The 139,600-nt window shown below is 51.7% G+C and overlaps 4 protein-coding genes across 7 annotated transcripts; 2 read left to right on the top strand and 2 right to left on the bottom strand.

The window, feature by feature from the left end:
• Window positions 1-946: 946 nt before the first annotated feature.
• On the bottom strand, window positions 947-18,007 carry MMD2 (monocyte to macrophage differentiation associated 2). The gene is made up of 7 exons (XM_030958100.1): window positions 17,700-18,007; window positions 5,994-6,075; window positions 5,191-5,351; window positions 5,038-5,112; window positions 4,674-4,775; window positions 4,312-4,381; window positions 947-3,863 (listed from the first exon to the last, which is right to left on the bottom strand). Exons 1-7 carry the CDS (start codon window positions 17,744-17,746, stop codon window positions 3,657-3,659), a joined length of 744 nt encoding a protein of 247 aa, XP_030813960.1. The 5' UTR covers window positions 17,747-18,007; the 3' UTR covers window positions 947-3,656.
• A 3,410-nt stretch (window positions 18,008-21,417) lies between these two features.
• On the top strand, window positions 21,418-48,359 carry WIPI2 (WD repeat domain, phosphoinositide interacting 2). Of its 2 annotated transcripts, none has more exons than XM_030957996.1 (12): window positions 21,418-21,653; window positions 30,380-30,462; window positions 35,293-35,462; window positions 36,487-36,583; window positions 37,158-37,255; window positions 37,674-37,766; window positions 38,547-38,617; window positions 39,289-39,396; window positions 40,156-40,320; window positions 41,355-41,462; window positions 42,600-42,697; window positions 43,541-48,359. In XM_030957996.1, the coding sequence occupies exons 1-12, from the start codon at window positions 21,580-21,582 to the stop codon at window positions 43,651-43,653; spliced, it is 1,278 nt and encodes a 425-aa protein (XP_030813856.1). In that variant the 5' UTR covers window positions 21,418-21,579; the 3' UTR covers window positions 43,654-48,359. The 2 variants fall into 2 exon arrangements, with proteins under 2 accessions (XP_030813856.1, XP_030813855.1); XM_030957995.1 differs by having other exon boundaries at window positions 42,600-42,730.
• A 7,812-nt stretch (window positions 48,360-56,171) lies between these two features.
• Window positions 56,172-64,866, top strand: SLC29A4 (solute carrier family 29 member 4). Of its 3 annotated transcripts, none has more exons than XM_030958486.1 (11): window positions 56,172-56,212; window positions 59,935-60,103; window positions 60,749-60,880; window positions 60,992-61,105; window positions 61,183-61,311; window positions 61,740-61,814; window positions 62,135-62,400; window positions 62,487-62,622; window positions 63,171-63,358; window positions 63,621-63,861; window positions 63,935-64,866. In XM_030958486.1, exons 2-11 carry the CDS (start codon window positions 59,944-59,946, stop codon window positions 64,075-64,077), a joined length of 1,584 nt encoding a protein of 527 aa, XP_030814346.1. In that variant the 5' UTR covers window positions 56,172-56,212; window positions 59,935-59,943; the 3' UTR covers window positions 64,078-64,866. The 3 variants fall into 3 exon arrangements, with proteins under 3 accessions (XP_030814346.1, XP_030814344.1, XP_030814345.1); XM_030958484.1 differs by lacking the exon at window positions 56,172-56,212 and adding an exon at window positions 57,864-57,921; XM_030958485.1 differs by lacking the exon at window positions 56,172-56,212 and adding an exon at window positions 58,480-58,513.
• A 747-nt stretch (window positions 64,867-65,613) lies between these two features.
• Window positions 65,614-120,053, bottom strand: TNRC18 (trinucleotide repeat containing 18). Its single transcript, XM_030958483.1, is given in 31 exon segments — window positions 65,614-67,890; window positions 68,446-68,520; window positions 68,971-69,207; window positions 69,494-70,800; window positions 71,338-71,502; window positions 71,777-71,893; window positions 72,812-72,920; window positions 73,278-73,353; window positions 73,623-73,740; window positions 74,084-74,225; window positions 74,974-75,138; window positions 75,955-76,397; window positions 78,332-78,571; window positions 85,625-85,789; window positions 85,792-85,902; window positions 88,212-88,572; window positions 89,613-89,787; window positions 91,572-91,700; window positions 92,162-92,298; window positions 92,980-93,155; window positions 93,789-94,736; window positions 95,232-95,655; window positions 96,410-96,594; window positions 97,084-97,230; window positions 97,431-97,636; window positions 98,047-98,149; window positions 101,240-101,295; window positions 101,297-102,683; window positions 102,686-103,045; window positions 103,435-103,560; window positions 119,852-120,053. Coding segments are annotated over 31 exon segments (8,799 nt in total). The 3' UTR covers window positions 65,614-67,683.
• Between the last annotated feature and the right edge of the window lie 19,547 nt (window positions 120,054-139,600).

Below are 139,600 nucleotides of genomic sequence, written 5' to 3'. Positions count from 1 at the left end.
AGGAGTAAGGGATGGATCATTACTGCACTGGGCACTTGTTCAGGTTGAGATGGTCACTGACTCTGCTTGCCTCAGTGAAAATGTCTCCTTTTGGTAAGGGGTGTTTCCCTGTCCAGGGGTGCTCTGGGTGGGAAAGCAATTCTGCCACCCAGACACCCTCTGGGAACGACAGCACCAAAGCAAAGCAGAGTCAGGAGGCCTCCCAGTCCAGCCCAATTGCCAGCAGCACAGGAATGATGGGCGAGGTGGAAGTTGTGGGTCAGGTTTGGGGGTGAGTTCAGCTGCCCCTGGAAGCAGGGAACCCTCCCTGGCTTTCTGGGAAAGCTGCTGAGCACTTTGGCAGCCTGGGGAAATGCAGCAGTGTAATTATGGCACAGAGGGCAGACAGGGCTTGTGCAGAGCCCAGGCCAGGCAGCTCCAGCATGGGGCAAATTCTCGCCCTCCAAGAGGAGCCAGTGCCCACAGGAGAGGCTGGTGGGGTCAGCAGGGAACTGTGCTCACCCCCTGCCCACTCTGCCACAGATTTTCTCCTCCTCTGTGGCTCTGGCATCCTTCATCCCCTCAGTGCCAGTCCTGGGGCTCCCTCCACACCCCAACCTCTGACTCAGCCACGAGGAGGGGAAAGGGCTGGAGCAGGCTGTGCTGAAGCTGCCGTGGTGAGATGCTGCTGATGAGTCCTCAGCCAGCACCTCTGGGCACAGGGGCACTGCCAGCAAACTCACTGATTGATTGGTTTGTTTGTTTGTTTGTTTGTTCAGCAGCTGGCAGTGCCATCCCTGCACCAAGGTGAGTCAGTGCTCAGCATCCCAGGGCCATCCCTGCCGTTGGTTGAGTGGCTCCTCTCCTCACCAGGGAGCACAAGCCACGTGGGATGAGTCAGACAGAAAATGAGTTTATTTCCAGATGCTGCAGGGGAACTAAATTTGATTTAACAAGCAGGCAAGAGTGAGGTATCTTGAGTTTTTATTTCGATCCTACTCCACAGGAAACAACATCCACTAGAGTTATCTTCCTTACATTTGTTTGTATTTGACCCGATACTGTGTTAAATATAAAATACTGATTGAACAAGGATGGATGGTGAAAAACATGAGATGCTAAAAAGATCCCTCGAGCCCTCCTCCACAAACATCCTGAATGTTACGAGTCATTTAAAATTAGTATAAAACAGGAGGACAATCCAGTAACTTGCTCTGTGTCCCCCATGCTTTGCAAGGGGAGGATTTAGGAGCAAGAGGAGAGGGGGAGCCTCTCACTTACAGAGAAGCCCACTCTGCAAATCCAGGCTGAAGGCAGGGTGTCCCAACAGAACCCGGCCATCCACTCCTGCTGGGTGTCCTGCCCTGGATTTTCAGCAGGAGACTGAAATGGAGCAGCCTCAGAAAGGTCCTCTGGCACCTCCCTGTGCCTCGGGAGCCCTTGGGACAGAATTAGGGCCAAAAGACCACAAATGGCAGAATAGTTTCTGACATAAATCCCTTGGGGTGAAGCCCAGGGTGGTGGTCCCTGGGCATCCTCAGCCCTGCCAGGGACATTGGCCTGGGGCTGGGAGTGCTGTTTGCCTGCTCTGACCCCAGGGTGGCTCCCCATGGCATTTGGGGACAGAGGGGGGGAGAGCTGAACTTGTCACCGTGCCCCAGGGTGGCTCTGGGAACCTGCTCCCCCAGAGCCAGGGAAAAGTGAAGCAGGAGTTCGTGCCCTCCAAGTGCTTCACGGGGTCCTCACACGAGCCCTGTGAGGTAGGTCAGGGTCTTCACCCCCATTTGACAGATGGGGAAACTGAGGCACAGAGAAGGGTAATGACCTGCCAGACAGGAAATATGGCATCTCCCATTCTGGGAGCTCTGCATCCTGCTATTCCAACCCTGGATACACTCCACCAGCTGCTGGTTACTCACAGCTCGTCCTTCTCCACCTCTGCACCTGCAGCAGGTGGCAGGGCCAGGGCTGGGCAGAGCAGCAGCAGCACAGTCTGGGCTCACACCAGCTTGTTCACCCCCGTCCCTAAGACCACCCATCACCCCCAGGGCAGTCCCAGCCCAAAGGCTGCCTTAGGGTGCCCTGGGCACAGACACCCAGCAGCCCCACGCCAGGCTGAGGTGCCAGGGACAGCTCCCAGAGCCTTTTTCAGGAACCTCCTGCCTGTGGAAGTGAAAACCCAGCAGATATTTTTGCCAGCCTGGCAACCACAGGCACCACGTCAGGAGGGGGTGAGTACCCAGATGTTTCCTCTTTGGTGATGTGCTGCACAGTGGCACAGCCCTGGAGAGCCACAGGCTGGGGGGCCCTAAGCTCTGCTCAGCTCCCTGCAATGCTGCTGGAGACACAGGAGGTGTGGGGTGGTGGCCACAAATCTCCTTCACTTGCCACGTGGTGCCAGAGGCTGCAGCTGTATTTATCAAAGGCCAAAAAGAGGTGATGGGCAATTGATTCCTTTGGGGCTGATGGGGAAGGTGCAGGCTCAGCCCAGCACACACCACCACACCCTCCTGGCTCCAGCAGCTCTGCCAGGGTGTTTGGGGAGCCGGATCTGGTGTGGTTTTGCCATTCTGCTGCTCCCAGCAGCTGGATGGATGTTCCATGTCCCGCTGTGTGGCTCTGGTTAGGCATCCAAAAACGGAGCATCACTGGGATCTCTCCATCACAGCTCACACCCAGGCTTGGTGTGGATGCATTCCTGCCCTGCAGCAATCCTGGGAATGCCAGGAATCTTTCCAAAAGTGGAATTAAATCTGATGAGCAATAGGTTCATCAGCAGAATGGGAGCAGAGAAGGCAGGCAGCCCCGTGACCCCAGTCCCAGGAGGTTCTCTTCCCTCCCTCCAGGAGAAAGGGACTCCCCTGGGCTGACCCCAGTCAGGGAGATGCCAGGAGCTGGATCCCAGCTCTGCTCCCTGCTGAAGGCACACGTGCAGCAAGGCCTGGGAGCTGGGCTGTGCTTCAGGCTGCCACTGGCACCAGGCTGGAGAGGAAAACCGAGCACTCCAGGGAGAAAATGTCCCCAGGGGATCCCAGGGATGTATGGATGAGTTGTGCACTTCATATTGGCTTAGAGAAAGGGTTTCCCAGTGCTCAGGGACTGGGATGCCCTGGAAGAGATTCAAGTTTCAATCTCTTGTAAGGCTTGTTGAGTATGGACCATCCCCTCTAGGGCTTGGGATGGAGCTGTTAATGCTGGCAGGACTCAGGGAGATTTAGGAGCCAGTCCAGGTGGTGCAGGGGTGTCACCACATCCCCCTCCACCACTGGGTCTCTCCCTTCATCCTGACTCCTCCAGTCCCCTCAGTGGCACACTCTAGGGACTCCAGGAGCCAAACCCAGGGTGTCATAGCCAGGGCATGTGGGGCCAAGCTTCCCAGTCCCATGGGATGCTCAAGACCAGGTGAGTGAGCAAAGCTCCAGTGAGTGGTCACTCCTACCACCCACAGCCCAGTCAGTCACTGTGTTCTGAAACCTTTGCCTAAAATAATAAACAGTTCCCGAGCTGAAAAAAGAAAAACATTTAAAATCAACCTCCAGGCTCTCCTGTCTGTGCAGAAAGGACACCAACAGCTGCTGTCCACGGGGCAAGGGGGTGGGTTGGGGCGAGCCCGCTGTGTCACCAGTGCCCTCTGTGTCCCCACGTGCCAGGTGGCACAAACAATGTCTCTAAGGCTTCTACCGGGGGGAGGTTTTGGTGTCCAGTGCCCCAGGCTGGTACAGGTACCTCCAGATGGCGTAGTAGTGGGTGGCAGCTCCCATGGCCACGAAGAGATGCCAGATGGCGTGGGCGAAGGGGATGCGCCCGTCGCTCTTGAAGAACACCATGCCCAGGCAGTAGAAGAAGCCACCAGCCACCAGCTCCAGGAGGCCGTCCCTGTTGGGCTGGGGGCAGGCAATGCTCAGTGAGGCCAAGGCAGGCTGCCCTCTCCCCACCACCCCACTGAGACCACAAGTGGTGTCCAGCTGCAGCTCTGGGCTTCTCTGCCTCCTGCTACTCCCTCCTCTCCAGCAAGGCAGCAGGGAGCCAGCAGCCCTGGGAGAAATGGAACTAGATGATCTTTAAGGTCCCTTCCAATCAAGATTATTCTATGATTTTGTGATCCTACAATTTTCAAACAACAGAGCCCAGGAAGGAGATCTGGGAGAGATGCACGTGGTGCTGCCAGGCACCCAAAGCTCCTGCAGAAACAAGGTGAGCCACTCACATCAGGAATGGCTTTATCCCTCACACAGCCCAGGGACTGCACCAACCCACAGGAGACAAATTGCTCTGAGTTTTCAAACCCCTCCTGGGGTTTGTCCCGCAGGCTGAGCCCAAGTAGGGCCTTACCATGGAGAGGATGACCAAGGCGGGGAAGAAGCCCATGATAACGTAGCACACCAGCTCCACCAGCTTGTACCTGCGACAGACAGACAGACAGAGAGGCAGCTTGGAGCAGGCACAGAGGGAGGCTGAGTTTTATGCTGGACATTTCCACAGTAGTGCTACAGGGGAAGGGGTGGCAGTGCCATCACAGCAGGTCCCATGTCCTCATGTGTGGACTGGCTTGGGACCTGGGACTCCGGGGTGACATCTGGGGCTTTTGGCTTTTTATTTGGTGCCACCACGTGGAGGAAGGAACTCATGGCAGCGGTCCTTGCTCCTGGCCCGGCTCCCACACACCCTCCAGCTCCGAGGGCGCAGGTACTCACCTCTCATGGAAGAAGAAAACATAGACAGTGCCGATGGATGCCATGATCCAGATGATCCAGCGCATGTGGGAGGCCCAGGGACCCAACTCCCGCAGGTTCAACCTGCAAGACCAGGGATGGGGTGAGGGGGGTCCAGGGCAGCACCCTGGACTGGGCTCAGCCCCTCACCCCCGTGGCTGTCCCACCACAGGGTCTTCCCAACTTGTAACTTCAAGAGGCTGAATTCCAAGGTTTTGTGGAAAGGGGTGAGGTACAACCTCAACGAGAAGCAAAGCCAGAGAGGGAAACTCTATTTGTTGGAACCAGGATGATTTTTTCCCCTTCATTTGGGCCAGGTGAAGGCCCCCAGCCACCAGCCACTCACCAGGGAGCGTAGGAGGCGGCGATGAAGAAGTAGATCACCATCCTGTCAAACATGTGCAGGCAGTGCTCCACAGTCCTGCAGGACAGACAGATGGGTCACAGCACTGGGGGCACCTGGACCCTCTCCCCCTTCCCAAGCAGTCAGGGATGGTACCTGAGATGCCTCTTCTTCCAGGAGATGGTGTGGAAGATGGTGGAGACAATGAAGAGGCTGGACAAGCCAAAGCCATAGATCCAGGCTGAGATGGTTTCCCACTGGTCATCAGAGAGGATGTAGAGGATGGAGCTGCCAAGGATGCTGGGCAGGATCCAGAGCTGGAAGGGGAAGCAAACCCGCTGTTGACTCTCTGCATTTCCATTGAGCAGCTCAACAGAGCCTCCACTTTTTTTTTAGGTGTTTCTTTAGCTTCTGGTCAAAGCTACCACCCCTAAGGGGCAGGCAGGGTCCCTCCCTGCATGGTGCAGCTCCAAAATAGTTTGTCCAGAAGGTAGGGAGGAGGAGGAGGAAGGCACAAGGAGGATGACTGTCTCTGAGTCATCTCCCAGGACTCAGAGTGGGAACTGTCAGCTCCCAAAAGAAACCCTGGTGGGGGCAGAGGTCCCTCCCACTGCTACCCAGGCAGCCCCATGGGCACCTGTCACAGCTCTTGCTGTGAAACAATCCATTTTCAGGGAGCTTTGAAAATACTCCTGCCCCACCAAGCCCACAGCCAGCTTCCCCAGGGACATGGGGCCACAGTGGGGGAGAGCAAGGGAGATGCAAATCAACTTCCCAGGGCAGGAGGAGGGAGAACGTCCCAATCCCCAGGAGCGCACAGGGCACATCTGCCTCAGGCTCTCAGTGACTGCCCCAGGGCTGAACAAAGATGTTTTTGGGTGTCCCTTGAGGTTCCTCAGTGGCTCCCCAGAGGGATGAGCACCATCCTCCCTCACCCAGGGACAGGGACAGGGACTCACAGCGTGGGTGGCACAGTTGGCTGCGTGCTCGTATTCCGTGGGCTGGTACCTGCAGTTGGACGGGACACGGTGGTTCATGAACCTGCAGAGAAGCAGGGAGAGAAACACACTCAGGGGACAGGGATGGAGCAAAACCCTTCTGGAAGGGTCTGTGCAGGACCTGCAGCCCTGCCATGGCTCAGCTTTGCTCCAGCTGCCCTGCAGAAGGGACACCAGGGCACAGCGTGTCCATCTGGCTGTCCCCAGGTGCCCAGGTCTTGCTCAGCCATGGCTGAGGCTGAAGCAGCTCCTCGGAGTCCTGGTGGGACCCCAACCCATCCAGAGGTGACACCTCCATGTCACAGCAGCATGGCCAGCTCCAAAAAGGGTATCCCTGCAATGCCTGTGGTTTCTGGGTACCACCTGCATCTACCCCCAGGGTGGCACATCCCAACACACACGTGAAAAGCCTACTGCCCTTCCTTGGAAACCTGTCTCTTTATTTCTGTTTCTCTTAGTCTTAGGAAGCAGCAGCTTGCTCTTGGTGTTCACAGGAATGTATCAATTTCCCTGCTGGACCAACAGACAGAGATAAAAAACAATGTCCCTGCATTTCTGGGTGTGTAACAACAAATTAAATGTGCATAAATAACAGCTCTGAGCACAGCCTCCTCCACCACCCTCTTCTGGCAGGAGACAGCAGTGGAGCCTTAGCAAAGGGAATGAGAAACAGGGAAATGGAGAGGGTTCCTTCCCTGCTCCTCAAAATCAGGGATTTTAGGACTTTTCCTGCTGTGGCTCAGGTCAGGATGGCTGAGCTGAGCTGCAGGGCAGGACCTGGGCTAATTGCTCTGTGACCCTGCTCGCCCCCAGCTCCAGCACCATCTGCAGCCTTTCACAGCTGAGTTGTGCCCAGCAAAGGGGCTCAGGGGCTGGCACGACCTTGCTGCTGGGCACAGGGTGATGCCTCAGGCTGGGATGCTTGGAAAGGCAGGAAATGTCCCCTCTCCTCTCCCTTGGAAAGGCAGGAAATGTCCCCTCTCCCTGTCCCCAAGCCACCCACGCCTGTGTGGGCTCCTCTGCCATCTCCTGCCTGCTTGGCCCCACTGCCTGTTAAAAGTGAGCCAGCATGGATTAAATAGCTCAAATGACAAGGATTTGGTGTGGGGGGAATTGTGCAACCACAGCGGGGTGAGGGGAGCCCCAGCAGGTGACAGTGACAACCCACAGAGGGGCCCTGTCCCCAGCCCCTGCCCTGCCTCCTGCCAGACCCTGGCACTGTGGCAAAAGATTCACGGTCCTCATCACCAAAAAATGTCTGGAATTAAGGGGGGGAATGGAGAGGCCAAGCTGTCACTGCTCTGCTCACCAGGACTCGCAGGGGGCTCAGCAGGGCTGGGAAGAAGCTGGGCACCCCTGGGGACATGGCTGTGCCCAGAGCACTGTCACCTCCTCCCCAGGGACACCAGGGATGCCCTCCCCATGCAGCCACAAGGCCTGGCAGGGCTGCCTGTGCTGGAGCCATGTCCCCTGGCAGGAGGAGGTTTCTGTCCCCAGCGTTGCCAGGAGACTGTCCCCAGCTCCCCTTCACTGTCTGCTTCCTTTTATTTTCCCTTTTAATAATCAGAAGGAGGGGGAAGAGGGGAGGCCAGACGTCCACATGACGTCACAGTTGCTGAGGAAACACGTTCAAGGCCTTTTCCTTGGATTTATTGATTTTAACAAAGCCTGCTCCATCTTCCCTCTGCTCTGGCTGGTGCTGTTCACCGCAGCAACACAGATCCAATTCCACAGCCCCCTCCCCAGGGCTGGGGGGCTCCCAGACCCTTTGGGAAGGTTTTCCTGGGGTGTAAATATCCTCCCTAGCTCTGGCACAGGGGTGGAGAAGCCGGGAAGGACCACCCAAGCCATGCCCATGTAACAAGGCTGGAGAGCATTTATGTTCCTGAAGCCCAGAACTGTGCTGGTGAGGGGCACCACAAACTCCTGCTTTTCCCAGAGGGACAATAGCCTTGAGGAGGAACCTTTTTGCTTTTTTAACCTGGGGAGAGATTGCTCTTATTTTCCTGCTTTCTAGTAAGCATCATCCTGTGGATGGTGGGAAATGGAGCATCAGGGATGTGGGATCTGGGGGGTCAGCCTGAGCCCCACTTTTGGCACCTGCATTGTGTTTTGGGGCTAATTTGGCACATTTCTGTGGCCCTCTGTGCTCTTGCTTTGCCAGGGTGGGAAGAAGGTAAGAAGGTAAGAAAGGGATATAGTGGATTTTTTCCTCAGGAGCTCTCCTGAGGCCACCAAGAGAACCTGAATCAGTCACTCCATGGTCACCTCCCTCTGTAGAAATGGGAGCAGCTGGTGTGGGCACGTCTCCTGGCAAGGCAGGTAAGTCCCTTATTTCCCCTTATTTCCCAGGGGTGCAGAGGTCACTTCCTCCCCTACTCCCCCAGGATTTTATGGACCAGCTCGTGCCATCCCTGTGCACACTGGCATGGATGCAGGGCACAGGGAGCCCTGCAGCATTCCCAGCCTGCAGACAGTGTGCAGAACCAGCCCCAAAGCACAGCTCCAGCCTGGACAGACAGATGGAAACAGCACTTGTGGTTCTTGGGTGCAGGAAGGCACCAGCAGGTGCTCATACACCACTGGGTGCTCCAGTGCAGCTCAGCAGGTGCTTCAGGATGGCAAATCCAAGACACAGAGAAGTTCAAAGACAGAGCAGGAGCAGGATCATGTTCATTCCCAGGGATGCTGTGTGGGAAGCAGGGAACCAAAGGGTTCCCGGGCACCTTCTCCTCCTGGTGCTGCTCCTGGCACACTCCTACAGCTGCTGCATGGAGAGGGGGGCTGCTGAGGGTCTGCCCAGGGGTCATTCACAGCAATCCCAGGGTTTTTGCCTGCCCTGCTTGTGCCTGCTTTCCCCTGGCCCCTTTCCCAGAGAGGAGCCTGAAAAGGGCCAGTACAGCAGCTCTGGCCAGGGAAACAATGAGCCCCTTGTCCCTGGGCAGAGAGCAGAGCTGCCTTCCCAGGCCTGCTCCTTTCTCCTGCTCTTTCTCCCACTCTCTTGGGTTGGGGTTTTTTTTTAATATGGCTTTAAGGGTTTTTACTGAGTTTTTAAAAGACTTTTATCCACCAACCAAATTCCAGCCTCCAAAATCGTGCAGATCTGCCTGGCTCTTGCTTTGCCAGGGTGGGAAGAAGAAAAGAAAGGGATAGAGTTAAATTATTCCTCAGGAGGGCTCATGTGGGACTCTGAGCTCTCCTGAGGGCGCCAAGATAACCTGAATCAGTCACCCCATGGTCACCACACACTCACACAAGCAGAGCCATGGGACACTTTCAGGAAAGCTGTCACCTGCACACATGAGGGGAACAGCCCCAAAAGAGACCCCAGCCAGGCTGCAATTTGGGACAGATGGGATTTAGCCCTGCCTTTGACACAACTCCCTGGCTGGCCTCTGCCACATCTCTTCATGTCCTTCTCACTCCCCTTTCCCCTCTCTCCAAGTGAGGATAATAATTGTGACATCCTTTAGGCAAGCCAGTGGCGGATAATGTGAGGAGGGTGTAAAATCCCCACGAAGATGTGGATGGGGAGGTGTGAGCTGGGCTTCTGCCCTTGGAAAGAGGTGCTCCAGCACCGGCCATAAATCAGGCTGTGCATGTGTCTGTGTGTCTGTGCTCTGTGGGCTGGGTGCCACGGGGACAAAGGAGCAGTCAGCAAGTCCAAGGTCATCCCAGGTGATACAAGTTTCCCCAGAGCAGCTCACCTCCGCAGGTTTCACCTGAAAATGGATTATAAAAGGGCTGGGCTTGCTCAGGATATTGGCCTAAAGCCTGTGGGGATGGATTTGCTGTGTATCCATCCTCCTGCCCAAGGAGCTGGGGCTTTTCCAAGCTCTGTTCCCTGCTGGGCAGTTCCTGGGATCTGGCTGCAAAGGAAGGGGATTTCTCCTTCCTCTTGTGCCTGGATGTCACAGCTGCTTTTAAAATAACCAAGGAAGATCCAGGTGGTGGTCAGAGAGGAAGGATTTGCTGGAGGTTGAACAGCAGTGGAGGTAAGTCCTGCTGGGGCTGCCCCTTGGTAGAACAAGTGCTGTGATGCCTGAGGTGCCAGTGATGGAGCAGATATGTCCCTGCAGGGCAGATCTCACTCTCTCACTCCTCAGGGCCTGGCCTGGGTTTGCTCTGCCAGCCCTGAGGCTGCACAGCCAGCACAGATGCCAGGGCTGCTCCTGGGGCTCACATGGGAGCTGCTGTGGCGGCATCCCCTCAGCTGGGGCTTGGCAAGGGCCCTGCCTCTGATCTGGGATCTGCTCAGGCTCCAGCTGCATCCCTGGTAAGAGGCTTCAATCCCCCTGAGCTGCTGTGTGGTTTGTAATCAGCTGAGCGCTGGGGAGCCGTGTGTGCTGGCGTGGGGCCTGGCTGTGTTTGTGTCCAGCTCACCACCACAGGCCCCACAAGGTGCAGGACCACTGGGAAACCCCCAAGGCCCACCTGGAGCCCAGGAGATCCCCCAGAATTTACTGCTTTATCCAGCCCAGGAGCACTGTGAAATCCTGCTTTTCCTTCCTACCCATTGACTTGGGAATGTTTGCCATGGCTGCTGTTTGTGTCCAGCTCACCACCACAGGCCCCACAAGGTGCAGGAGTACCGGGAAACCCCCATGGCCCACCTGGAGCCCAGGAGATCCCCCAGAATTTACTGCTTTATCCAACCCAGGAGCTTGTGAAATCCTGCTTTTCCTTCCTACCCATTGACATGGGAACGTTGGCCACTGGGAAGCAGCAACACCAAGGCTGGCGCTGCCCAGCGGTGCCATCTGCAGTGCCACCCACACGGGCACGGGTGGCACCTGCTGGGAGCTGGAGCCTCCCTTGCATGCCCATTCCTCAGAGCCTGCCTGCTCCCACGCTCACATATGGCTCTTGGCTCTGCAGAGCTGAGCTGGAAGCAGCTCCTGGGCCAGGCCTGGCCTTGGGCCCCTCCTGTGTCTCCCATCCCATGGGAGAGGGGCAGCAGGGCTGGTGGAGCAGAGCAGGACAACTCAGGGTTTTCTTTTTGTCACGCTTCCTAGCACAAGGAGCTGGCAGCTTGGGCAGGGAGCAGGAAATGGAAGAGTTTTTTATCTAAGCCAGCATTTCCTCACCTTTCTCATGGGTAAATCCAGCAGATTTCTGGAGTAACCCACCCAGATTCCCCTGGTGCAAGCCTTGCTTCCAAAAAGCGAGTCAAAAGGGGCAGCAGATCCAATCATCACCCATCACCTCATTGCTCCCGTGCCAGTTTTGCTCATTCCCAGCACTCTGAGCACCCTGGGCTGGCTGTGCACCGTGCCCTGGCACTACACAGCCTGCACACCCTGGGAACCCATGAGCAAGGGCTGCTGCTGACTCAGAGGGGCCCCGTGCTCAGCCAGGTCCGTGCTGTCCCTGGCTCTGAGCCACAGGCACAGGTGTCCCCTGAGAAGGGACAGAGGAGGCAGCCCCTGGCACACCCTCAGAGGGTGCAGGAGGGACTCTGCCGCTCTTCCCCTGAGTACCAAGGGCATCCAAAATTCCTTTCTTGCTCAGGGACAACCATGGGATGCTCCAAGCCAGGCATTGACCATCTCTGCACCCACCAGAGCCCAAGTACACCCAGCATGGCTTGGTTGGTGGTGGAAACTCAGCAGTAATTCTCAACTATCCATATTCCCACTCTTTGGGCAGGGATATTTCTTTTTCTCCCCAGCTCTCTATGTGGATGTTATCTCCAACCCTTCCAAGGTAATTCATGACCCTGCAACCACAGCAGAGCTGTTTGTTTATTCACAACAGATGGGATTGGTGAGTGTTTCCCAAATTACTTTCTGAGCTGGGACTTCTTGTTTCATTTGGTTCTCATGAGACATCCAACAACAGCTGATTAGTCACAAAATGACTCTGATGTCCCAGGTGTTTGGTGAATGTTGGAAGAACTGTTTCCAGAACTGCAAATCCTCTATTATTCATTAATTTCTTGTTTGGAAAGTCACTGTGCATGTTCCTTGCTGCCTTGCCTTGAGCAGTGGCATAAATCCTGAGCTGGCTCTGCCTCTTTAACTGCAGCAGCCCCAGGAGTGAGTGTGGCCACTGGATCCTGCGCCTGCTGGCACAAGATTTGGATAGTTTGAGAGCTGGAGCTTTCCCAGCCTCTAACCCTGGCTGTGGCTGTGAAATACATGGGCAGGTGAGAGTGTCCCAGGTTCATAAAACCTCCCCACAGCATGGCCTGCGAGACACAGACAGGCTTTCACTTGGGATTTCCAGATGCTGCTCAAGTACAAATCATGTCTGTAAATTATTCAGCAAATGCCTCTGGACAGCAAAGGCAGAGAAGGAAAATCATGTATTTCACCAGCCAAGCATGCAGATAGTAAGATTTCCATTAGTATTACTTACAACAGAGAGCAGGGCTGTGTCTAATGCTGCTGCTCAGCACAGAGAGGAGCCAACTCCTTGCCCTGACCTGATGATCTCTTTCTGCATAAAACCCTTTCCTCAGCAGCAGCAAACTTGGGCTGTAAACTTGAACAGGAGCACAGAGTTGACTCCAAATTCTCCTGAAGGTCAGCACTGCTTGGCTGAGCTCCGTGGTCTCTGACTCACCCAGCAGGAACATGACACCTGTGGTATCATGTTATCATGAGAGGCTCAGTGTTATCACAGAGAGCCCCTCTGGGCTCCCTCTGCATGAAAATGTTGAGTTTGTCACACCTGGAGGGACCTGATCTGTGTGTTTGGCCATGTCTGCTCTGCCTTTCTCAGACCCAGCCCCTGGCAGCAGCAGCATCTCTGGAGATTAAACAAAACTCCTGGTGCAGCTGCAGCCAGGCACCCTCAGGAGTGAAGGACTGGAGTGAGTTGTGCTTTTTTCCCTTCCTTTCGCTGGGAGTTGTACTTGTTGGCATGGCTTTGTCTCACTGTGGAGCTGGGGGTGTGGGAAGGGAGGAGGAGGAGGGGAGGTCAGCCCTGGCAGAGCCCCATTTCTCACAGCCACTGACCTGCAGGGCTGGGCACTGCCTTGAATTTCCCATGGGTGGTGTTGGCTGCTGCCTCGTGAAGCTGGACACAGCAAACTGTGCCAAGGAATCACATCAGGCTGATATCCAACACCAGCTGAAGGAGGGGAAGGATCATGTGTTTCCCGGGCAGCCAAGAGACCGTCCTTGCCCCAAAAGCACAAGGCATGGGGCTTGGTTTGCCCACTCATGTACACCTTCAGTGTGCTGCTCCCCACCTGAGCCTGTCCTGCTGGGTGCCCCAGCCCTTGCAGAGGATGGAACAGGGCAGTTTGAGTGGATATCCCATCAAAAATGCTGCTCTGAGAGTTTGCTGCCTTCCAAACACCTGGCTCCCATTATGCACCCTGAGCTACATGAGGTAACTCCTACTGGTGCCATTTTAAGAGGGTATCTGAGCCAAGCTGGCCCCACAAAGCAACCAGCATGGAATTGGTTGGTGATATCAGCTGATCCTGGTTTTCCCAAGCATTTTGGGGGCCTCCCCATCTCTTGGAGCAGTGCCTTTTGCATTGGGGGAGGTCTGTCTGCTCACCTGGGGACAGACTGACAGGTCCTGATGGGGCTGGTGCTCACAAGGTGAGCAGCCCCTGCCTCTGGAGGAGCTTCAGGCTGTGCTATCAACACTGAAAGCATTTCCTTCCCACTGCTCCATCCCACATGGGCTGTGGGGGAAGCAGAGCTCTTGGAAAGCATCTTGGAGTGTGTGGGAGCAGGAGAGGGCTGCTCATGTTTTCGTGGCAAAGCAATGGAGAGCAGGTCTTCCCAATGTGGTTGCTCTGTCCAGGCTGCCAGCCTGGCATTGGTTTCCTTGTGTTTGGAGTCTGAGCATCCCAACATTTCCTGTACCTCCTATTCCTGCTGGTTCTCCTCTTCCTGTCTTGGCCAGAGATGCTGGAATAGCTGATCAATGTCTCCTTGCTCAATAATTACAGGTGCAAGGGAGAAACAAGGAAGGTCTTCCCAGCTGCCTTTCCCCATAGTCAGAGGATTTGTGTTTGAGCAAGTGTAGAGTTCAGACCTCCATTCCCTCAAGCTGGTGAGGAGGTGGCAATGCCTGCATTGCAGGCACAGGGAGGTGAGGACCAGCCTGGACCATGCACCTGCAGAGCCCCTGCTCCTGGGCTGAGACATTAACGTGGATTTTCCCATTCTCTTTGTGTTGCCCCATGCAGGGCAAGCTGAGCAAAGACAGTAAGATTTAGAGCCTTTACCGTGGACAAACCAAAGGAGCTGCTATCAGTCTGTGAGGATGATTCAGTGCCCTGCAGCTCCCAGCAGAGCCCTCTCCAGCGCTGCTCCAGAGAGGCTGAAGCTGGCTGGGTACAGCAGCTCCCTGATTAATCACATTTCCTTCCAATTACAGCTCTGGATGGCCAAGATCTGGGAAGCATTCAGGGAACTAACTACTCAGCCCCATGGCAGCTACATGGGCAGGAAGGACCAGACCGTGTCTGAGTTAAAACTGGGCCAAAAGAGGGTCAAAGCTGGTGGTGAGGGTCAAGGAGGGTTTGGTTACCAGGTCAGTGTAACCTGACCAATGAGCCCAGTGATAAAGATGCAGCTTGGTCTGAGCTGTTGGTCTGGGAGGGACCCAGCACCGTTTTGGTGAGCTGGGAGGAAGATGGAGGGGGAGGAAGGAATAACCCTGTGGTGGCTGGATAAAGCAGAAGGAATCACATCTGCTCACACTTGGTGCTGTGCTGGTGTTGTGGTTAAACCCGGCCTGTGGGGCTGGAGATGGATATTGCCTGTCAGGGCTGTGAGTGACAGGGAAAGCCTTGCAGCAACCGAGCTTTGAAACTCCATTTCCCCACGGTGTCAGTGATGGAAGAACCTCCCGGGTCCCGGAGCAGAAACCACCGAGTTTCTCGTTTATAACCTCCAATGGCACTGCCTGCACCCTGCTCCACCACGGTGGCAGCCCCTCCCTTCGCTTCCTCAGCTCCAGCTCTGCATCTCCAAAGCCCAGCCAGGAGGGATTCGGAGACAGCCTGGTGTCCCTCCAGCCCTGAGTTTTCTCCTGGCAGTTCACAGAACGTTCCCGCATTGATCACGGCTTTTCATCTCTTTGTTCTCACACAACAGGTCTTTCATCACCACACTGCGTTTTATTTATTCCTTTTGGTGGGTGTATCAATGGCCAAGTTCCTCCTTTCTTGGTCCTGGCTCAAAATTAGATAAAATGACATGAAAAATTAAGCCTGTTCCAGGCTTTTCCTCCGCAAGGAAAACTTTGATATTTTTTGGTTTTGTTTTTTTCAAGGAACACTAAAAGCAAGGCCACATTCTCTGAAAAGACGTTGCAAGATGGAATCACAGAATTGTTAAGGTTGGACAAGACCTCTAAGATGGAGTCTGACCATGAGCCCAGCAGTGCCATGTTCACCCCTAAACCACTTCCCCAGGTGCCACATCCCCATGTGGTTTTGACAACTTCCAGGAATGGTGATTCAGCCACTTCCCTAGGCAGCCTGTTTTAATCTTTCCTAATATCCAACCTAAACTTCCCCTGGTGCATTTGAGCCCGTTTTGTTTTATCCTGTCCCTTGTTTACTGGGAGCAAAGCCTGACCCCCACCTGGCTGCATCCTCCTGTCAGGGAGTTGTGGTCACTGAGAAGGTCCCCCCAAGCCTCCTTTTCTCCAGGCTGAGCTCCTTCAGCTGCTCCTTATCTGACTTGTGCTCCATTGTCCTTCTCTGGGCCTTCTCCAGCACCCCAAGACCTTTCCTGTAGTGAAAACTGATTTGATTCTGCTTCCTTGAAGGACACATGCCACCATGAATCCCCTGGCTTCTGCTTGCCCCAATTCCCACCTCAGAGCTCCCTGAAAGAGCATGCCTTGCACAAAGGAAGGAGCAGCTTTAGGGTTTCTTTTGGGATATGCCCCAGCAGAGCATTTCCATGGAGAGCAGAGCTGGTGTACACAGAGGGAGGGGGGACAGGGATTATCCCACTGTTATTTTTGAGCACTGGGCTAAGAGGATCTCTGTGATGATACAGGAAGCCCTGGGTTAGCATCACGTGCTGGTGATTTTCTTGGGGTGAAAGCCAAGGGAGTTCCCATCTCCTGCTGCTCCCCAGCCAGCCCTGGCACACAGTGGGAGCTGGAGGATTGATTCCCTGTGGATCTGCCCCTCCACGTGCCCCACAGCCCCTGCCCTGCGTGTGGGCACCATCCCTGTAATGCCCCATCCCACTGAACAAGCTGTCTCCAGAAAGGACCACCACAAGGTTGGAGCAGGCTGATTCAGGATGAATCAAGCAACAGGTTGGCAGGTGGGCTCTGCTGGGGGGGACTGATGTCAGTGGAGCAGCCCCTGATCTGCTGCCCAAGTTCCCAAAGAGCCTCTGCACCCCTGGCATGGGGTAAAGGTATGGTTTTCCTCCTGCTCTGGGGGTACAGAGCTGTGCTCAGCTCCATTTCCCCCAGCTCTGTCCTTTGTATGCCAGCAGGGTGGGGGAGTGAAAGGTGGGGGTGTGAAAGTCTCGAATTCTCCATTTTCTCAGGGTTTTGTACCAGGCACATTGTGCAGATCTGCTGGGTGCCTCCTGCCTCTTTGCCAAGCAAAGGTTATCAGGAGGCAGCCACAGCCTCAAAAGGGTCTTTGAGGAAGTGGCCACGTTTCAGGCAGGTTTTGGAGATGCAAGCATGGATTTTCCTCACAGGACGCCTGTAAGGAAAGGAGCTGATGGCTGGAGGGGGTCGGAGGATGGTCTGCTGTCCTTATCCAGCCCAGACAAACATCTCTCAGAGATCATCCTGCCTGGAGCAAGCGAGAAACACCATCACCACTTCTTTTCACACAACTTTTTCTCTGCTATCTACCCCTGACAGGACCGCTGGGAGTCTGAAAGTTGGCAGCACAGAGCTCAGTGCCCTCAGGAGCTGTGCCAGCCCGTGGGACCCTACACAGGCAGAAAAACATCCCCACCACAGCCCCAGGGAGCTGGGAGAAAAGCCTGTCCTCGGTGCAGGGCTGAGCACCCCCAGCAGCCGCTGTACCCACCTGAGCAGCACCCGGTGCCACCTGACTCATCCCGGGCAGGTGCTGTCCCCGTGTCACCTGCCAGCTCCCTCCCCAAGGCCACACCTGATCCCGCAGCCGCGCGTGTGCCCAAGCGCCCTCTGACCTGCGCTCAGCAATCCTCCCCGCACAGGTGACACCGGGAGGTTTCCTGCTACACCTGAGCTCTCCAAGCAAGCCCCGGCTGCTGCTGGAAAAGCTCCCTGGGGATTTCACGGATGGAGAGAAGGCTCCACCGCCCGTGCATCCCATGGGGACCCTGTTGAGCCTGCGGGTCCAGGCTGGCAGAGCCGCCCCGAGGGGGTTTCACCGAGGCGCAGAGGGACCCTGGATCCCATCGGTCCCTCCATGGGGGGTTCGGAGCCAGCGTTAGGGTCTGTCCCTCGGGAAGGCAGGATCCTGACCCTGCCACGGGAGAGCCGCGGTGAAGTTAGAGCCAGCGAAAGGCTCCCAAGGATGCTGAGAATCCTTTAGGGATGCAGAAAAGCAGGTAGCCGAAAGCCCAGCCCGCACTTGCCGTGTGCTCTGAGGCACTCAGCAGCTTTCCAAGATCCTTTCGGGCTCCATCCCCACCGAGCCGAGCCCGGGGAGGGCTCGGGGCTGTCCGGGGGCTGTCCGGGAGCACCGGAGGTCGGGGGCCGCCGCACCGATGGATTTACCTGGCGTAGCGCGTCTTCTGGAAATCCAGGAGCCGGGACACGAACATCGCGGCGGTGCCATGGGGGTCCCGGGCAGCGGCGGCTGCTCAGCCCCGGCCCGGGGGGAAAGCTCCGCCCGGGGGAACGGCACCAACTCGGCGAGCTCCGGCTGCCGACCAGGAGAAGGGGCGGCCGGTCCAGCCCAGCCCTGCACGGCACAGCCCAGCCCGGCACGGCACAGCCCGGCCCCGGCCCCCTCCCGCCCCCTCGGCCGCTCGGGAGAAGCGACACGGGCAAAACAAAGGCGACCTCGGGGAGGGGGGAGCCAGCCCCGCTGCCGCCCTCAGATGTGCAACGAGGAGGAGGAGGAGGGAAAAAAGAAAGGGGGGTGTGGGGGGGAATCCCTTCCAACTCTTCCCGGCCACAGCAACCTGCGCGATCTCCCTCCGCCCCCCGGCAGCTTTAAGCACAGCTAAAAATATCCCCCACCCTCCCCGCTGCCACCCCCGGGGGATCAAATAGCAGCAGATTTGAATTGAAAATGTGATTAAAGCATCGGGGAGGGGGAGAGCGCCGAGTGCCGGCAGTCAGACGCTCCCCCCGGTACCCACCTGCTCCCCCCGGCCCCTCTGCCCAAGGCTGGGTCCCCCCCGAGGGTCTCCAAGGCATCTCTGCCCACCCCGGGGGCAGCACCATCCCCAAGGAGCTGGTTTGTTTGGCTTTGTTTTTATTTATTTGCTTTTAAGGATTTTTTCCCCATTATTTTCCAGAAGCTGGGGTGGGTGGCTCTGCCACCATCGCTGCGTGGTGCCCCTGGGAGGGGGCACAGCTCCAGCACCCCAACATCCCTCCCTGCTGGGGAGAAGGGGGAAAAAGCAGCACGGCAGCAAGGCAAGCTTAAGGACCCCAAAATCAGCCCATCTCCATGGCAAAGCCTTCACCCCTCCCTCCTCTACATCACTCAAGCAGGCTCCTACAGGAGGTGACATCCCGAGGTACATCTGAGGTTGGGCAGCTCTGAGGGGGGATGCAAAAGGTGATGAGGGCAGATTGGTGTCATCCTTGGCACAGGGACTGCAGGCAGCCTCAGGCCAGCAGCTGAGGGACAAGAAAGGAGAGGTCAGCAACACCGGGAGGAGCACAGCCTTGGTCACCCCAACAGCACCTCTCCTTCTGGAGCTGTGCCAATGGGGCAGCTGAGGACGTCCTGATGGGAAGGGCTGTGCTTGTATGGCCACTTCCATGGGAAATGGAGCACACACAGCTCTTCCAGAAGCCAAACTAGACCAAAAGGAGGGAATCCCTTCATTCAAGGCATGAATTAAACCTGGCACCCTCTGCAAGCCCTTCCAAAGGCAATTCAATCCCTCAGGGGGTGCTGCAGGTGCAGCTGCATTGTGGGGTGTCCCCCAGGCACACCAGAAGCACCCCAGGAGCCAGCAGCAGGTTCAGCCTTCCTGCACGATTCCCACTGTGGATGGAAGACACCAGTGGGGACCAGGAAGGATCCAGGAGGTGCAGAGGCAACAAATAAACCCCATTTTCAGTAGGATATCTGGGACAGCCAAGGCCTGGCTGAGAGTGGCAGGTCCAAGCTGAGATGCAGAGTGAGATCATCTCTGAAAACCTCTCCCACGCTCTGCCACTTAGCCAGGAAGGGTTTTTTTCCAATTCCTTCCCCAGATGATGAGCTCTGGTAGAGCCTATGTCACGGTTCTTGTGCCCTGCTGTACCTGTTCTCTGGGCCTGAAGAGGAAGAAGAAAGGATGATAAATCATATTTACCAAAATAACCCCCATCCCCAAAGCCCCCAGCCCACAGCTGAGGGTGCTGGCAAGGGACACCTGAAGCAAACCATCCATCCCAAAATAGATCCATCTCAGAGGGCAAAAGGCAAATTGAATGAAAAATAAGTTACTATTTTTGAAGCCTGAATCCAGTTGTTATGGCAACCAAAGCCTGGAGCATCGTGCTGAGGAATGGCTCCAGCCCCAGCAATGCCTCCAAACCTGGCAGACAGGGAATCACAGGGGCTGCTCCAAGCTGGGGGGGGGAGATGTCCATGCTCACAGCACCTGTACCCCACGGGGATGTGTCCCCTCCCTGCACAGCAGCTCTCCTCAACTCTGCCCACGAGCCCGGCTTGTTTTTCCCTCCTCTCCTATCCCTGGTGCTCTCCCCACCCTGTAAAGATCCGAGTAATTTTAAGCAGAAATTCCAATATTCTGGGGTACCCTGAATACAGTTGGATTTTTTTTTTTAATGTCACCAAAACAGGGTGGAGTTTGCAGAGTTTTCCTTTAGATGAGGAATGGCTCATGAAGCCCAGGGATGTTTTCCTCCTTTGTTCTGATCTCTTCTAACTGGTGACCAGTGACAGGACCCGAGGGAACAGCTGGAAGAGCTACAGGACACATGGATGTGTTGGTAGCAGAGGCAGAGGTGACTGTGGGGGACAGGACTGGCTCTGGTGGACATGGCAGGGTGGGCACAGGGCAGCAGGGAGCTGGGGCACTCGGGTTTGAGCCATTTGGAGAAGTCTCTGTGCCAGCAGCTGGAGGTCCTTTAGCCTCACAGGCTGGGGAGGGGGAGGCTCCATCACCCCACACTGCCCCATGAGCACCACTCATGAACCCTCTGGAGCCAGATGGCCCCAGAGGCATAAACCCAGCACCTGGTGGCTCATGTTTGTGAGATTTACCCTTTGCTGTACTAATCCCTTGATGTTGATCCCATTTCCAAAAATCGCTTTTTCAGTTCTGAGTGGTTTTTTTGTTGTTGCTTTTGGTGAGGGTGTTGTTGTTGTTTAGTTGGGTTTTTTGGGTGTTTTTAGGTTGTTTGTATGTGTGTGTGTGTGAGTTTGGTTTTTATGGGTTCTTGGTTTTGTGATTTTTTTGTTGTTGTTGTGGTTTTTGTTTGGTTTTTTTTTTGTTTTGTTTGTTTTGTTTGTTTGGGGGTTTTTGGGTTGTTTTTTTTTTTTTTTTTTTTGTGATTTTGTTTTGGTTTGGGTTTTTTGTTTGTTTGTTGGCTTGGATTTTGTTTTCATTTTTCCCCCTGCAATTTGTGTTACCCACTAGACCAGGATGCTCAATTCAGCCTGGCTTTGGACACTGCCAGGGCTGGGGGGGCATCTGCAACCTCACCATCACAGTAAAGAATTCCTCTGTGTATCTATTTCCCCTTTCCATGTGAACTTATTCCTCCTTTCCCTATTCCCACAAATCCTGACCAAGAGCCCCTTCAGACACTGACAGCCGCTCTGATATCTCCACGCGTTTTTCGCTTCTCCATCCCGAACAGCTCCAACTTTTTTTATTTTTCCTTTTTCCCAATTCATCCGCTGAGCCTCGGGGACATCCCGTGGCACGAAACGGAACTGCACGGCACGGGCGGAGGGGCACAGCGCGGGGAGTGACCGGGGGCCACCGTGCTGGGACCGCAGGGTCACCGGGACCGGACCGTGTGGCCACCATGCCCGGGGACAGCGGGGCCACCGTGCCGGGACCGCGGGGCCAGCACCGTGACCGGGGCGCGGAGGGGCCACCGTGACGGGACCGCGGTGGCCGCCCTCAGCCCGGGGACAGCGGGGACGCGCCGAGCCGGGGATCCGTGCCGCGTTCCGCGTCTCCCATCCAACGCCATCCGCAGCGGGCCCTCCTTAGCTTCGCAAGACCACCCGCTCCGCTCCGCGCCGCCGCCGCGCGCGCAGGCGCGCTGGACGTACGGCGGCCGGGAGGGCGCAGGCGCGGGGCCGCTCCGCCGCCCGCCGCGTAAACAAGGGCCCGGCGGGGATGCGGCGGGGTCGGGGCGGCCGCGGGGGCCGCGGCTGAGGGGCGCAGCCTTCCGGAGGTGTTTCCTCGTCCTCCCCCCGCCGGACGGGGGTGGCGAGGGCTGTCCCGCCATGAACTTGGCCGGGCAGAGCGGCGACGCCGGTAGCGGCCATCTGCTGTTCGCCAACTTCAACCAGGACAACACGTAAGGGAGGCTGAGGGGGGCGGGCTGAGGGGACCCGGGCCGGGGAGTGGCAGCGGCCGGGGGAACCCTGAGCGGGCCTGGGAGACCCTGAGCGGGCCTGGGGGACCCTGAGCGGGCCTGGCCGCGGGCAGAGCGCGCTGGGGTCTCCCCGGTGCTGCCCCTTCCCGTGGCGGGGAGCGCCGCTGGAGCCGGCCCGTGCCGGGGCCTCGGGGCTGGAGCGGGGCCGGGGTCCCCCGCGGGGAGGAGGGCCGGGAACAGCCCCCGGTGCCCTCCGGCTGCACGGGGAGCCGCGGGGACAGGGACAGGCCGCTCCTGCCGGGGACACGCGGCTCGGGGGTGCTGGCAGCGTGGTGGCCGCTCCCTGCCCGGGGAAGTTGAGCCCCTGCTTGGGAGCGTCGCTCGCTGTTCTGGGGAAGGGAATGGAAGGAGGGCTCCTGCTGCTCCTTGCTGATGTTCAGCCCTAGGAGGGCCTGACATGAACCCCAAACGTGCAAAGATTTCATCTAAAAGTTCCTCGCAGCTGTCTTTTTATACAGTTTTTTTTATTGTCACCTGTTATGTTGAAGCAGTGAGACTTAGGCTTGAAGGTAGTTTTATGAGCCCGTGTTACTTTTGGTTTTGATTTAGAAGAGGCCTTTCTCTGATCCTTGAAACTGCACTTCCTTGGGCTTGGGATGGCTCAAGCTGCACGTCTCACAAATTACTTAATCATTGCAGCATATTGACATCAATTAGTGCAAATTAGTTTTTATATGGGGTATTATAAAGCAGTATTTTTAATTTAGGAACCCCCTCTTAGTTGGGATTGGAGCACTGAAGTTCATTTAAAGAAGGATTTGATTGTCTTAAATACGTGAGAAATGAAACTGGGGAGGGAGTAAGAATTGAAAGAGCTTGTACTCGAGAAAGGGGTTTTGTTTTAGGAAGTGAGTAAGAGGAAATGATCTCAGGTTGGCATCACAAAGTGTAGCCCACGTGTGTGGTGGAGGGTTTGTTTTTTTAACGACTCGTTCTTTTTGCAAGCAACAATATCTTGTCCTCACGAGGGAGATCTGTGCCTGTCGTCAGCAGGTCCTGTAGCATATGGGAGTTGTGAAGGTTATTTCTGCTGGCTGCCAGGCACAGTTACATCACAGGAGAATCTCTGCCTTTGAAGGCTTTGTTGGGGGTGAAGAGATGGGCAATTGGAGCTGGATAGGTTTGAGACAAGAGACTCTGGCAGTAAATAAGTTGTGGTAAATGATGGGGGGAGCAGTAGTGCTCTGTGTATTTGTGAGTAAATCATTATCCCTGTATTGATTCAAGGCAGAGACTTTGCAACTGCTTTTTGCATTTTTTCAGTGCCATATAGAGCTCACTCTATCCATATAAAACATGCCCAAGTTTTGCTCAGCTACCATTCATTTTTTACCTATTACTGGAAAAAAACCCAAGTCATAATAACTGGGGTATTTGTCACCTCTTTCTTCTGCAGTTTATAAAGGTCATATATAAGTTTTTGAAGTTCAGCTCTGTTCTCCAGTGTGGCACCTCTGCATTTTCAGTTGCACCTTAGCTTTGTGGAGACCTTTGTGTACCTAAAGATCACTGAGTTGTGACCAAAAAAACCCACTTAATTTGAACAAGAGTTGCAGGTTGGCTTGAGAATAAAACCAGGGCAGAAATAACAAGAAAGCAAATACAGCATAAACTTATCTAAGTGGATTTTGGCTTGTACACCTTGAAATCTTTCTTCAAGGAGCATAAAGGTGATTCCTTTATAGCTTGGAGTTTATAGGGAGAGAAAAGGGACACCTGGCCAATGGTTTCATTCCTCAGTTGGGTGTGCTACTGCACTACTTTTCCCATTTCATTTTTGTAAATAACAAAAAATGTTCTTTGATAGCTGGTTTGAGGTTGTTTTTGTGTGTGTGTTTGGTACTCTAATATCCATTGTGTCAATAAATTATATTTTTTAAACATATGATTTATATGTCATTCACCTTGAGATTAGCTGTTGAGAATTTTGGTGATGTATCTTTTATGTGAGACAGACCTGGCCCATAGATTTTTGCAATTCTAAGTTTTGGGTTACCAGATCTTTTGTGTCATTTTTGAATATTTATGAATTCAGGTATGTGATGTAGAAAGGACAGAAATATCAAAAGGCTCCTGTTAATATTTTTGTCTCAAAATTCTGAGAGTAATTTAAAAGGCCACTAAATTTGAGATAAAATGAGGTGGTTGATGATGTGGAATAATCTCTTCTTAATAACAGTATCTTAAGTAAAACTCCCCAAGAAAAGTAGTAAGTATAAAACCAGTCTTGCAGATTCCTTTGTGAGCAGCCTCTCAGTGAAACACTTGTCTGATGTGGTAAGTGGCCCAAACAACCAAGTTGCATTCAAGTTCCTAAACTGAGTAGAATTTAATGGTTGTGTACATTTTTTAAACAGAATTTTTTTTTTCCTGTTTCCCACCCATGATCTCTCTTAGTTTATTGTTTGAGTGGAGGAACAAGAAGGCAGCTGAGTTTATAGTATACTATAAATATATACTGTATATATAGTATTATAGTATATAGAATATATATACTACATATTCTATGTACTATAATATATATACTGTGTGTATATATATACATTATATAGAATATATATGTCTATATAGTGTATAGAATATCTAACCTAGAGATATATTCTATATATCATGGAGATCACAGTTCACCAGGTGAGAGGAGCTGAAAAGAACTCATTAGGAAAGACTTACACTTTCCCATGCTGGGCCTCAGAAAGCTCACCTGTTTTCAACTTTTACAGGTAACTGGAGCCCTTCTCCAGACAGGCAAGGTAAACAAATGTATATTCTTTCAGGCAGTATATGAAAGACAAGCTTTGTTTATGTCTGCCCAGTCAGTAGAGCTCACATCATGCTTTAAGGTGCTTCACTAATTAGAAAAATTGCTGACAGACAAAACTGGAAAATAAATGACATGGGCTCATTGTTGTTTCTACATTTAAAGCTTTTACCTTCACCCTAATAAAGTGCCAGTTCCACTCAGGTTTAACTGTCCTGCTTACCTGCACAGCAGAGCCAGTTCCTTGTCTTAGGAAAAGATGAGGCTTGTTGCTACTGAAAAGAAATATCAAGCCAACTTTTCTTTGTTTTATGGAGATTTGGTAATTAGTTACTCTCTCCTGTAGGAAGATGAGCTTCATGGTGGCTCTCAGTCTTGGGAAATTGGATTGCTGGTAGTTAGAAGAATGTTGTCATCACACAAGTTGCTGTTGCTTTTCCCAGCTGTTGCAATCCCTGGTGACTGAAGCAGATATCCTCTGTCCTGCTTTTTGTCACTCGGTTTTCCCAGACTTGGCTAATATTCATTCATGGATGCTGTGTGTAGTGACATTGTCTCTTGGAATAGTATCTGCATTATTGCAAGTGTTGTCTTGCCTGTTTATCCCACATTGCCCCAGGCTTTATTTACATGAGAGTTTTGAATTACTGGCTGGGACTGGAACTCTGCCTGAAAACACTTCACCTATAATGCAGCAGAAGCGGTTGGTTTGTGGCTTCTCTTTGATATAATGTTTTCATTAAGTAAAAACACAGAGAAGGGTATTTTCAGAAGATCTTAGTGTGCTTGTTTTGGACTGAGCCCTTTTCCCCAGTGAATCAATCATTGCACAACTTGGCATGAGTGGCATTCCCTGATTGAGAGGCAGAAGCTCCAGCTTGCAGATCAAAGTGGAGCAACCCATTGGAATTCGGGTGTCCCAACAAAACCAGGCAGTGGAAGCTTGTGGGTGGCCTCAGTGCTAGGTAGGTTTTACAACTGTAAATCTTTAGCAGTGGATACTTGGGGAGAAATACCCAAGTGCAGTTTGTATTACTTCTGGGAAAACTGCTAAAACTGAGCATAGATAAGTTTATGAAAAATTAAACACCTCAAAAACTCATAGAAGCTTTAAATCTCATAAGGGAAATGCTAATGGATTAGAAGTTTGTGACTTTTTAAGCAAAGCATAACTTCAAGATCCCAAAGCTTGTATGTATCTGTATAATAGGTAAAACTTTCAATATTTAAACTGTTGCACGGGTATTCTTTGGAAGTACTTACAAATGGTGTTCAGATTCAATTTGCACCCCACCCACAAAAAATAACCCCACCAAACAGCCTGCTTGTGAAATAATGCAAGTGGGCAGAATAGAGAAGTTTTAGTCATCTTTTTTTAAAATAAGTAATTGTGGGACAGCGTTTGGAAACAAAGTAGTCACTGCAGTTTTGAAAACAGACTTCTGATGAAAGGGAAGAGGAAACATTGTGTTTGGACTTCTAAGGAAAACACTGGTGTGTGCCTTATAAGCAAGGATTTCTTCAGGCTCTGCTTTCATTTATGTGTGGAGTTACACATGACACGTATCACTCCATATATTTCTTCTTTCCAGTTTAATTCTGCCCTTTATTTCCCAAATAAATCAGTCTCATTCTACATTGTGGGCAAATGCTGCCATCTCTGTGTGCACCTGGTGTGCTTTGTGTCCCAGAAGCTGTATCCTCATTCCCTTATTCTGTGATGTTTGGATCTCTGTAGTAAACTGCTTGTGGTGGGCGGAGCAAGGGTTAGGTGCTGAGCATTCACTCCTCTGCCTTTGTTTCTCCTAGGTTCAGGTGTCCTTCACCCGTGATCCTTGAGGACAGGAGAGCTCTCTATTCCAAGGAGAATTTAAAGCTAAACCCAGACCAAAAAAAGGAAGGACAGAGCGGTCCCGTAGCTCCTACACTCAGGGAGGATAGCTGAGAGAGACAAGCTGAGACAGACAAGCGTATGTTGTGTTTCTTGCTGTTGTTGCACAGGGCACAGCAGCTGAGGGGGGCTGCTCAGAGGAACTGTTCCTCAGTGTGTGACCATTTGGATGGGGATTTGGCCCAAGAATAGTGATATTTACTTGAATTATGGACTTTCTGTTGTCCCAGCCTGCGTGTGAAGTGATGAGCAGGTGTGGTCTCCTTTTGCTGTAGCAGATTTAAGTTGGAGTTTTCTTTTAATACAAGAATAATGGAAAAATCTCCTGTGGGTTGTCAGAACGTTGCTGACAAAAACATTGAATGTATGAAGTTCTGTATCTCTTTTCCAAAATAATGACCTTCGATATTTAGACATGCCTGTGAGATGTTACAGCAGATATTTTGGAGGGGGAAATAAAGCAAGGTACATTTCCTTAGTAATTCCTTAGCGATTCTTATGTCTTCATTGATTTTTCTTTCATTATTATTATTATTTTCCCTCTCCTCATCATAAGCCAAAATGTTTTGTCTGTGGAAATTTACATTGGTTTTGAAATGAGATGGAACATTAGTATAATGAGACTGTATCATAATGAAAGTAGGCTTAATTAACCAGTTATTTAAAGCAGTAATGACTTTTAGAGTTATGTTTATGCTGCAGCTGCAATTGATTTAATCTTTGAGAGAGCTGCCCTTGTTAGGAACTTTCTGATTAATGTAGAATATTTCTGATTAATAGTTAAGGTCCTCTGTGATATGGAAAGGGAAAAACTGGTTTTCTTCCTTCTGTATGTATATTAAAGAAACAAAAGAAAACCTTAGGATTCTAACCCAGCTGAAAAAACTTGTTCCTTTTAAAGAGCCAGAGAGACTGAAGCAGCTGATTTCCCACTTTAGGTGAGTGCACTTAGAGCGAGTGTCAGCATCTTCCAGTGAATGGGTGAAATCTCCCAGCACTGTTTGCTTGATGAGGATAGTTTTAATTATTTATGGTAGTCACTCTTGAAAATACTATTAAGATTTATGTAGTCTTGGATCAGTCTGCAGCATTATCTCTGCAAAATGTGGATAAACACAGTTCCATAAATCATGGCTATATTGATAATTTTGTACTGAGGAGACAACCTTCATGATGAAATAGCTCAGAGTCTACAGCCTAAAGTGTGTAATAGAGGCTGCACATAATAGAGCTAAAACCCACATGTGTATAGCATAATGTTAGGGAAAAAAAGCCATTTTAGAGAATATTTATTTTATTTTCAATTTCAGTCTCTCATCAGCTTCTGAAAATCAGTGATTATAAAGCATAACACCTATGCTGTAAAAGGAGCTTCTAATAAACCACAGCAGCTTCTTGTTGGCCACTGTCTATCTGAGCAAGAGCTGAATGGCTTATTGATCATATTTCCTCCCCATATGCTTGCACATTTTTGCAGAGGTGAGGTAATTTTGGCTAGGTCCTTTTTTTGTGGATTTGGCCATTTAGATGGCTGTGGGTGTCTTAAGGGCTTAAGTGTAATATCAGTGCAGGGGAAGATGGGAGATTTAAATCACTGTGATTATGCTGGTATAATTCAGCCCAGTGGGTTCTTATTACATATAAAAAGCCTTTTTCCAGTAGTTTCATAAGAAGTAATTTAAGAATACATTAAAAAAAACCCCAAACCAACCAAGCAAACCCTCCAAAAGCAAGACTGCTGTTCCAGAAGAAAAAGGGGTTATTTTGCAGTTACACTTGTACACTGAAATGGGTTTAATTATCTTGACTTGAACTCCTCTGTGTAAACAAATAATCTGTGACTTCCATCACCTCGAGCCTGAAATAAATAACAAAAAGCAGTTGTCATGGATGGAAAGGTTCATTCTGTGCTTCTGCATTTTGGGTTCTACTCAGTCTAGTGATTTTTATCATGTACACAATTCATGTTTGCCGTTGTCTACAGCTCATTTGAATGAGGTATAGTCGTAGACCAAGAAAAATTGGTTTCCTTGCTGCTTTCAGTGATGCTGTCAGTAAAACAGTGATTCAGCAGTATTCTGTATTGAAAGCTGTAAGTACAATTCAGGAATCAGTTCTGCCTAGAAATACAAATAGCTGTTGGTGGGCTTCTCTGTGAGTAAATAATCCTGTGTCTTTTGTGGATTGTTTATATTGCAAGGAGTCTTGTGACCCCACTTATTTTTAACTCTGTGGAGTGCTTGTTTACCTTTGCAAAGTGACAGTTCTAGTGTCATTCTTTGTGAAACTTTCTTTTGGGGAAAGCAGTAGATGATATAAGAAAAGCTGACTCATTGCTTTGTTTTACCAAGTTAGAGTTTCAGGATTTTTTTCTCCTAATGTGAGTTTCTGTTGAGCTGTACAAAAGTAGTTGAGCAAAACCAAGTGTCTTTGGTGGTTAATCAGATGGAGACTGCTGAACATACTGATTTTGTCTGAAGGAAAATTAAATTCAGTATTTCTAGGGTGACTTAGAGGAGCAGCAACAAAATTTTGTTTTATGATTGCTTCTCTATCTTTAAGCCTAATATGCTTTTTTAATATCTTGGTTATTGAATCTGTGGAATTGAATCTCTTGCTTGCGTGGTTCATGTTTTAATTTGAAGGTTTAAACCTTCTCAAACATAATTTCCTAACCAGATTGTGCCAGCTGTATTTTCTTCTAGAAGAGAAGGTCATACCATCCTACAGAAGTTGATTTTGTAGCTTAATTTCAGAGGGTGAACTATATGAGGAGCAATTTTTAATTTTCTGGGTATGCTGAAATTTAAAAAATACTCACTTTGGAGCCACAAGTGAAAATACAGAAAGAACATGAAATCTAGGAATCTTCATTGTATTCCAGATGCTGTATTAATTGTTAGTGCATCTGAACTGTAGAGAATGATCTTGCTGAGTTCAGAAAGGCATTTTTGGCAGCCTGGCTGGCACGGTTGGATTGCAGCCCTGTGTTGAATGACTTGCCACAATTTAGGGTATCAAAATGTATTTTATTGGAATTTTCCTCCATGTCTCTTGGCAGTAAAAAATATATGAACTATAAGCATACTAATGCACTTCTGTAAAACTGTATTGACTGTTAATTTTCTTTATCTGTGGCATAAAATCATCCTCCAGATGGGGAGGGAAAATAAGAATGAGCCATTGTCTGCTGCCTTGATGTGTAAAGACCTGCAAGACAGGCTAGAGGTTTTTCTAGCTTAAAATTTAAGACCTGCCTTTGACTCTGTCTGGAAAAGCAATTAAATGGTCTGTGAGCTAAGTGTGAAAATTGAGTAATGGAGCAAAGAAGGGGTTTTAGTCAGTTTTTTAATGTTCTGCTATTGTTCAATCTGTTTAACATCAGTCCCTAGCACTTTTTCGAGGGTGCCTCTGATCAAAGATTCACTATGAGTATTTGTAAGACTGAGACCTGACAGTGGGGTGCTAGAACATCATCACGTAAAGCCAGAGAAAATTAGAGTTGGCAGTCTTTAATTACTTTTTTTTTTAATATGAAAACTCTTCTGGGATGCTCGGGGATGGTTACACTGTAAAGAACAAAAATCCCCAGACAGCCCAGTTTAAAAGGTCCTGGAGGTCACCTCTAATGATGAGGCAATGATGTAATTGGTTTGCATTACATTATTCAAGTCATCATCTTCCCTCCACACTAAAGCTTTTAGCCTGTGTGAAGAAATCACCGGTGAGAATTGGGCAGTAGGTTTACTTTAGGCTGTGAACTCTCATTTCATAAATGTGAAGCAGAATTCCACACCCAGATTCTGTAATTCTGAAGCTGTTTGGTCTAATCAGAATTGAGGAAGCTGTCTGTGTCTGTTATGGCTTTTTTGGACAAACTTTTTATCACTTTCCTTACTGAGCTAACCCAGCTGGAGGTTTAGAACTGCATAAGAATCTGTCCAAGGGTAATCACAGCTGATGGAGTTGATGTTCCTGACTGGCTTGTTTCTTTTGCAGATCCCTTGCAGTTGGCAGTAAATCAGGCTACAAATTCTTCTCTCTCTCTTCTGTGGACAAATTAGAGCAGATCTATGAATGCAGTGAGTATCTTTTTCTCTTTTTTTTTCTGTTTTTTAATCCCCTTAGTTGGCGTAATGTGAGAAGAATAAGAAATGTTTCACTTTTTCACAGGTTGTTTGAAATTGGCATAAAAGAAACCTTAAGTGTAAATATCACACAAATACAGTAATTGCAAACAGGATAAAACTATGAATCAATGTTCTGTACATGGTATGAAATTTGGTAGTAGCTATGAGAACTCTGCTTTTCTAATTTCATGTCCAGCCAGGTTACGTAGCAGCTGGGTATAAAAATAATAATTTATTCATGTGAGAGAGTCTCTTTTGGGTCTTTATACTGGCTGTTGGAGCATGGAAGTACTAATATACCTTTATCAAATAAGAAAACAAAGCCTTAATTACATTTTTTTTATCCTAATATTTTCTGTTAGAAAATTATTCTTTAACATGATAGCTGCAGGCTTGCTCATCCAAAAGGGTGACTAACTCAGATTCCCATAACTTCTCAATAGGGATCACAGTTGGGTAGGATCTGAGGTGAAATGGAGGGAGGCCTGGGGGAGAAGTGGTGTCCCCTGTTCTGTCAGCAGTTTACAGACTTCCCTTTTTTGAGATGCTACGAAGTCAGCTATGAGTGCTATGCATGAGTATCCTTGCTTTCTTGTAAACTCCATGTGAGCAGGTGGTACCAATTGCTGTGATGTCAGCACTTACAGTGGGATCCCATGACAGAGCTGTCCTCAGACTCCATTCCCAAAGTGACCTGACCCTGTGGCATGTTAAGTTTGGAAATGGGGTATGATTCAGATCACCCATCACCTGGCATGACAGCCTGCTTCTGTACACAGTCAATGGAGAGAAGTAATTGTGAGGTTCAAATTAGGCACCTGTGGTCAGATTAAATTGTGTTGTAGCTACACCTTCCTACTTGAGTCATGGTCTGGTTGTACTGGTTAATAAGTGCCTTGGATTCCATTTTCTACCGTGGAGTTTATGTACCTGACCTCTGCAGTATGTCAGGCACTTCCAGTGTCTGGCCTGGTGTCACCCCAGGAGACTCAGTGCAGATGAGTCCCTGTGTCACCCCAGGAGACTCAGTGAAGATGATTCCCTGTTACACGAGACACTGAAAAATATCCTGGGAGGTCAGCTGCACTGGGCAGGACTGCATCTTCTGGGTAGTCCTTGAGAGAAAAAGTACAGATTGGACAAAGTGCCTTGTTCAACATCTTGCAAAAGCTGATAAAAGCAGTTGGAGTTGGAATTTTGACCTAATTCCAGTCTTGTCTTCAGACTGTTCTGGGTTTTGTATTGACTTAAACTCCTGGATATTTAAGTTTTCTGAGTGTTAAGTGTGTGAAAGCTGATCACAGAGTATGAGGTAACATGTAGTAGAATGTTTTGGGTTGTAAAGGACCTTAAAGATCACCCAGTTCCCCTGTCCCGGGTTGCTCCAAGCCCTGTCCAACCTGGCCTTGGACACTTCCAGGGATCCAGGGGCAGCCACAGCTTTTCTGGGCACCCTGTGCCCGGGCCTCCCTACCCTCACAGGGAAAAATTTCTTCCATAAACTGAACCTGAATTTCCTCTCTATGAGTTTTAGCCCATTACTCTTTGTCCTCTCACTACAAAAAATCCAGTGGTTTGGCCTGTGGAAGCCAGACAATCTTGGTTCAAAGCAGATAGAAATATTGAGAAGCCTTCATTTGCTTTGTATGAGTCACAAAATTTTCAGTCTTGGACTTGCAAACCGTGCCTGTTAAAACTTGATATGAGGGTGGAGGGCTTCCTGTGCATTGGGTACCTCCTTTCCTCAAGGAAAGGTGTTTGAGGCCTCTCAAACCCAGTGCCTCCCACTTCCCAGTTTAGTTTAAGTGAGTCTAAAGACTTCTTGTGTTGTGTGAGCACTGTTAAGGACCCCTTCCTTCTCTTCTGGAAGATGGAACTGCCAACTCTTGTGTAGGTGTTAAAGCTAAACTACAGAATATGCCTCAGCTGTCTTGTGTTTGAGAGAAATACAAAAAAAAGATGGGAGATTTGGCTGCTCCCATCACTGACTTCTGCTGTGACTGCAAATCTCCTGACTCCCTGTGCAGTTGATCCCACTGTAAAAACAAGCATTAGATTGGAGGGTGCTTTAAGGCTTAATGAATGCTTCTAACATGCTCATGTTCTTGGATTAAAAATGGAATAAAGGCACAGCTGATCATAATCTAGCTGGCTCTAACCAGCTCTTGTCTGTGATGCTCCATGCTTGTGTTTATGAAACTAATCTTGTTATGTGTTTGCTTGTTCTCCCCTCACTGCTGATACTTAATTTGTTTTGCAGTTCTTTTGTTCTTACTCTGTTTTGAATCTGAGTTTCTGGCAATGCTCAGTTGTGTGGTGTAAAGGAGATAATACTAATAGAAAAAAAAACAACAAAAAACCTGAGTAACAGCATTGCTATAGGGCTTTATTGGTGCTAAACATATGATTAATTCAGGGCAGCTGAACATAGGATGGGCAGTATAGCCTGGTAACTCTTGAATAGTTGCTGTTGGGAAGCATAAATTACTTGGCAGCTGTGAGGAGATTTTATCTCTTCTTCCTGTTCAAGGAAGACAAAGGAGCAGAGGTGCATCCTGTATTTTAAGGTGAATTTAATTAAATGCCCATCACAAAGCCTTTCTTTAAAGGTAACTGTCTGTATTATAGTCTTTGTATGGTGAGACTGAAGGATTATCAATACCTTTGAGGCATTTGGCTTATTGAAAATTTTTTCCTCTGTCTGGTGTCTTAGTTGTTGACAGTGCTCTGCCCTGTGTGCCTTCCCTGCTGCCCACCCTTCACATCAGTGCAGCATAGGGCAGCACTATTTCCATATGAATCCCTGCTGCTGTTCCCCTTCTGAAATACCAATTCTCCTGCCTGCCTGGGAGGATGACAGTTCTCAGAAGCTGTGTCTGCACACTCATCCCTGGATGGGGAAAGAAGCTGTGCCCACCCTGGAGCTGGGAGCAGTCAGACTGTGGGTTTTGGGTCTCTCAGTGCTGGTCTTCTGACTCTTGTAAAAGGTTGTCACCACTTTGAAGGACTCCAGGCTTAGATGCAAAGCTGATAACCCCATCCTGTACAATATTTGAGAGTCTTTTATGTAGCTACTCTGATTCAAGGAACAGGGACCTCTGCATTTCAAAGTCTGTGCATACATTTATTGAAGCAGATTTTTGTATTTCTTTTTCATGTGTTTAGTGTAGTATCAGAAAAATGGAGAACAATTCCTTGAAAACAAAGTAATTACTAAAATGCATTATCCCTGTTGCATGAGAAAATTGAATTTTCAAAGCCTCTGTGAGCTGTTATGTCTTCTCTGGAAAAGTACCATATTAAATACAAGATGTAGATAAAAGTCAATTATGTAGCATGGAGTACTGAAAATGCAGAGTGTAAACCTGTTCCTTTTTCATAACTAGGCTGTTTCTCTCAAAAATGTAGAACATTAAATATTTTGTGTTCATTTTCTTGAAATAACTGCCCAGAAAAAGCACTTTGAAAGCAGACATGTCCCACACTGATGGCAGTGTCATATACTGAGAATGTTGAACAGAACTTTTTTCATGGAGTTTCTGTCACTGCTGATGGGAACAGTGCAAATTAATTACTTAATGTTTCTCTTGGCCAAAACAGAAGCCTTCAGAAACAAGCTTTTTTGGGTTGTTTTTTTTTGTTTGTTTTTCTTTTTTACTGGCAGTTTTATGGTTTGGAATGTGTTAAGCATTGAGCTAATCCAGAAGCTGACTCCTGAAAAATTTGTTTTGATGGATCGAGGCCAAAGGCTCAAGTCACTTGTCTTGACTGGGTTCTGTAATCAAAGGGCAGGTGTAGCCAGTGGCTGTGAAAGAGCTGCAGAGCATGGTAAAACTCTCTCCAGCTTCTCACTGCCCTGAAAAATGTGTGCACTGTGTTCCTGGGGTTTTGGAGAGGAGTTTATGGGATGGAAGGGGAGGCACAGATGCCAGGATAACTGGTGGTGGGACTTGGCCTCCTGCCAGCATGGTCCAGTGCTGTGCTATGATCAAATGCTCTGAAATCATCTTTGCCAGAGATCCTGGACTCTTCTCCCTCCTGCTGTTTCCTCATGTAGGGATTTGTGTTCCTCCTTTGTTTTCAGTGCTCCCATAGTAGAAACACTTGGCAAATCTGATGTTTTATGGCTCTGCATGAATGCTGGGCACCAGTGATTCCTGCACAAATTGCTCTTAGGGCCTGTCAGGTAAAAGATGGTGTGTGTGGAAATGCTAATTGGTGGCTGCAGCAGTCTTGTGGCAAATGAGTTTCACCAGCTTCTCTGAGTACTGTAACCTTTCTTTCTTCATAGAGAGGTAAATGGAAATGCCAAGGGTTTGGATCATCAGAAACCCTTTCAAGCATAATACAGCTTTAAAAACAAAACCCAAACACATGCACGAAAAAAAGCCCAAAACCGTTTGCAGAGATAAAAGAAGATTGTAAAATTCTGGAATTTGACAATTTTCTGGGTTTTGTAGCTTTGGATTTTTTCTGTTGGATTCTGGGCATGGGGAATAGACACTGTTCAGAAACATAAACTTGTGTGACACCTTGGGAAGGGGGGAGGAAATCTTTGGAAATCATCACTCACTGTGTAGATTTTCTGCTTTAAAAGCCTATCCCATGTCCCACCTTGACTCTGAGCTGTCATGGCAGAATGTTTGTGGTGTTAAACTGTATTTTTGCATAGACTGAATCTATGATTCTATGATTTTCTTAGACAATATTTCCTGTTGATGTGCATCATTCTTCTCCCCTGAAATGTCCCTCTATTTTTCCTTCATTCCTGTGATTGCTCAGCTGACACAGAAGATGTGTGCATTGTGGAGAGGCTCTTCTCCAGTAGTCTGGTGGCCATAGTTAGCCTTAAAGCTCCACGCAAGCTGAAAGTTTGTCACTTTAAGAAGGGGACAGAGATTTGCAACTACAGTTACTCCAACACCATCTTGGCTGTCAAACTCAATAGACAGGTGAGTAGTGGTTCTACCTAGGTGGAAATGTGGGAAAGGGGTTGTGGATCTTGCTTCCTCTGCTGATTGATGTCTCTTCCTTTAGTGACAGAATTTTGAAATTTAGTAGCACTTTTCCAGTGTGCCTTCTGTATGGCATCTCAATACTTCTATTTGGTTAAGTATTTTTGGTTCTGTGTTTATATATTTACTTGGGGAAATACCCTGAGTAAAGTTATCTGTTGTTATGGTTGTAAGTGCTGCGTGCTAATTCCTGTCAAAAAATAAAATCTAAAACGTGTCACACAACTGGTGATTTTTTTAAGCACCTGGAAGCATAGTTTGCTATATGACTAAATCATTAGTAGGCTCTTCAGCAAGTACAGACTTCTCTGTCTTTAACCAGTTCATTCAAACTAGAGAGAATGGCATCTGGAGGAGAAAACCTTAATGTCTGACTTTGCCCCCAAAAAATGAGCGTGGGAGGAGGGGTTTCCTGTTTAAAGTCATGAGAGAAGGAGTGGGTAATTTGATTTCTGGCACAGGGAGTTAGTGTAAAATGAGTAATGTCTAATTAGTCATCCACATGTAGTCTGCAAAGTTAATGAGATGATGAAGAACTTAGGAAGAGTTAAAAAAAAGGCCATTCACAAATTATTATGGCTAAGTTATAGGCTTTATGAATGGTTAGGAAGTCTTGTCCGTTTTCTCTGTTTAGCAAAAGCAGAAAGTAATTCCCATTATTTCCACATGTAAATTAGTACAGAATAAGAATTAAGTGAAGGTTTCTGGCTTGCTGACTTAAACTAGTAATGGGAATTCAGTTTTCACTGGTGAGGTTGAGGGAAGTGAGGTGCAGTATTTGTGTCAGGAGCTGGATTTTGTGTATCTTCTGTCAGATTCTTACTTCTCCCCATCAGGTGAGTACAACTTCTTCTCTATTGGGGGGTACCTAGTGCATTTTGGGATAGAATTTTTTTAGGATTGATAGATCCATACGAACTCCATTTCCACATCACCATTTTGTCCTCTTTCCCTTTTCTAGAGGCTGATAGTATGTCTGGAAGAGTCTCTTTATATCCACAACATACGAGACATGAAGGTATTACATACAATCAGGGAGACCCCTCCCAATCCTGCAGGTAAATGCGATGGTAGAATCAGCAGAACTCTGAAAAGTGCTTTCTGTGTCAGTGTATGAGGCTCTCTTCAGGGAGCTGTGGTGCTGTTAATTCTGCTTTCAAATTCAATGACTATGAGTGTTGTCTGAAAGCCTACATGTTAGATCCAGCTGAGAACAAGTAGCAGACTCTGCCCTAAACTGCATCTTCCCAGTATTTTGGTCTCCTGGAGTGGATGTGTTGAAATGTTAGGAAAAAACCAGGAGAGATAAAAGCTGGATTTTGACAGCACTTGGTATAGTTAAAGACTTTGTCAGGTTAATTCTTTAGGAATCATGGCAGACATGGGAAGTTCTGCTGTTTAATCAGTTATTGTAACTCTATTGGTATTACTCCTTTTCTGTATTATATTAAACAAACTTATGCTAAATAGTTGCATATATTGCAGATTGAACTCTGAGATTACTTATCTTTGTTTCTATTTCTGTTGATAATTTGGGTTATTTTTGTGACATTCAAGTACAGAATCAGAAAGTTTTACTGCATACATCCTGGAATTTTCCTGTTTCTAATCCTGTTTCTGCATCCCTTCTAGGGTTGTGTGCTTTATCAATAAACAATGATAATTGCTACCTGGCCTATCCAGGAAGTGCAACTATTGGAGAAGTACAAGTCTTTGACACCATCAATCTGGTAAGAATCTTTGAATGCTGTTTCCACCTCTAAAGATGCAGGTCTTGAAAATGACTTAACTTGCTCAGAGAGGAATTACTGGACACTTAGGTTTCTGTGTAACAGTTTGCAGCATCTCTTGCTTCACAGAATATCAGTAAATAAAATACAAGTGCTGATACTAGATTTGATTGAATAGAATTTGATTGAATTGAAATTGGTGGAACCAAGTAATTTCTATTGGAAATGTCTTCTGCTGCTTGTAGTCTCTATGTATAATGCTTCAGTGATAATTTATGTACTTAGTTACTGAAAAAAATACTGAAGCTGTTGTCCAGAAATTAAGAACCATGTTTGCCTTGAATGTGCTTAAATATGCAGTCACATGCAGCTTTTAACCTGTACTGTTCTAAGGTTCTATTTTATTGATTCACTGCAGAGAGCTGCCAATATGATCCCAGCTCATGATAGTCCCTTGGCTGCTTTGGCATTTGATGCAAGTGGTACTAAACTTGCCACAGCCTCAGAAAAGGTAAGGGAGCTTTTGATTGCCTTGCTAACAATGATAAAAATCAAATTTGTCATTAAGTATTTTAAGTGTGCACAGTTCCATGTGCAAGTGCCAGGAAGGAAAGCTTACAGTTAAAATGGGAAATCTAAGTTAAGATCGGTTAATGATATTTGACACAATTTCCATGCTGTGAAATGTTGGATAATAAGGTTATTTAAATAAAACATTTTAATCTGGCTGCAATTAGGGCAGTCTTCTGAGTGTTTCTCCCTTTAGTGCAGGATACTTAATAGAAATTAGTTGTCTTGTTTTGATGCTGTCTTCCTAATGAAAACAAGACAGTTAAAATCCAGAGAGAAGTGCCTTGCTAGTCTTTGGCATGTGATGACAAATTGTTCGTATAATGTGTGTAAATTAGAGAGTCTGAACCCTCTGCTCTTCAAGCTTAGACTATAAAGGTATAACTGATTGCACCTGATAAAGGCACAAAGACATCCAAGTGATTGCACTCCTGGTACTTGTCTAGTCTGCTGGTTTTTCATGATCAAATATGATAAGAAGGGCTGGTTTTGATGCACAGCTTGTTCTCTGCATTAGTAGCTCCCACCTCTTGTTTCTGTACTCTTCAAACACATCCTACAAACAGGCTCCATAAATACTTCGTGTAGTATCTGGGCTGCATCACAGCAATGAGTTAACAGCAAAGTGGTTTGCTGCTTCTGGTTGTGCTCACTAGAGCTAGTACGCAATGAATGAACTTGAAATGGAAAATGATCTATTTCTGGTTTTCTTTCTTTGCAGGGGACGGTAATAAGAGTGTTTTCCATTCCAGAGGGACAGAAACTCTTTGAATTCCGAAGGGGAGTGAAGAGGTAAAGTTCAGCTGGGTTAATTACCTGATGCTCATTCCTTATGGCTGATTTCCAGTATGTTCAGCAATTGAGCTGGCATCCTGATTTTTTTGCCCGTTTTCATCTTCATTCATCCCTGCATGTATGCTTATAACACTTTCAGCTTGAATGTTTTCCAATTTCCTTCCTTTGGACTTGACTATTCTATAAATCAATCCTGTCAGAATTGTACTCCCTCTTGCCTGTTAAAATTTATTAGTGAGGGAACTTGTTTAAAGTGGGTCACCTTTTTTAGGATATATTGTATTCTTGTGGAAATTGGAAGCAGTACATCTAATATTCTTACTCTCTTCTAAATCCTTCTAATGCAGTGGCCAGTTATAGCCATTGTGCAATGGTGTTGTGGTTTGTGGCAGCAGTAACTCTGTGTTTCTGCTGTGCTTTATACAGGGTAACACTGAGTTCAGATTGTTTCTAATTGATCCCATATCTGGTAAACATCAGAGCTAAGCATCATTAGTCTTATGCTTGAATAGCTTCAAGAAATGATCAGAGAATTCAGCATGCTAATTATTGAAGGGTGTTTTTTCTTACTTTTTTCTCACCAAAGTATTGGTGAGTTTAGAAATCTTCTTAACTAAGCCAAATAGTTTGACTTCCTTGTGTTTCTTCTCTTTTTTCTTTTTTCTCAGGTGTGTGAGCATCTGTTCATTGGCTTTCAGCATGGATGGCATGTTTCTGTCTGCATCCAGTAACACGGAGACGGTGCATATCTTCAAACTTGAGACTGTGAAAGAAAAGTAGGTTTCAAAGATGCCTTGGAATTCTTCAAGGAAAAGGATTAAAAGTTGACTGTACTCAACAGAATGAGTTCTCAAAAGTGTGGACAGACTTCTTTTCAACTTCTACTGTAAAGTAAAGGGCATAAGAAGTCACTTATGAATCAGCAACTGCAGCTGAGCTGTGTACTGTTCTCCCACTGAGTAGAAAAGGTGTTTTTCTGCCAAAGAGAACTTGGCCATCCTTCACAGAGGAGTGTGGAGCAGTTTGAACATTTTCAGTTAGGTTTGTTTCACCTCCTCTGACATCCATATGGGGAGAGCTATGTCAGCAATGCCTTCCAGCTGCATATAGGGAGCTTTAAAAGACACCAAGTTATAAAATCTTCCTATTTATGATTTGAGAGGACAGTCTTAATTCCATTTCAATGGAAGTTATTGGAAACAATGATTTGCGTAGTGATAAACAGATCAATAAAATCCTGAAACATAGTGCTTTCCAGTAGATTCTGCTCTTGTGTAATGAATGTTATAAAATGCAGGCTTATATGCAGAAGTATCAGTTTACAATCAAACATGCTTAAATAACAGGCTGAGGGTATTGGAGGACACATTTTGTCCTGTTGTATAAATGAAGTGTTAGAATTCTCAAGGATATTAGTTATTTCTGAAGAGAAACAGCTGCTTAATATCTTTTAAAATAAAATGTTTTCAAGTGTTTACACACTTTTCTCTCTAAGGTGAAGGCAAAGTGGGTGACTTTTCTCTTCTGATTTGTAGACCTCAGGAAGAGCCTACAACCTGGACAGGTTATTTTGGAAAAGTGCTGATGGCCTCAACGAGCTACCTGCCCTCTCAAGTAACAGAGATGTTCAACCAGGGTAGAGCCTTTGCTACAGTCCGTCTGCCCTTCTGCGGGCACAAAAACATCTGTGCACTTGCCACGTGAGTACAGCAAGGAGCCTGCACTGCCCACCCTGCTGGCTTGTTTGGGCTCTGGAAAAGCTGCACAGCTTCATCTGCAGCAGAGCACTGCTCACCTGTGATCATTCCAGTTTAAAGAGCAACTTGGCAGAGCCAACACTTCTCAATCCTGTGAGAGAAGGAGGAAAGGGCATAATATTTAGATACATATGGATAGGAATAGCCCATTTCTAAGTGTTGTTTAAAGATGTCTTTTAATTTTGAAACAAGAATATTGAGAACAGACCCGTGGGCTTTTATGGCATTTGTTTCCATTAGTGCTATGGGGAGTGATGGTGTATGTTGTTAGTGAATTGCAAAATTAGGCAATCCAGCCTAACCATTAAAGAAGTCTTTGAAAGCAAGTTCATATAATTCTTGTCTCTAAAACAGCGTAGCATTCATTAAAGTTAATTTTGAGGACTAAATCTAATCTTTTATGCTGTCTTCCTCAAAGGCAGGTCCCATTTGGCACAGCTACCAAAGTAATAAGCTGAGCAGTAGTAAACTTACTTTGTGGGGGTTTTATAGTTTTTATGCTAAATTGACTTAATGTCTGTACTCTCACTGCTCTGATCTCAAAGCACCCTTTAAGCAATAATTAAGCTTTGTAACATTTCTCAAATAAGTAAATCCTTCCCGTTAGATTATTTGTCTCTGGAGTTGCACAAAGCTTGATAACAGGATGGTAACTTCTGAATCTGTTTTACTGAGTTATATGTAATTGCTTGATTCCTGTGGCATCCTGTTAGCCCCAAAATGTGGTTATGCTATAAATCTTTTACACACAGCTCTTTCCTGGGTGCTCTGACTATTAACAGCATTCCCTGTCCAGGAGCTAAAGTGTGGAAAATAATGCCTTAAAGTCATAGAATCATTTAGGTTGGAAAAACCCTCTGAGACTGAGTCTAACCATTAAATCATGGGAAGGGAGGAGAACATGCTTTCTTATGTTATTTAATAATCTTTTATATAATAATCTGTTATTTAATAACTTCTGCTCTAAACCTTTCTAGAATCCAGAAGATCCCTCGTTTGCTGGTGGGAGCTGCTGATGGGTATCTCTACATGTACAACTTAGACCCCCAGGAAGGAGGCGAGTGCACACTAATGAAGCAGCACAAGTAAGTCCACATTAGCTGAGAGCTGTTGTATTTTATTTCCTCTCAAAATCCATTTTCTTCTCAAACTTGGTTCTGTTCTGGAAAAGTCTAACTTAGAACAGCTCATTTCTTCAAAGTAATCTTTTTCCAGACCTCTGACATGAATGAGTAATTTCAGAATCCCCCTGAGCCTTCCTTCCAGGTATCCCCTATACCAAGCACCGCTTTACCAGCAGAAACTGAGCCCTGTCCCAGTGCAGGGAGGGATCAATCGCTGCTTTCTCTGTGCTCTTGTTTCCTCTTGGCACTTTGAGTTGAGTTACTTAAACAAGAATTTGAAACGCGTGACACCATCCTCTTCATCAATAAATGAAGTGGTTACAAACATGAGAAAGATCTTGCTCTGACTTCACAGAGGGGAAACTGGCCTATGAAATTATCCCTGTTCTCTCTCTGCTGGTGTCCTTATTAAACTTCCCTGCATGTAGGCCAGGCAGGTGTTCTGTAATAGTACTGTAGAACACTTGAGAAATAGGACAGTGCAGTTTCTCAATAAGGGTTGGCAGGAAAAGCTAGGGTAATACAGTCAAATTACTTGATCAATCATGGAATTAAAGATAATAACTCGTGATGATAATTCAGGTTTGCAGCTTTGGTCAACCTACAATTATGGTCAAAAATCATACATTTATCTGAACATTTGAAGACATGACCTCTGGTTAGAAATTAAGTGAAGCCTCATAGAGGGATGCCTTTACCAAGCTGTTAATCTTTGAAATACTCTAATACTTTCTCTAGAGGCTTTCTAGTATCTATGTAAGAAGCAACTACTTTTGTTATTGCAAAGCTCAAGATAACTTAAAATATTGCTGATTGGGATGGGATTTTTTAATCATGCAGTCTTGGTTTGAGTCTTTTTTTCCTGCTTTGAGCTACTAGGATTTAGATCCTGATGCCGATGAGTCTTCAGAGAAATACTGAGGATTGTCAGGTGCTTTCTAGCCAGGCCTGTGGAACAGAGGGACCAAGTTCCTCCTATTGCATTTATTCATACATTATTCTTGCACATCAGATGAAATATTTTGCTGTAGCTGCCAGCTCAAGCTTTTTTGTGCCCAGGCAGATCACCTCTCTAGCTAACCCCTCTGTTCCTGGCAGGCTCGATGGCAGCATGGAGCCCGCCAACGAAATTCTGGAGTCTGCATCGCACGACCGGCCGTTGGTAGCGCAGACGTACAGTGCCGCTGTGACTAAAGGTACATATGTGCCTTCCTCACCCAGCAGGCATGGTAAGGAGAAGGCTGGGAATGGGGCAGGGAGCACCTCTGCCTGTTGCTTCCTTCTAGATGGCTGCGTGAGCTGGTCCACGTCCGCACTGAGCTTTGCGTAACCGCGCGTGCGAGGTGGAGCCTCGGTGAGCAGTAGGAAAAGAGCACTCGTAGTGTGCAGTAGCTTTCTGTAGATGGGCCACTTGTCTTTGCTGCTTCCTGGGTAGAATTTTGGCTTGAGTTGTGTTGATGGCTGTAGTGATAGTTTCAGTAGTTGTCACATGGTTCTTGAGGCAGTTCTGCACCCAGACCTTGTGCAAAGCATCTGAATTATAGCACTGCTCCCTTTTCTAAAAAAAATTTTTATGAAAGGTTAATAAATGCTGCTATTGTTCCTTTATGGGAACAGCGACCTTTTAGCCTGATTCAGTGCTCTGATAAATGAAGAGGATGAGAACTTGGTTAATGCTGCAGCTCTCCAAGTCAGTGGAGCTTTTTCCACGTCTGGCACCCAGGTTAGTGCCTCCGTGCATAGGGAGGGCAGACAGCACATGCCCACGTCTGCACTGCACTGCATCAGTGGAGGCTGAAAACAGCAGCTGCCCAAAGCTCCAGTATGCATTGCACACACACAGGAGTTTAATTTTGATCATGAACTGCTTTTGGCTTGGAGAAACACAGTCATGAAACAGTCATGATAAAAACAAACATAGGGTGGCAGTGAAACTATTTGAAGTAATGCCTGGTTACTTCAGCTCCACTCATTCACTCTGGATCCAAGCCTTAGTTTGTTGCTGCTGATTCCCCAACTCCTTGTTCCTTTCTCTCCAGCCTATACGGATGACCTGGGTGCTGTGGGTGGAGCTTGCCTGGAAGATGAAACCAACTCACTTAGATTGGATGAAGACAGTGAGCATCCCCCCATGATCCTTCGGACAGACTAAACTTGGACCTGTGAACTCACTCCTGAAGCAGAGAACACTGGCTTGACGTTTCTTGAGGAATCTCGTGTTATGCTGCTATGAACTTTGACATGAGTTGGGAGAGAGGATGACAGACTCTTACAGTTTTAAGTCGTAGCTGTAGTTCTAATTCTATACAATTGGAAAAATATATGGTTTTCAATTCAGTGGCTTTTAATCTTGCTTATCTATTTTAGCTGTGTTTATTTTTTTTTTTTGTTGCCAAAACCTGCTGTTTGTGCAGCCCTCAGAGCCTACTTAGCTTTGCATGCATTCATGTGCCAAGCAAGCATAGGAGGGGGAGAGAGAGAGAGAAGCCACTTTATAACAAACTCAAGTTTGTATTTTTTTTATATATGTATATAATATTTAGCCTATATAAGGAAGGAGTAGAGAAGTGGTTCTGGAAGCTGAGACTAGTTCTGCACTGACAAAGGTCCAAATGGTTTCCTGTGCATGGGCTTGCAGGCATACCTAGTGACTGACATGCAACCTCTCAAATGCAATGGCCTGTTTTTTTGGGTTCTCCCTTCCCTTTCCTGGACCATTTTGTTAATTAAAATTCCTTCTGAATGTTGTGTATTTGTGGGACTGTTCTGTTTGTTGGGATGGAAAACTGGAAGTGTTTCCCTGCGTAAGGATATAGAATTTAGAAAGTGCCTTTACAGGGAAGGAAAGGAATTGCTGCAGGAAGAAGAGCTAGAATGAGGGAAGGATTGTTGGAGAATCTTGTCTGTACACCTTTGGTACTTGAGTGTCTGTAGCCTGTGGTGGCTGATAAACTTGTGGGTTTTTGAGAAAAGACTTGGAAAGCACTTTCTTTCTTTCCTATAGATTGTCCTGTTTTCTTGGCAGAGTAGCAATAACCTTTTTTTATACCTTTTTGAATTATCCAAAGCACGGATTCTGTCAGGCTGGAGGGAAGTCCCTGTAGGGTTTGGCAGCCCCACTCTATAAACAGCCTTAAGGTTTCCTGCTAGAAGGCTCTCAGTTCCTGCTTCTTCTCAGTCTGGGGCTGAGTATACTGCTCTAATAGTGAAAGTTCTTGATTTTTTTTTTTCAGATTCTGATGTAAATATAAATGATTTTGAAAATTTAATTTACTTCTGGGTTCTCTACTGCTACATAACAATGCTTTTCTTTCTGTTTTTTTTTTCCCATTCCCCCTCTCATCAGAGTACCTCTTATAGATACACTCAAGGACTCGTCGTTTCTTTGGCAGTTTTGGAATAAATCCTTAACTGCCCTGACACTGACTAGGGCTTTCCAAGGCTGAGCAGTGCTGCAGACTATTTTTAGGGTTGTAATGTGCCTTCTCTTAAGTCTTGGATAACAGTTATTGAGCAAGTGATTAGTGAAGTACTTGGTGAGTGTTACTTCCCTTTGCCAAAACAAGCCTGCTTTGCCTTCTGTGTAGCAATGTGGGTTGTTTCCTTTCCCTCTACTGACTGCTTGCAAAGAAGTAAATATAAAGAGAGGCAAGGAAATAGCAGATCTTAAGAGGAGGACAGAGGCTGAGTGCTCCAGCTATGTGTGAACTCCCTACCACAACTAGGCAGTGATGTTCTTTTAGGATTGGTACCATGAACAAGTCCTCCCTGGAGCAGCACTAGCATGCAGTGGGCTCTGTCCCCAGAGCCCCGTGTGGGCAGATGGGCTTCCCCTGCCTCTACAAGTACAAAGAAGGTGGCAGCCCCTGCCAGGAGAGCTCTGTCAGGGAGGCTGCAGTGAGTCCCTGTCAGTGGAAGGTGTTTGTACACAAGTGTGTGTGGGAGAGAAGGGATCAGGCTTGTTTATTCACTGCAAACCCTTGAGTGTCCTAAGTAGTTGGTTGGAGTGGGTTGTGGTGTCCTCTCCAGAACCCAGCACATTCCCAGCAAACCCCTGAGCCATGCTGAAGCCTCACTTAGTCTCTTGACTTTAAGGTCTGGCTGACAACTCAATTCCATGGTCTGCAGTTATTTATTTATATTCTGCTTTACTGCTCTCAGCTTTGCTGTGATGTTCCAAGCTGCAGAGTGAAACACAAGTCTTGAAGTAAATATAAGCTCAGTGAGCTTTACTGGCAAACTGACCCACCCAGGAGATGTCTTCTCATTCCAGGCTAAAGCTGGTTAACATTCCTGATAACATCCTTGGAGGTTTGGCCTAGACTCCACAAGCACAGTTAGCAGTAAACATGCACCAGCAACACAGGTCTGCTAAGCACACAAGTTTTACAACTCCTGAGTGTGGCAAAGGCCATGTTACACCCCTAAATGTAATTACTAACTTTACTGTAAAAAATGGAGGTCATTTATTGTACTAATTTTATTCCCTTCTTAATTTCCGTACCTTATTTTCCACGGGTGAGTAGGAGATCCCATATTCACTGTATTTGTGTCTTCCATATGCTGTAGTGTGTTCCTGCTCCTGAGCCACACACTGTGGAATTGCTGTGCCCTACTTGGTTCACTCTTAAATAGAAGCTGAAAGCCAGTTAAAAGTATCTTCTTGCTGTTGTAACTGAGAAAATCTTTTTGTAGAGCAAAAATATTAATGTTCTGAAGTTAGTGACCAGCTAGTAGGGTGGAGCAGGTAATTTCTGGTCCCCACTGGCTGTGTATTTAAGAGTGGTGACAGTAGTTTAACTGCATGAGGATATAAACTTTTTCTCAGATAAAACATGACTGATGTAATTTCCCTGTGATGGCCTTAGGCCCTCAGTAACCACCCTGCTGTGGGGTGCTACCAAAGCTAGAAGCCTTTCAGGTTGAGGGTTTATCCCAGTGACACAAAGATGAATTTCTATTTTTTTTTTCTTTAAACATAACCAGAAATGCTGTTTGCAGCTGCATCCTCTCCTGAGTGTGGAGCATGTGATTGCACTGTTGTTCTCTGTGAATCAGGTGGTGTCTAAACATTTCTGTTCTGATGCTCTGACAGACCCAGGGCAAGCCAAGGAGGCTCGAGCCCTGTGCTGTGGCCACAAGCTCCTGGTCACAGGATATGGGAACACCTGTGCAGTCCCTCTCAGTTCAGACTGACCTTCCTTGGAAGGACAGTGTTTGTTCTGTACAGCCTGTCTCTCTCTCTCTCCATATGGGCTGCACCTCTTGATAGCTTTTAACTCAGTGGAGGGTTGAGGCAGAGAACTGAAACAACCAAAGCTGGGGAGGGGGGAACACTGAAAAACTTGGAATCCTAAACTCAGGTCTTAGCTTGCAGTGGGATCAGTTCCCAGTGAGTACCGTGGGGAAGGAGCTGTTTCTCTTGATGTGCAAATGGGCAGCGAGTGCAGGTCCTCGCTGCTGTCTCGACATCTGTCTGTTTACTCTGTATTCAAGTTCTGAGGCAGAAAGCTTTTATCTGCCCTGGTCTCTTCTTATGTCACTGTTTCCAAAATACAAGTGATAGATAATCTAGCAGTTAAAAGGCAGGGCCTGGCAGAGGAGGAGGAGGAAGTAGAAAGCATCAAGAGGTTGGTAAAAGCTGTTTGTTCTGGTGCCCTGTTGAACAAGATGTTGGCACGAGTGAGTGCTCCCTCTGGGATCAGGTGTGTGCTCGTACCTTGCTGCTCTGGGTCCTGCACAGCAAGTTTCTTGGCTGTGTTCTGCAGAGGGTTGGGGTAGAGGTGGTGGCTTTTCAAGTCTGCCTGAATGCAAATAAATACCTGAGAAACCTTTAGTGCAGTGACAGGTGTCTGCACAGAGGGAACTTGGTCTGACCTGTGTGGAACAGTGAAAAGGGAGGAATGAGCAGAGGAGCGCCGGGCTGGGTGAGCGCTGAGCCCAAGCACAGCACTCTCTGTTATATCCCATGCTGTGCTTTCTTGGCTCCAATAATGGCATTAGCACCAACCAGCATGCAGTAGGACAGTAGGATTTCTTTCCCTGTGGGTTGCTGAGCTGTTCAGTATCCCACTGATGTGTGCAGATGCTCCACTGCTGTTTGCAGAGCGACAGGAGTCTTTGTCCAAAGCGTTGGTGGGGATTAATCACTGCAGAGGTTTGGGAAGTATTATTCTGTGCTCCAGCTGTCCTGGCTAACAGTCAACTTTATTTAACCTGTTAATATCTGAGAGCAAGGCCCGAGTGTCTTCTCCACATGTGGAGAGCAGGCCTTTCTTTTCCTGGAATCTGCTGGCCTGTGAAAGGCTTGCAATGAAGAAAGCATGGCTCTGACTGTAAATAAATCCTTTCAGATTCCAGTTGTACAACCAAAGGAATTCAGCAAATTCCTATTTTTCTAATCATGACATGCCTTCATTTTAATGCTTTTCTGACTGGCAAATCTCATCTTACGCTGCTTTGAAAATAACGGGCAAGAAGTTGTAATTCTGGCTTGCAAACAGCTGCCTTGTGCTCCTTACAGGTGTCAGTGCTGTGGCTTTGGCCATGTGGCTGCAGGGACCCTGCATGTGTCCGACTCAGGAGTGGGGAGTTCTCCCCAGACCTGTAGCTCTGGGTTTCTGTGGGGTGTTGACTCAGCCCTAGGTCTACCTGGATCTATTTGCTCTTGCATTTGCTTCCTTACCTGGAGAAAACCCTGCATCCTGCAGTGCTCACTGACTGTTTGGTATCTGTGTCGATAAGTGGAAAAATCTGTCTAACATTCCACCTCACCAAGTGTCTGGCTCTCACTGCTAGCCCGTCGCTCTTTGTAATTTTATAACTGCCTAAGAAATTAAATCTGTGTTGTGATAAGTATTCTGTGTCTTCTTCCTTTTGTTTGCTACTTGGAGATGGGGCCGGATAAGATCAGGGTAAGGCTACATGGCCCAAACAAAACAGCAGCAGTTCTGAGCCCTCAGTCTCAGCAGTGCTTTGTAGCTGCTCTGCACAGACACTGTCAGCTTGGGCTTTGCAGGGACTGGGAAAGGACAAGCTGAGTTTTTCCTGGCACATTTTGCTTGCAAATGTAATTTTCCCTCTTGTTCCTCTTTAAAGCTTCTCTTCCCAGGACTTGCATTTGTGTATTTTTCTCATGCTGCTCAGGTGAGTTTGATAAGTGCCTTTGTTCCTTTTTTTTTCATGGGATGCATCTCAAGCAGTGCTTTCATACCCAGCCCACTCCCTGTGCTGTCGCTCCAGGCTTGTTGCTTCTCTCATTCAAGCCCTGGAGGAAGATGTGGAGCGAGCTCTTGCAGATGGGAGAGGAGGCAGCTCCTGTTTCTGAATCCTTCCTCCCGCAAAGCAGCGACGAGAGCTTTGATCGGGGTGGACAAGAGGAGCAAAAGCCTTTCTGCTGTTGCTGGCGGTGTTGGAGCACGCAGGATGAGATGAGGGTGAGGCTCTCCCTGTTCTCCTGTGGCTGTTTCATGGTGAAGCCTCGGCTGAGGAGCTGCAGGCGCCGCCTCCCCTGATCCAGCTCTGGAGGGCAATGCTGCCCTGTCGCTGCTGCTTTGTGCCTCCCTTTGCTCCAGGCAAAATCGGCTCTGCTAGCTCCGATGAGTGTCTCTAAAGTGTTCACTCGGCTGCTGGTGATGTTTCCCTGTCTCCTGCCTGGAGCAAGCTGAAGATCTGAGGTGGATTCAGGCAGTGGCAGTGACTTCCATCTGCTGTGGTGATGCCAACAACTCCTCTGTCCCCCGTGTTCCAGGTGGATAAAATCATCCAGCCCCTTTGGGAGGTCCAACAGCTCCTCTGCTCCTGCCCTAGGGGAGCAAAGCAGAATATTCTCCAGTAAGCACGGGGAAAATTGTGAACAGTGGGTCACACCCAGCCCTGAAATAGGCAGCTGTGGTTGCCTTCAGGACAGCAGTTTCACTTCTGTCTGCTGGTACTGAGTTTGGCCGGCTGAGCATGAGTTTCCAGGGAAAGAAATGAGCAAGACCATGTCCAATTATTTATCTTATTACAAGGGTAAACACGGACTCATCTCTGTTCCTCCTTGCTTTCTCTTGGTACTGAGTTGGCTTTTGGCTTTAGCTGTGATGATCTGCCCAGTGGTCAGGCCCTGACACCTTTCACTACACAGGGCCTGAGTCCAAGGTGGAAACAATTGAGCAGGAGCACAGTCCTGGTGTGAGCACACTGCTGGGAGCAGAGGAAGGAGTGAGACACCAGCAGAGCAGCTCCCACTGCCCCTGGCCTGGCTGGTGTGCAAGGTGGATGCAGCATCACTCATCTTTAGAGCCAGTGAGCAGAAAGGAGGAGCTGGAGCCAGAGGTGAGCACCAGCACCACTCTGATCCTGCCCAGGCTTGGGAGCACATTGTCCCCCTCTGCAGCACCCACACTCAGCGGGTCTGTGAGCATTCGCCTCTCCCGTGCCACATCCAACCCACACCAGTCTCAGACAGGCCCTTGGCAGAGGCTTTTTGGCTAATTAATTAACTATGAGCTAATTGAGGGCATTGTGCCCAGCTTGCTGGAGCTGAGGACAGCTGATGCTGGCTCCTCCAGCACTGGGTTATGTTTTGGGTTGGGGATTTTAACAGAGAGCTCTACGAAGTTAAAGGTTAAAATAAAGAATTTGGAGACTCTTGTATCTGGGGTAAGTTCATAAAGTAAGCTCTAGAGGGTTTGGCAGTATTTTGATTTTTTGGATACTTTTTTGCAGGGGCAAGGGAGAGACTTTTTCTCCACAAGTGTAGTCTGGAGCTGGGGAGCACTGAGTGGTGCAGGGGCAGGGATGCACTTTGCCCATGTGATCAGATCCACCTTGGCCACACAGTGGGCACAGAGTCACTTTTGGGTGCCAGCCTGGTGTGTAACTCCTCAGCATCTCCCTTGCAACTGCTGTCCCCTCCTCCCTGCTTGAGGGAGGCTGGTGACACCATCAGCCACTGCACCTCAGCAGCCCCAGATCGGAGCTGATAATTTATTTTATCTGAGGAGGGCAGGCAGAGGGATGGGCCAGGAGCCTGGGCCTGTGGCTGGTGAAGGGAAGGTTTCTGGGGGCCAGCACTGGGGCTGTGCTCTGCTCTTGTGCAGCTGCTGGGTGGAGCTGCAGGGGGCTGGGGCCACAGAGTGTCCCTGTCCCTTCCTTGGGACCATCCCAGCCTTCTGTCCCCAGAGCACCCATGTTCTTTCTTCCCTTCTCTGGTACCATCCCACTGTTCTTTTCCTGGAACATCCATGTTCTTTCCTCCCTCTCCTGGGAGTATTCCTGCTTCTCCCCTGGGAGCACCCCAGCCTGCACGTTCCCTAGCAGCATCCCAGTCTTTTTCCTCCCATAACCTCCCAACTCTTCTGCTGGCAGCATCCCAGCCTTTTCTCCTTGATGCATCCACGTTCCTTCCCTTGTTTACTCCCAAATCATCCCTCCTCCACTTCTTCAGCAGCTCTGCAGCACCTTGCGCAAAGCTCTGTGCTTCACCTGGCCCCACAGCCTCTGCTGCTGGCTGAGCCCTGGAGCAGGGAAGGGAATTACAGACCCTCTGTGTCCCCTCTCTCTGCACCTTGGGGCACAGGGCTCTCTGCTCCCCTGCTCTCTGTGGGCAGCAAGCACAGTGAAATCGTGCAGAGCATCTCTCCTCTCCTTACCCGAGAACAATTTTGGAAATGAAAGCCGGGAGGCAGAGCCAGGGACGTTATCTCACCCCTTTTTACCGTTTCAGATAGGAAACAGCCTTTCATCTCTCCCAGGGTGAAAGGCAATTTGCATTTCAAGAGGTCAGGACGAAGCTTTTTCTCTTTACCATCCGAAATTCGTTATTCAAAGTCTATTTGGAAACAAAACAACACATGCACGGGAAGATGGCCTCTGCAGGCTCAAATTAACTGCTCCTGTCATCCCTGATTTCCCTGGCTGCTGCTGCTGGAGGATGCTGGATCGAGGAGGAGGCACAGGCGCTGCTGGAGACGTGAGTGGAGCAAACCTGTGAGCTCCTCGGTGTGGCTGGAGCTGCTCCAGGGCTCGGGGGTCTCCCCTGGGAACTGGGGGAGGTTTTTCACCCCCCTGCCCTGCACAAGCTTGGCTTGGACAGGTCAGGTCCCTGAGGATAGCTCCAGACCCACCTCCCTGCAAGCCCTGCTCCTTTCCAGCTCCCACACTCAGCCTGGCTCCAACAACCCAATCCTGCCTCATAAAAACCCTCTGGCAACTTCGCTGGGGCTTGCTGGGCACTGGAGCTTTGTTTTCTCAGCTGCTTCCTCTGCCCTCACTGCTGCCACTTATTGATATCAGAGTTTGCATTAACAGGTGCAGCTCTGGGATATTCAATTACCTATAAAGAGCTGTAGCAACGCAGGACATTGCTGGAGGCATCAAGGCCGTTGGTTTCAGGATTTTTTTTTCCTTGGTTTCAGGGTTTTTTTTCCTTGGTTTCGGGTGCTTTGTTTTGGTTTTTTTACCTTGCATTTAAAGGAGATGTGAGGACGGGTAAAGTGGCATAAAAAACATAAGTAAAAAGTGGAGTAAAGAGAAGGAGAAATAAATAAATAATCCTGTTTATTAAATGAAACAGCTGGGTTGGGAAAAAAAAATGATCTCCGGGAAGAAAGCAGCTCCCTGGGCTATTTTTAGCTCTTTTGTTTCTCCCCCCCTTTCCACCCCCACCCTCCTTGCACAGTCTGAGGGTTTGGTGCATGTCAATCCTGCTGTTCTCCCTCACCTCCTGAGTGCCAGGTGATGTGCTCTGTTCTTATTTTCTTTTTTTTTTTTTTTTTTTCTCTCCTTTTTGTGCATCTTATTTATAGCAGGGAGCTGGGGGAAGGGCAGCAGCATCAGGAGAGGCCGTGCAGGCATCGCCCTCGGTCCTGGCCGGGGAGAGGAGGGGGCAGCAGGGGCTGAGCCTCTCCTGCAGCATCTGGGGCTGGACATGGTCCTCCCTCTGCTCCTGCTGCAGCTCCCCAAAATTCCCTTTCCCTGGATCTGGGAGGCTCCAGCAGCTCCAGGGCAGGAGCCACTGCTGGTGACTCCTCTCAGCTCTTGCACCAGTGGTGCTGGGGAGCCCTGGATTTCAGTTTTTCTGGATTTCCATCGAGTCTTTCTCTCTCTAGGCACCACCATTCCTGACCCCATCCCAGCAAAGCTCTCCGCCACCCCCAGGCACTCAGCCCTGCAGCCTTCCCCTTTCGCAGCCATCCCTCCCAACTCTCACACCTCCCACCGCCTCTCCTGGATGCTGCTGCTGCCCCAAGGCCCCTCTGCCACCAGCTCCCCCCTCACCGAGCATCCTCGTGGGCTCCCATCTTTGTGCCTTTATGGAAGAAATACATAATTCTTTTATTATTCAATTAGGAGTTTAACACACAATCAGGTGATCGCTTTAAGAGGATTTCCTATAAGGCAGGATTTGAATAACGGGGCTATGAGTAATATATTCCCTTAACTGGTTTATTCCTTTATCAGATTTTTTTTCCCCCTAAGCACTTTAATGCATTTACTTTCCCATTGTCGACACTTTTCTCCGAGCTCTTCCTCCCTCCCCGAGCTTATGCAAATCCCCCGTAAGGCGTTTAATGCTCTGTGTGTGTCAATAGTGCCCAAATCTTGGCGGCAGCATTAGGGCTTCATGCATGCCCCGGCTGATTAAGAGGGGTGGTGGGGCCAGCCTGGCTGCCCAAACCCCCTTCCAACCCCCACCGTGGGGCCTCTGCGCTGGGAGCTGCATTTTTGCAGAGAAAAGGCTGAGCTGAAAGTAGCTTTTCTTTTGCAGGGTGAATGGGGAGCGCCGGGCTGACCTGCCCGCCGCTGTTTGCCGCCCTGTCGCTCACATTTCGGGCTGTGTGGAGGTGTTTGCTGGCAGAGGGGGATGGCTGTGGGTGGGATGTGAGCAGAGGAGGAAGAGGACGGAGGTAAAATAACCCCTGAGCCGGTGTCGGTGTTGGTTTGTGCACACACAGTCCAGCCTGTGCGGCAGAGGGTGCTCAGGGTGCCTGCTTGGGCAGCACTGGCAGGAAAAACAGGGGTTTGCCCACTTTTTGTGCCACCAGGGGCTGAGATCACGTCACCCTTGTGTGCCGTGGGTTTGCTTCCCCTGGGGTTTGTTTTGGGGGGTTAAACAGCCCTTACAGACACGGGTGTGCTGTACCTGGGTACTGGGGGAGAGGCCTGGAGCCCGGCTCGGGGCGATGTGTTTGCTGCTCACCTTGGTGGAATGTTCACTCTGACACCTGAGCAAAGGGGAGCCTGGGGAGGAGGGCAGGCAATGAAAGGAATAGCAAAAAGGGTTGGCCTGGAATTCCTGGTTTTCCCACTGCCTGAGGGTTTTGTGGCTGCTGGTGAAGCCCTTTGTGAACACAGTATGGGAGAAAACACCTCCTCCAAGGGTAACTGTCATCATTTTCTCCTTCCAGAGAAAAATCTCTCTCAACCTGCGTCTGTAAACAGCCCGGTGAGTGGGAGGGGGATGGACCGGCCCTTCCCGGCGTTGTTTCCTCCACGCCCACCACTGATTGTCTCCTTTTTTATCCCGTCCTGCCACTCTGCCTGTGCGTGCAGCAATTATGCAAAGTTGCAATCAAGGAGCTGAATTAGGAGCTCATCTTGGATTAATTAGTGATGGATGCAAATCTGTTCCAACAAAGAAGAGCAAGGGGAGTGCAGAGGCCATGGGTATCCTCCCAGGGTTTCTCCAGCTCTCCCAGGCTCCTTTGGGGGCAGGAGGGATGCAGAGTAATGCCTTGCAGGAGAATTGGGGCATCCATGTGAAAGAATTTGGTTCTTGGCCTTGGGACAAGGCTTGGGTGCCCCAAAGCTGATGCTCAGCTCAGCCCCTGCATCTCCCTGGAGGTTTTAAACCCAGAGCTTTGGGCTTAGAGCATCTCCTCCCACCCCAGCCTTGCTGCAAAGCTTGGGGAAAAACCAGTTAATCCCTGCGGCCTCCAGTGCTGAGCTCCTGCCAGCGCTGGGGATTTCTGTTCGCCTGCAATCGGATTGTGACAAACCCCTCCACTTGATTGAACAAATTCCCTGGCTACTCCCCGCTCATTGCAGGCCCCAGTAATCCCCTGAGTGTGACTCTGGCCAAGAGGCAACATCCCTGATTAATCCCTGGCGTCTCCATGCAAAGCCGCTGCTGCCGAGGATGCTCCTGGGCTGGCACGACACGCTCGGCCGGCGCTGGGAGCAGACCCTGGGGAGGGATGCAAAGGATGCAAGGCTGTTTAAAGGAGCTTTTCCAAGAGGGGATTGCAGCCTTGAGAGCAGCCTCTTCTTCCTCTGAAGTGGAAAAGATGGATGTGCAGCGCTCCTGGGAGCACTGAGCCAAGGGGGTGGGAAGGGGGGTGCAAATGTTTAATTTTTTTCCTGCTCCCCCCCTTCAGTGTCACCCACCCCACCTGTTGCAGAGGGGACACCCACTGGGCACAGAATAACCAGGGCAGCCTGGCAGGGTGAGCACGGCTTGGTTAAGGAGCTCCTGGCTCGTGGCTGTGCCCACAGGGATGGGGACAGTAGGGACAGCCCATTCCCATGGTCCCCAAGAGTTTAAAGCCTTGGCTCGAGGCTTTTGGTGTGCAGGCAACTGAAAGGTCTCTCCTTCCTCTCCCCTCTGCAACAGCAATGATTAATAAAACCTGACTCGGCTGGAAGGGCAAGGAGAAAAACAACAATACAGGACATTTCTGGAGATGGTCCTAATCCAGCATCTCGGAGCCAAATGAATCAGCAGCTTCTTATTCTGCCGGCAGGATTAGTCAATGTTCATCCAGGCTCCTGGGAAGTGAGGTGAGGCTCTGCATAGCAAGGAGAGAGGTGGCCACAGGGTGTTGGCTGGTTCATGGAGCCGAGCAAATCCCTCCTTGTAATCCTGCAAACACTGCTGGGATGCACCCACTGGTGCTGGGAGCCATGGGACAGCAGGGAGAGGCAGGAGGAGGGAAAAATACCTTTAAAAATCTGCAGCGTGGGTGAAGGATGAGGCTGTTGGATGTGGGGTGTGGGGGGAAGACTCAAGGCTGGGGCTGTGTGTAAGGGATGTCCCCCATGCCACAGGGACCAGCATGCCTGGGACCAGGAGCACCATGCCTGGCTGGTTTGCCTGGCTCTTAAAGTGGGTCAAGCAGAAACCCAAGGAGCATCTGAGCTCGCCAACCTTGAGCCAACTATGTGGAAGCTGAATAATTCAGGGCCAGCTTAAAAATTGAAGAGCCCAGCAAAACTCCAGGAGAGCGCAGCCCGTGGGACCCCCATAGCCTTGTCAGGCAGAGGCAGCTCAGCCTGCCCATGCTCAGGGGGCACCTTGGGCATTTTGGGAGGGGGGACAGAGTTGTTTGTGCCTAACACTGCCCTTGGGAATGGGGAAAGCAGAGGGAAAGCACCCAGCAAAGTTCACCCTGATGGATTCATCTCCCTGTAGAGCTCCAAGCTGTAGAAGTTTCCTTGGGTATCCCAGCGTGGCTCTGTCACACCTACAGCAGGAGCAGTTGGAAGGGAACCCCCTTTTCCCCTGAAATGGGGATCTCCTGATTGTGTGGTTTTAGAGAGGAGGCTAAAACTTGCTCTTTGCCACCAGGTGTTTGGCTGCAGCATCTCCCCATGGCTTGGAGAACACCACATCCTCCAGGGAGCTGAGGTGCTCCCCTCAGCTTGGTCACCTCTGAAGGACCATCCCTGCTTCTGTTCCTGGGGCTTTGGAATGGGGAGAACCAGCTCCTGGGGGAATCCCTGTGGTGAGTAATGCTGCCTGGCGAGCGCTGGGAAAGGCGGGTGCCCATATGCTGCAGCTCGCTCTGCTCTTTTCGTGGAGCACTCTCCCTGTCTGGGTGCCAACCAGCAGCACACACAGCCAGGGAGCCCCACCACACTCACCCCCCGGGGGGTTTTTACATTTCTGAGGTTCCCTGAAGAGGGTGATGGAGTCTGGTGTAGAGCAAGGGGATGTACCCCAAGGGGAGTGAGGTGCTTTGAGATTTTATGTGACGCTATGAAATTAGAGCTGAAGAAATGTGCCAAAGTAAACAGCCCAAAAAATCCCCGTTTGCACCAGAGGGCCGAGCTGTGCAGGTGCTCAGCTCAGAGGGGAGCAAGGAAAGCTGAGCCCCAGCTCCAGGCCGTGCTTGGCACAGCAGTCAGGTGCACTTTGAGCCAAACTCCGGCTATTTCAGCCAAGGAGAAAAGATGGAAATTTCCACCTGGCCTGTTTTCTTCCCTGCGATGGATTTGCAGGAGCCCCTTTCCCCAGCCCCGCTCCCGGCAGCAGGAGGTGGTGCAGGCGGCAGTGTCTCTCATTTCCTCTGGCGGCCGCAGCAGCAGCAGCAGCAGCGCATCCCCGGCCCCACAGGCTGATTTACACAACGCAGCAGCGTTTATTGACTGCGAGGAGATTGTCATTCACAGCCCCGCGCGGTGCAGCCAGGCCTGGAGCAGGGATGGTTCCTCCTCTCCTGCCCGCTGCCTCCATCCTCACACGCTGCAGGGGCAGAGCCCAAGGATGGTCCCGCAGGGCTCTCACCCAGCTCGCTGGGAGGGGGCACCTGCTGAGTCCCCCCTCTGTGCCTTGCTGCTCCTGGAGAAAAGCATCAGATCCCCGTGATGGAGGAGAGATGGATGGAGCCTGCAGCCTGGGCCAGCCCACCCAGCCCAGGAGGGGTGGGGACACCCACGAGGTCCCTGCCTGGGTCACCCCCCCTGGGGACACCTGTCTTCTCCCTTTGGTGGATATCCACACTGCCCCATCTTGCTGGCTCCCTTCCTCCTCTGCTTCCATTCCCTGGTTTTGGAAGGGAGCAGAGACCCTCCTGGCTGTTTGCTCAAAAAGCTGGGGAATTGCTGTGTTCTGTTAACAGAGCTGCCATCCATCCATCCATCCATCCATCCATCCATCCATCCATCCATCCATCCATCCATCCATCCATCCATCCATCCATCCATCCATCCATCCATCCATCCATCCATCCATCCATCCGTTTGTCCATCCGTCCCTCCTGATTCCATCAGCCCCTCTTAGACAAAACCCTTCACAGGGCACGAATGACCCTCTCCCTGGAAAGCTCATGCCCTGAACTAAATTGCCGGGGCTTTCTTCCTAATTAATCTCTCTTGGCAATTAGCTCCGGACCTCCGAAATGCCTCCAAGGCGCCTCTAGCCGGTACCCACAGGCGGTACCTGCGGGCGGTGCCTACGGCCAGGGGCGCGGGCGCGCACCGGGAAAGCCTCTCCGGGGGCCGGGGGGCTCGGGGGAGGAGCGGGGGGCGGGCGGGGAGGCAGGGCCGGGGGAGGCAGAGCCGGGGCCGCCCCCGCTCCGCGCCGCCGCCGCCGCACTCGGTGCCGGCCCCTCCCGGCGGAGGCTCCGCTATGGCGGGGCCGGGGCCCGGCGGCCGCCGGGGCTGAGCGGGGCGGGCCAGCGCCGGTGCCGCAGAGCCGCCGCGGCGGACAGAGGTAAGAACCGACCTGTTGTGCTCGGCCGGGACCGCCGGGGAGCGGGGGGAAAGGAGGGGAAGCGGCCGCTCCGAGCCCCTGCCCGCCCTGGCCCCACCGAGCATCCTGCCGGCTCCCCGAGCATCCCCCGGGCGCGGCCAGGAGCTTCTCCTTCAGACAGGGACGTGGGTTACTGAATTCACCCCGTTTATGGCAACTTCGCCGCTGGCAAGATGTCGGGGGATCCTTTTGCCGGAGCAAAAAGCGCTTTTGTGCCCTGGCAGGAGGGCTGCGGTGCCCGGGGGTCAGGCAGAGCCGGGGGGCAGCGGGGCAAGGGCTCCTCTCGGGTGAGACCCCCCAGCCCTGCCCGCGGTGGAGAAACGTTCCCACCCCCACGCTGGAGCCACAGGGGCGGCGGGGTGCAAATCCGTAGGGGCAGACGGATGTAAATCCAGCGGGAGGAGAAAATCCAATTTACGGCAGCGCAGGGATGCTCGGGGGAGCGAGGCGGAGAGCGCCGGAGGCTGGTCCAGCGCCGCGGCCGTGCAGCGCATCCCGCATCCCGCCCCGCTCCGCTCCCGGCCCCGGCCCCGGCAACTTTGGGCCACACACAGTACGTACGAGGCTTTTCCAGCTGGTTTGTTCTCCAGCTGGGATTCCTGCTATGGAAAAACCCTGCAACAGGCTCTCCGGCATCCCGGGAGATGCTTCCCACTGGGTTTTATCGCCTGGAGGGGCAGCAGGCGCAGGAGGGTGCGGTGAAGGGGATTGCAGGCAGCTCCCCTGGGTGCAGCAGGGCGGAGCGGTGCCCCCAGGACAATGTGCCCTGCTGGGCTGTCCTGCTCTGGGGTGGGGGATCTTGGGGTGAACCCCAGCGTGGGGAGGGAGGGGACCCCCTCGCAGCCGCCCAGCAGTGCTGTGACCTCAGCACAGCCCCAGGGCCAGGGCAGTGCTGCCCTGTGCACCCATCCCTGCACGAGAGAGGCATTTTAGGCTCCAGGAACTCACACACAGGGTCTGTGGGCACCACGTTTGCCCCCCTCCTCAGGACCCTCCAGCATCCAGCACATGCTGGCAGCTGGAAAACCTCTCTGCTCCTGCAAACGCCATGTCTGGCAGGGAGACCAAAGAAATCACTGTCATTGATTTTTCCTCCCTTGCCTGACTCAACCTGCTGCCTTGGAGGAGATTTTTTCATCACCACCACCCCTGGATGCCGGGGAGATCTGCAGGAGGTGGGCTGGGGACAGGCAAGGAATTCAGAGCAGCCCCCTGGGGTTGAACCACAGAGATTAACTCTGTTTTGGATGGCTCTGAAGGGGTCGCTGGAGGATGTTGAGTATTTGGAGAGCTCATTTTGGGATGCATTCGGTGCAGCCCTCGGGTGTGATGCTGGGGTCTCTCTGGCAGGTCTGTGCTGGCTCTGATTCCCCAGAGAAGCAGATCTGAAAAAAGCAGGGTCAAATCCCATCCCCTCTCTGAAAGCTGCAGGAGTGGGTCTGCCCAGGCCGGCAGCTCTGCCCCAGCCCCAGGCACCAGAGATGCTGAAAAGGGCAAAAAGCAGAGCAAATGTGCAGCCTGCAGGGAGCCAGGGCTCCCCGAGGCAGCCGGGACCTTCCCCGCAGCCACCTTCCCTGGGTGGATTCCATCCATTAATTTCCCTAATTGCTTTTGGAAATCACAGTGGCATTTGTCTTTGGCAGCATCCCGGGGCGGTGCTGAGCCAGGCTGTGCCTCGGGGTGGCTCCTGTGGGTCCCCCACGAGCCCTGCTCACCACCCCAAAGCCAAACCCCTGTGGGTCCCCCACGAGCCCTGCTCACCACCCCAAAGCCAAACTTCTGCTCAGAAGGTTGGTAGGTCCCATTTGCCTGAGGGAAATCATCTTTCCAGGTGGAAAAAAACATCAGAACAGCAAGGTGGAGAAGGCTCAGGGCCACCACCCATGTGTCACTGTCCCTTGCAGACCCCTGGCATCACCTGGGGGGATCTGTGCACCCCGGGGGTGTCCCTGTCACTGCTGTCCCTCCTCTCAGGTGGCCAGGATGGGCTCAGTGGGCGCCGAGCGCTTCAAGGAGCTGAGCCCAGCAGTGACACCCGAGGGGAACGTGGTGATGAGCTTCAGCTTCGACAGCTACCAGCTGGAGGAGGACGAGCTGCAGCGGGGCAGCCAGGCCAAGGGTGTCCTCACCTTCATGGAGCCAGGTGAGGGCACAGCCCAACCTGACCCACAGCCAGGTTCCCTGCTGGTTTCCCAGCCCCTTAGGAGCTTCCTGGGATGAGTTTAGTAGCCACAAACAGCCTGAAATGCCACAATATTGCCCACTACCCTTTTTCATCCCTTTTTGTACCTGTGTGAGCCACCAGCACATCCCATGGCAGTGGGCTCTGCAGGCTGGTAAGGAGTTGAGGATTGGTGCTCTGGTTCTCCTGCCAGGCTCACTCCCAGCCTGCAGCTTCATCTTTCTCCCTGCAGGACTCAGGGACACTCCTGGGATTCACCCCAGCCCTGCTCCACATCTTGAGGCAGCCCTGTCCCCCTCCACACCCACCTCTGACCCTTCCTGCACCTTGACTTGTGCTGTCACCTGCGCTGCCCGGCGCTCAGCTTGTTTAGCTGCAAGTAAAACTCACCAGACCCCCAAAGCTCAGATGTTTTCCTGCCTCCTGGGTCTCCACTCAAGTGTCTTTATTTAGGGAAGGAACTTCTCAGAGCTGGGGCTGTTTATTTGTACATCTACAGGGAGCTGAGCTGTTTCATCGCCTCAAGGCTGAGGTCTCATGTGGGTCCCAGGAGTGCAGCAGTGCCACTGTCACATCTTTTTCTCTTTTTTTCCTCTTCTGGGGCAGTTTCTGAGGACCCTGAGCCCCAGGATCGATACCATGGGATTTATTTTGCCATGCTGCTGGCTGGGGTGGGATTTCTGCTGCCCTACAACAGCTTTATCACCGATGTGGATTACCTGCACCATAAATACCCAGGTAGGTCTGGAGCAGCTCCAGCACAACCCTGACACCCAAAACCTGGAGAGAGCTCAATCCCACTCCCAAGGGAGCTGAACTCTTGTCCCCCCATCTCCTGCCTCTCTCCAGGGACATCCATTGTCTTTGACATGAGCCTCACCTACATCCTGGTGGCCTTGGTGGCCGTCATCCTCAACAACGCTCTGGTGGAGCTGCTGAGCTTGCACACGCGGATCTCCGTGGGTGAGTGGGGTCCCTGCACGCCCAGGCAGTGCTGTGCCCGTGCTGTGGCCCTGTCACCACCTGTCTCCTCCCCACAGGCTACCTCTTTGCCCTGGGGCCCCTGCTCTTCGTCAGCATCTGCGACGTGTGGCTGGAGCTGTTCAGCCGCAGACAAGCCTACGCCATCAACCTGGTGGCTGTCGGGGTGGTGGCCTTTGGCTGCACAGGTATGTGGCAGAGCAGCTGGGCTGGGACATGGCAGGTAGGGGAGGGAAACAGCCCCATCCCTGAGCCATGGTCTGCTGGGACAACCTCCTGCTCTGCTCCCTGTAACCCTCAGGTCCTTGCCCCATCCCATCCACCTCTGTCCAGGCATTGTGGGACTGACCAGGGGCACCAGCACCAAACTGATCTGGGCCACCATGGTGGCATGCCAAATCCCCACACCTGGTGGCCACTCTGGGTGGGAACAGACACAGTGGAGCATCCAGGGAGGGGAAAAAGGCCCTCCTGCTTTTGGAGCAAGGAGGCTGCTGGAAGGAGCAGCTCCCAGCTGGCACAGCACATGGGTTTCCTCTGGGGTTTCTTCCCCCTTCCCGGAGTTTCGGCTGCAGCAATAATCCCTCCTTCTCCCCTCTGTGCCTCTCTCCTGAAGTGCAGCAATCCAGCTTCTACGGCTACACGGGGCTGCTGCCCAAGCGCTACACGCAGGGAGTGATGACGGGAGAGAGTAAGTACCCACAGCCACTGACTGTGTCCACAGCCCTCCACATGGACTTGCACCTTCTCCTGGGGCCCCAGTAAGCCCCAGCACAGCCCAGCAGATCAGGGTGCTCCCCAGCAAACCAAGGAGTTTACTGGTTTGTAAGTCCGTGCACTGCCATGCCAGGCTGGGGGTGGGGATGTCTGCCAGGAGTTTTATCACCCCAGAATCACTGCTGGTGACACCTCTAGATGGGGAAGCATCCCTTCCACACGGTGTGGGGTGATGAGGATCCCTGAGCTGGGATTCAGTGGGGCCCAGCACTGACAGCTCCCCCACACCACCAGGCACCGCCGGGGTCATCATCTCGCTCAGCCGCATCTTCACCAAGCTGCTGCTGTCGGACGAGAAGGAGAACACCGTCATCTTCTTCTTCATCTCCATCGGCATGGAGCTGACGTGCTTCATCCTGCACCTGCTGGTGAAGCGCACGCGCTTCGTGCGTTACTACACCGACAGCTCCCGCCAGGGCCTCCCCGAGAGCCGCGGGGCCGGCGAGCCCAGCTCCGGCTACCGCGTCCACCACGACGTCACCTCCGAGGACGTCAGATTTGTAAGCCAAGCGTGGGTTTCCCTGCTGTCCCCCGGGGTTCTTTGCCACTGCACCTCAGCGCTACTGTCCCCTATCCCCCCATCCAGGAAAACAGGGAGCAGGGGCAGCCGAGCTCCCCGCAGGGCAGTCCCGGCCCCGAAGCTGAGCTGGCTGGGAGTGGCACCTACATGCGCTTCGATGTGCCTCGGCCCAGGATCAAGAGGAGCTGGCCCAGCTTCAGAGGTGAGTGGTAGGCTCGGGGGAAAGCCATGCCTGTGGGGTGGGATAAATAAATGATTGGTGGCCCAGTGTTATGGGGGAGGATCATTCCCAAGGCTGGAGAGGGGGACATTTAAATAGGGTATGGAATAGCAGGACAAAGGGAAATGGTTTCAAACTGACAAGAGGACAGGATTAGATGGGATATTATCCAGAAATTCTTCCCTGTGAGGGTGGGGAGGCCCTGGCACATGCTGCCCAGAGAAGCTGTGGCTGCCCCATTCCTGGAAGTGTCCAAAGCTAGGTTGGATGGAGCTTGCAGCCCACCTGGGATAGTGGAAGGTGTCGCTGTCCATGGCAGGGGGTTGGAACTGGATGGTCTTTCACAGTCCCTTCCATCCCAAACAATTCTGTGATTTTATGATTCTATGATCCCTTTCCAAATGATGTGCCCAAAACCATGGGGCAAACTCATCTTCGGAAGGCATCCCTGTGGGTCAGACAAACCTCTCAGGCTCTGCAAGGGGGCCGGGCTGCAGTTTTGGCTGAGCTGTGCTGCCTGTCCCTGCCAGACATGCTGCTCTACCGCTACGTCGTGTCCCGCCTCATCTGGGCCTACATGCTCTCCATCGCCATGACCTACTTCATCACACTGTGCCTCTTTCCCGGGCTGGAGTCGGAGATCCACAACTGCACGCTGGGGGAATGGCTCCCCATCCTCATCATGGCCATCTTCAACCTCTCTGACTTCGTCGGCAAGGTAGGAGAGAGGCCAGAGCCAGCACAGGGGGTGTCTGTCCTCCTTTGGTGCCCTCTTTCTAAGCCACTTGGCTGCGCCAAGGGTCATCTCACCCACGGGGGTCTAACCAGTGTGAGGCTGGTGCTCACCAGCATGGCCAAGGTTGGGTTCCCACAGCAGTTGGTCTTTCCACCATCTCATCTCCTTGTCGCCCCATTTTGGGCACTGCAGGGCCCTCCCCAGCCCCTCATCCCCCGCAGCAGAATCTCTGCCCTCACTGCAGATCCTGGCTGCCCTGCCCTACGACTGGAGAGGGACCCACCTCCTCGTCTACTCCTGCCTCCGCGTGGTCTTCATCCCCCTCTTCATCATGTGTGTCTACCCCAACGGGCAGCCCACCTTCGGCCACCCCGCCTGGCCCTGCATCTTCTCCCTCCTCATGGGCATCACCAACGGCTACTTCGGCAGCGTGCCCATGATCCTGGCTGCAGGCAAAGTGAGCCCGGAGCAGCGGGAGCTGGCAGGTAGGACTCAGCCCTCCTGGGAATCCCTGTGGTGTGGCCAGAGCACCCTGACACCCCATTTCCCATCCCACAGGGAACACCATGACCGTGTCCTACATGACGGGCCTGACGCTGGGCTCGGCCGTGGCCTATTTCGCCTACAGCCTCACCAGTACCTCCCACAGCAGCTGTTTCTACACTGAAACCTCCAACGGCTCCTTTACTTTGGGCTACTGAGCCCTGGGGCGGGGCAATGGGGACAGGATGGGACCTGCTCCCCACCCTGGTCCCCAGCGCCCCACATCCCTCCTCAAGGAGGGAGCCTGGAGCCTGAAAGCCACCCCAGCACGGACTAGGACTGGTATCCTGTTGGCACAGGGCTGTGGCATTCCCAAACGGCCTGTGCTGCCCAGCCAGGCACTGTGCAGGGCCACTGCTTGGGGTGACATTCCTCCCACCCCAGGGGACAGTTCTTGTTGCTTTTGGGGGTCTCCCCATCAGCAATGTGCAGCTCTCCAGTGAAGGCTGGGGATTCTTCTGTTTGCGCCAAGCCATTGACAGGAGGAAGAAAATACTGCCAAATCCCAAAGGGAAAGGACCAGCACTGGGGAGGAGGGTGATGGAGGGCTGGTGAGGAAGAAGAGGAGCTAAGAGAGGAAAGAAGCACTCCTTCAGTCCCCCGTGGCTCTGGGAAGGTGGGTTTCCACTTCCATTGATGGTGCTGCAGGTTTTCACCAGGAATGGCTTGAAATCACAGTCCCTCCCTAAGTATGTGAATCATATGGTTAGGGAAAAAAAGATTTTTTTTTTTGATTGTGTCTTGTTTTACCCCTCCTAACTGCAACAGAGGCAGGGTCTTGCCTCCCCCCACCCCACACTGTGAATCTGCTCCATTGCAAGGGGTACGGGGGGGGGGTCCCAAGGCTACAGCACTGCCAGTGCCACCTGCAGGCCACTGCTGAGCTGCAAGATTTATTGCACAGGATGTAAGTGAAGCTGATTAAATAATTAAATGTCTTTGCAACACTGGCTGGTCCTTAGCTGTGCCACACACAAGTGTGTGGGTGGCACTTGACTGCTGGTAATGGGCTGGGCTGGCAGACACACACAGGGTGGTGCCTGCCTCTCCTGTTGGGTTTTGGGGTGCCCCTTGTGCTGGTCTCCATCTTCAGGGCCCCCTTTGTCACCTGGGGTGGTTGAACACATCACCGGGTTACACCAAACCCCCGCCAGCCTGCAAACTGCCATGGGCAGCACACAGGAGAGGGAACAGGCCAAGAGGAGCAGAAAACATCAGGAGAAGGTGCCAACACCACATTTTGGGACCAGCTGCACCTCGCTGTGCCAACTGGCGGGTGCCACCTCCCCGGGAATCAAGCTCAAGGAGCCGGAGAGTGCCAGGCCTGGCCCTGACCCGGCCCCCGCAGCACGGGAGGCTCTGGCTGTGCCAAGCTCCTGCCTGTATGAAGTGCAGCTCACACCAAAAAAGAGCAAACCCAGCATTTCATCCTCAGCACATGGTGCCCTGAGCACGGTGGCAGAGGGAGCACTCACACCTCCAGGCCCTGTCCAGCAGACACCTCTACTCCAGCGTCCAGTCCTGTCCATCGGTGCCACCACCTCACACAGATGGGTTCTCCCCAAAAAGCCACCAGGCACCTGGGTTGTGTCTTTCTCCAGGGCAGGGAATGAGCCAAAAAGCCATCACTGCCACCAAGGGGAGAAAAACCCTGCGGTCAGGACAAGCGAGACAAAGAAAGATGCTTCGTTGGGTTGCTTTTTTTCAATTAGATTTTTTTTTTTTTATGAAAAAAGATCACACGGAGTTCTCCAACAAACAGAATGCCAAAAAAATTGTTTTAAACAAAACATAAACAAAACAAAACAAAAAGACAAAAACCTGGCTCTCCTTTCCTCTCGATTGTCTGAAATATCCTTGTGTTCCATAGAAGGCAGTGGGTTTTAAGTGCTTTCTATTTAACATTAGCATAAAATATCTCTCGCGCGCTCTCTCTCTCGCTCTTTAAAATATGCTCACACAATTTGCTTCTAGAAGTACAGTACACTTTGAGCGTGGGGGGTGTGCCTGTTCCCAGATCATTTACAATCACAATCCAACAGGAAATAAAAAATAATATTCTAAACGTCAGACTGTGTTCATTTCTGCCGTTGTGGGTTTTTTCTTTTTTTGTTTTTTATAATTTCATAATTTTTTTCACAGTTTTAAAAAGTTTATATTTATATATATATATTTATATTTATATTTATAATTAAAAAGTTGAATCCATTTAAAGACTTATAATACAGGAGGGCTAAAGAGTCTTTTGGTACATTAAAACTGTACAGGCTAGAACCGTCACTGTCCGCCGTGCCGAGGCGCCGGTGGCCCGGGCTGGAGATGGTACGAGCTCAGCACCATGTGGTTTCTTTAAAGGACGAGGGGTAACTCTGTGGGGCTGTCTCTCACCCCTGAGCCCCGGCCTCCAGTCTCTGGTACGCAGCCAGGGTGGAGAGTTTCCAATCTGTCCTTGGCTTAAGCATCGCCCCGCTCTGCGTCCCGGCGATCCGTAGTGCGAGTCGGGAGTTGCAAAGATCAGTGCGTCTCTTGGAGTTTTGTTTAAGTGCAAGGATGGTGCGCTGTTCTCCTCAAGTTCTCCTCCAGTGTTTCCCTCTTGCCAGGTGTAACCCTGGAGCAGCAGTGGCGGTGCCCGAGGGGAGCTCAGCTTCTCCATGGATGGGTGCAGCTGAACGGTGCAGTCCCTGAGCCCAAGGTGGCAGCGGGGCTCTGGCTGTGGGAGCACCATGGGCAGGCACGGCTGGGTTCACACACTGCCCCCATTCCCTTCAAACCATGGGCAAGGCTTCCCAGCAGCTCCACGTCTCAGCACAGGCAAGGCATGGCAGGTGAAGCTGGGTGAGGGATGCCGGAATCCAGTGGCCTCTGATCTTCTCTCCTCCAAGCACCAAGCAGCAGCTTTTCCCAGTCTTTTCTTGCCCCTTCACTGCACGGTACAAGATGAGGTCTCAGTCTGCCACGTGTCACCCCCTTTGCCACTTGCTTGCTCCCTCCTTCGCAGGGCAGAAGGGGTGCAGAGCTGCAGAGGGTTCAGTTTGTTCAAGGCAGTGGGAAGGCAGCGTCCAAGACCGGATGCTGTCTCCTCTTCCACCTGGCTCCTCCCAGGCCAGAGGATTCTCTTCTGCCATCTCTGTGCTGGAGCCAGCCCTGCCCTGTCATGCTCCACACGCTGCCAGAGGGGCCTCCAGGGAAAGGGAACAGCAAAAAGGCGCTGAGAGGATCGAGACGAGGCGCTGAGAGAGACTCATCTCCTTTCTCTTTCACCCTGTCCTTCCTATAAAGGGTCATGCGAAACTAAGCAGGAAAGGGAATATAAGGACGGAGAGGAGCGCACGCAGAAGGCAAGAGGGTCCTTCCACGTGCGGGCGGCTTCCGAGTTACTGATGGGGAAAAATGACACAAAAGGGATCCCTCCTGCCGGGGGGTCCCGCTGGTGAAATGATCACGAGACCCATGTGCTTTCCTGGACCAAAAGGAGGAAGGGAGAAGTTGGTCAAGTGTCACTGTACTTAAAGCCACTTCCAGAAGAGCCTCGGGGTTCAAGCACCACCACCACCACCACCCCAATGGCATCTTCCTCGAGTCCTGTAACTGCTTCCCCAACCCCTTTCTTCAGCCTTCTCCTTCCTCCTCGCGTCTCTCGCGCTCTCCTGTCTGTAGTGTGACACAGAAATGAGCATTGAAAGAAACAATCATGTCGTCTGAACAGGCACGTCCTCAGGTTTGTCCCATCCCTTCCCAGGGGGTGGCATGTGTCCCCTGGGCGGTCAGCAGATGACAGGGACCCCATCGGTGTTGAAGATCATGCCCGTGGTGGGCTCATAGGTCCCTGCAAGGTAGTAGAGGTCCTCACTGTCTTGGTATTTCTTTGTCTTTAGCATCTGCTCATATTGATCCAGACCAACAACAAGACACTTGTGTGAGATGGTCTGGACATCATTTTCATCCACGTGAGAGGACTGGTAGAGGGCTCTCTGCACAACAGGAAGAGAAGGAAGGAGGTGGGAAAAAAAGGAGCCATTAGATCACACTGCGTTTACAGCATCATCTTCAATAAGTAGGAAAAACACTTATCATAATGGGATAGGACTCTGCTCATGCTCAAAAATATGTCACTCATCCCAACAGCAGCCCAGGGGAGGGACACTGGGAATCTGCACAGGTCCATGGACAGCCTGGACAATCCCTCCAGCCTACTGAACCTGAGCCCTGGCTTTCACTCGGCTCCCACTGATGGGAATGTGCAGCTGCCAAGCACACATACAGGAAATGTGGAGGCCATGAGTTTGCCATCCTCATTTCAAGGATGCAAATGCAAAGATGCTAGATACTAGCTCCCTGTTCTTCCCCACATCCAGCACCTGCAGCTATTCCACCCTCCCAGAAATATCCACCCCAAGTCCAGGGCACTGCAGACTTGGCAGCTGAGGCAAAAATCAAGAGCCAGAGAAGTTTGGGGAGCATTTCCAGTATTTATTTGTTATGGGGTACCCAGCATTCCCTCCCAGCCTTCCCCCAGTTTCACCAACCTCCATAAAGTCCTTCCTCTGGTTGGATGCCTGCAAAGCTGTGGCCAGACTCCTGCCTGATTTCTGATCCCAGCGCTGTGCCCAAGAAGAAAACAGGAAACAGAAATGAAAATCTGGTGAATTTGTTGTTTTCCATGCCATCACCTCCTGCTCACCATGTGCTTTTGGAACTTGAACCCCTGCCCACTGCCACTAGGAATAAATCCTGCTGTAAACCAGCCGCACACAAGTTCAAAATTCAGTGTTTCTGAGCACCAAGCCCATCGTTCTTACACTTTGAAGACCTGATCTGGCTCTTGACACTTTTTTTGGCACCCACGCAAAAGTCTTTATTTCCTAATACAAAGAAACCCACCCCTCCATTCTTCAAGGGGCCAACACTGGGCTTGCCCACACAGATGAAAGCATGGGGCCACCTCCTTCAGGGTACCAGTAAAAAACTGGGCTTTGGGTGTTTTCCTCATCATTGGAAACAAAAGGCAGCAAGGAGTTTTTCAGCCCTCTCAGCAAAGGAGACCAGCCTACCTTGCCTTCATTGAGTTTCTTCCCAGGGTTGGTTTCTTCTGGGTGATAAAACCATTTGACTCGGACCACCATGTTGTTGCCCCAGGATTCCCACATGCTCTGGATCCGGCCGATGTAGGGCAGGTTGGGGCGGCCGGCGGAGAGGAAAACCGCGCAGTCTCCGATGCGGATGATCTCCTTGCCCCGCACGATGGCCTTGTAGAACAGCTTCCTGGCCTTCCCCTTCATTCCTCGTCTCTGCCAAGAGAGGATCATGCAAGTGGTCAGCCAGGGATCACCAACATTTTCCCTACAAACCAATGTTTGCCTTGTTTGTCTTGCATGCATCCCTTTGCTGTTGGCAGTATTCCCACAGGAATTGGGGCAGTGGGATACACCACACAGAATGGCTTCCCCAACACACTGAAAGCCAACCCCCACCTCCCTGCAAACTGGACACACCACACCAGCAGTTCCACCACCCCAGGAAAAGGGAAGAGGCACCAGAAGGCAAAACCAGTGCCGAGCACTATGGAGCATTTACCTGCGTGGGCTTCCCAAACCACTTCCACAGCTGCCGTGCCGGGAGGAAAGCAGCGATCTTGGGCCTGTTCTCCACGGAGGGCAGGCGCTGGCGCTTGGCCAGCTCCTTGGTGGTGGGCAGGTGGATGCCCTCGCGCTTCTTGGGCCGGCTCTTGTTGCCGCCCTGCGGCGCTGCCGGCTGCTGCTGAGGCTGCTGCGCCGGCTGCTGCGCCGGCTGCTTCTGGCTCTGCGGGTGGGAGGACGCTCGGGATTTCCCTGCCTGCTTGGTTTGCTTGGGTGGGAGGGTTTGCTGCACCGAGGAACTCGGCTGGGCCTCAGCTACTTCGTCGTCAGAGCTACAGGAGGAATCTTCATCCGTAGTGGAGGAGGAAGAAGAGCTGGAGCTTGACGAAGAAGAGGTTGATGAGGTGGAGGAAGAGGAGGAAGATGAAGATGAAGAGGAGCTGCTGCTAGAAGAGGAAGAAGAGGAGGAGTTGGAGGAAGAGAGAGGGGTGGATGCTCTTGAGCTGGCTGAGCTGCTGTCCTGGGCTTCCCCTTGGTTCTTCTCAGCCTCCTCGTCTCCCTCTGACTCCGAGCTGCTGTCACTGCTGTTGCTCTCAGACTCCTCCACACCTGCTGGAGCTGCTGCCTTTTCTTCCTGGTCCTTCGAGGCAGCCAGGCTCTCTGCTGAGGCATCAAACTTTCCTCCAAAGCTGGCAGGGGAAGGGTCTCCCTCAGTCACCTTGGCTCGGGAAGATTTCTGCTTGCCCTCCACACTCACTGCAGTGGAATAGCCCAGCCCCAAGAGACTCTTCCCATCTCTGCGACTGGCCAGGTTCGAGTCCTCCAGCATCCGCATCGCCTCCTTCATCTTCTTTGTCTTTGGAGACATCACACCCTCATGGTCCAGCTTGATCAGGATTTCATTGTCATGCTTTCTCTGAGCCTTGACCATGGTGCCAAACTCTTGTGTCTCTTCTGTGGGCCGCCCTTTCTTGGTCTTGGCTTTGGACACCGAAGCATCGCTGGAGCCAAAGGCTGCCAGCGTTCCCGGGAGATCACTGTAGGGCTCCGTGCCCAGGATGCTGCCAAACACAGCAGGCTGGTAAGAGGGTTGGGGGGGGCTGTGCAGCTTCGTGGAGATCTTCATTTTGCTGGCTTTTGAGCGCTTTTCCTCTGTGGGAGCAGGAGAGCCTCCAGTCGGCAGCGGTTGCGATTTTCGTGACCCCTTCATGCTTGGCTTGCTCAAGCAGGCCGGCTTCTCTGAGACTGAGGAGGTAACAGGTGAAGACTCCACCTGATCCTTCTCTTCAGGCAAGGCAGCCTCTTCTGCAGAGGGGAAGAAACACAAAGACATGATGTTATCCCTCCAGATGGGCTTTATTATCTCAGACACAACCAGACACCAGTGCTGACTGGTCTCTGGCCAAGCATGGCTTGTTCCTGCCTGCTCAGGTACCCCCAAAGGAGCATAGGGAGTGTCCTCACTGAACAGCCCGGCCTGGTGCCAGTACTTGTGAGAAGTGATGGACAATGCCCAGGGGTGCTGCTTCAACTTCAGGAGAATCACACTACAAATCTCCTGTACCCGTGGCTCTATTGACAGCTGCAGAGATGCTCAGCTCAAAAAAGGACTCTGTGCTCCACATGCCCGACTGACAGAAGGAGGCTGTCACAGGCCAGCTTCTGAACCAGCCTCCTATAAACTGTAGCCAGAGCAGAGTGAGATGCATGGGTGCTCTGCACTCAAGCAATGCATCCATCCTCACCCAAATCCTACTCCAAGCAACAGCTCTAATTTGGAGAGAACAGTGGGGAACTGTGCAAGGATTCCCTCAGCTCCAGGCCTGGCAGTGTGCAACTTACCAGCTTTGGCCTTGACACTTGGCTTTCTGCCTCGCCCTTTGCCCTTTGACACAGGCTCCTCTGACCCCAGGGCAGATCCCTCTTTCCCTTCTCCAGTGTCTTTGCTGGATTTACGGCTACGGCGCTTGGTGCTGGGCACCAGAAGGGCAGGGGAAGGCTCAGCACCTGGAACAGGTCAAAGAGATGTTCAAATGTAGTCAAATAACACATAAAACAGAGATGTGATAGAGTCAAAGTAACCCAACCAAACCTGCAATAGGGATTGGGCCTTTTTGCTTATGGGTGATATCCCACCCCAGCTCCGTGTTCTGTAATTGATGGTGCCATCTTTGTGACTAAAAGTCTGTGAAATTGTCCCAAAATTTGAGGAAATCAGCCCAAAACTCCATATATGTCAGAGCAGGAAGTATCTTGCAATAAACTGAACAGCAAGACTCACACTGGATCTTGTAGTCAGGTGGGAGAAGCCGAATGTGAGACAGTGGGATGCGTCCCGTGTCCCCGTCATCGAACTCTACTGTGATGAGATCACCATCTTCCTCCAGATCCAGGGTTCCTGTGGGATGGGGGAGCAGCAGATGGGATTAGCAACAAACATCAGAGTACAAACCCCTTGTAAGAGAACTAGGGGCATGGGGAAAGACAGGGGTGCTGCACCAGCTGCAAAGCACCCACTTCACCTCTCCTAGGCTGGGCACGGAGGCCACAGAAGGCTCACTCTGCAATGGAAAGTCCCAGACAACACTAAACCAGCCCACTCAGTGTGAAATTCCCCATCAACAGCACTGCTCCAGAACATAACAGCCATTCCAGTTTGACTTCCCACCTCTCTCCACTGGTTCCCTTTATTCTTGCAGAAATTAACTTCTTTTCTTTCACTGAAATATCTTTTTTTTTAAGCTGCATTTTTAACTACTCTCAGTCATCATAAACTGCTGCTTTTCTCTTTCTCCAAGAGAAATAAGCTGTGTTCTCACCCTCTCTTCTTGCACCAGCAATATTGGTTTATACACCATAAATAATTATTCCCTTTTACACATGTGGTATGACCAAGACCCCAAAAACAAAACCACATATGGCCAAAATTTCCAGAGCCATTCACCAACTTTCTAATGGGACCAGACTGGAGAGTTTTGTGTCAGACCAAAGTCGTGAGTGTCCAGGTGATTTAGAAACCTCCACAGCCTCAGAAATAATTGATGCCTGGAATAAATTCTGACTTTCTGAAATGTATTAAATGTCCTTGATATATTTAAGCTCCTAAATTGCTCGAACCTCTTCCTGAACCTGCAGGATGTTACTAAATCTGCATCATTAATGAGAGGGGCATGACCGGGAGGAGAGAACAAGCCAGGCTCTAACTTCCACAGCACTCACAGCAGAGGTGAGGGCTTCCCCAGACAAGCCTGACATCCCTGACACACAGGGCTGAGACATCCCAGGTTCACAGCACAGAGAGCCAGGGTGGCCTTACCTCGGACAACTGTCCCCGGGTAGAGGCAGCGGTACTGCTGGCTCCAGTAGGCTGCAATCCTCGTGCCCTCGGGCAGGAACCGCACTGAGGGGGGTTTCACATCGATGATCTGCTCAGAGCAAGAGGAAGGCAATCAATGACCACCCTGGCACCAGCACAGACCATCCCACCACACCTGGCATGGAGCAAAGCAGCTCTATGGATGGCAAGGGACAGTTTCCCTGCTGGGGAATGGCCTCCTGTGCGCTCACAGGAGGAAGGAAGGACCACCCCTGCTGGAATACAGGACTAGAGCCTGCTGCCAGTGGGGCAGTGAGCACACCAAGGGGAGTTCTGCCCACACTGACCATGGGGGGTAGGACCAGGACATCCCTGCAGCTGGAAGAGGAAAGAGCTTCCAGCTAGGCTCCCCCACCCCAGAGCAGGCCATGGGCACCAAGGACAGGCAGCCTTTGGCAGCACATACCGCTTCCTGCAGGAGCTGCTCCAGGCAGTAAATGTGGGGACGGTTGCCCCTCTCGCCCTCCACCACCACCCGGTATCTGAAACACAAAGGCTGGGTCAGACACAGCACATGGGAGACACCACCCCCTCCAGGTAACGCCTCCCTCTGATGGGAGAGGATGTGAGAGCACTTCATTGGAGATAATTGGATTTCCCTCAGTGCTGATAAACCAGAGTGGACTCTCTTCCCTCCCTGCCAGACACTGTCAGTCTCTGGGCAGCCAGCTCTCCCCAGACTGATCAGTGCAGCAGCTGTGTCCCCATTTTCTAGAAGATCCCAGGTGGATACAGCAGCCCCTCAACTCACATGTCTGGTGAATGCACTGTCTTGACATGGCCAGCATAGAGCAGTTTGTCATCCATGGGGATGAGGACACGCAGGCCATCCTTCAGCTCATCCTTGTCAATGATGCAGGAGCGGGGAGCTGTGAGGTGTGGGAGGATGATGGGGATTAGAGAGCACCACACATGGGAAAGGGACAGAGGGGAGAAGGAAACTTCATATTCCCAGCATCACTGTCCCCTCTCTTGGTAACAATAATGTACCAGTAATGAAAATAGGGCAACTTAAGAGAGTGGGATTCAACTAGATGTTAGAGTGCGCCATGCTGATCAGGCTTAGTTTTTATTGAATTGACTGAAAAAGTGGTGTCTCCACCCCAAAGACTCATGGCTTTGGATGAGGAATGTGTGAAAGCAGCACTGTTGTCCCCTGAGCAGCCCTGGGAAACCTACCCAGCTCCCCTACCTATAAAATCCTGCCCTTACCTGGTGTGGGTGGCCTCTCAACCAGCATGCTCAGTGGGATGTTCTCATCCTCTGAGAAGCTGCTGTCCTGGTTGGGTTCAAAATCCTCCTCTGCTGCCATGCTTTCCATGAGCTTGCTGACAGCTCCTCCCTTCCCTCGGTTCTGCAGGACAGCAAGCAGCACATCAGCTGGATCACCACAGGAAGCAGCCTGATCCCATCTCCCCTCCCTCCAGCAAAAAATAACCTGAGGATATCAGGACAAAACCTGCCTCCATCCTCAGCATGGAGAGTTAAGTGGGGGTACCCAGACTTTTTGCTGCCTTCATCCCCCAAGCATCACCAGCAGTTAACCAAAAGTTATTCCCCACATCCTCACTTTTAGAGGCTGGGAGAGATGCTGTGGAGCTGTAGTTTTGCTCTGCTTCACCACAGTGCTCCTGAGCCTCTGCCTTCCCTGAACAGGCCCCAGGCACTGTTCCTATTTCTTCTCCAGTCTCCATGATGTGTTCCTTGCTGTTACACACAGACCATAAGCATCACACAGAAATCATGTGAGAAGACAGCAATGTGTGTTATGAATGATGACAGGCTGCACAGGAACCAGCTGTCACCCAGTGCTGAGCAAGGCTACTCCATCACCATCTCCTTGGTCCTTGCAAGCTCTCCCTCCACCCCGTGGCAGCCTTGGAGAAAATCCTGCCTACTCACTAATTTGGGGGATGAAGGCAAATGAACACCAGATGGTAGCAGCAGGTACTATCAGAGAGTTTTAGGCTTTTCAAGCCAGCCCTTTGCCTGAAACACACCCAGCAAAACCTGCACCTCTGTTTTCCCTCCCTCACACTGCAACAGCCCAGGTGCTCTGCCAGCCACCCTCCAGTCCAGCCACACTAGAACCAGTCCCTCACCTCTTTTTTCACCTCCTTGGCTTTCACCTTAGCTTTGCTCTTCTTGGTGGAGCCCAGGGCACTTGCCAGGCTAACCCGAACATCAGAGGGGGAGCTGGGGATGCCAGGAGGAGACATGGATGAGGAGGAGGAGCAGCAGGGCGTTTCTTTACCCTTCTTCCGCTGCTAAAAATAAAAACAAAACACTTCCATCAGTAAAGAAAGGATTGGTAAAGATCTGAGTCCAAGGAAAGGGAAAAGGTGGTGCAAGGCAGGTTATGCACAGGTAGGATTATGTTCACCCAGCAGTTAGTTCACTGCCCACATTACATCCTACATCTCCCAGCTGTTTTCTGGTTTCACACATTTTGGGAAGAGCTTTTCATTACACTGGAGAGCAACTCCTGCCCATCAAATCTGCCTCCAAAGAGCTCCAAGAAGATCCCAGTTGGCCTCATGTCACAACTAACTTGTCCAACTCTCCCCATCAGTGCTCTTCCATAACACTGCCATGAACTGAACTGGAGCCAGAGGGAGACAAGCATTCAGCTTAGATGAAAAGCCAGTAACCCAGAGACCACTGTCACCCCCAGCCAGGGACAGACCTCTGAAGTCACCATGTAAAAGGGGAACAGCCTTAAAGGCCAGTCTGGGGGCCACAGGTCAGCAAGAGGACAACCTCAGGCAGAGAGTGGGAGAAAGATTTCATAGGATCTGTTTTAATGCAGGATCATCAACTCTGGCCACCCCAACAGAATGGCTTTGGGACATGGAGAGTAACTGAAGTAACCAGCCCCATTCAAACATGGCTTTTACCCCCTGCAAGTTAGATCCAAGTCTGACAGAGCCTCCAGGTGTACATGGGGCTGACAGGGGGTGACAAGGGGCAGCCAAACAACTGCTGAGACAGGACTCAACTCTCCTCTACCTTAGTGGAGTTTATTGCCCTCCTTTCACCAATCCCAAGCATCCCAACACCAATCTGGCCAGCACGTCCCTCACCTTGCTTAGCTCCTTCCTGTCCTTCCCCTTGCTGCCCTCCTTTTTGGGGCTCATGGGGGCCCCCTTGCCACAGCGCCCAGGTTTGGGGACGGGGGTGGAGCTGGCAGGAGCTGTGGATGTCAGCATGGCCGAGGAGGTGGTGGCGTCGTGGAGGAAGATGCGCTCGCTGCGGCGCCGGTTCCACAGGTCGTCATCGCTGGCCTCCAGTCCGAACTCAAAGCTCAGGTCCTTGGGGGATTTAAATTTCTTCAGCTTGCGGCCTTTCTCAGAGCCCAGCTTGGCCTTGTCAGCGCTCCCAGATGCGGAGTCCAGGCTGCTGGGGGCCTGGCTGGGCTGGATGCTGCTGGGCTCCAGCGGCCCCTTCTTGCCGCGCAGCAGCCCTGACGGAGACTTCTTCCTGATCTTGATCTCGCTCTCCGAGTCGGTGTACTCAAACTCTGTCCCTAGGTGCAAAGGATTGAATCATCAGTCAGAGCCCTGGCTGAGCCAAGAGGGGACACATCCTGCTGGAAACCTCTGAGCTTCATGGGAGATGCTGTGCCTGCTCAATAGAGCTCTCGCTTGTTCCTCTTTCCAATCCTTACATCCCCCAGACCTCCATGTCTGACCCATAAAACACTGTGGAAATTCCCTGGAAGTAAGCCTGGTCTACTCCAAACCAGAGGCCAACAATTCAGGCAGTGTGGTTCAGTGTGTTCCCTGCCTCCATTTTCTCCCTTCTCCCACAGGCAAAACCCTGCAGGGAAGCTCTGAAGAGAAAATATACTTTAACATGCCCCTCCTCAAAAAGGAGCTGCTCAGCTGAAACCAAGCATAAACCCCACAAGCTGACCCCTCCTTCTCTCCTGGTGGGATCCCTCTCCAGTTTCACCTTTGTTTCAGGAGAACAATGTCTTTTAACAAATGGAATAAACCCAAATTTCAAGTTTATTTTTTCCCACTGGCCAACAGACACCACAGACCCTTTTACTGGCTCAAGGAGTTGCTTTGAAGTCAAGAGAGGTAAATGATCTTTTGTCTGTGGAAAATGGAATTCCCCTCACATTGGCCTCTGCTCAGCACCATGAGCACAGCAGTACCCAGAGGCCTGAAATACTGCAGTAATGCCAAGATGTTCCCCACCTTCACTGTGTTCCCCTGAACCTGATAAAGGAAAGCAGGACCAGGTTTCCAGGGGCAGAAGAGAAATTGAGGCAGCACTTACACACCCAGCAACACGGGCAGGAGGTAGGCAAACAACATTCACATGGGAAAATAAAAATGCACATGGCACAAGTAAGGAAAGCATCTTCTCTTGGTCCTTCTCTCAAATACACTCGCTTTCCTGGGTAAATTCAGTCTGCAGGAAACTGCTCTCATCTTCTACCTATCCCCTTCCCTTGAGACAGCCCCAGCATGGAGACAAAAAGAGCCAGCATGTCAAAAACAAAGCTGGCAAAGCTCAAAATGAAAAACCCATTGGAAATTAAAACACTCCTTCTCCTCTCTCAGTACTGCATGAGGTAATTTCTAGATGCTTCCAGTTTCAAGGAGGGCAGATTACAAGACAATAAATTCTTAGCAGAGACTGTTGGAACAAGTTGGCAAAAGCCTAATATAGCATGGAAACAGTGCTAAAACAAGCCAGGCTCCCGAGGAGGACATCATTTTCCATTCTGAAGCATGCTATAAATTCCATTATCACTTAATAAATATTAATAGAGAATTTATAAATGGAACCCATATAGATCTGTCTGACCAGGAACAATGTCACCAATGGGCACTTGTGCAGCAGGGCATGGGGAGGGGAAGAAATGAAACTCCCAACACACTGAAACTGAGACAGAGGCAGGGCAGAAACCCAGATTCTGGCACTGCAAACACATGAGCAGAGGAAGAAATGCTTGTTTCAAGTCACTCTGGCTGGTTTCTATAAGGAAGCTGATGGGATGGGCTGATGGAAAGAGCTTTTCTTCTGCTTGGGTTCTGTGCTTCCCTTGGGTATCCAAGATGAGCTGCATTTAGCACATGCTTCCTTCCCTAAAGTTTAACAGCACTTCACGGCCTTCTGCACTCTGTCCAAGGGGATGCAGCATCCCCCTGCTTGCCTTTGCAGCAAGCACGTCTTGTTGAGAATTTGCCAAGTAGGAAAAGAGGAAACTTTGACAAAGCCACAGCTGTCCCTAGGGAAGCCCCGGCTGCAGCAGCTAACCTGCCATGTCCATGACTGGCTTTTGTCTCCCTATCAGCCACTTTCTCCACCTTCAGCATCAGGATCAAGCTGCCGAAGAAAAGAAAGGGCAGCTCAGTGTCTGGGTATACAACCTGCTCTCTTGCAGCACAGCTGGGACCTCCTAAACCTTCCACCTTGCCCCCACAGCACCACCATGGAACTCACCCATCAGGCTCTGCCTCTCCTCCTTCTTCTTGGCCTTCTGCTTGGCCTCCAGCTGGATGATGGAAAGCGGAGGGGGAACGATGGGGCTGGGCATGGCGCTGGCAGCAAACCTGGCCAGAAGGCCCAGGCCACTCTCATCCAGGGCAGGTGACGACAGCCTGTCTGTGCCATCCGTGCCATAGTCCTCTGCTTCCTCCTCTTCCTCCTCATCGTCATCATCCTCCTCCTCGGAACTGGAATCTGGCACGCAGAAAACAGGGAGCGCGTTACAAACCTCACGGAGGTGTGCACCAGCCACATCCCCAACCTAAAGCGCAACCCTCCTGCTGCCCTGTGCCCACCAAAGTGGCACTGAGCCACCCAGGACTGAGCCACAGGATGCTGGCCATGGGCACACACGTGTCCTTGCAGCCATAGAGCCGCTGTCACCCTGCCTGCCACCACCCTGGAAGGACACAGCAATACAGGGTACGGCAAAGACGACCCACTCAGGGCAAGGGAGGGAAGAGCAGGGTGTTGGCAGATTTGAAAAGGATGCCAGGCACCCCTTCCCTACAGCTTTCAGGAGGAATTAAAAGCTTAATACCTTTGAAAATCCCGACCTGGGAGCTGTGGGATTCCCCTCCCGCCCACCAACACTTCCTCCATAATGAAATCCATTAGTGTAATCAGAAGCAGAGATCAGCAGGGAAGGGGAATACCAGAGAGCAGCCTGTGCCATGGCGGGAGGCAAGGGGAACACAGGGAGGAGAAGGGGCAGGAAGCAAAAATGCAAAGAGGGGGTAAGAAATAATAATTTGAAAGCAATGGATTTGGAATGCATAAGGGAGGAAAGTGTAGGTAGTGCTGGAGACAAGGAGCAGTGTTTGAACCCTCTGCCTCAGAACTCTCTCCATGCCTTTCATTTCCCTCTCTACAGCTCAGGATAGGGAAGCCCAGCTCAGTGCAGGCAGGAAGAGCTGCCCACAGCCAAAATCTAATTCTGGCAAAGAAATCAGCCTCACTGCCTGCCTCAGCTGACACCTGCAGAGCAGTGGGCTGAGGGTTTCCTCTAGGGTGTGTACACAGCAGGTATTTTGGGGGTAGATGCTCGGAGAGTGGCACCTCTCCCTCCCTACAGCGCTTCCCAAGAGTCCGTCAGCAGCTCAGAGGCAATTAATTTTAACAGCATCTCATCCAGTGAGTGCTGGTGAGCAAGCCACTTCACAGATGCACATATACCACACAACACACACTTATACACACACATATATGAGCACACAGATCTATAAAAATATATGTATTTAACTGCAAAAAGTAGGTCTGGAAAAGATATTTCATTTCTTTTGAAATTGAGGGCTTAAGTAGGATCATTGAGGCTGCTGGAAAATTTCCACCACTAGCAGGAGCCCTGTTCTGAGCCCACTCCCCAGCTCCTACCAGCCACTATCCTTGTGTCTGAAATCCAGCCAAATGAGAAACCAGATCCCTTCAAAATGAGCTGGAATGAACATGAAAATCCTTTTCTTTTCACATATGCCCTCTGGGATAGATAAAAACGTCCTCAACACTTGGTTGCTCAGGAAAAAAAAAAATACAATAAAACAAGTGTTATTTTTCCATGATATTAGAAAGAACAGGAATATCAGAAAACAATGTTCTCATTCTTGTATTTTATCAACTGAGGTAACTGGCAGCTTTTTTTGCCTTTTTTTTTAACATGGATGGCTTATCTCTGTAGCATACACCTGATAGTCAGAGAATACTAATTTTTAACTACATAAAAATTCCTTCCCCATTTCAGTTGCTCAGACTCGTTCCTCGTGATATAAAAATGCTACCAAACCTACAGTCCTGCAGTCAATACCAAGAAATCCACAACCCTGTTCACTCCTTGCATAAAAACCACAAAAAAAAAAAAAATCCACAGCAAATTGGGATCAGATTCCTTCCCCTTCCAGAAAAAGGGTCACAACTGCTGTTTTTACATCACATTTTGCCAAAGAGAAAACAAATCCAGATGAACTTTATTCTGAGACGTGAAAACCACCTGCCTGAAAAGCAGCAAAACTGTGCCTGAGTTCAGTGACGCACTGTGGAGTAGCAAGACCTTCTCCATCCATCCCATCTAGCTCTGAAATTCAGCAATTTTCAGCAAAAACAGGGGGGGAAATAAAAAATGAACCTGTACAGCCCCTCATGCCAGAACTGAGAGCTGGCTGAGCAGAGAGTTATTCAGTGAGCAGCTGGGGAGAAAAAAGAGGGGAAAAAAAAGGGAAAAGTTTGCAGGAAAATCCATGATCAGCCCAGCCCCACTGGCTCAGCCGCACGGGCTGCCCAGCAGCACCATTCCTTCAGCACTCACACGCTGCATGTGCAAGGGCAAAAGGGTGCCCAGCAGCTCCAGTATTTCAGAGGCACTCAGGTAAAACAGATTTAAAAGGCAGGAGAGCAGTGGCTGCTCCTCAGGCTACAGAAAACACAGAACACGATGAGGTGCCTGGTGGTTATTGCAACCTCCTGCTCATACACAGCGTCACGCTACAGAAAGACAACTGAAGACAGTCCCTTGTCAGCATTTTTACCACAACACTTACATTTTTATCTGCAGGAGACACAATTTCCAGCCTGAAAATAACCCCATTTTAACACATTCACAGCACAGATCTATCCTCCTCCACTTGTCATGGCAAGGATAGATCTTGCTAACCCCACTCCACATGCACAACACAATCCCTGCTCCTCTTCTTTCTGATTTTCCAAGGGACAAAAAGTAACAAATGAAGTAAAAAGAAGACATTTGGGGCTCTGCTCCAAGCCTACATGATTCTAAAGTAAGTCCCCAAACTTCTGGCCATGGTGGTATGGTGCTCTCTGTCCATCTGTATGGCTCCTTGGAGAGACTGGTGCCTGTATTTAATGGGAAGCAGAAGTTTTATTCCTACTGTACCCAAACTATGTGTGGGTTTAAAATTAACTATGCACAGATGCCTTCACACAACTGAAGCCTCAATATTTTTTTTGTCCTGAAAAGGTGATTTTTAGTTAGCAAGGGGGAAAAAGACTTTTTTTTAAAAATAATTTTTTCCTTCAATGGTAATTCTGTTAACACTGAGAGAGGGTAAAGGAAAAAATGCTCCAAGTTAAAAATATCTTTTCTAATTGACATTTTTAAGAGCATGTATATGTGTGTATATACCCACACACACAACCACACGTGTACATACACAACTCCACAGCCAAAACAAACAATACATTCGTATTTAAATGCTACTGATGCCACATAAACTGAAGCCAAAGATTATTTTAATTTTTACCTGCACTGAATTAAAACCCAAACCCAGTTAAGAATGCTAAGTTTTCTCATTGCTTTTAACAGCTAAGCTGCCATGGTATTTTACTGTAGGAGAGCAGTAAATGAAGATTTCTTAATGATGAACAGAAATTGGTTAAGCAATTTGGTTTTTAGAGACTGATGTATGTAACAAGACAGGTTGAGGGGGGTGTGAAGAGGAAAGGCTGGGGAAGGGAGGGAGTAAAAACACACACTTAAAACAGTCATTTCACATTGTAAAAATAAACAGCATGATTTTCTCATAACACCAAGCAGGTCTACAGCATACAAAGCAGGCTAAGTACAGGCAGACTTTAGACAGCTACTGGGTCATTAACATCTGATTTCTGCAATCTGTCCAAATTCTGGAGGTTATTTATTTTTGAGTGTCCAATTTAAGACTGTACTTTTTTTTTTTCCAGATAAGCCAATTCTCATCATTGGAAGATTCTTCCCCTCCACATGTGTATTGTGCTGTTGACTCCAGAAGTGCTTACGAAAAATTTTAAAATACTACAACTATCACATGGGAATGTGTAAGGAACTGGTTACCCATCACTGGTTTTTGGGTTTTTTTTTAATTGGGGTAAAATCATTCTCCGAGTCAGGAAAAAGAGAACAGAGAATAAGGTACTAAATTTTTAAGGAAAACAGAGTATGGAGGAGAAGGACTTATGGGTCTTTGGCTTCAGAAAGCTCAAGGAATTACCCATCCTGATGGGCTCTAGCCCACATTAGCACTTTCCTCTCCAAGGTCACTGGATTAAAAACCACAAGCTTTTCCTCTTATCAAAATGGCAAAGTGATGTTTGGTCTGTAAGAAAGTAGTGTCCCCCCTCATCTATGTCTAACCAGATGACAGAAAACAGGTTTTCCTGCAGCTAATCCCACGTCTGACACAGATACTGCAGGGCCAGGGCCAGACAATATCCCTGACATGGGGACATTTCTGCACCGTGGTCCAGAAACCTTTAAGGTTTGCATCTCAGACTCATCTGCAAATCCTTGCTCTGGCTGGGCTAAGGGGTTCTCCAAAAGCAGTTCTGCAAGCAGCAAAGCATTTCTGGAGTCCTCAGGCACACACACACACGTGCAAACCTTCCATGTGAGACTCTTCACGGACAGAGGAAAGTTGAAAGCGGACAGCAATCATTTTCAAAATTAAAATAACCAAGAGAATGCAAAGAGCTACGTGTCATTATTCATGGAGGCAACATCGAAACGTCTGAGGCTGACAGATGACATAAAGAAAAGTTATTTTGCCTACCTACATAACAATGGTCAAGGTTCAGGTTCATGGCTAGTGACCCTCGCTGAGAAGTGTCTGCCCTACAACCAGCCAACCACTTTGCTTCTTTAGTGCAGCGTGAGAGCAAATGCAAGAGACCGACACAGACATTCAAAGCATCATGGATAGGGGCAGGGGTGAAAGGGTTGGTCAAGCAGCTGCAAGGAGAAAGCGAGCACTTCTAGAAAAGCTGAGGTTATTAATCGGTTTAGTATTCAGGGAAAGCCATCAGAAAACCCTATTACCCAAATATCCCTTCAAGAAATTATTCTGACAACAAAAAAAAAGGAAAAAAAAAAAAAAAAAAAAAAAAAAAAAAAAAAGAAAAATTCATTTGCAGGAAAAAAACCCAAATTGTAACCAATAATCCCTTCCCACCTCCCTCTCCATACCCACCTCCCACCCCAGGGGGTTTTGCATCTTTGGTTTCCCCACCATTAAATGACACCCCAAGGGGATTTACAATGCATTTCCCCATTTCTTCCAAATTCCCCAACCTCCTCCCATACCCCTTCCCCTCCCCAGATTTTATCCCATAAAACTGGGATTTTTAGTTTATTTCTTCAAATAAAGCAGACAGGTTACTTGAAAAATAGGCAAAGGGACAAGTTACCTCTCTGCTTACCTGGAGCTAAACCAAAAAGCAAACCCAAAACCCCCCTCAAGAACTTGGTACCTAAAAGGGATTGATATCCTCAAAATTTCCAACAGCAGCAAAACAAACAAAGAAAAGATGCGGGAAGGAACAAGGAAGGGAAGAATGGAAGTTAACGCAGACTCTTCATGGAAATGTGGCAATCTCAGCCTTACATAAAATTCACTATCTCCACAACTTTTTGGGTTCTCTAAAAAACAATTTTTCTTTTTTTCCTTTTTTTGACACATGTATTTCTCTTTTGGGTTTTCTTTGAAATGCATTGGTGGGTCCAGCCCAGAGCCACATCAAAACAAATCAACATTCTGTATCTTTCTGCCATGTTTGATCATTTTCTTTTTTTATCATTTTTTAATTTTTATTTTTAGCTTTAATTATCTTTCTTTGGAGGTTGGGTTTGGAGGGAAGAAAAAACCAAACAGGTGCACAGAGGAAATTAACATCAAAAAACTCAGAAAATAAAAAAAAACCAACAGAACAAAAGCCAAACTATCCAGCCCTGTTTTTCAATTAACAGCCCTGAGCAGTGTAAAACACTAAAAGGCTTTTGCTGGGCTACATCCAGCTCTGCCATGTAACTTAGATAACAACTGGGGATGCTCTTGCTTTGCATTCAGCCCAGCCAAGCTAGTTTCTTTCGGGAGCTGAGGGCTCATTAAAATGACCTTTCCCCATGATTATTATTTAATGAGTGCGCTCTAAAACAGAAACCCCTTGTGCCTCTGGAGGAAAAGTCTCAAGTAATCTCTTTTCCCACTGAAGTACTAATGACAGGCTGACAAAAAAAAAAAAAGCTGCAAGAAAAAAATTGGGTTGAGGGTGAGGGAGGGAAAGTGGAGAGTCAAATTTAATGCAGTAATTGCCACATCCTTGAGCACCGTGGGTTATGTCTGGGCATCTGAAAAAAAAAACCTACCACCCATAAAGAGACACAAAAACTTGACATTTACATTTTAAAAAATTAAAAAGAAAAATTTCTGGTTGTTAAATACACCCTGCACCCTCCTGCAGCAGCAACAAGGAGTCGGTGCCTCCATGTTTTATGTGCCTGCCTGGAGAGAGTCTATCAGCAAACAAACTGAGAAAGATAGAACTAAAAAGGGGGAACAAAAAAAAACTATTAAATTAAAAAACCTAAAAATTAAAAAACTATTAAATTAACTTAAAGGGGTTGGGGGGAAAGGGGGAAGCCTAGGCTTTATCTGGACAAAGGCAGCAGGGATATTTGAATAATAGAGAGTATCCCAGACTAGGTTAATTCCAGTTCTACTGATGGGGAGTGGGAGCAGGAGGGGGATGCAGAGCAGGATGGAGTGAAGCAGCAACCTAATCGCCTGATAAGAGACACAGCAAGAGAGACAAGGTACACAGGTTTAGTTAAAAATGAACTCGGTATGTTTAATAAAGCTTGGTAAACCAAATTGCAGTACAAACATCAAGTCACACGGCCACACAACAGTACCCCGGTAATTAAAAAAAAAAAAAAAAAAAAGACGAGGGGGAAATAAAAGAAAAAGGAAAAATGGAAGAAAAAAAGGGGGTCAGAAACAGGAGAGGGAAAAAGAAAAAGGAGGGGAAAATAATAAAGGAGGGAAAAAAGAGGAAAGTAATTAAAAAAGCTCCTTTCAAACTTCGACAAGGCTCATGTCAAAATAAAATAATAATAATAATTAAAATGATAATAATAATAATAGTAGTAATAATAATATAATGGTGGTGGTGGCAGCAAGGAAGGAAGTGAGGTTAAAACTGAAGGAGGGAGGAAGGGAACAGGAAAGCAGGGAGAGGCGGACACTAAAACCCAGTCAATATAAAAGCTCTAAAAGAGCCAGGCAGTAAAAATATCACAATGATACAGATACAAAAAGGATAAAAAATAACCGTTGGGGTGATAAAGCAGGCTACGCTGCCAAGGACAAAGATGGCCACCCTGACTACGACCATCAAAATGGCTGACCCCGGCCCGCCAGGCCCCTCAGCCCCGCCCCGCTCCCACACGGGCTGCGCTTGGGGGTGCGTTTGCTAGAAATTAATAACCTTGATCGAACGAGTCCTCCGAGGAGTCGCTGAAGGAAGATCCCGCCTCGGCCTCCCTCAGCAGCAGGCAGAAGGGTTGCTTCCGCCCCGCCGCCGCCTTCGCCCTCAGTGGCCGCCCTGAGGCCACCGCGCTGCGCGGGGCCGCCCTGGGGCCGCCGGCCGCCCGCCGCCCTTCCTGGCCATCGAGCTGTACAGGCCAGGCGGCCGCGGCTTGGCGGCGGATGGGGGCTGCGCCGGCCACTCGTCCCTCAGGGATCCCTCCTCCTCCGAGTCCGTATCTGTGGTCAAAGCGGGTGGGAAGAGCGTTACATCACCAAATGGCGTTTGGGGATTTCGGGGGGTTTTGGTGCCACCACTGTCCACCCCTGCCTAGGTACTCCATCATAAGCCTTGAGCTCAACAAACACAGAAATTCCTTCTTTCCACGACAAACAGAAATTCTCCACCTCCTTGTCCTCCCTTAAGATCCAAGGAGTGTTTTTAGCTTGGCAGCAGAAAAATGAAGCAAACATTTCCACTATGAAAATGTCCACTGAAGGCACAGCACTGTCAACAACTGGGCCATCAACCTGAATTTGTCTTGGCTATGGTGATATTCAACACTCTTGACCTGAATCTCCTTTTCTACACGAACCAGCTCTCACAGAGGGTTTTCAACATGCGTGGTTGGAGCAAGCCCAGCTGCCAAGGAGGCAGGATGTCCAACTCCAAATGTCTGACTCCAAACACGCTGCCCCAGATGCTCCATGGCGTACGCCGCAAAGGAGCAGAGACCAAGCTGCTCCTTGGTCTGTGAAGCTTGGCTTTACAAAGCTGCTAAGCCTTGTGGGTGGTGAGAAGTTATCCAGCCATCCCCTCTGGCATCTGATGTGAGGGACAAAAAGAACATGGTACCCCTGGATGCAACAGAAGTGGGTGTACATTGTCACCTCCCCGTTTGTGGACATGCCCTTAGCTCCACAACATTACAGACATTGTGCCATCGCTCCCTAGCTCCACTGCACTGGGTTGTGGAGAGGAAGACACAAAGAATGGCAAGTTTAGGAAGCTCAAAGCCCAAATACACAAATTAGTTTGGACACCCGACTTTTCTTAAAATCTGCGGGAGTAAGATGCTCAGTCTGCCCTTTGGATCTATGCCCAAAGCTTTCAGGACTCCAGGTAGAAAATCCTGAGGTCAGGAAGCAGAAGGACTTGGCACCAGTCCTGCTTCTCCTTCTCCACATGAGCAGCCCAGCAATCATAGGAGGTGCTGCCATATGCTCAACCTGCCTCCCCAAATTCACCATGCCTGAGTGACCAAATGACAGGCTGAGGCCCTTCCCTTGAACCTGCACACAGCTGAAAAACCAAAGTTGAGCTGTTTCCTCAAAGGGGAACATTCCTACACCAGGAGACTCACTGGACAGTGGTCAGATAGAAGCTCTCTTAGGTCTGGGAGGCAGTTTTTGTTCATGAAACCACAGTGCCAAGTGGGAAGGCACTGTAAAAGCTGCCTCCTTCATGAGCCAAGGCTTTAGCTCCACCAACAGCCCATCCTTTTCCCACTAGCTCCAGAGCCCACAGTTCAGGAGACACGTGTCTGTCCTTGGGAGTAAAGCACACTCAAGAACAGAACTGCTGGGTAGTGTGTACAGCACAATAAGCCAAAGGCTGTGTTCAAGTCCAGTGGACACAATGACTCCTATTTTGCCACATAAATGGCTAATTTCATGCCAAACATTTGTTCCATTGGAGAGTCCCTAGCTCATCTTTCCCATTAGCGAAATTTCTAAACTAGTGCTGCACCAAGAGATGTATTTGTTATGCACACAAACCCCCCATAAAGGTTTTAACATGGCTTTAAATAGCTGCAAGCAAGGGGAAAGATGTGTGTGCAAGTGAGCTGAGACCATTACACAACGGTCTCAGATCATAAACTCTGCCCCAATGTCTGCCTGAACTGTTAAAGACTCTCCTATGTTTGATTCTACTGTTTTTCCCAACATTGCCAGCAATTCAGATTTTTCCTTCCGTAACAGGGGTCAGTTACTGGAACCTTCACCTGGGGCACACTTGGGTAGGGACAAACACTGATGAGAGCCATGGGAAGGCTCAGCACAGCCAGCCAGGAAGCAAGCCATGACACTGAAGGGCAGGAGGGTGCTCAGGAACATCAGTGTCACTGGCAGGCCTTTCCTTTCCAACACATTCCATGGCATCATCCTAAAGCCAAGCCCACTGAGCTCAACAAGGACTTCAACAGTCAACTGTCTCCTAGAGAAGAGGCTCCACCTGCTCCTCTGACAGGTAGGAGTGTCTACTCCCACCAAAAGCAAGAAGATGGGTCAACTTCTTAAAGTGTTTTCCCCACTGATGATGAATACAACACAGGTCAGGAAGAGACAGGCTGATCATGGCTTCCCCTTGGATAGCAAGGTGGGCACACAACCCAAAAATGCAGCAGCAGTCAGCGGGAGGAGGAGAAGGAGGTCACTTTTCATTCATGAGCAAAACCAGGCCCATCTGCAAGACCCCTTTCAGTAGCCCAGAAACTCCCACCACAAGCCCTGCTACAGACAGGAGAGATAAATAAGAGGTTACTTACTATAGGAGTAGCTGCTAACTTCAGATATTGCTGGTGAATGGGAAACCTTGAGCTGATTTTTGACTTTCAACCCCACCTCCATCTTCTTCATTTTGGCAGCCACTTTGTTTTTACCTTCCTTGGCTGTTTTCAATGACAGGCCCAGGTTCTTGGCCAGGCTCTTCTCCTCCTTGCTCGGCAGAGCCTCATGGGCTGCGAGGTACCTGCTGCCACCTCCACTGGTTTTGAGCTTTCCCCCAGAGCTCTCAGCAAATTTGAAGGGGGATTTGAGCTTGTCTTGTTTGGTAAGAGACAGGGCCTTGTCAAGCTTGCTGGCCAGCTGCTCCTGATCCGATGGCACCTTCTTCTTTTTGAGCTTTAACTGCCGAGGTGAAAGGAAGAGACAAGGTGAACATGGAGCAGATGTCATGGCAGACCTGAGGGATTTTACTAGCCCTCCAAATTATCTCGTGCATGTAGTTAATAAAGCCTCAAGGCGATAGTTTTAGCCCCCCAGCTGCCATAACCCACCATGGTTGTAGGGAGGAAGAAGAGGAAGATGTCAGCAAACAGTACAGTTTTTGTTGAGCACAACAAAATTGTAAGATTAACTTAGAAAACTTGAATGTTCTTCCAAAAGAAATATGTTCATAGAACAACATACTTTGGAGTTCTTTTTTCTCTACACCACCTGGTTTTTAGGGTATGTTTGGGTTGGTTTTACAAGCTTTTCTCTAAATCACAAGGATTAAAAATCTTCTTTACCCAAGAGCCAGCCAAATAAATACGGATTTCCACATAATCAACCTGCTCCAGAGGCTGAGATGCCAAAAGAACCCAAATACCTCTCAGCATGAGCATCAGCACCACTGCACTACAGCCAGAGCTGTTACATCCTTTTCAGTATTTTCTCGCTTTTTGAAAAAAGCAAAAATATTTTTCATGTGCTACAGCTAGATAACAGCAGCTCTAACTCAGTACTTTGCCTGCATGCATTTTGGATTTCATCACCAGCTTAAAGCTCCAGTAAATATCTCATTGCTTCAACAGGAGCAGAAAACCCACCATTTGAAATAGCAAGGCTGTGCTTCCATTCCTCCCTTGCTTCAGGAGATCCATTTCCCTGTGCTCTCTCAATAGGCAAAGGGGTAAGACAAGCCCTGCTCTGGACTCAGAGCCAGTGCAGCACTGAATGCTCTGGCTGGCTCCAAGGCACTGGACTCTGCTGCCTTCCAAGGAGATTCAACCTCTGTAAGCCAACATTAGCCCTTCCACTGCACACAATCCTCTCTTGAGGAGCACCTAAACCCATGTGTACTAAAATAGGACACTGAAAGATCAGGAGTCCAAGCCAACACCAGCAAAGCAGGAAAGAGATGGGCTTTTGGCCCGTGGCTCCATGTTCCCCATGAGGGCACTGACCTCATTTGAGAAGCTGGGAGCTGCATCGTGCTCTTCCCAGCTTGGGTTCTTCCCTTTCATCTTGCCACTGCTGCTCTCCACATCCTCGTCCTCCTCTGGGAGGGCCCCTTTGTGCCTCTTCTTCATGCCCTCACCAGTCTCAGAGTCTTCAGAGAGCAACAAGGACTTGCTCAGTCTGCAAGCCAAGCACAGGATGGGTCAGGGTGGGGGGGCTTTCCTCCCTGTGATCCCCACCAAGCTCAAAAGTGAGGTTAAATGCCTCCCAAGACAGTGGGGATCCTCAGCAGGAGCCAAGTCTACTGTGAAGTGACAGCAGTTCAGACAAGGTTTTCCACCAAACTGGAGAGCCAAGGAGCCCTTTGTGCATGCTCCTGGCCACCAGGACAGGTGAGGGTGCCTGAAATCAGAGACCTGCAAGGCGGCCTCTACAAAGAAGTGCTTGGTGTTTTGATAACAGCCACCAAAAAGTGCCTGATTTGGTACAGAGCAGCAACAGAAAGGACTGACAGTTGAGGTGGCCCTCAAGGTCTTTTGCTACTTGTACTTCCATGGATTCTGCAGGTGCAGAAAGAGACTCCTGTGGCCCAGGGAGGTGCCTCACTGCCCAGACTCTTCAGTTTCTTTGGTATGAGCAGGAGGTGGCAAGGAATTGCCACATGGGGTGACAAGGAGGGACAAAGGCACTGCAAGGACTGGCTCACTCCAGACTCCAAGTCGGGCCCTTTGTGAAAGGCATTTGTGATCTACATCACTGGACTTGCTTTGGGATTTGGGGGGAAAGGAGAGGGTAAATAAATAAGAAAATAAAATAAAAAATAAAGTAGGTGAGACTATAAGCACATCTTTCCCAGCGCCCCAGACATCTCCAGTCACTATCTGATGGATGATCACTCAACACCTCAAGATTCCTACCAAGCTTCCATTTCAAACTCTCATATACTGCCTCCTTCACCCTAAGCCTGCTGGTCAGACCACAAAGCCACTGACACGGAGCAGCCTCCTCAGCTTCCAGGCATTTCCCCTCCCTCTATCCTCTCTGCTGACCTGCACAAACAGCTAAACCAACACCTCAGGCTCTGGACACTGGCTGAGGGTGCACCTCCATCTCCCAGAGCAGCATTCCTGTGATCCAGGGACATGCACACACAGCACTGTCACACACCCACACACACACAGCTCCAGCTGCCTCTGGGTGCCTCCAGCCTGGCCAGCCACCCAAACACAAAGAGCAAAACACGGAGCCACCAAGAGGAGAGATTTTCAGAAGCGTTGTTCAGTGGGAGCTGGGCACTTGACTCTGATTTGCAGTCTTGAAAAGGGCATTTGCAGAAATATGGAGCACACAGGGAGGCAGCTTGGAAATGCCTTCCCATTGGAGAGGCCATCTATGGTAGGGTAGATGGCCAACAGTGGTGAGATCCAAACAAGAGCAGCTGGACTTGCAAAAGAGAGAAACGCAGAGTAGAGGATAATCCAGATGCTTGAAAGAGAGATGTCAGGCAAAACCAACTCCCACTGATTCAGGGAACAGAAAGGAAGACAGAAGAAACACAGCAGAAAGGTCCTACAAAGTAGATAACCTGGAATAGCCCTGTCCTTCCCAATTTTGACATCAACATCCCCACAACCGGCTCTACAGCACCTGACTGCACCATCTGCTCTCCTCAAAGCACACGAGGACACACTGCCCAACTCCAAAACCTCAACTACAGCTCCCTGCCAGCCATCTCACCTCACAGCTGCTCAACTCCACCTGTCCTACCTGCACCCAACAGCAGCCAGGTGCTCTGCCTGCAGGGAGGGAGGACACTGGCACTGCATTCCCACTGTAAGGACACACTCACATTATCCAGCCTGCCAGCACAGCGAGCCCCCGCTGCATCCGAGATGCTCTCCCCAAGTCAGACCCTGGCACAGTGACCCTGCCATGTTCCCGTCTTCCCCAAATTCCAGCCTTACTTTCCACTCTTGCTGTCACTCTTCCCTCTCTCCTTAATGGGTGACAGAGCGCTTGATCCAAGTTTCCTCTTCCTGGGCCTTCCAGGGCCTCTTCTCGCCAAGCTTCTACTTTTCTCGTCATGCTTTTCCCTTTAAAAAAACCATACGCTTCACTGTTAACCAAGGCAACAAAAAAAAACCAAAAACAAAAAAAAAGGGCAAAGGAAAAAAAAAGCAAATTCTGCAACTGAAAAGCAAAACAAACAGGGAAAAAATAAAGAAAATAAATCCAAAAAAGAAGAAAAAGGGAAAATAATTAAAAGAAAGCAAGCAAGAATGGGAGCCAACCCAGAACCTTCGCCTGCCACCAAACTGCTAAACTGAGCTGCTGAAGCCAAGGCTGTCTCTAACACAGTCTCCCAGCTGCAGTCACCAGTTACCAGGTTGTCGTGTCACATAGCCTAGGAGTGTGCTGTGCAAAGCTCTGCTGGGATGTACCAGGAGGAGAGGAGAGGAGGCAGGGAGGGGTGGAGGGCAGTTTTCTCTCCTGGGCCGAGAGGCAGTGCCCAGCTGGAAAAAACCAAGACTTGGGTGAGCAGCCTGTGACTTACTCGGAGTCCCTGCGGCGCTGCAGCTTCACCAGCTCCCGCTGCTTCTCCTTGTAGCGCCGCTGCAGCTCGGCCAGCCTCATCCTGTAGTCCAGCTCCATCGCATCCATGTTCTCAATGGCTGATTTGATGGAGTACATCTGGGGTGGGGAGGCAATAGAGTGTCAGGACAGGCCCAGGAGGTGCACACTGGGTGCCCTGGCAACGGCCAAGGTGTGCAGCCTGGCAGAAAGCCCTTTGTGCTGAGAGGGGAGCAGAGACCCCGGCACAGCCTCAGAGTGGTACCCAAGAAAACCAGCAAAGTAAAGATGTTCTGTGGCTTATGCAAAGGATGGCATCAGCTCAGAGGGACTGCAACCCTGGAAGAGAAGCTGCAGGATAAGATGCTCTTTAACCTTGATTAAAAAGACAGATCACAATATATCCTATCTTGGAATACTTACTTGCTCTGTACAAAATAATTTATTGGCCTCTTCCACAGGGAAGGGTCAGCAAATTAAAAATAAACAAGGAAAAACCCTGCTGCCACTATTTTTATTTATCCTCTGGCGAAAACAGTAACACACAGGTTCCTCTGGTTTCACATTAAAACACCACTTCTGGGGCTGAACCTTGACTAACAAACAAGGGAAGGACCTAAAGTGCAGCCCACTGAGTGCTGTGCAGCCAGGAATGTGACATGAGGGAACAGCCAGCTTGTTCTGCTGAATGCAGAGGGGCAGCAGAGCCAGCATGAGCCCCCAGACTGGGGCTGGGACAGTGAGCTGTGTGAGTGGGTGCACTGGGGCTTTCCAGGCTCAGCCACACTAAGAGCTACTTACTGGCTCATCTTTCTTCTGCATCCAGCTGTACTTTTTGTTGGGATTCAGCTCTCGAGGCAGCCGGATGGTTTTCAGACTTTCCATAAAGGGGGTGGAAAGCACTTCCATGAGCATGTGGGTGCTGGCAGCCAGCAAACTCTCCAGTGTTGGCCGGACAGGGAAACTCTCTGGACCTGCTGAGAAGGGCAGAAAAAAAAGCTACAGAATCTCTACATTCCAAGACTGCTTCTCCAGCAGGCACAAGTAGGGGCTGATGGCTTTCTTGACTATGGCTGCTCAAGGAGCCCCCCAGTCACCCTTGGCCCCCACTTGAGATCTCCTGTTGTACTCAGCCATGGTGTAACTGGCAGTTGTTCTCACCTCAGGAAGTTACTGGAAGGTGAGATTCTTTTCAGGACCCGCCAAGCTCTTGGAAAGCGTCATCTGGAGCTACTGGGGCCTCTGGTGCCAAACCCCAACAGACTGTGGACTCAGTGCCTGCCAGAAGGGCGTTACCCTGCAGCTCTCAGCAACTGGGGCTCCGTTTCCTCTACGCATACCACAAACTGTCTAGACATGGCGAGGGCCTTTGGAAGGGAGAGCAGTACAAAAGCCACACGTAGCTCAGCCTGCTGCAACAAAAACTCTGCTCCAACCCCATCTGAAGTACCAGCCACTCCTGCAACTCAGAGCAATGCTCTCCTTGCTGCCTTGCTGCAAGAGATCCCACCTGTGACTCCGCTCCTCTGCCCACATGGAGAGCACAGGGACCATAAGCTGGGAGACCCAGCATGGCCCAGAGTTGACCAGACTCCCCGCTCACAACTTACTTTGCATTTCTTGCTTCCGTTTCTCCAGCTCCATCTCCGCAATTTCACTCAGCAAAGTGATCCCTTGCAGGAAGGAGTGCTCCAGGTTCTGGTCAGTTAACACCTCCACTTTCATCTGGGGTGGAGTGACAGTGGTGGTAGTCAGCAAGGAACAAGCCTGAGGCATTTCTGTAGCAGCCACCAAAGCATTCATCCCAGCCAGTGGGTCACCCGGCTTGATGTCCAGATCTGGGATTTGGCAAGTGATTGCCTCTTCTGTGTAGGAAGGGATCTCTGGCCCCTGCTCCCCCTCCTCAGGAGGCAGGCTGGGAAACTCCCTGGCCCGGGGCACATCAGCACTCTGCAGATCCATGGCCACAGAGGCCTCCTCCCGCTGGGGCGTCAAGTCCATCTCCGGGGGCTCGCTCTCTGCATGCACGAGCAAACCATCGTAGTCCATGTGCATGGAGCAGGTTTCTGCTCCACTCCCGCTCTCTGCCTCAGCCTCTGCTTCTGCAGGACAGGCCACAACCTGGTAAGGAGGTGGGCAACTCTGAAGGTCTTCCTGGTCCTGCTCCATAGCTCCCAGGGCTTCGCCCTGGTGCAACAGGAGATTGCAATTGTCCACATTCTGCACGGGGACAGCTGCAGAGGTGGCGATGTTCAGAGTCCCCATGTCCTGCTCACAGATGCTCTCTTGGCTTTCCTCCATCTGCACCTCTGATTTCACCCTCTCTTCCAAGGATTCTTCTTCTGCTGCTGCTTGGATGGGCTCTAGGATTTTGGACGGAGACAGGTGGATGGGTTTGACCTCTGAGGAAAGGTCCATGTGCTCAGAGCCCTCAGCAGGCAGCGGGACGTCAGGAGCCAGGCCATCCGCATCAGATGCTGCGGGGGGCTGGAGGAGGTAGGGATAGTGTCTTCCAAAGGAGGGAGGCAGGGACTGGAATGGGTATCCAGGGGGGATCTCTGCAAGGTATCAGAAAGGACAGACTGTGTAATGGCTGGGTCTCCAAAGCACTTTCTCTTTCACTAAGGCATAAAGCTGGTTCCCTTTGCTTTCATCATCTCTGGTCTCTTCCTGTTCTCAAGCAATAGCTGCTTTGGACACCTCCCTCCTGACCAAGCTGCCACAGACAGCACCCCAGAGGTCCCTTCTGCACCTTTCCAGCACCTTCATGCAACTGGAGAGAGATCTGCCTCCTGCATCCTCTCCCACTGGGACTCCAGCCCTGGAAGAACCAACCCAGGCTCCGCCCAAAGGAAGAAGAGAGCCAACAGCCCCAGGCACCCAGGCATCAATCTCAGCCCAACACAGCAGCCCTGCTCCTTCCCTCTCCCCTGCCTTTTAGAGGAGCTATGTGGCTTTCCCTAGGGGAAGGGACAGAAGCAGGAAAGAGCCGAGGAGAAAAAGGGAGGCAGGCACAAACACAACAGGACTCTTCCAAAGCAGGGCTCTCTTACCTGGGAACAAGGCCTGATATGGACCAGCAGCCTCTTTTTCCAGCTCCAGCTCTTTCTTCTCCACGGTCTCGGGCGCCTCTTCCTTTGGAGGGATGGCAGGGGCAGGGGGTGGAGAGGCAGGGGGTGGGCTGGAAGGATGGGAGCTGGGGGTGGCGGGGTAGGAGTAGGCTGGCTGCGAAGGTGGCTCCTCCATCTTTTGGATCACCTCAGCTTTGAGCACAGACACGGGTGAGGCCCTGGGAGAGAGGGGAGGTGGACTCACAGCCTTGCTGTAGGACGTGGAGGCGCTGGGAGACAGCACAGGTGGTTTTCGGTGCACCAGTCCCGGGGCAGAGGAGGAAAGGCCTGATTTGGCACTGTCCAGGCTCCGTTTTGTCACCTTCTCTTCCATATCCACTCGCTGCTCGTTTGCCTTCAACCTCTCCTGTGACAAGAACAGAGCAAAACTCAGCACAACATCTGCAAAGTGGCACTGACCAACCAAGGAAGACCAAAACAAGGTCTTATCAAATATGCAGTGGAATAAAACACATTCCCCAGTGCAAGACCATTTGAAGACCAATCTGGCAGAGGGTGATGCTGATTTATGGAAGCTTCATTACAAATTCCCAGCTCCAGGAATCATGAGAAGGATGTCTCAGCTTTCATTTGCATCCAAAGCAAAACATTTCTATTTCCAAGCCTCCAGCCCACACGTAAAATGAAGCCTGAAAACCAGAGGACCACTATAAAAATGAATGGGTGTAAAACATCCAAATGAAAGCTCATGACTCTCAAAACCTTTTCAGGAATGGGAGCTCTCTCCAGGAGCCAGTGTGACTGCTGCAAGTCCTGCAGCTGCTTCTCTGAGCTGCTCACGAGGTTTGTTTGGAGGTGATCAGGGATGAAACCACTCAATTACACAGAGCCATCCCATGGGAAGGAACCTAGTTCACACTGCTGCTGCTGAGGAGCTCTTCTGACAGCACTGCTCAAAGGCACTACACCAAGCCCCCCAAAAACCCACTCCAACTGCAGGATACACCAAAAGCTTCATATCCCAGAGACCAGGGCAGAATCACTCAATGCATCCACACCCTGGAGACACACTTGCCACACAGGCACAGCTGCATTTTCTCCCCAGACACTCCAACTTCAGGCTGGTTTCATGGCCAAGCAAGAAGTTCTTGAAAACATACCACGAGCTGGGCACTCCTCTGCAGCTCCATGGCGTGGGCTGCTTGCTGCTGCAGGATGTAGAGCTCGTGCTGCCTCAGCAGCTGCTGGTGGGAGAGCAGCTGGAGCTGGTGAGCGTGCTGCAGGGAGCTCCTGGTTGGGGGGTACATAGCAGGCCACAGGGGGGGTGCCCGGTCCATCAGCTCTGCTGTGGAATGAGCAGAGATGCAGTCAGGGAGGCAGCAGGGCAAGGATGGATGAAGGATTCAGGATCACTCAGGGCAATGGTCTCTACAGTCCCAGCATGTATGCCAAACACTGGGCTTTGCAGAAATACAACCAGAAACCAGAGGGAAAGTGTTCTGTTTTCTCCTAATCCCACCACCCCTGTGCCCCAGGGCCACTGGACTTGCTTTGCTCTTCAACCCTTGGTTTGATTACCATGCCTGAGCCTATGAATGGATTCTGCTAACCAAGGACTCAAACTCTGCAAGGTCCTGCAGGGGATGAAGAGCCACTGCTAAAGATTACATGTTTCCATCTCCAAAACACACCTAAGAGAGGCCCACTCACACCTGCCCTACAGCTATGGCTGCTGCTCCCCACAGGTAGGGATGCTCCTCTCTGGCCCTCTCCAAAGTCTGTTTTCCCCACAGCTGTCAAAGAATGGTCCTCAGGCACAAGCTGACATGCTTACCAAAGTGTGGCAAGTGCTCGCTGGGGATCACAACAAGCTGCCCTGACTGTGGGTCTCTGGCAAACTGGTAGGCAGAGGGGAGAGCTCCCCCCATGGCAGGGGGGAAGCCTGGAGCCATACCCTGGTGCAGGGAAGGGTGACCAAGTCCTGGAAAAAAAACATTGAGGTCACAACTCAAGAGATGCAGACAGCTCCTACCCACACAAGAAGCCATCTATTGCTCCCAAACACCTCCTTCCCTTTTCCCTGAGCTCATCAAACAGCCTCTCTGGGCTGCAGCAACACTTTTCCCTGGATCTCATTGGTGTGCACACCTTCTGGACACTGCTCCCTCCCAGAGCACTCACCGTAGGGATGGCCAGCCAGCCACATGGAGGGGCTCCCTGTCCTGGGGAGCCAGGGGTGGGCTGCCAAGTGCGAAGCGGGGTCTGCAGACCAGCGCCCGGAGCCCGCCAGGGCTGGGCCCCCTGTCACCATCAGGTTGGAGTTCAGACCATTGGTGGCACAGCTGGAAGGGTGTATTCGGGCAAAATCTGCCAGCTCCTTGCTTTCTCTGGGGATGGAGGAGGCAAGAGAGAGACAGTGAGAGAGGGTCCAAGTGATGAACGAGCCCAGGAGTATGGACCAGCCTGCAGAAGCAGTGTTTGCAAACTAGGGTCAGTCACTCAAGGAGAGCTGTGATGGAGATGCCATGTCTAGAATAAAACACTCCATCTCTCCAGCCCTTTGAAGCAGGTATGGATTTGCAGCTGTCTATTAGGATTGCTCTGCTGAGTGTTATAAACATTTCACTGAGGACTTAGGATCTGCCTATAGCTCTGTGTGTACCCTACTCAGCATCCCTCTCCACACCTGCAAGTTTGGTACCTACACCAGCATGGATGCAACCCTGTCTCCGCTCCAGACTGGCTGTCCCTGAGCTCAGCTTGTGACACTAAGATCTCACCTCCTTCCAAGGCTCACCTGAGCAGCTTCTCCTGGTCCCGCTCCAAGCGCCCTGCCAGGAGGTGGCTGTCCCGGTGGCGGCTCCTCTCGTCCCCACAGTCATCTTCAGAGCGCCCGTGCCCTAAGAGACAACCCAGCACCATCAGACAGCAGAAATGGCCTGGAGAAAGCTGTTCCCTGTCCTCTGGGCATGGAGCAGAGTATCTGAGAGCCACTACATTCAAACACCAGTGTACCCAAGGATGTTCCAGGTTCAAATCCTGAAAGACCATGCAAGGCTCTCTGTGTGATCAAGATATTCTCACTGGAGCAATATTCTCCTGGTAGCACCCAAGTGCATATGTTTTGAGGTTCACATCTCCAAGACATCAAGGAACTACTTGCCAAGCCAGGTTGGTCTCCCAGGATAGCACAGCCAGCCTGGGAGCAAGAGGACAAAATGGACCATTGTGCTGAAGGACAGTGGTAGATTTCCCATCCCAGCAAGAGCCGAGATGCAGCTAAATCCCGCATCAAACCACATAGTCCTGCTTAGCACACCTCAGAGAGGGAGAGGATTTTATCTCTGCACTTTCTGAAGCACCTTCTGATCTTGTAAATTACTCTGGGAGCGCTGAGTATGCTCTGAATCCCTGTGCTTCTGCAACAGGCAGACCCAACAATACAGACCCTCACAAAACCAGCGTGCTCCAGTCCGCGATTCAACCATTAGCAGGAATCTGTATCCCCCTTGAGACATGCAACAAGAAAAGGTCTGATGAGGCAGGGACACATATGGCAGATGAGGGCAGGAATCCAAAAAGGGGGGCTGGATGTTTGGCTGGAGAAACCACTTGTCCACAATCAGCACAGCCCTTGCAAACACAGCCTGGCATGGCAGCAGAGGTTAGGAGGCACCTTCACAGGAGCGAGCAGCAGAGCCTCGCTTGGCTCTGCCAGCACCAGGTATTGGGGCCACCCTTCCCTTTATCCAAGATCTTCAGTCCAGCTGCCTGATTTTAAGCTTGCTTTTCCCTAGTTTTTTTCCTTAGCTTCTTTCTTGCATGCTCATTTTTCACACAATTCCCCGTTGCCCCTCTCTGCACCAGGCTTTGGTGATACAATCCACTCCTAAATCCCAGCCCTGCTTGCAGAGAGCACTCAGCCTCACAGGACTGCACCCCAGCAGCCCTTCCCTGGGTCCTCGCTCTCCTGTCTGGATATGGTTTGGCACATGGGAAAACATCTCGGAACATCAAGTCTATTCTGCTGACAGGCAGTCTTTTCAAGGAGAGCTCTAGTGTGTATTTCCACAAACCTGGACAGCCCATGGGTTTTTTGCTGTCAAGTCTCCAATTCCCTCAGCTTTTACTGTCAGAAGGAATCCAGGAAAAAGACAACATCTCTCCCAGCTCCTTTCCCCAAGGCTCCTTCCACGGGCTCCAGGCAGAAAACAAAGATGCTTTAAAACCTGGCACACAGCTCTCCCTCCCAAAGGACTTGCCAGGGTCATCACATCTCCCTCACAGCCTGCCAGGACACCACGTGCAGCCCAGCCAACCCCAACCAGCCCCTCCTTGACTCACTGAATGACGCCCCACACAGCCTCTGTTGCTCACTTTTACTCCCCAACCTCCACAGCACGGGGAGTAAAATCCTCATAAATCCCTCTGGAGCCCAAACATCTTCCACTGCCTCTCCGCCAGCATTCCCTTTCCACACCCTGTCCCAGGTTTTTCCCCTTTGGAGCCTCTTTTCCTATTTCTTTCCCCTAATCAATGCCCAGCTGTCTCTTTGGTGTCAGCAATATGGAGCAATTCCTTGGAGAGCTCAAAGCCTCCCTCCCTTCCTTGGCAGAAGGTGAGTAAATCCCCTCCCCCAGCCTTTCATTAGAAACGCATTATTTTGTTGTTTTATCATCGCTCCTCCCTCTCCCATCTACACTCCTTGTGCTCCATTATTTCTAGACAAGTTTATCATCTTTTTTCCACCCCCCCATCCAAACACAAACACTGAAGGACCTCTAATTCCTGCCCAGCCTCCATCCCACCAACAGGACAGTCCCTTTTCTGGACAGAACGATGATTGTCCAGACAGTGAATGATCATTCTGTCTATATATATGAACATGACGCAAGGACTGCATAGAAAAATTCAATCAGTTATGCATGGAGGAAAGGCTTAGGTCCGTTCCCTTGACAACCAATGCCCGGTACTAAATACTTGCATTTTACTTGCCAAATACTACAGATTAGCCAACTAAAGCCTGCTTTCTCCTTCTTAAAAGGTCTAAACATTCAAGCACCGTCCACTCAGCGCAAGCAAGCTAATGTTATTAGACGAATATCTCCTGGCACACAAAGGGGGGGCAGCATTTGGGGGGCGAGAGGAGGAGAAAAGCAGTCTTGTTTTCTGTCTGAAAGCCAACTGCATCACTTAGCAACGAGCCCAGAGGCCTGCCAGAATTCAACCCTTGTTTGCAGCCTTTTAGTTCGGCTCAGTAAATTACATTCAACGCAAGCTGGGAGCGTCTGGGACGATTGAACGGCTGAACAAACAGCTCCCTGTGCTGCCCACGAGCTCCTCGGCCGGCTCCCGGCTGTGGGGAGGGCTCTGGGAGGCGATGGGAATGGGGAGAGGGGCTGCTGCCCCTGAGGGAAACTGCTTCTTGCCACTGAAGTTTGGGAGAGGGGGGCAAAAGCAGAAAAATGGGGAAGGCAAGGGCTAAAACTGGAAAGCTGAGCATTGCTTGCCAGCCGCTGGCTTTGGCATCGCTCCTTGGCACAGCAGAGCCCTGTGCCAGGCAGCCCCCGAGTGTTATCTTGCTATACAAGTCAAGCAGAGAACCAAAATCTCTCTGGTGCCATCCCCCTCCTGCCAGCACCACGGCTTAAATCAAAATCATGAGATTACAACACCAGCACAAAGGTGGTTCGAGAGGTTTCTCTGTCACTCCCTTTGCTAATGGATAAACTCATGGAGCAGGATTGTCCTCAAAGGGGATGGAAGTGGGGACAGGGGAATGACTGCCTCTTGCACAGGGGGTTTTGCTTCCCACTCCGGTTTACAACATGTCCTTGGCTGGATGTTTGGCTGGAGAGGGAGGCCAAGGGAGGCCAACACAGCTGAAGATGCCAAACTCAGCTCATGGCACACAGCCTGCACTGGGTGGCTGCTCTTCCCAGGGAACAGATCCTCCAAGGAAGCCCTGAGATAAGCCCTAGGGAACCTACCTTTGATGCTGCTGAGAGACAACGAGCGGTCCCGGTCTGCCAAGCTGGGCCCCAGTGTTGCTGCTGCTGCTGCTGCTGCTGTTGTCCTTCTGCCGGGCCACAGCCACAGCAATGCCCACAGGCAAGTGCCTCACCTCCACCTCGCCCTGGGAGCCGATGCTCTCACGGCCGAAGGATTTGGCACTCTCAGGTCTCTCAGGGTCCCTCTTTAGCTGCTTTGCAGGCTGCTGCAGCAGCAGCTGCTGCACCTTGGAGGCTCCCAGCTGTGCAGAGTCCAACTTCACATTGCCCAAACCCCCGAAGGGGCTCTTCTTGCCGCAGCTCTGCCGGGACGCCGTCTCCTTGGCAAAGCTGCCGCTGTACTTGATGAGGCTCTGCATGGCCGAGCCCTCGCCGTGCGAGGCAGGGTGCAGCACGTCTGCGGCGCCCCGCGAGCCCACCACCGAGGAGCGCGGCAAACCGCTGGGGTCAAGGTAGACCTTCTTGGCTTCCTCCTCCACCCGGCTGACGTGGTTGTGCTGTGCGGCCAGCACCGCCATCTGCGTGGTGGCGAAGTTGCCCATCTCAAAGGGCTTCCACTTCTGCTCGGGCAGTTTCAGCTGACCGTGGTCCAGGTGCTGCCGGGAAGAGTCCAAAGTGCCATAGACCTTTGCTGCTTCTTTGGAGCTGGATCGCTGGAAGCGGTCCCGCTCGCAGGGGCGATGCTCTGCCTCCGGACTCGGCTTCAGCAAATCCTTGGAGGCCAGGAACTCCCTGCTCTCCGGAGAGCCCAGCCCCGGCCGGTTGAGGAAGGGCTCTGAAGTGACCTGTCTCTTCAGTGCCATGGAGTTTGTCCTGATCACCGAACCCTTCTCTCTCAGAACCTCCATCCTTTTGGCATCACTGTGACAAGAAAAGTCCTGGGACAAGAGTGTGCGGGAGGCATCTGCAAGGCACCGCTCTGTGGGTGACTGCAGCACCCCCACCTTGCCAAGGTCCTTGTCCTTCCCCTTGTTGTCACGGGCCTGGGAGGCGATTTGGATGGGCCCGCTCCTCTCGTCGTAGGCTTCGACCGAAGGCACGAAGGTGGGGGCGATTACTTTGTGCTCCCTCCCCAGCTCCTTGGCCGGTGGGAAGATGGTGTACATGCTGGAATGGACAGGCTGCGGAGGGAATGTTGTGGCTGGCGTCATCTTCCCTGTCTGTGAAGGGTGTGGGGATGGACAGCTACAGGAGATGTGCAAAGCGCCCACGGAGGGCAGGAGGGGCTCCCCCCGCTTCAGCCGCTCCGCGTGGGCGTGCGCAGAAGGCCTCATGTTCTCATCGTGCCGAGCGGGATCCTTGGCACAGCGGTCCTGCTCGGCACCCAGGACCTTCAGCATGGGGTCCCCGCCGCCATTGCAGTTGCTGAGGGAAGAGCTCTGCAGCGGGTTCTTGGACTTGGGTTCCCCACTGCCTGCACCCGATTTGGCATGTGCTCAGCCAGGAACGGCGAGAGACGCTCGCCGACCTTCACTGCCTTCTCCACCACGCTCACTTTCCGGTCGCTGTCGGGCTTGGTGTCCTGTGTGAGGTCGACCACACTGCGGGGTCGGGGCTCCTCCTTCGGCTTGCTCTCCTTCTTGGCAAAGGGCAGGGGCAGATCGCTCCGGCATGCCCGCTCCTTCCCACCGGGGTCCTTCAGGCCTTCTTTCGAGCTCTTGTGCAGCTGCCCAAGGTCCTTTTCCCGGAGCAAAGTGCTCGATGTGTGGCTGCCCACGGTCCTTGAGAGGGGAGGCTGCGGGTGCAAAGCGGACTGGCCTGCATGGCTGGACAGGTAGAATCCATCTGCAGAGTAAAAGCAACCAAAATTATCACAGGCTTCCAACCCCTTCAGTCCTACACAGAGACAGGCAAGAGCTGGCAAACCAGGAAAGAATGGATTTCAAGGATGTCTTAAACAAAAATGCCCAGGGCAAAGGGGACCGCAGGTTCCTCCACGTGGGATGTAAGACAGCCCTGTCTCATGCTTACTGGGGCTTCAAGGAGGCTTCCACATCCAAAACCTTGGTACCGCTCAGCCCAGGAAACATCCCTGGCTGATCACCCAAGGTGGTTCCTGCTCTTCACCCCCAACATTCCAGCATCCAGCAGCTCCACCAGCCAAACAAGCCCAAAGGACAGGGTAAGCACCCTGGGGTGACCGATGGGAAGGGCACACAGGGTCCCAGACTCACCTTTCTGTGACTCAAAGAGGCTGTGCTGTCCCAGCTGGGCCAGGAGCGGACTGCCGGCACTGGGAGGTTCGAGGTGGCTCAGGGGAATGTACGATGGGTAGAGACCGTTAGGCAGATGGGAAAAGCCTGCAGGAAACGGGAAACAGAAGAGGGAAACATGTTTTATCCCAAGCAGCACGCTGCCTTGGAACGAGCCCCGCAGGAGCACAGACTGTTGTGGCTGTCGGTCCCTCGCACGCCAGGAGCGGCGGTGGCGGCGGGGACACAGGCGGTGACACACAGCACACATGGCCCAGGGCAGGGACCCCAGCTTGGGGACCCCACTTCAGGTACTGATCCCCCACTGCAGGTCCCCCAGCTCAACCCGGGGCTCCAACTCTGCAGCAAATGGAGCATGCTGCTTCCTGAGCAGAGCCTGACACCTGAGGGCTCCGTGACCAAACCACCTGGCTGATAAGATGTTTTATCACAAGTACAGAGACCTGTGGGTGAGGGCACTCCCCAGCGTGCTTCCAGAGCCATGATAAGACCTTCTTGCCAGCAGAACTTTGCCAATACAGCTCATTCCCTCTGCAGGTGCCCAGTACTGGGTACAAGCTTTGGGAAAACATGAGAGCATCCTCCAGAGCAGCTCACAAAAAGCACAGTTTCACATATCCAAACTCAGCATCTTATCCCAGAGGAAGGCAAAACAGAGAAAGTGTGACAACCATCCAGGAGCTGATATGAAAGCAGCATATCCTAACAACCCTGCTGCCAGTGGTCTGGGTGTCCTGGACACTGGGTCCCCAGCAACACCCTCATGCAAACTGTCCTCATCAACATTTCCTCAGTGAATACAATCACCATAATAGTGGTAATAACACACACTATTGGCTACAGGCAGCAATTCCTCTCCAACACTGCCACCAAACGACACCCGCGCAACACTACAAACCCAACCCTCCCCAGAATCAGCATCCAGTCCATGCCATAATTTAAAAACTGAGTTAAAGCCATCAGGAGAATCTGAAGGAGACAGTCAAGCCCTCAGCCTGCACTAGCAACCAGCTTCCCCAAATTCCACAATCCCACTGAAAGCTACCGGGCAACAAGCATTTTGTCAAGAGTCCAGCATCCAACTGCCTCAAAACAACATCACACCAAAACCCACGGGGAGACGGAGAAGTTCAGTCCCCGAAGCTGCACGTGGAGCACCATCTGCGAGAGCTAGTCAATATTTCACATTATTTAGACAGCCAGGATCTCTTTGGCGTACATGTTTGCATGCCGGCATATGTGCCTCACCGCCGCGGTGCTCCGCGCAGCTCCTGGCCCGCATCCATCACCCGACAGATCCCAGCGGCGTCACCCAACACGCCAACCCTGCAGCAGCAGGACCAGGGGAGCTGCTGGGCCCCTGCTCTTCAACACAGAGCCCACTTTCCCAGCAGGTAAAACCTGCTGTTTAACCCTGAGCACGGCGCTGCAAAGGTGCTAAGCGTGCACGCAACATTCGGGCCTCTCCTGGGTAACCCCAAAACCTCCACACTGAAGCATTTCCAAACACCTTTTCTTATTCCTGAGCTGGGCAGAACCCAGCTTAGCTTAGCTATGAGCAGCTCCACTCCATGCCATGCATGCCTCAGTGTGTCACTGTCACTGCTCCGGCAGGACTGGGCTGGCAATGAGCCAGCATCTGGAGCAGGAGTGACACATTTCCAAGGGAACACCAGTCCCATCTGGCAGAGCACATGGCTGCAGCATGGCAAAGCCCCTGGAGCACCCCATGCCATAGCAGCCTGGAGGCTCTGGCTGCAGACATCCCCACGTGAGCCCCTTCTCTCCCAGCCAGGCGCCAATCCCAGCTGCAGCTGCTCCAGCAGGAGGAAACACCGGCACGGGGAACACGGCAAGACACATCCCATGCTGCAGACACCACTGTGCGCAGATGCCCATGGCATGTCCCCACTTGCATGTGCTGCAAGGACAAGAAGCCACCTGCAGGGCTCCAGGCAAGGGACACACTCAGGGACACCTGCACAGAGCAGAAGTTACTGATACCCAAAGAGGCATTTTGGTACCAGTTACATCCCATTCTATGAGGGCATCTCCCTGTCTTTGGCATCATATCCTGCCCAGGCTCAGTCCCAGCCCCAAATGTTCTGGGGCCTCCTCCCCAGTCATCATCATCAATCCTGCTACAATGACCCAGCCTCAGCTCAGGGCTGCAGGAGCAGGAGGGGGAATGCAAAGTGTCCAAGCTGGGGACAGGTTTATATGGACAGGTTGGGAACCTAGCAGGGCAGTGTCACCATGCCAGCTGGCAAACAGCAGCAGAACTGAGCTGATGCCACCAGCCAACCACCAAAGCCACCTCACACCTGGCAGCTCTTCCCAGTAATTTCCAGAAGCCCACAGCTGCTGTTCCTTGGAGAGGCATAAGCCCAGCACAGGAGCTCAAGGCACATTCCAAAGCTCTGCAGGTTGAGAAACCGAGGCACAGGCAGGTGCAAATGACTTGGTGCACCGTGCAGCTGACCAGCAGCAAAACCAGAGAAACACTCAAACTCCCACCTCGGGTCTACCAGCGACACTGTTTTTCCCCTTGCAAAGTGCCTGAAGAAGCTGTACAGGCTGTATTTACCTGGCTTTTTCCCTGCCAGGAACCAGAGCTGGAGCAGGGAGGAGGAATCTGAACCACAGCTTTCCTGGGGATGAACCCAATGCAAATCTAACCTCGAGGCACTGCCAGAACATCCCTTCCTCTGTAGAGCCCTGCAGCAGCCACGCTGACAGGCTGCTGGCGTACAACTCACACGGAGCCCAGAACCTGCTGCCCCAGTGCCCTGGGCAGGACCTGGAGGCGAAGCTGCTCCTCCATGTGCTGAGGAGCTGCACTCACAGGAGGCGGCCGCGGGTGAGTCGCTGCCTCCTTGGATCTCTGTGCCAGAAAGCGATGCCAAGGGGAGAAATTCTACCGCAGTGAGCAACGCACAGCTCACCCCAACCATGGGCATCTGCCAGGAGAAAGGGAGGGGAAAAGGGGAAACCACAACCATCTCCATCTGCCTGGGGCCAGAGTGTTTGCTGAACCAGCACAAGATCCGCTTTGCCCAGGGACACGCCGACAGGTCTCGGCAGGCTGAGCCACGCTCCTCCAGCCGAGTGCTTGCCCAGAGGCGGTCTGGCACCACAGCACAGGCAGGGAGGTGTGAGCTGGCAACACTGCCAAGCCCAGACTGGCTGTGCCCCCCCTTCCCTGCCAAGTTACACCATGCCAAACACATGCGTGTGCCCATTAGCTCGGCCTCTGACTGCCTGGGAAAGGCACCACCAAAACTTATGTCATGCCAGCAGGGACACACAGGATCCAAAGCAGCCCAGCTCTGAGGGCAAAAGGGTTCAGGGCACAGAGATGGTCCCTCAAACCACTTTATCCCTATAGCCAGCAGCCAAAATGCAATCCCTGTGATGCTCCAGTTGCTGCAGTGGATGAGCACACCTGTCCTCCTCCCTTCCAGCTCCAAGATTATAAAACATATCTGTTTTGCACAATTGAGACATAAATCACTAAGGGCTGTTATTAGAGGAACTTGGCGGGTGCAGATGTGTCAGCCCACTTGAAAACATCTTCTTCATCTTTGCTCAGCTCTCCAAAATGGCACGGTTTCGGGGGAAGAGGTACGGCCTCGGGTGAGTCACCACCGAGAGGGGATGTGACCGATGGGGAGATGAGATAGCAGCGACCGCACAAACCACACACCAAACGTCTGGAGGCCGGAGGTCACGCTGGGGGAAGTGGGAGGGAAACAGACCCCACGTGCTCAGCCCGCTTGGGGCTGCCAAAGGTCCCAGTGAGGAGGGAGCTGACAGAAAGCACCGCCAGGCAGAGCTGGGCGGCCACTCCTGCAGCAGAAGGGGCTGCCACTGGTCACCAGGAGTTTTAAACCTGTGGGGCTTTCTCCAACTTGGCCCCTCACGCTTCAAGCCTAAAATTCGGTCCCAGCTGGACAAGTCAGTCAAGCCTGAGTTGTGAAAGAGCCAGACAGGAGGAGGGCATGCTGGAAGCAACATGCTGGAACTGAACATATCTCCCCCATGGACATAGCTCTGGCCAATGAGCCAGGCTACACGCCTGAGGTGACACGGGTGTGTGCCAGCACTGGGAAAGCTGCTCCACCCCTCCTCAGTTGTAGGTGACTGGCTGGCACCTTCAGCATCCCCATGCTGCCAACATGCTACAGAGGGGACAGCTCACTTGGACACCCACGAAGGGTGAAGGGCAGTAAGTGGGAGCAACATGGAGACACCACTCAATGGGGAATTCACTCTCCCAGTCTGGTTCCATGTTTCCAAGCTAACCAAGAGCACCAGCACACCAGAGAGAAGCAGCATCCATAAAGCCTTTGCTTATGCCTCAGGACAGCTTTCCAGTTGGAAAAGACCTTTAATCAAGTCCAGCACAGCTGGACAATCCTGTTGGCTGGTGTGGGAGAACAGGTGGCCACGCGCACTGCTGGCTGCAAAGCACACCCTGAAGCTGAGCCCTGGGCACAAGCCATCCTTGTCTGAGAAGCCACAGCCCTGGCACCGGAAGACCAGTAGCCTCCAGCACTCCCCGAGAAGTGAAGTAATTCTCCCCCATCAGCCCCATCTGCCCGTTATACATTTCTGCCACTTATGAAATATTTTCAACCACCAGCATCTCGCCCCATCCTCCCTGGGCCATGATGGATGAACACATTGCCAGGACTCAGGCTGGCACCATGCAATGCTCTGCAAGGGGCTATGGCCACAGAAGAGCCTGAGCTTTAAAGTCTGACCCCCTTGGACCCTCCAATATGAGCCCAGCAGGGCTGGGAAATACAGTGGCGAGAATCTGGGTTTATTTCCATGGGATGTTTTGAACTCTGGGCACTCAAGGGAGATTTGCAGCCCGGCTGCAGCCAGTTCTCAGCGGGCTGCTGGGCGCAGCACAGAGCAGGAGCTGCAGCCGCCCTTGGCCAGGAACACAATCACCTCTTCCCCAGTCCGGCCCGCAGTGCCTCGCAGGCAGCCAACTGGGACAACAGTCCACGCCACAAACAGCTGGATAAACGCTTACGTCCCCCCGGCAGGGAGGGAGGGAGGGAAGGTCCAAGCACAGCGAGTTCCTTCCCACCACCAGCAGGACAGACACCACACAGCTGCCTGCGCTTACCACCATCGGTGCATCCCTTATCCTCTCCCTGCAGAAGCAGCAGATTCCCAGGAAAGACTTTCCGGGCTTCCCCTCCAGCAGCACACACCTCCCCATCTCTGCCCCGCGCAGCTCGGTGAGGCACAGCCGCAGCTATTCCTCATGCACACATTTATGGCTACAAACAGCTGCGAGCCGGAGTGCTGACAGTGTAAATCTTTGCCACCTCCTCCCCTGCCTGCCGGGGCAGCTCCAGTGACACCCGAGGCACCGGAGCCGCTTTGACTCTGTGCCATGCACGAGACACCAGCGATACGAGCCCCTGAACATGCCGGGCTGAAACCAAAGCTCCCGGATCAGATGTGCCTGGACTCCAGCGGTGGCTGGTCCCCATCCCTGTCCCCAGCAGCCACAAGCTGCTGTCACAACCCACCACTCTCCATGCCAAAAACCACCCCAAAAGCCATATTTACACCCCATGCCACGGGACTGGCAGTAGCTTCAAAGCCCTAATTTACAGCCTCAATTCTCTGCATCTCCTGAAAGCCTTCGATCCCATCCCCGGGATCCAGAACAGCCAGGGCAATTTAACTCCCCATTTAATCTTCTAAGGGCCCTGGTGTGCTCGGAGACAGCATCCTCCGGCGGGGGGTCCACACTCCCAGACTCTGCTGGCTTGAACAGCGCCGTGCCGCTTCCCTGCAGCAGCAAAAATCACTACCTTAAAAGCCAAGGCGAATTCTCCCTCCAGCTCAGCACAGCTCTCTCTATTGTTTCTTTTAATTTTATTTTATTCCACGTGGGAATCTGTGTCCAGGCTGCTTTATTTTTAAGTGGCTCTTGCTCAATATTTACTATCGCTCGCAGCTGCGTCAGCGCAGGAACACTGCGCGCTCGCGCCAGCTTTCCGACCAGCCCTCCCGCAGCCATTCCCCCCGTGCCAGTGCCATGCCATGATCTTCCTGCCTTGTCACCCTCGTGGAGAATCACCAGCCCCCCCACAGCCACAGGACACTGAAGGGCAGGGTGTCAGCACAGGGCATGGGAGGGTTTCACCCAGGAGCTGGAACAGCCCCAAGACCCTGGAGGTGGCAGAGGAAGAGAAAATGGGAAGTGGCTCAAGGGACTGGTTCTGCCCCAATGTCCTGGAGACTTGGGTTCTACCACACAACAAAACAATGGCAATCCAAGGTATGCCAATGCCTCAGGAAAAGGACACCAACAGGACACTCTGGAGATCCCCCACAAAGTCACCCACCAGCTCCCCATTAACAGCATCTCCATGGGGACAGCAAGAAGCCACCCAGGTGGGGACACAAATCACTCTGGCAAAGTGAAGGTAGCCTTTCCTCACACTGGAGGGGTCAAGATGGAAACCATCCCAGCGGGATTCTTGGCATGATGTGCAGCCAGTCCACTCAGCCTGAAACACGGGGTCTGGGAAGCAGCGATCTGGTCCCACGCTAATCCTGACACTCAAACCAGTGTCAACAATCCTGGGTCACTACCAGCTGCTACAGCAGAAGCCTCTCCCACATGCCCCCAGCCTGAAATCCCCCACCACATCGGATGTCTCTCCTTTTCCACTGGCATAATTAAACCTGACACCCCAACAGGGGTCCACCAAAACCTCCAGGCTCTCACTACATAACCCCACAGCTCTCCTTAAACAGCACGGAGTGACACCATGGAGTCTTCAGCAGCACATTTACTAAAATGTCGTATGGAAATTGAAAAAATAATAATTTTAACTTTCAAACTGATTAGCAGAACCCCCAGGAATGCAGAACCTGGCTGCTAGATTGCAGCCTTGCCTTCCCCCTGATTTGCTAGGATAGCATGAAAATGCCTTTGCTCTAGTTCATCCTTCATCATGTTGAAGATTCTTTACCCACTGGTGTCTAGCACAGGGGCCCTAAGGCTGACTCTGCTCCTGGCACTGGACGCACACTTTTAGTACAGGTGCTCCCCCTCCTTCCTAAGCACAGAAATTTAACCCATCCCATTTTTAAATATTTTTTTTAATCACCCAAACTCAGTGCAGAAGACTACACAAACGAGTGAGCCCCCCCTCCCTGAGCCCTGCCTGCATATTTAACCAGGCACCACCCACGCACTGTCCGTGCCTTCATTAGAAAAGAGCTCGTTACCCTTCCCTGCCAGAGCCAGGAGAGCTTCAGGAGCTCGGTGGGGGAGGTTATTGTGGGATGGCACCAGTGCTGGTCCCCACATCACCTGCACCGAGTGCCTGCCAGCAGCAATTAAATCAGCCTTCAAAGAGAGATCCCAGCTTTCCCAGCACCATTAGCCGTGCCCTGGAGGGAACACGGTCTATTTTCAGCCACAATGACTTAAGATCAGGTCACTAGCAGGTTAAATGGGACTGTGCAGCATCATCTCCCTGCCCTCCCATTGAGAAATTAAAGTCTGCTGTGTGATGGGCAGCACCAGCCCTGGACACACACCAGGTGCCCACGGAAAGGTAAATGCCACCTGCCTGCTCCTCTCCTCGGTTCCCCATCACTGGCCATGGACACCCACTGCCCTGGCTGCCTTACCTCTGCGTGGGGTGGTGAGAGGGAGTTCACAGCAGGATCACCCCTGGGTTCCTCCCTGCCTGTCCTCCTGTCCAGCACAGTGACAGCTCACAGCCAGAGAAGTCCCACCATGCCCAAGGTCAGGAGTGCTGGAAGGAGCCTCAACACACCCCATCCTGCAAACCCAGGCCTGCACAGTGTTGCTCATCTCACCCCTTCCTCCCCATGGTCCAACTGCAAGTCCCCAAGCTGGGGACTGCCCCAGGCCACCAGAGAGGTGGCATCTCCCTGCAGCAGCTCCATCTGCTCCGCTGGTGGATTCACCACCGAAGCCCAACCAGCCACCCCACCACGAACATCTGGCGGGGAGGTGGCAGCTGGATGTGGGTTTGTTTTGCCTCCCAGGCTCCTGCCAGGCGCAGTCAGCACGAGCCGGGATGACTCAAAGCCCGGGAGACGCAGCCTCCGCCGCTGCTTATTTTAAACCCTCTCGTCTGCAAAGCGGCTGCTGCGGCTCAGCACCTCTCGGGGTGCCTGGCAAAGGGGGTGGCACTGCAAGGCAAAACTGAGGCACAGCCCCACGATCAGAGCTGGGCACCACATCACCACTGCCTGTGTGCTCAGCAGTCACTGAGCCCAACACAGGGGGCCAGCAGCAAGAGGGGATCAGCTCCAAGAAACAGCCCAGGGCTGCAGCAAGGACATTGCCAATGACCCAAACGAATTTGTCGGCTCTGGCTTCATGACTCCCCTCGGATACAGCAGAGCCAGGACACAGTAAGTGAAAGGTGAAGCTGGATGCTCCCAGATCAGCATGTGCTGCTCTGTGTGCCACAGGAGTGAATGCATCCTTCTCCCAAAGCCCAGCACTGACTTAAACATGTGCAGGGACTGAAACCACGCTGGGAAAAATTCAGCGATGGGCTGCAGGTATTTGGGGGTGGAAGAAAGGGATCCACACACAGATCACAATCTCGTAACAATCTTTTCCTTAGGAAACCAGGCTCAAAATCTCAGCTTCTGCCAAGCCGCTCCTCTTGACCCCACACTCAGCCTTTTTTTCCTTCCAGATGCTCCTACTCTTCCCACACTCTCTTGAACATCGGTCCATGCCACCTTTTCTGCACCAAAAAAGCACTGAACCATGAAGCAAAGGTGTATCTGTGGCCAGCAATCGCCCAGGACCCCACACCTCTCCACTGCTGATAATGGGAGATAAATGCATGGGCAAATATTATGGCAGTGTGGTTTAATTCCTGATGAATTATGCAAATCCGTATTCAAATTGAAGCGAAGCCCTTGGGCTCTTGACAAATTGCCAAGCTGGCCCCGATGACACCAGGCAGGGATGGCCAGCCCTCCATCAGGTGAGGCACTACCTGGGTGCCCTATATATGCACATACACACACATGAATGTGCTTGCACATGTCAGCCAGGGAGACCAAGGAGTACCTGCAAAAACAGTTTCAGAGTGACTTTTGCACTTCTCCCTCCTCCCAGCTGCATTTAGCGTGTCCAAAGAAGGCCACCAAGCTTTTGTGTCCTCCACAAGATGGAAGCAGCTTGGGGTGATGGCGAGATTCAAAGCAGGACATAGATAAAATCTACCATGTCCAGGGGACAGGAGGGGAAAGCCTGAAACACTTGTGCCAATATGACTGTCAGCCTCGAAGCCGAGGAAAGGAAGATGTGTCCACAAAATAGTAACAGAGAGGGCTCATCTGATGAAAGCAGGAATTTCCGATCCCACACAAACCCCGAACATCCATTAAAAGTAGCAGAAGAATTACTGCTTTGTGTCACTAATCTCATTAGGGAGAAAGCCCTGCTGCAGCGCCGGGATTGCAAAGGGAAACCCCGGCACGCCGCACACTCCGGGAGCCTGGCACAGCGTGCCCTGCCCATCCGAGCGGAGCCGCGGCTCCACAGGCACCCGGCAAGGTGCCTGCACCCTTCCTTACTCACCCGCCCGCATCTCTCCTCACTGGAACACTATCTGCTTGGCTTGTGTGTGACACGGCATGTGGGATGTCCCCCACGCCCAGCAGACCAGGACACAAACACCGGGATGACACACACTGCCTGGTGATAACACGGGAGGAGCTGCTTCATCCACACACACACTGCCTGCGAGCAGCACACAGCCCTATCCCTCCAAAACCCTTCCTCCCCAGCACAATGGCCGCTGCCATTAATATTTTTTTTTTTTTAATTAAAAGCAATTGAAAATGTGTTAAAAGCATGTTCAAGTCACGGGGAATTCCGCTGAGAAGGGATGGGGGCATGAAGGGAATTAGGGGCAATACATCCAAAAACCGAAGGTAAAACGGGTTCTTTGCTGGCAGGGATGTGTCAGGATAAGATGGATGGAGGCAGAAGCAGGAGCAACCTTTGCAGAAGTTGCCGAGGATGCAGCTCCAGAGAGACAGAGCTGAGTGCCTTAAAATTTCTGTTATTCCTCTAAAAAGATATAATCCCTCCTGAATATTGCTCCTTCCCTTGCTCCAAGCCCACCATGTTTGGCTTGCCTGCCTGCATCCAGCTCCCTCAAAATGGCTCTTTGGCCACTGCTACGCCAGCAATAAAATTTACTCTCAAGGTCACTTCAATCCTTTTGCCACTATTTCAATCTGGCTGGATTTAAACAAAACCCATCCAGACACACTGAGCCCCCCCCCTCAGCCCCTCCTTTCTGCCCATCACTTCCCTGATTTAGCGCTGCCAAACTCTCAGCTACCTTTCGCTTCCCATAACCGTCAGCAGCAACAGCTGGAGAGGAAAACGGGAGCATATTGTGCACCCAGCAGCTGATCCTGGCGGCGTGGGGAGCGAGTCCAACTGTCACTGATGCATCAGGGGCTCCTGCCACGCGTCCCCAGCCAGCGCCCACCGTGGGGACCGAGCTAAAGGGGCTGGGCGGTCGCCGTCCCCCTGGTGTTTAAGAGCTGGGGAGAAGCGAACAATAAGCAAAGCAAATAAACAGCAGAGAGGGACGGTGGCGGTGGGTGAGTGGCGATGCCTGCGGACATCCAGCTGTGGCATCCCAGAGCGAAGCCAACCAGAAACACACACGGGGAGAAGGAAACCGCCAAATCCTGGTGGCAAGGGTGAGGCAGCCACACCGGAGCAGTCCCCTCCCAAAGTTTGGTTTCAAAGAGCATCCCCAGCTGGAAAAGCCAGCGAGAGGCTGTGCAGCTGGACACAGCACTGCTCCTTCACCCCGGCTCCAACGGGCAGAGAGCTCAGGGCCGCCCTTAGCTCCTCCATCCTGCCTGTATTTTCAGGTTGTTCAGGGCGCAGCGTGCTCTCCGTTTCAGCAGCGAGGCTGAACAAAGCACTCCCTTGTCCTCGGCACCTCGAGCAGGCGATGCTGGATCGCGTTACCTAACCCAGACCAACATCTCCTCGTCCCGGCACGGCAGCTTTCGTGTCAGCACATGCCAGGCTGGCCCCGATTCCCTGCACCACCTCCTGCCTGGAGCTTTAACTGGACCAGTTTAGTACACGGTGAAAACACACGGGGCCTTGTTTGGACTCGTCGGGCGCTAACCCCAGCTCGGGGAAGTGATCCGACACCCTCGCGCCGGTCGCAGCCGCGGCCGAACCGCAAGGCGCTCACCTGGAAGGCTGCCATAATGACGTTAATTCCCATTAACAATGTTCATTTCCATATTCATCAGAAGATGGTGAAATGACAAGATGGGGGGTTATTTACTATATAATTATAAACTAATTTCAGCTTTACCCTGCGTTATCCTAGGAAGGAGATCTAAAATTTCCCTTACGAAAGCCCAGCTCTGCTAACCGCGTCTGCAGTGAGATTAATTCCCAGCGATTTCCATTTCTCCAACAGCTGTTCTGCTGGGAAAGAGCAGGAGCTTGTCCCCAACACCAGGGACCTGCCCAGTGTCCCATGCCACCCCCGGCTAGGATTTCTAGTGCCAGCTCTTCCTCCAGATCAGATTTTCTCTGGCACACCATCAGTCAGGGATGGGACCCGTGGTTTTCCAACCCAACCAAGGAGACTCTGTACTGGGTAGGAGGCAAGGCTCGCTCCAAGTGGGAGAAAGGCTGCTAGAAACCACACTAATAAATGACACCTTTACCAGCCTTGTGTTACCAGAGGCAAGGACAGCCTCCTGCCCATTCACCTGGGAAGATGTTGGAAATCCTCACACTGCAGAGGATCCCACAGCACCTTGCTCCGAGCAAGTTTACATCACCACATTGGCCCTTGGGCTCTTGTCCACATTCCAAGCCCAACATTCCTACCAGCTACCACTGCTTGGGATAGGCATTTCAACAGAGCTTGCAGCACAGGCTGGACAGTCCTTCCCACTGCTTCTAAAGGATGGAAATGCAACCCCACAGCCCACCAGGACCTTGGGAAAAATCACTGGGACATCAGAGAAACACAGCAGCTCATGGTGGGAGACTCCCAAAAATGCACAAATCCACCACCATTTCAGCCCAGACACTGCTCCTGCCTTCCTCACAGCCTACGAGTTGGCCGCCAGCCCGAGGGAGCTGCAGGGACATCACTCCATGGCCAAGCACTTCCTCCACCCCCGGGGATGCCGGGTGTGAAGAGCGGAGTGTGACGGGACCCAGCACAACATCACTGCCCAGCACCACCTCCCCGAGCCCCACTGGGACAGGCACACTCCCTGCTCTGCTGGAAAACACATCTCAAAAAGCATCTCGTTTCACCAGGGCCCCAAGGGAGGGGAGGCATCCTCCCAGGCAGGTCTCCGGGCTGGCCGCATTCCTCCCGGTGTTACACCGAGCCCCTGCCCCAAGGAGCCCCCTGCACCACCCCTTGAGCAGGGAGGGGGAACCAGGATTTCAAGGGCCATTAAACACCGATGGTATTTTCCTTGCAGCATCAAAACGGGACCAAAAAGAGCTGTGCCAAACCAGAGGCAAAATCCTGCCGCTGGTCCGGGAGCCATCGGGCTCAGAGAAACGCGGAGCAGCGGAGCACGGATCACTCCAGTGCCCAATCCATGCTATCCCAGTCTCTCTATCAGCAAAGCAAGTTTAGCATGGATGCAGTTTGATGAGTGAATTGTGCTTCCACTGGCATTGCCGACAGCAAGGCCTCCTGCAAAATCTGCGGGCTCAGCAGAAGCACCATTTTGCCATTATAACGATGGCTACAGCGGGATTTTGCTGGCACAGCAGCGCTGTCCTGGGGGATGGAAGGGTATTCTTATTTCTTTTCCTATTCTCCTACCTGGCCCAGCTGTCTGGAAAACTTCTCCCCAGGCACAGCAGGCTTGGAAGCAAGGACAGTCTCCAATCTGCCTTAAATCCCTGCATTTGAATGCACTTGCTAATGTGAAGTAGGAAAGCAGGGAAACCAAAATCTCTCCCCTCTGTCTGTCCGCTTTCCGTCCAGCCACTGCTTTGGAGCTGGATTTAGTCAGCCCTGCCCATAGTGGTGTGTCCCTTTTCCCGAGCACTGAGAAGTGTTTCTGAAGCGAATTTTAATGGAAGAGGCTGAGCATCCTTTTATACAAACACAGATCTGTTCCTCCAGCCCCCTCCACCCAGAAAAGGATACCTCAGTACAGAGCAAAAAGCACATTTTTAATAATTACTATTAATATTATTTTAAACTCTGAGAGTGTTTTTTTGGGTATGGGTGATCCTTGCTCACACACAGCCCCGCTGCTGCCTGGCAGGGACACAGTCCCAGAGCTGCCCTTCGCAATCGCATCCGAGGGAGCCTTTTCCACCTTCCCCAAAACACAGAGCCTGCCAAGAACAACACGCTCCTCCAGGATGGAGCAGAGACCAGGACCCAAAGACGGTGGCATAGGGAAGGAGCAAAACGATAAACCTCCATATTTTGAGGTGCTGCAGAGTAGAGCGAGCCCTTGCTTTAATGGACTCGGCTGCCTCATTCCATCAATTGCAGCCTTTTTTTTAAGCCTTCCAGCAAGCTCCAGGCATGAAATTCCATTGCAAACAGTCCCTTTCCTCTGCTATCCCTTCACAAAGCCCATCGGGGAGCATCCCCTGCCCTCCTCAGGGACAGGGAGATGGCCATGCCCAAGAGCACAGGGGGACAGGGAACGGCATCCCCGGCTCAGCTCCCGCCTTGGCCTCCAGCTCACTCCTCCCTCCTAGTGCTTCCAACAAAGGGGCTTCTGTCCCTGTGTCCCCCCGCCCGCACGGCAGCGGGACATGGAGCAGAAATCCCCACCGTGGAGCAGGAATCCCCCCGAGAGGAGCCCAGGGTCCAGGGGTCACTGGACACAGCCCAGGCAGCCGCGCTTTGGCGCTGGGGCAGAGCCCGGCTGCCGGAATGAGCAGAAGGTACGGGAAAAACAAGGAGTCGGTGCCGGCCATAACTGGATTCTCAAATATGGCCAATCGTGCTATTTTTACAGGGGCGTATTTATTTTCGGAGGACGCTGGGACGGATTCAAGAGTCTCTTTCTTCAGCCCGGCGGTATTTAAGGATCGGTTTGAACTGGCTCTATTTAAAGGCTTCGCCTCCTGCCCACTTTTCTTAACCCCTTGCACAAGCCTTTGCGTTCCACCCCTCCTAAAAACAAAACAAACCCCCCAAAAAACACAACAACAACAAAAAAAAAAGCACCAAAACCACACACCAACAGCACTGCGAACGCAAACCTACAAAGGGCCCCTCGGTAGCAGGAAGCAATCATCATTTCAGGCGATATTGTTAAAGCCGTAAAAAAAAACAACAACAACAAAAAATATCCCTGCCTATCCCACTGCTGTGGTTTAATGGGAGTTTCAGCTGTTAATTGCACAGATCTTTTTAATGGAGTTTAGCCTGACTGGGAATTGCCGTGACAAAGCCAAGCTTTGCGAGGATCGTGGCGGGGAGCGGACGGGGAGACCAGCCACCACCGAGCTGCAGGGACAGGGGATTTCAAACAATTCCAAGAAAAAAGAAAATAAAAATAATTTTAAAAATAAAATAAGAACGCAATAAGAAAGAATTGGAGGTATCACACACCCCACTCCCTCTGTGAGGGGACCCAAATCTGAGGCTTTCTCCCAGGGTGGTAGGAAAGCTCCCAGACGGCATCACGGAGCTTGGTCAGCTTGGAGAGACCAGAGCTCTGTGCCTCCCTCCTGACCTGCCCGGATTTCAGAAAAGGAAACTTTGGGAGGAGAAATAAAACTTTAAAAAAAAAAAATTACCCAATAAAAAAATAAGAATAATTTTTTTAAATATCAAGGACCCACACTCGATTTGGCTTGAGATTGTCCAGATGAATTTTTGCAAAGATCATATTCTGCTGCAGTAGGACGTGAAGGAGAGAGGGGAAAAAATAACCAGGGGAGAAAAAAAAAGGGAGGGGAAAAAAAAAGACAAAAGGTAAGGAAAAAAATAAGGTGTTTGCCCATGTGCTTGGCTTCATAGCCCCGTTCGCTTTACACCTCTCCTCTTAGCACCTGGGAAATTGGCACTGCCACCTAGTCTAAAACTAATAAATCTTTTTCCCTCGATTCAGGCTGCTTCCTTCTTTGCAGATGTTGGCAATCAGGTTTGCAAATTTCAAAGTCATTCATCCCGGGCGGCTGGGAGAAAAGCAGGTTTATTATTGCAAAACCTGTCACCCTCCCAACGCCTAAAGTAAACTCCGAGTCACCTCTCCACGCCCAGGGGAAAGAAAGCGGAAAAAAAAAATTAAAATAGAGCCAGGGAGGGAAATCAAACGGTCAGAAATCCCTTGTGTCCTCCTGCAGGACCGTGGGCAGGAGAGTGCGGCAGCGTCCTCCCAGCAGCGCCGGACCCTGCGAGCCGCTGGGAAAGGGAGCTCGGAAAAGGGGAAAAAAATCAAAAGCCTCCAAAAAAACAAAAGTAATTTAAACAAATAAATAAAAAGCTGACTGTGGGGGGAAAAAAATAAACTGCGTATATTTCAGCGTCTACTCTTTTTTTTTTTTTTTAATGGATATGCAGCCGTGGGGCTGCCCGAGGATGAAATGCGTCGAGAAGGGGGAAAAAATTCAAGGAGGGAGCAGTCACTGTACATTGCATGGAAGCTTTGTTCGCGGGTTTAAAAAATAAGAACTGCGGAAAAAAAAAAAAAAAAGGAAAAAAAACCCTCAAAACCAGCGGTGCCGGCAGCGCTGCCCGGGGGCAGCGGGACCTCAGCGGAGCTCGGGCTGCACCGGGCAAGAAATCACCAAAAGAGCCCCATTTTACCCCCTTTTTCCCAGCCCAGGGATGTTTTTTTTGGCTGTCCGGGAAGCGCAGCACCGGGCAGCGCAGTCCCGTCCGTCCGCAACCCGATCTGCGCCTCTCCCAGCTTTCCCGAAAATCGGATTTATTCCCCGGATTTATTCCGCAGCTGCCGCGGCGGGGATTTTCCTCAGTGCCAACAAAACCGTACGCAGGAAGGGGGACTTCTATCGGATAGGCGCGATTTTTTCCCCGTATTCCCCTATTTTTCACTCCATTCCTTTATTTTTCCACCATCACCCTATTTGTTTTCATACTTCTTCCCCATTCCCCTATTTTATTTTCGCCAAATCAAAACCACGCGAAGCAGAAAACACTTGGGCAAAACACGCAAAAAAGCTGCGAGCGCATAGATATGTAATTATCACGACGATATTTATATTTTTTTAGGAGGGGAGGGGAGTGGATGGGGGGGATTAAAGCCCGATCCCGGCTTCGCCGCGGAGGGAAGGGAGGGAAGGCGCGGGGGTTCCGCGGAGCCTTACCCGGGTGGGAGTGGAGGCTGATGCCCGATGCGAGGAATTTTCCGGGCTGGAGGGCGGCGGGGAGCCCGGCAGCCATGGGCCCGGCGGCGGGGGCCAGGCGGCCGGTGGCTCCCAGGCGGTGGCTCTCCATGGCCAGCCCGGAGAGCAGCGGAGGGGGGCCGTGCACCGAGCGGGGGGGCCCGAAATCTCGGCCATCCATCATCCACTCGCCGGCTTCACGGAGTCTCCCGGATCGCTGTCGATGCCCGCCACCGCCTTCCCGCCCCCCGCCCCCCACCCCCCCTTCTCCTCCTCCTCCTCCCCCAAAAAATCAGATGGTTTTCAAAAATAAGGCGTCCAAGCGTCCCATGGCGCGGTGCAGGGAGCCAGCCCCGGCGCGGCGGTCTCGGCGCTGCCTGCAAAGGAGAAAAAGAAGGGGGAGGTGCGGTGAGACGACATGCCTCGATACCCCCCTGCTCACAGCAACCCCCAAAAATACCCCCCCAAACCCACCCGCACCTTCCCGGAGTGGAGGGTAGAGAACGGGGAAGAAGCGGGGAGGAAAAAAAAATCTAAAGAAAACTTGTGGCAAAAGGCAGGGACCAAAAAAACCCAAAGTATTTAAAAATAGTATTTGAAGAATTTAAACTTTTTTTCCCAAGAGTTACATTTGTCACGGCTGCAGCCCCCGCCGGGCCGGGCAGCGCCCGCCCGCAGCCCGGCTCCGGCGGGACCGACCAGCGGGGACGCGGCACCGCACTTCGCCCCGGAAAACAAACACACAAATCCCAAAATAACAACCCAAGGAAAAAAAAAAAACACTCAAATATTTCTTCTTTTCCTTTCTTCTTTTTTTTCCCTCTTTTTTTCTTTCCAGTTCTTTATTTTTATCATTTTTCCCCCCTTTTCTTTATTTCTCCCCCGCCGCGGGCTCCGGCGGCGGCAGCTCTCCGGCAGCCCCGTTTCTCGATTCTTTTGGAGCTCATTCCCACGGCTCCAAACCACCGACTGGGCTTGTTGTTTGGGCTGGGTTTTTTTATTTTTCCTTTTCGCAGCGCCGCTTTCACTCGGGAAAACAAAACCCGTATTATCATTTCCCGGCACAGCGAAAAAAAAAAAACAAAAAACCCCAACCCAACCATATATATAAAACTATCTATATTTGTACTCGCAGCCTGATGAAAGGCTTCACTCGCCCGCCGTATTTTGCACCGGGATAGCGAGAAGTAATAAACATTGCGGGGATAAAGTGGAGGTTCTCCCCCTCCAACCCTCTCCAAGCGCTACCGGAGCCCCGGAGCCGCCGCTCCGGCCCCGCCGCCCGTCCCGGCTCCCGGGCGGCTGCTCCAGCGCGGGGGAGGGATGATTAAAAAATTAAAAAAACAATGAAAAAAAAGAAAGAAGGAGGAGAGAAATGCAAAATTATACCCCCAAAAATCTCACTGCTTTGCTTTGTTGGGGCTTTTAAAAAATTATTTTCGAGTGGATTTTAAAATTAATTAAACCCTGCCTGCGTGGCTGCTCGGGACGAGCCTCACCCCGGGGGCTGCGGGAGCGGCCGGATCCCGGCTGGAAAGTCATCAATAAAGGGGAAAACGGCTAAAAAGAGGCAAAAAGCGGGAGGGATGTGGCGGAAGAGAGGGGTTCGGGGGGGTGCAGGGAGATGGGACCGCCGCCCCGGGGTCGGGGTGCGGATCCGGGCGCGGGTCCTACCTCGGCGCGGTCAGGCCGCCTGGTCGCGGGGCATGGCGGCGGTGCGGGGCTGGGGCGGGGGGTGCCGGCTCGCCGCCCTGCCCGCCGCCCGGCTCCTCCGCTGCTCCGCTCCGCTCCTCAGGGGCAGCAGCGCGGGAGCGACGCGGTGGCGGCCGCGCCATGGAGCGGCGGGGCCCCGCCGAGCTGCAGCATCGCCTCCACACCCCCCCCTTCCCGGGCCGGCCCCGCGCGCGCGGCTCGGCGGCGCTTAAGGGAAGAGGAGGAAAAAAAAAAAAAAAAAAAAAAAAAAAGAGAGAGGAATACAAAAAAAAAATTAGGGAGGAAAAAAAAAATTATTAAAAAAAAAAGGGGAGCGCGAGCGCGGGGCGGGAGGGAGGGAGGGAAAAAACGGGGGAATGGGGGAGGGAAAAACGGCGGCGGCGGGGCTATGAAACACGCATTGTTCTCGGCGCGGCGCGGGCGGGCCCGCGGCCTCCCTGCGCCTTCCCATTGGCCCGCCGGGCTGTCACTCAGCGGCGGGTAAACAGGCGGCCGTTTCCAGGCCCCCCGCTCGCCCCGCCCCCGGCGCTCCCGCTGCTGTTTCCAGGCTGCCCCCGGAGCGGGCGGGCGGTTGGCGGGGAGCGGCCGCGGGCGCCCCGCGCCGAGCGGGGCCGTGAGGGGGGAGCGCCCCGCGACCCCTTCATTATCTGCGCGGCTGAAATCCTTCATCCCGCCCGGGCAGGCCTGAGGGGGAAGTGCCGCCGGGCCCTCTCCCACGGCCCCGCCGCGGACAAAGCGGCCTTTCAGGGCCGGGGGGGGAGCGGGGGAGGGTCCCCTGCCCTCCCTGCGGGCCCCGCCTCCCCAAAAATTCAAAAATAGGGTGAAAAGGGACGCTGGGGGAGGAGACACACACACATCCCCCCCCTCCGGGTTGTGAGCGGGGCGGCCCCCCCCAGCACTGCCACACCAACTTTTACTTTTCTTTCCTTTTTTTTTCTTTCTATTTCTAATTTATTTTTCTTCCCCCCTCCCCCCTATTTTTAATGTGTTTTTCCCTTTGCGCAGCACAGAGCATTCCTTGGGGAGAAGTGGGGGGGACACCCCATCGCTGCCAAAACCCCCCCTCCTTCCCCGCTTCTTTACTTAATTAAACAAAAATCGGGTTTTATAACGAAAAAGGAGAGAAGGGAAAAAAAACTAATCTAATTTAATCCGGTATAAATTAATAATACTAAAGCGTCCCCGCCCAGCCCCCCGGACAGGAGTTTTGAGGCGCCCACCGGGACATCGGCCAGAAAAGAAGAAAAACTGCCCCAAAAATCTGCTTATTTTTAAACGTTCCAAGCAAAATCGAGTTCGTCGAAAAGCTCTCACGCTGCTCAAGGCCCTGGTTTAACGCGAAAATAATAATAATAAATAACAATAATATATATTTATGTTTTTATTTATATTTAAGAGCAAAACTGCGTCAGAGGCGAGGGCTCAAACCCCGCAGCCTCCAAGGGGAGGGCGCTTCTTTTCCCAGTCTCCTTTAGTAAACCAAAAAAAAAAAAAAAGGGAGAATTGGGGGTGAGGGGTAAAAAAAAAAATATTAATGGTTTGATCGCTTTTATGTGGCTTTAAAAGCATATTTTATAAATGTTTAATGCCTTCACGCCCGGACCTCCCCGCCGCTGTCCCCGGGCCGGGGGGTTGGCATGTCATAAATCAGGGAAATGCTAATAAAAAATAGAAAAAGCAGAATCGGGAGGGGCGGGGGGGGACGGCCCCCCCTCCCTGCAACTCCAGCCCTTCCTCCTCCTCCTCCTCCTCCTCCTCCTCCCCTTCCCCCGGCCGGGAGCCATCTTGTACAGCAGCTCCTGGCTGGGGCATCGCTGCTGCAAAACACCCTCGGAAAACAAAAAGAAAAAAAAAAAAAAGCGCCCTTCCGATCTAACATACGCGTTTTTCTAATTATTATTGTTATTGTTATTATTATTATTATTATTATTTTTCCCCTCTCCGGCGCGGTGCTGCGGGCGCGCCTGTTTTCCCAGCGTTTTCCACATGAAATCCCAGCCACCCTTGCTTTTTCCCTATTATTTCCCCCAATAATCCCCCCACCCCTGCAGCACCGCAACTGGGGAGGGGGCTGCGAGTACCCCGCGCAATTTTGGGGGGCGGCGGCCGCTCCCACCATTTCCCCCACGCCAAAGCTTTGCCGCAAACAGCGCTTTCTGCAAAAAAAAAAAAAAAAACAAATCCCTATTTTTATTAAAAATAACATCGGGGCGGGGAAGGGGGGTGTGGGATGTCCCGCGAGCAGCCGCACCGCGTTATGCCCCCCCATTCCCATTCCCATTCCCATTCCGATCCCATTCCCATCCCGATCCCATTCCCGTCCCCATCCCGGTGCCCCGGGCTCCCGGCAGGTTCCCACGGTGCCGCCCGCCCCCGGGCCGCCCCCCCCCCCCGGGGAGGGGGCACCCCCTCCCGCCCTACGCGCCCAGCTCCGCTCCCTCCGTCTCTCCCCTTGCGCTTTTTCCTTAAATTTCTTTTTATTTTCCCTTCCCTCCCCCACCCCCACCTATTTATTCTCCATTTTGTTTTGTTTTGGCGTTCCTTCCTGGTTTGGTTTGGTTTGTTTTTCTTGGTTTTTTTTCCATCCTTGCCTTCTCTCCCCTCCCCGGACTGAACGCGACATTCCCGGTGCCCGCGGAGGCGGAGGGGAGCGGGCAGGAGGCAGCGGAGCCGTGTGGGGCTCGCAGCCCCCAGCCCCACACCGGGCACTGCCCCCCCTCCCGGGATGCAGGTAGGACGGGGGGGGCGGAATCTGGGGCTGGGGAGGCTCTCTGGAGATGTGGGAGGCAAAGCAAACCGAACCCCCCACCCCCAATGCATCTCCCCCGTTTTGGGGGGCTGCCAAGGTGGGGGGGGTGGGGGACACTCACCCCTTCGCTGCCAACCCAGCTCTTGATTCTGCACCCACAGACTGGGCACAGGCCCTGCTGGACCCCCATCCCCATCTGCTGGGACCGCCAAAATCCCCCTTTTTTCCCCCCACAAATCCCCCTCTGCGTTCCCCATCCTTAGCCGGGGGGTGCTGTGCATCCTTTCCGCCCGCTGTTTCTAACGTGCTTACTACACGTTTTCAGGGTGTTTTTGGAGCTATATTTAAAGCGTGCAGTCAGTGGCTGGATTTAGAAATCCAGGCATAAATCACATTAAAACGCGGACGGCGACGATCCCAACGCGTCGGCAAAGCTTTGCCCTGATTTCATTCCTTCCCCCCCCATCTCAAAAGCAGAACCGAGTCTGACAGCGAGGTCCCATCCCCCAAAAAAACCCTGTAGGGACAGAGGTGGGATTTGAAGCAAGGGGGGCCCTGCTGGGGTTTATTCCAATGCATCCATGGCGATTTATTTATCCATGGGGGGACTTGGATAATTCCAAAGCCTGGGGTCCCTCCCCACCGCAGCCCCTGTGCCTGCAGGGAAGAAGCTGCCATCCCTGGGGAGGGGGCTGTGGAGTGGGGGGTCCCAATGAGGAGATCCCCAGGGAAACGGTTTGGGAACTGAGCAAAGAATTTCTGATTAATGACCAGAACAGCTCGGGATTTCGGTTTTCTCCATAAATCCTGGCTGATTATAACCCTCGTGCTCAGCCTGGCAGCGGGCTTTGCATGCAGGGGGGAGCCCAAGCAATGACCCCACCAGGGGCTGGAGCCAGTGCTGGGCAGCAGCTGGGGGCTGCAGCATCCTCACCATCCCAGCCAGAGCAGGGAAGAAGGGAGAGGGGCCAGGGGGTGCACAGGGATGTGGTTGGTGCCCTCCCCCCACTTCACAGCAGTTCTGATCTCTCAGCTCTGGGGTTTGTACAGCCAAACACGTCCCAAACCAGGCTGGTTTCGAGTCCAGATACAGACCGATGGGGTTTTTTCCTTGCCTGGCACAGGAGGGTGGGTATTTATGCACAATCCCACCCTGTTCTCCTGCTCTGCCACCTGTGCACTCACTTCAACCCCAAATCCCGAGCTGGGATCCCCCAGTGCCAGGACCTGCCCCATGCTAGGTGCCCTTTGCTTTCCACGACCTCCACCAAGCCCTTGTACTGGGCTTTTTTCACAGCTAGACTGGCTCTTGGATACATCAGGCTGGATTTATTTTTTTTTCCCCTTTTACCCAATAACAAGTTTTTTTCATCCAAGATCAGGGGGAAAAAATAGGCAAGGAGGAGGGCTGACATTCACAACCCATAGAGAGCTTTGAGAAGAGCACCAACCCCAAAGCTGTAATTACTGCCTGCATTTTTTGGCTACGGATCAGCTGCTAAATTGGTTGTAAGGCACGGAAACGGCAGTTGCACCTTTCAGAGGAAGAAATGTGGTTTAGTGGAGAAACGTGCATGGGAAACCTCCCCAAAACTGCAGTCCCCATACAACACCCCACTATTACAGGTTCTGCATTTGGGAGTTTAAAACAACCCTCCATCCAGGTGAGCTGAGCTTGGAATGACGAGACCTTCTGCACCAACAGAGTAAATTGGGGATTTTTCCCTTGATCTGTCAGTTAAATCAAAAATACCCTCCTGGATGCAGGACACGAGCAAAAGAGAGGCAGGAGCATGTGCTATTTTAAGGTTTTATATAAAATAGATACCCTTGGCTCCAGCATTTCTCCCTAGCCCAGCCCACTGGAGCTGCAGGTACTTTCGTATGCATACAAAACATTCTAAAATGGAAAATATTCACAGCTGCTCTCGCTGTTTTGACAGGGGGGAAGGAATCGCGGGGCATGTTAAGGAGATATTAAAAGCTGTGGTTTGAAGCTCCTAAAGCATTTACTCAGCAGGAGAGCCAGAGAAAGAAGTTTAGAAGTTAACTGCATACTTGTGTGCCTTTGCTCTGTCCTTCTTAAAATTCACCTCTCCTATCTGCTTCTAATTTAAACAAGCAGAGCCCTCCAGGAACTGGAAAATCCAGATTTGCAGCATCTCCCAGGGAAAGACGATTTCCTACGTGCCCCCCTCAGCGTGAGGGTCCTGCTGAAGGTTAAACTCGTGAGTGCCTTTGGTTTTGCACCAAGTTAATCTCCCCACAAAATAAAAGACTGGGGAAGTACTGGTGAAAACTGGTCCCAGGCTTGCTCCCATCCCTGTTCCAGAGCCAGACACGGATTTCACCACCTCTGCCAGCACTGAATGCTCATCCCCACGCTGTGCCCTGGCCTGCTTCAGCTTCATGCCTGAAAGCAGGGTAAACCCATCCACCTCCCCGGGGTACATTAGGGTGGCTTAAAATTAACACTCACAAATGTATTTTCAAATCCCTTCATGAAAGGCGTGAGAAGCACCGGGTGTTAGCAGAATAGATCCTTCACCTTTTAACAGCTGTTAATTGCCATTAAAACCAAAACCTGCACAGCTTTATTGGAGCAGCATCTGAGTTTCCGTGTCGTGCGCTGCGCGTTGCAAAGCCCGCGTCCGCCCTCGGTCGTGCCCTCCTGCACGTGCCCGCTGCCAGGACGAGCTGTGGTGGATAAATCCTGTCTCACTGGTGGTTATCTTGCACTCTGGGGCCTTTTGGAGGGTTTCCTGGTGCCAGGTTTTTTCCTTCGCCGTCCTGTGAGTCGCTGCACCAGTTGCAAGGAGCTCAACACACCTGCCCTCGACTCGCAGTGGGAAGGAAGATGGGATGCAAGACTTGTTCCCAAAAATACCCCGAGGAAGCAAGCAGGAGCCTGCCCTCGAGGAACTGGGTTCCTGAGGCTGAATCCAGCCCGCAGCTGCCAGCAAAAGCACGTGCTGGGTGTCACAGGGATGGGAATAGCTCTCTGTGACCAGCGTGGAGTAAATCAACAGGCAGGGCTGGGGAAAGGCTGCCAGCACTGCTCCCCTGCTCCCATCCACCATGCTGGGGTCTCTTCCCTGCTGCTTTTGGGGGTTCATTGACACGATCCCTTCCATGGCATCCCCCCATCACCCTGCAGCCCAGATCTGGCAGGGGGAAACTCCCGTGGCAGGAATTCTCTTGCTGTCCCTGAAGCCACTGGCTCCTCACACCCCTCACAGGCGCTTTGTGCACTCCCAAACATCCAGACCCACCCGGGAGTGCCCTGTGCCACCAAACTGCAGGTGCTAAAACACACGAGGTGACTCCCAGCATCCTGTTAGACCCCAGGACTATCCCAAATCTGTTCCCATCTCCCAGCCCTCCGCATGGGGGAAGGGTTGATTGGACAAGACGAGCCCTTTCTGCTCCACAAAGCTCGTCAGCCAGCAGCACTGGGCTTATAATTATTATTTCCTTAAAGACGAGCTGAGCAGCTATAGACAAAAAAGTCCCCTCTTGTCGGAGCTGGAATTTGATGTCCTAACGACTGTTTTTGTACCGCGCCTGTTAGAGGAAAGAGCTCGGCAGGAGGGGGAAAGAGAGATTTAATTATAGAGCTGCATTGTGATTTTGCACACATAGCTGGCTGTTGTAATCAGGTTACAAGTGTATCTGATTTTCTTCCCTCCCCTCCCTCTTCCTCCTCTTTCTCTTTCTTTTCTTTTTTTTTTTTTTTTCCCCCCCTTTTTCCTTTCGGTGGTCCAAATTAGTTGCTTATGTTTGGGTGTTGCAGAGACGAGCTGTTATTTGCCTTCAGTGAAGATCTTGATCTAGGGAACAGTGTTTCCAAAGAACCTCGGCAGCTCTTTGCCGAAGGAAGGCAAAGGTTCCCAGCTCCAGCAGAAACCCACGGGGGCTGTGCTGGGCATTCACATCCCACCCTCCCAGGGCTCCCTTCCCACCACCAAATTAAGGGGAGAAACCCATAAATATATATTAAAATATATATATATTTACACACATATATCTGCCTCCCCCACGCTCCCCGCCAAATTCCTTCACTTCCAGGATTCCCTCAATAAATTGATGCACTTGAAGAAGACGAGAATTTCTCTTACCTGGGGCAGCAGAAGAGAAAAAGAGGAGACAAGAACCTTTTGAAAAGAAACTTAATATTTTCCCTATCTGAGGCAAGTGATGCTGCGCTGGGATTGGGGGCTGTTGTTGGGTTCATTTAGGAATCCATTGTTGTCCATGTGAATTCTTTTTTACATTTCAAATAACAGGATTATTTCCCCAGGGGGTAATATCCTGTAATTTGAACACAATAATGGGAATAAATTACTTACTTAGAACTAATAACGACAGCCTGCTTCCAATATATATAGGAACTGTAACAGCTTTGGTTAGTTAAAGTGTAATTGTGTCGACGGATGACATTTTCTTTCAAAGGAATCTGAATGACTTTTAATTAAATTTGCTGGGGGTGGGGAGGAGAAGGAGAGATACGCTGGGAGATCTCAGCTGCGGAGGCTGCGCTGGTCCCAGCCTTGGTGCTCCAAGCCCAGCTTTGCCCCAGGCTGGGTGTCAGTCCACGCTTGTGGAGTTTAAAAACCAGGCACAGAACAGAGAAGGAAACCAGCACCAAACCCCCCCAGCCCAGGGATGGTGGGATGGAGGGGATGGGGAGGATGAGGAGGACACTGAGGCTGGAGGGACAGAGGGGATGGAAGGATGCAGCCCAGGCCATTTCCCAGCCTGGCAGAGGGCAGTGCCCATATCCTGCCCTAGGGCACCACGGAGTTGCCTCTACCTTTGCTGGGAAACAGAGGAGCTGATGGAGGGCAGGAGGCACCAGCAGCCAGGCAGGGCAGCTCTGCTGCTCACACTGGAGGCACAGAATCCCAGGTTGGTTTGGGTTGAAGGGAATCTTCAAGACCATCTTGTTCCACCTCCTGCCCCGGGCAGGGACACCTTCCCCTATCCCAGGTGGCTCCAAGCCCCATCCAGCCTGGCCTTGAACACTTCCAGGGATGGGGCAGCCACAGCTTCTCTGGGCACCCTTTGCCAGGGCCTCCCCACCCTCACAGGGAGGAATTTCTTCCTTATATTCAATATAAGGAATTTTTTCCTCATATTCAATATATTCAATCTAGCCCTGCCCTCTGTCAGTGGAAAGCCATTCCCCTTTGTCCTGTTATCCCATGCCATTATCCAAAGTCCCTCTCCAGCTCTCTTGGAGCCCCTTTAGGCGCTGGAAGGGGCTCTAAAATCTCCCTGGAGCCTTCTCCTCTCCGAGCTGAACACCCCCAACCCAATATTGTTACCTGAGCCCAAGGGTTCTCCAGGGAAGGCAGCTCTGACCAGGGGGATCTGCAGCAGCAGCTGTGCATCCCAGCTCCTCGCCCTCAGCCCAAAATTCCCCTGCAAGCCCCGGGCTCTGCACATCTCCTCACTGCTGCCTGCAGTGCCCACCGCTCCTCAGGTTCATTTCTGAATCAGCAGCACGCGAGGTTCCCTTCAGAGGCAGGAATGAAAAAGCTGCAGCGTGCAGAAAGCCAAGTTCCTGCCCCGAAATAATCTTGGAGAGGAGCAGCGTGCTGCTGCCAGTGGCTCCAGCCTCCTCCAGGACTCATTTTCCTCTGTTTATCTTGAAAATATTTCTGTGCTGAGGTCCCACCCCGCGCGGCGCAGCCCTGCGAGGCTGCCTTCAGCCTGACACACGGCCTCTTGTTTATCCACAGCCACTTTTACAAATAGCTTATTAAGCCCAGAGGTCTGTTTGCTGGAGGAAAACCTCACAGAGCAGCTCCTGCAGCCCCTCCCGAGGCTCCTGCCAGCTGTGCCCCCTCCCAAACCCCCTCTGATGTGCATCCAGGGGCTCAGACATCAGTGTCTGCTGGCTTTGGAGATCACTCCTGCTTTGATAAAACAACCAGAGTGCTGCTGGTGTGGTGGGTGCCCCACCCCTGTCACCCTCTCCCTGTCCCCAGGGATGTCCCAGATGGGATTTTGGCATGGCACAGGGATGCTGTGGCACTGCCAGCTCTGGTTTATGTGGTCCCACAGCAGAGCTGCTGGGAAGTTTTGCCTTTTGCAAGACCCCCCTGCAAGAGCTGCTGGTTTTGGGGCGGTTGGAGGGGTTTGGGTTGCTAGAAGAATATTTTGAGGGTTGCTGAAAACACATCCAAAGCCATGAGAGATGAGAACAGTTGGATGCTGTGTGTGGTGGTCCTGGCAGGAGCTCAGAGGGACTGTGCCCTCAGATTCCCTCCCGTGCCTCTGCTGCCCACCTGGGCTTGGGATCCCCTGCAGGGAGCTGGGATGGGGGTTCAGCCCACAGCAAAGTGTCAGGGATGTCCCTCTGGGCTTGAGCCGGACCACGGGCACCTCTCTGACCACAGGGACCACCAAACCAGTGCCCAAGCACCTCTGTCCCTGCTGGCACCACTGTCCTGGGCAGGAGCCTGGCTGTGCCCAATCCCCAGCACCCCACCCTGGGATGCCCATCCTGAGCATCCCCTCCCCAAAACCCCCCAGAGCACCACTCCCGGAGCACACAGCCAGGCAGAGCCCTGTAACACAGCAACATTCATAGAGCCCAGCTGAGGAGATTGAGTTACCTGTCCCTGGAAGAATAAAGAAGGCATTCAGCCATTTTTTTAAAGTCTTTCCCCTGCCAAGGGCAGACACGGCGGTGACGGCGGCGCACGGGAGGCAGGGAAACACGAGCCCCTCTCCTCTCCCTCCGAGGGTGACCCCAACCTGCCCCACATCCCCCCCTACCCGACCCTTTAACACTCAGGGAAGCACAAGCTTTGCTCACCCGTCAGGAGCTCCCTTATCTTTTAATAAAACCTTTAAGAGCAGAAGTCAGGCAATGCCGGCACAAAGGCAGCTCAGCCTCCTCCCGGGACATTAATCATTTTCTTTGACACGTTTTGCTAATTAGCCAAAGCGTTTGCCTCGACAGGGGAGAAACTGGGGCCTGGGAAATAAAAAAAAAAGTAGAAAAAAAAAACATTAGAAGAAGGGGGAGAGGTGGAAAGGGAGGAAGGAATGGGGGAAGAAGGAGCTGACGTCACCCCTGTGTGATCCGGCATCCCTGGGCATCACCTTGCTGGGAGAAAACCCAGCCCCAAGCCCATCCCAAGGATTTTGGAGCACCAGGAGCTGCAATGCACATTTTACCTTCCCCATCCCGCTCCTGGTTGCCCCAATAGTGCAGATTGCAGCCGTGCAGGGGTTATTTGAAACGCTCTGTTTGGAGGTTTAACTCATGGCTCTATCTTTTACACGGCTGTTAATCCTCAGGACACATGTTTCCTATCAGCCCTTGATATTTAACTTACAACAAGTGTCTTATTAAATCCCAGGGACTGGCTCCGTGCAGACCTCTCCCCCAGGACCTGTCCTGAGGACATCCCAAGGCAGATGGGGCACCCCAGCTTGGGCACACATCTGGGGTGTAGAGTTTGTTATAATCCACAGGGTGAGAACTGGAGTGGGGTGAAGGCTCCTCTGCACAGGAATTCAGCATTTAAATTGGCTGAGCAGCCACTGCTCCCACATATGAGGGAACCCCTCACAAATTTTAAAAATAAGTTATTTTTAAGGGTTTTCTGGCAATGCTGGGGTGGCCAGTGAGCCCATCTCAGACAGACTAGCTACTGCCTCAGCATGGCTTGTTCTGAGTCCAGCTCAGTTTTCATGGGACTTGATGTTTTCTGGAGGAGAGGTACCACAGAGAGAGCAACTCACAGTGAATTCCCTCTAATCCACAGCATTCAAAACAGAAAATCCCAAGGAGAAAGCAATGTCTGCTCATTCTTCCCTCCAGCCCAGCATGGCAAAATCCTGGCTCCTGTCCCTTCCCTGAACATCAGCTCTCCATCCCAGCTCCTTAGGGAAGGGCAAGGCAGAAAACCACAGGGCACAATCCCCTTTTCTCCAGAAAACCAAGGGCAAGAACAACAGAATTGGGTGGTACAGCCCCTCACATGATGTAAGGACAGCCCCCTGCCCACAGCAACTGTCCCATTCCCATCCATGGGTACAAGGGAGCGGGAGCAGCATCCCAGAGCTGCGTCAGTCCTTTGGGGAGTGTTAGAAAAACAAATCACAGCTCTTTGCTCCTCTCCAGCACAAGTTTCTCATTGCTGTGGGATGACACACACCACCTCCTCCAAAACAAGGCTCTGTATTATTATTCTGTTTCTAATTTGGGGGTTGGAAATTATTTTCCATGCCAGATTCCAAACTAAACCAGCCCCCCAAAAACAAACCAAAAAACTTGCTAATGTGCTTTCCAGAGAGCAGTGGCACGGTCAGTGCTCCGTGAGGAAAGGGTGAAGGTGTGGTACACAGCAGTGAGCACCACAGAACATCCCTCTCAGTGCCTATTTCCAAGAAAAAGCATTTTAAAAGAGCCAATTCAGTTAAATACAGAGCTGGCCCAGACTCCTGCTGCAACTGGGTCTGGGATGGGCCAGTCCCACTGGGAAAGGGCTGTGCTCCATCTCTGCCCTCTGAAGGACTTGGAGAAAAAGCAGTGAAAGGTGAGAATTTGGGAAGCAGTGTGGTGCTGGGAGCTCGATGGGAATCAGCATCATTCCCATTCTGTGTTTTAACCCAAATCTGCCAATGGATCCTGCTTGCTTCCCACGAGGCATCAAGAAGCCCAGCCACACAGCAAGGTCTCACTTCTCCGTGTCCTGCCTGGCCTTGGGGACAGTGGGGACACCCAGGACAAGCCTGGGTGAGTCCCCAGCCCCACCACCCCAGGTTGTGCCACAAACCTTGTGGAGAGATCTGGGGGGCCCCGTGCAGCCGGCGCTGCTGGCAGGAGTGTGGAAACCAACACACAAGGAGCTGGTGGAAACCCTCCAAGCTTCCAACGAACACCGTTGTGTAAGAGCCACTCCAAAATACTAATCCCCAAAAAATTCAACCCTGGGAGGGTGAGCAGGCTGCCTCCCAGGCAGCTGATGGAGCGTGACTTGCACAGCCAGCCCTGCAGACATCCAGGGGAAAACGCCCTCAGGTGAGGAGCTCTGCAGGAACTTCGGGGTCACAGAGGTTTTACACCAATGATCCTTTAAAAAAAAGACAGACGAGCGAGGCAGGGAGGCAGGATCACCCGACATGCCGAGCGCTGCTGCAAAACAAGTTGATTTTCCATGAGTCACCAGTGGAAAGAGCAGATCAGGCGTCCCATGGGTGGGCTTGGCTGAGCCGGCCCCGCAGCCCCGCCACGGCCGGGAGGATGCTGCGGGTGCAGCCCCTTCCCTGCCTGCTCTCAGCTCCCCCAGGGCTGCTGTGGTTACCCCAGGCTGGGTTCCATGGAATCCCCAAGTGCCTCGGGATGCAGGGATGCAGGGTTTTCCCCATCCCCCTTTCCCCAGCCACTGGCATTCCCCATGGAGGCCAAATGTGTGCCCTGCACTGTGACCTAGGGGCTGTGTCATTGCTCAGCTGCTGTCCCCTAAAACCCTCCTGAGGGACCGGGGCAGAAATAAAAACACACAAAGAAACGTGGAAGGAGCGCCCTGAAGCAAACGGGTGTGGTTTGATGGTGGTGGGAAGGGGGGAGAGCGATGACAGGCAGCGCAGGAAATCCCTGCGATCATAAATCCCATCGGGAGTGCACGAAGCCAGCGTTTCCTTCCACTGGGTGGGAGGTTACAGGGAGGGCAGTGAAGTTTAGGGAATCTGGGGTGGGGTGTTTTGGTGTTTTCTTGGGGAGAGATACCATAGAGAGAGCAACTGGCAGTGAATTCCCTCTAATCCACAGCATTCAAAACAGAAAATCCCAAGGAGAAAGCAACGCCTGCTCACCCCTCCTTCCAGCCCAGCATGGCAAAATCCTGGCTCCTGTCCCATCCCTGAACATCAGCTCTCCATCCCAACTCCTTAGGGAAGGGCAGGGCAGCACCCAGGGCAGGGGGTCCGAGGGTCACATCCTGGGGAGGGCTGGAGCTCCATCCCATCCCATCCCATCCCATCCCATCCCATCCCATCCCATCCCATCCCATCCCATCCCATCCCATCCCATCCCATCCGCCGCGGGATCGCAGCGAGCCTGGCTGTGCTCTGGGTACACCAGCGGCACGTCCTTGCTGCTGGCCGGCTTTCCTGGCAGCCCCAGGCAGGATTTGGCTGCGCAGGAATTTGGAAGCTGCCTTAAATCCAGAAAGAAATGAGAAAAGGCTGGGAGCGACTTTCTGAGCAGAGTTCAGCTGCAAATCCCGCCCGGTTCAGCGGGGCCCGGCCGGACACTGCCGGGAATCGCCTCCTCCTCCTCCTCCTCCCCTGGGGACATCGAGGAAGGCTCCCCAGCACCTTCCACACCTTCTCCTCCCCCTTCCCAAGAGCACCCAGCCCTCCTCCTCACTCACCCCGCTGGGGTGACCCCAGTGATGGATTGTGCTGCTGTGAAATTCCATAAATCCCCCTCCCCTCAGCCCCGGGGCTGCTCTCTCCCCATGGATGCCTGGATGACACCAGGCTTTACTGCCTTACTGCTCGTTTGGGGGGAATCGGGAGGCAAGAGGTGCTGAGTGCTCTAAAAATCAACAACAAAAACGCAGAGAAATGAAAATTCTCCCCAAAGTCTCCTCTGGGTGCTCAGGAAGTGCTTCCCTACCTCTGGCTGTCCTCATCCAGGGTCAGTGCTGGGATCATTTCAGCCCCACACCCTTCAGGAGTCCAGCTCTGGCTCTTCACAGTCCCAGATCCATTGGCAGGGATTTGCCTGCTTCATCCTGGCCCGTTGTATTTGTGGGAAACTCAGAGTTTCTTAGGAAAAACGAGCCCAGTGACGTTCCTCAGCTTCCCAATGACACCCCAGGGTGGAGAGGGTCCTGGTGGTGGATGGTACCCAACCCTGCATCACCAAAATCCAGGTTGCACCTTTTCCTGCAGGAGGAACAGCCAAGCACTTTCCACCTCGCGATTTTTTATCTCATTTAGGAGAACGTTTTTAATTACTGGTCACCCTGCACACTTTCTGTGTAAAGCACAGCCTCTCCATGTGGTTTAAATGGACTGAACTCCACACCTTCCTTAAAGCATCCACTGGGAAAAGCAACAAGCCCCTGATGCTCAGAGGGAAGGGGAAGCCCAGGTGCTGGAGAGAGGATTTCTGCAGGAATGAATATACTGAGGATATGCCCCAAACCCATCAGCTCTGTGTTTCCCAGCTCTCTCCTCATTCAGGGACAGGCACCAACACAGGGAATTCATGCCACAACCCTTCCAGCTCCCTATATTTGCCCTAAAGGGATTTTTTTCCTGCCTGTTTTCCCTGGCTCAAGCACCGTCCTTTCCTACAGCACCTGGGGCACAGCAAACATTATTCAATATCTTAGCTAGGTTTTATATATTGATCTTTTAACTCCCAAACTGGAGCTTGCAGGGGAAAATCAAGTCTGGTGGGAAGGGGATCCCAGCCCCAGCACTCCCTGGTTTTCAAGCATCTCATTTGGCTTCTCATGCCCCATTTTGGGGAGCAAACAGCTTTTCCATACTGGGCTGTGCCTTGTGCTGCCTCTCCCTGATGAAGAAGCCCTTGGATATTGTGGAAAGAGCTCAGCTTTGCTTTGGTGAAAAGCTGCTTTCTCAAAAAACCTCAAAAACAACCGTCTGTAGGAAAAATAGATGCTTTGGGATGACCTGGGGTGCTCATCAGGGATTCAGGGCTGGATTTGCCTCCCTCACCCAAGCCCAGTGTGCCCATCAGCCCCCCCAAAAAAAGCCAGGCTTGCTCACTGCTAAAAACTCCCTGCAAAGAGGGGAGGGAAGAAAATTCCCTTCGTGCTCTCACTTATGCAGAGACAAGGAAATGTCGTTTAACTAAACCAAACAAACGGATCCAGAGGCAAAGAGAAAAAAAAATCACATTATCCCCAATCATAAATCCTGGAGAGGGGTATTTACAGGCTGAATTGCCAAGTGCATTGGAGCTGCAGAGCATCCGAGGAGCAGATAGCCATAAAGGCAGACAACGGCCCTGGAAAAATGCTTTGATTAGGATCTGGGCAGCATTCAGCCCAGATGTTCATTTGTCAATGGAAGAGGGATGGGGGGGAGGTGAGAAAGGCTTTAAATTAATCTTTACAACTAGAAAGGAGCTTGTAATACACACCATATGGGGAGCAACGTCCTTGGAGCCCCCTCTCCTCCCCCAGCCCGGCGTGCTCGGGGCCAGGCCGGGACCCTCCAGCCCTGTCCCCCTGTCCCCCCTCCCCGTTTTCTCCATGCACCAAACACCCTGTGAGCCCAAACCCCTTCCACATGTGCTTTATTTCTCACTGTGAACAAAACAAACTGCAATTCCTCTTACAACACCAGATCTCTTTTATTATTTCCCCCCCCCTCTCCCCGCTCCCTACTCCAGACCCTGATACCTGCTCCCCTCTCCCTCCAAAATCCACATGTGGGGGTTTTTTAACATTTCCAAACTGCCAGCAGTGCTGAGGGGGGGGCTGTGTGTGGAGAGGAGGGACGAGGCTGTTTATTAAACGCCAACCATTCAAATTAATTCCCCTAATGGACTCCCCGACATCATGGTGTGCATTTAAATGAACGCTTTGTCATATTTCATAGCCAACCTGCAGCTCTCTGCAGAGCAAACCTGCTGGAAAGCCAGGAACAGCAGCAATGACAGGGACAAACCTACAGGGAGATAAATAAGAATGAAATACAAATCTCCAACGCAGAATGGAGGGGGGGGGAACAGGGAGTCCAGGAAGCCCTTGGAAATTTGGAGGTGCAGGAGAGACCCCAGGCAGGGCAGCAGGAGCTGTGATGGCGCTGGGAGATGCTTCTCCACATGGGAGCAGGAAAAATCCTCCTGCTGCTGGGGCAGGAGGCAGCAGAGAACCTTTGGCTGGGATGGGGAAGCCTTGCCCAGGCCAGCTCAAAGGCACAGATTCCCAGCTGGAGTCTGGGTTGTGCCTGCTCCACTGAACCCTGGGGAGCCCCACCAGGGCCAGGACCAGCCCCAGCACAGCCAGAGAGACCCAGCAAGGAGGGAAAACCCTCTCCATCCTGCACCACCAGTGTGGGGATGAGGGTGGAGGTGCCTGAGCATCCCTGCTCACAGCACGGGCTGGGATGCTGGAACCCAGCCCCTCCTGGCAGGCTGACACCACAGAATGCCCCAGCTCCTGCCAGGGCATCCCTGCTGCTCCTGAGTAAACAGCTCATCCCCCCAGCACCCCTGGGACAGCCACAGGCTCCTCACCTTGGCTTCAGCTTCAAGAGCTCCTGGTCCTTTTATCAGCCTGGTGGAAAATGGGTGTGCGCACAGAGCCCCCGTGTGCAGCACCAGGCACCTCCTGCCCCCCTGCTTCCTTTTCTTCCCCCACCTTTAAGAGCTGCAGCAGGGATTTCTTTCCACCTCTGAGGGTCCTTCTCCTTTTCTCCATCCTGCCCCAGGCAGCTTCTGTGGGATCTGGAGGATGAGGAGAGGCTGGGGCAAATATTGCTGCCCCACTGGCATGACCGGGGGTTTTCACACACCACGAGGGCCAAGGGAAAGGGAATGTTCATGCTCCAGGACAGGGATGCAGGCAGCAGCCCCAGCCCCATGCTGGGCACAGAGCACAGGGAGCAGTGAATGCTGGCAGCCAGCTCTGCCCCATCCTTCCAGCCCCACTGCAGGCTGCAGGCCCCTGAATGGGCCTGAAAAGCAAAAATCATTGAGTCCCAGAAGGAAGGGACCCCAAAGATCATCATGGGCAGGGACACCTTCCACTGTCCCAGGTTGCTCCAAGCCCCGTCCAACCTGGCCTTGGACACTTCCAGGGATCCAGGGACAACCTGTGCCAGGGCCTCCCCACCCTCCCAGGGAAGAATTTCTTCCTAAAATCTGATCGAACCCGGCACTGCTTGCAGAAGGTTCTCATTTAGGGAAACATCTGGAGTCAGCACTTCTCCCCCAAAGGGCAGCAAAGGGTTCAGAGGACAGCAGCCCTCATGCTGGGGAGGAAGAGGAGGAGGAAGGAGCCCATTTTCCTCATCCCCCAAGGAAGGGACACCACATATTTGTGCTTGGTGTCTGTGACCTGGCCTCGAGTGAGCAAGGCAGCACCCCCTGCCAGAGAGAAGTGTGAGAACCCCCTGGAACCCCAGCCAGCAGAGCCAGGTGGGGCCAAGCAAGTGTTGGCAATGCCCAGGGTCCTCCCAGGGCCAAGGGGACAGCCAGCTTTGGCTGAAGGACCCTGGGGACCCGAGGGGACAGGAGGAGCAGGGATGCTCCAGGTGCCCTGGGCTGTGGGTGTGTAGGGAAAATGGCTGAGAGGGGGACAGCACACGTGGGGACATGGCTGGTGTCACAGCACAGCCAGGGGATGTCACCTCCTCTCTCCAGGTCCTTCTGGGCCTTCTTCCAGATTCCCATGGCCCCAGGGCAGGAGCAACACCCGGGCTGCAAACAGAGCCCTTCCTTCCACGCTGGGGGATCACAGGTGAGGAGAGGTCCCGTCCCATCCCATCCCATCCCATCCCATCCCATCCCATCCCATCCCATCCCATCCCATCCCATCCCATCCCATCCCGTCCCATCCCGTCCCATCCCATCCCGGGCAGTCCCCAGGAGCTGGCAGGGCCAGGCTGAGGTGACACCGGGCTGAGGTGACCCCTCCGGGCTGCAGTGACATCTGCTGTGCTCCCACTCGCTGCCCCCCAGCCCCTCCTGCCCCGGCTCCCGTGTTGAGCCCGGGCTCTCCAGCCCTGACTCGGCTTCTCCAGCCCCAATCCCAGCCTGATCCTCCCTCCAGCTCCCGTTCAGAGCCTCCACACCCCATCCCTGACCGCCAGCTCCAGGGAAAGCCTCCTTAGCCTCGGCCAGGGGAGGGGGCAGCGCCCCCAGCCCCAGTGGGAGGGGTCCTGAGGACACCAAAAACCCGACAAACCTGCATTAAGGGAGAAAAAGCACAAATTAGGAGCGGGGGGGGGCAGGGATTGGGGAACGGGGGGGAGTTATCTAGAGCTGATTTTGATTTTCCTCTTTCAAATATCAGCAGGATGCTGAGCCTCGCCTCGTTATGCAAATAGAAGCAATTAGAGCTCACCCAGGCTCTGCCCACGTGATGGTTTATGGCACTCGCAGAAATCCTTCCTGCTGCATGAGAGGAATAACAACAGCAGCCCCCCGAGCCTGCCCCAGCCCTGCCACGGCCAGGGACACGGCAGGGCTGCAGAGGGGAGCCCAGAGCCGGGACAGATCCCCCAGCAGCATCCCCAGGCCTCCCAGAGTTCTCAGA

This window comes from Camarhynchus parvulus, chromosome 14 (assembly GCF_901933205.1).
Source record: "Camarhynchus parvulus chromosome 14, STF_HiC, whole genome shotgun sequence".
NCBI lineage: Eukaryota > Metazoa > Chordata > Aves > Passeriformes > Thraupidae > Camarhynchus > Camarhynchus parvulus.
Note: the sequence above shows the minus strand (reverse complement) of the source record. Positions and strands in the feature narration are given on the sequence as shown.

Coding starts and splice junctions, on each gene's coding strand:
- MMD2 (XM_030958100.1), bottom strand. CDS start 17,746: ATGTTCGTGTCCCGGCTCCTGGATTTCCAGAAGACGCGCTACGCCAG. Junction 5,352..5,993: donor CCAACTGTGCCACCCACGCT/GTGAGTCCCTGT, acceptor TTCCCCTTCCAG/CTCTGGATCCTGCCCAGCAT. Junction 4,776..5,037: donor GCCGCCTCCTACGCTCCCTG/GTGAGTGGCTGG, acceptor CTGGTCTTGCAG/GTTGAACCTGCGGGAGTTGG.
- WIPI2 (XM_030957995.1), top strand. CDS start 21,580: ATGAACTTGGCCGGGCAGAGCGGCGACGCCGGTAGCGGCCATCTGCTG. Junction 21,654..30,379: donor AACTTCAACCAGGACAACAC/GTAAGGGAGGCT, acceptor TTTCTTTTGCAG/ATCCCTTGCAGTTGGCAGTA. Junction 40,321..41,354: donor AACATCTGTGCACTTGCCAC/GTGAGTACAGCA, acceptor AAACCTTTCTAG/AATCCAGAAGATCCCTCGTT.
- SLC29A4 (XM_030958486.1), top strand. CDS start 59,944: ATGGGCTCAGTGGGCGCCGAGCGCTTCAAGGAGCTGAGCCCAGCAGTG. Junction 62,401..62,486: donor CCTCCGAGGACGTCAGATTT/GTAAGCCAAGCG, acceptor CCCCCCATCCAG/GAAAACAGGGAGCAGGGGCA. Junction 62,623..63,170: donor GAGCTGGCCCAGCTTCAGAG/GTGAGTGGTAGG, acceptor TGTCCCTGCCAG/ACATGCTGCTCTACCGCTAC.